At 36.3% G+C, this 143,049-nt stretch overlaps 12 protein-coding genes and 2 pseudogenes across 17 annotated transcripts in view; 7 read left to right on the top strand and 7 right to left on the bottom strand.

Annotated features, from left to right (window-relative positions):
* The window catches only part of LOC107639039 (3-oxo-Delta(4,5)-steroid 5-beta-reductase), a 1,327-nt gene extending 23 nt beyond the window's left edge, over positions 1-1,304 (bottom strand). Inside the window, exon 1 of the mRNA XM_016342456.3 lies at positions 1-1,304. This exon is cut by the window's left edge and continues 23 nt beyond it. Within this exon, the coding sequence (XP_016197942.1) occupies positions 131-1,258 (1,128 nt within the window). The 5' untranslated portion in view covers positions 1,259-1,304 and the 3' untranslated portion in view covers positions 1-130.
* A 17,822-nt stretch (positions 1,305-19,126) lies between these two features.
* LOC107639031 (3-oxo-Delta(4,5)-steroid 5-beta-reductase pseudogene) lies at positions 19,127-20,478 on the bottom strand (annotated as a pseudogene). The gene has a single exon (XR_015899945.1). The product of XR_015899945.1 is annotated as a 3-oxo-Delta(4,5)-steroid 5-beta-reductase pseudogene (transcript).
* Positions 20,479-23,888: 3,410 nt separating this feature from the next.
* On the bottom strand, positions 23,889-25,828 carry LOC107620095 ((S)-8-oxocitronellyl enol synthase CYC2). The gene has a single exon (XM_016322315.3). The coding sequence runs from the start codon at positions 25,280-25,282 to the stop codon at positions 24,140-24,142; it is 1,143 nt and encodes a 380-aa protein (XP_016177801.1). The 5' UTR covers positions 25,283-25,828; the 3' UTR covers positions 23,889-24,139.
* A 14,614-nt stretch (positions 25,829-40,442) lies between these two features.
* On the bottom strand, positions 40,443-41,925 carry LOC107639022 (3-oxo-Delta(4,5)-steroid 5-beta-reductase). The gene has a single exon (XM_016342435.3). The coding sequence runs from the start codon at positions 41,865-41,867 to the stop codon at positions 40,740-40,742; it is 1,128 nt and encodes a 375-aa protein (XP_016197921.1). The 5' UTR covers positions 41,868-41,925; the 3' UTR covers positions 40,443-40,739.
* Positions 41,926-81,295: 39,370 nt separating this feature from the next.
* On the top strand, positions 81,296-82,957 carry TBL4 (TRICHOME BIREFRINGENCE-LIKE 4). The gene is made up of 4 exons (XM_016316838.3): positions 81,296-81,795; positions 81,890-82,082; positions 82,191-82,381; positions 82,474-82,957. The coding sequence occupies exons 1-4, from the start codon at positions 81,296-81,298 to the stop codon at positions 82,955-82,957; spliced, it is 1,368 nt and encodes a 455-aa protein (XP_016172324.2).
* Positions 82,958-83,384: 427 nt separating this feature from the next.
* Positions 83,385-88,859, top strand: AMSH3 (associated molecule with the SH3 domain of STAM 3). Its single transcript, XM_016342424.3, has 14 exons — positions 83,385-83,757; positions 84,046-84,110; positions 84,220-84,295; positions 84,427-84,627; positions 84,745-84,836; positions 85,474-85,579; positions 85,671-85,717; positions 85,907-86,231; positions 86,386-86,475; positions 86,572-86,634; positions 87,140-87,214; positions 87,552-87,614; positions 88,202-88,254; positions 88,416-88,859. Exons 1-14 carry the CDS (start codon positions 83,659-83,661, stop codon positions 88,594-88,596), a joined length of 1,536 nt encoding a protein of 511 aa, XP_016197910.3. The 5' UTR covers positions 83,385-83,658; the 3' UTR covers positions 88,597-88,859.
* Positions 88,860-91,985: 3,126 nt separating this feature from the next.
* LOC107614682 (transcription factor MYB111) lies at positions 91,986-93,822 on the top strand. Its single transcript, XM_016316828.3, has 2 exons — positions 91,986-92,315; positions 92,943-93,822. Exons 1-2 carry the CDS (start codon positions 92,053-92,055, stop codon positions 93,574-93,576), a joined length of 897 nt encoding a protein of 298 aa, XP_016172314.1. The 5' UTR covers positions 91,986-92,052; the 3' UTR covers positions 93,577-93,822.
* A 1,354-nt stretch (positions 93,823-95,176) lies between these two features.
* Positions 95,177-99,678, bottom strand: LOC107638998 (uncharacterized). 2 transcript variants are annotated; one of them, XM_016342405.3, is made up of 6 exons: positions 99,428-99,678; positions 98,656-98,799; positions 98,488-98,546; positions 96,565-98,397; positions 96,057-96,204; positions 95,177-95,942 (listed from the first exon to the last, which is right to left on the bottom strand). In XM_016342405.3, the coding sequence occupies exons 2-6, from the start codon at positions 98,774-98,776 to the stop codon at positions 95,281-95,283; spliced, it is 2,823 nt and encodes a 940-aa protein (XP_016197891.1). In that variant the 5' UTR covers positions 98,777-98,799; positions 99,428-99,678; the 3' UTR covers positions 95,177-95,280. The 2 variants fall into 2 exon arrangements, with proteins under 2 accessions (XP_016197891.1, XP_088358204.1); XM_088502078.1 differs by lacking the exon at positions 99,428-99,678 and adding an exon at positions 99,125-99,233.
* Positions 99,679-102,834: 3,156 nt separating this feature from the next.
* On the top strand, positions 102,835-104,752 carry LOC107638982 (uncharacterized). Its single transcript, XM_016342386.3, has 3 exons — positions 102,835-103,265; positions 103,333-103,565; positions 104,241-104,752. Exons 1-3 carry the CDS (start codon positions 103,116-103,118, stop codon positions 104,581-104,583), a joined length of 726 nt encoding a protein of 241 aa, XP_016197872.1. The 5' UTR covers positions 102,835-103,115; the 3' UTR covers positions 104,584-104,752.
* A 2,385-nt stretch (positions 104,753-107,137) lies between these two features.
* Positions 107,138-108,699, top strand: LOC107614673 (uncharacterized; annotated as a pseudogene).
* A 5,870-nt stretch (positions 108,700-114,569) lies between these two features.
* Positions 114,570-115,906, top strand: LOC107638973 (GATA transcription factor 16). The gene is made up of 3 exons (XM_016342375.2): positions 114,570-114,992; positions 115,091-115,225; positions 115,334-115,906. The coding sequence occupies exons 1-3, from the start codon at positions 114,972-114,974 to the stop codon at positions 115,616-115,618; spliced, it is 441 nt and encodes a 146-aa protein (XP_016197861.1). The 5' UTR covers positions 114,570-114,971; the 3' UTR covers positions 115,619-115,906.
* Positions 115,907-117,796: 1,890 nt separating this feature from the next.
* LOC107620090 (GATA transcription factor 15) lies at positions 117,797-118,876 on the bottom strand. Its single transcript, XM_016322309.3, has 3 exons — positions 118,650-118,876; positions 118,427-118,543; positions 117,797-118,320 (listed from the first exon to the last, which is right to left on the bottom strand). Exons 1-3 carry the CDS (start codon positions 118,668-118,670, stop codon positions 118,045-118,047), a joined length of 414 nt encoding a protein of 137 aa, XP_016177795.1. The 5' UTR covers positions 118,671-118,876; the 3' UTR covers positions 117,797-118,044.
* A 4,685-nt stretch (positions 118,877-123,561) lies between these two features.
* On the bottom strand, positions 123,562-125,369 carry LOC107614663 (hydroxyproline-rich glycoprotein family protein). The gene has a single exon (XM_016316809.3). It carries the CDS (start codon positions 124,428-124,430, stop codon positions 123,918-123,920), a length of 513 nt encoding a protein of 170 aa, XP_016172295.1. The 5' UTR covers positions 124,431-125,369; the 3' UTR covers positions 123,562-123,917.
* A 7,004-nt stretch (positions 125,370-132,373) lies between these two features.
* LOC107614654 (ADP/ATP translocase ER-ANT1) lies at positions 132,374-141,063 on the top strand. Of its 4 annotated transcripts, XR_015902569.1 has the most exons (7): positions 132,374-132,812; positions 136,032-136,317; positions 137,018-137,389; positions 137,733-138,141; positions 139,163-139,211; positions 140,094-140,178; positions 140,651-141,063. XR_015902569.1 is itself a non-coding variant. In XM_088502077.1 (6 exons), exons 4-6 carry the CDS (start codon positions 136,054-136,056, stop codon positions 138,006-138,008), a joined length of 912 nt encoding a protein of 303 aa, XP_088358203.1. In that variant the 5' UTR covers positions 132,374-132,812; positions 133,523-133,592; positions 134,070-134,558; positions 136,032-136,053; the 3' UTR covers positions 138,009-138,370. The 4 variants fall into 4 exon arrangements, 3 of the variants coding, with proteins under 3 accessions (XP_088358203.1, XP_088358202.1, XP_088358201.1); XM_088502077.1 differs by lacking the exons at positions 139,163-139,211; positions 140,094-140,178; positions 140,651-141,063 and adding exons at positions 133,523-133,592; positions 134,070-134,558 and having other exon boundaries at positions 137,733-138,370; XM_088502076.1 differs by lacking the exons at positions 139,163-139,211; positions 140,094-140,178; positions 140,651-141,063 and adding an exon at positions 134,070-134,558 and having other exon boundaries at positions 137,733-138,370.
* The last annotated feature ends 1,986 nt before the right edge of the window (positions 141,064-143,049 follow it).

Raw genomic sequence — 143,049 nt, 5'->3', positions numbered from 1 at the left:
TTTCAATAGTTGATTAAAGTTCATCACATAGTTGAATTTAATTGCTGGAATAAAGGGAATCCCCTAGCTTGTTGCGTTTTATTTTCACCATAACAATAGACTAATAAGATATCTATCTATATTACTATAGCTAGGGTAGGATCTTCATGCAGCGCAGTTTGTGAACCCAGAATGTGACCCTTTTGAAGGTGTTGGCGTGGCCAAAGAAACCATATTCCTTACTCTTATTCATGCTAGACACATGTTGAAAGTCAAAATGTAAGACGACTTTCAAGGCTTCATAATATGCAAAGTCTTTTAGCTTAGTCTTGACAAGTCCATACTTTTCCACAATCTCATCCCAAATCTCGTCTTTGTCTCTCATAAACTCCACCAAATCAACCCTATCTTCATCATTCTCATCAAACCCAACAAACTCAACATCAAAAACCTCACTCAGCACTTTCCACATTCTCTTCCACGTAAACAAGTCGCCGTTGGTGCAATTGAACGCTTGGTTCTTGGCGTTGTCCGTAACCGCAGCCCACACGTGCTGTTGTGCTAACACCTCGGAGTCTGTCATGTCGCAAAAATGCTCCCACGTGTACCGTGTTCCTGGGTAACGAAACGGCAACCTAAGGTGGCGGCAAACCGCGGCATAAGCCCCAAGCATAACCAGCGTGTTGATTGCACTCCTTGAAGACGCGCCGATTATGATGGAGGATCGGTGAACGGAGTACGTCAGAGAAGGCGCGTGGGACGCAAGGAGATCCTCCTGAGCGTAGTAGAAGTTTGGGTACGGTAGTCGGGGCATGTCCTCGTGAAACGGGGGATCATGGCTCAAGAGTTGAGTTGACCGGGCCGGGTCAAAAATTGGGCCCATGTAGTGTTTTGTCCCGGTTTGGAGGGTTACGTGGGTGAGGCGGGAAGAAGGGGAAGATTTGAGTGTGGTGAGAACGTTGTGGAGCATGGCTTTGTTGGTGGCAATGTTGGCTTCTTCGTCTTCCTGAAACTGAAGAGCCACCCAGAAGAGGTGTGTGACCTCGTGGGCTATGGGGGAGAGGCTGGCTTGTGTGTTGGCGGCATCGACGGCGTCGAAGCTGATGAAATCATCCACGATGGAAGCAGGAAACCAGGTGGCGGGCGGGGGACGGCGGGCTGCTCCGTAAACCTTCCATGCGCCTCCCTTGCAGTCGGGCTTCTTCAAGGATTGGGCTATGTTAAACCCAACCATACCTGTGACTCCAACGATAAGCGCTACATAATCTTGGTTCTCCATGAATACAAAGGAAGTGAATTATTGATGTTTAATTGTTTACTAGTATTAGTATATCTGAATCTGATATGCTGAAATTACTCTCTCTATATATATACACTCTCTCTTCATAATTTAAAAAAAACTTTAGTATTTAATTTTGTCTTCTGGACAAAATAAAGTTGTTGGTGCCTCAGCAAGGAGAGCTTTGGAGGTTGCTGATTTTCTTGATGGGGATAAGATGGCTACAGTAGTTAGTAAGCAAGACGATTTGGAAATACCAATTGTGACGTTCACTAAGGAAGGAAAAGAGATATTGGCAGAGTCCTACAAAGATGCCATCGTGATCAAAATTCTTGGAAAAAATTTTAGCTATACAGCGATCACGCACAGGCTTAAAGGCGTCTGGAGAACCAAAGGAGGATATGAGGTACTAGATGTCGGTTTTGGCTATTTCTTAGTCAAATTTGATCTCTTGGAGGATAGAGAGAAAGTTCTCCTTGGAGGACCGTGGATGATTACCGGAAGCTATGTTGCGGTTAAACCTTGGAGTTCTTCATTCAGACCTTGTGAAAACACTTTTGGGTCTACCATGGTTTGGATAAGAATAACAGGTTTAAACATTAACTATTATCAAGAGAGAGCATGAAAATGATTGCGTCAGCTGTTGACAAACCGATCCGCATCGACTTAGCCACCAAGTCTACAGAGAGGGGAAAGTATGCAAGAGCATGTGTGCAAATTAACTTGGAACTTCCAGTTATAAAAAAAATTCAAATTGATGGTCATATGTATGACATAGAATATGAGCACTTGAATTTAATTTGTGAAAAATGTAGCTGCTTTGGGCATGTCACAAGAGAATGTGCGAAAGAGAACAACAATGGCATTGGGAAGGAAAGCACGGTGAAGGAGAAAAATTTGTCGTCACTTTTTTCTGTAGATAACAACGAGAAAACGGTAGAAGGTAGTCAAATCCCAGTAAAAAATCAAAATTTAACTTTTGAATTTGGAATTAATGCCAAATCAATTCCAATTATGGAGAAGCATGGTGCAGCAGATCTTATGCATGATAATTTGCAAGACTCACGTATGGAAAGGGATACTCGTGCAAAAAGAGGGTGAATGTGTTACAGTTAGTAGAAAAGGCAAGGAAAAAGTGGGTAAAGGCCACAATGTGGTGCCAAAAAAGTCAATGTAGTAATATGCTCCAATTTGGTGAGTAAGAAATTTTCTTTTGGGTCTAATAGCATGCATACTGGATCCTCATCAAATGGAAAGGTGAAGTCCTTATCAAATGCAAAGGTGGGGCCTAAGGAAAAGAAAGATCTTCCATCCACGCTTGACTCTTTGGGAACAACTCAGGTGGCTTTCATGGATCAGAGTACTCCCTCTTTTAAAGCAGGGCACAAAAGGCAACGTCCTATTTCGCTTCAAAACTCACCGACTGAAGCATTGTCAATGGATTCTCGAGTACAAAAAGAGCTTGATAAAGTTAGTGCAACAACAAACTTGGAGACCCAACCTCAACAGAAGAATGATGGTTCTGCGATGCAAGTCCACAAGGAGACACTTGGAGACAGGGGTCCATCAACGTGAGGTAGAATAATTAAACATTCTAATTATTTAATTTAATTTTTATGGATTGTGACCATTTAAATATTATTAGTTGGAATGTTACGGGGGCATCAAATAAGATGTCTCGGGTGCACTGTAAGGAGTTGGTACGAAAATTTCAACCAACTTTTTTTATTTTGGTGGAAACTCATATTGAGTTTGAAACTATGAAAGAATTTTGGGGGAGATTAGGCTATTATCCTGTAGGGATTGTAGATGCTGTTGGACACAAGGGAGGAATTTGGTTCCTCTCTGCTAATTTAAAATTTTCTTGTAAAATTATTTGGGTTATGAATCAATATGTAACTTTGGAAATTGATGGTGGTGGGCGAAGATGGATCTGCAGTGCGGTTTATGGCAGTCCTCAAGCCACTAATAGAGTAGAATTATGGAGTCATCTGCTTGATATTGTTTGTGCATTCAGGACCCGTGGGTGGTGGTTGGGGATTTTAATGATATTTTGAGTGTTCATCAGGTGAAGGGGGTAATTTCTATTCAAATCGCAGTAGTATCTTTGCAAGTACTCTAGATTCTTGTGGTCTTTTTGATCTAACAACCTCTGGAAGACGGTTTACTTGGTTTCGTAAAATTCAAGGAAACAAAGAAATTGCAAAGAGATTGGATAGAGCTTGTTGTACTACAGAATGGCGCCTTCTTTTTTCAGAAGCTTTTGTTGAAGTTCTCAGCCGTTCCCACTCTGATCATTGTCCCCTGCTTATCCGATGTCAAGGAGTTCTTATCAAGAAAGAAAACCGGCCTTTTAGATTTCAAGCGGCATGGGCAACGCATCCTGATTACAAGGCCATTGTTCAGAAATCTTGGGATAGTACAGACTTTGGCATCCATAGGAAGTTGCTGGGGGTCCAAGAAGTTTCGTTGGAATTCAACTCTACGGTCTTCGCCAATATTTTTATTAAAAAGAGGGAATTGGAGGGTATTTGAATCGTATTCAACGGAAAATGGAAGCTGACGATGATCCAATTCTGAAGCACAAAGAGGAAGAATTGAGAGCTGAGTATAATATAGTTTTGGCCCAGGAAGAATTGCTTTGGTACCAAAAGTCAAGAGATCAATGAGTTCGGTATGGTGATAGAAATACTAACTTTTTTCATATGCAAACCATCCTTAGAAGAAAATCTAACAAGGTTCATGGGTTGCTAGTCAGTGATGGGTCTTGGTCTGATGATCCGGAAGTTTTGCAAAAGGGAGGTTGTTCATTTCTTCAAAAATATTTTTTGTTCTACTGAGCCTATTGAGGTTAATTGCACGGGAGAAATTCCTATGCCATCTCTTAGCCAGGATGCTTGTGATAATTTGTCTAAACCAGTAACAATGTTGGAGGTTAAAGAAGCTCTGGATAATATGAGCTCGTTCAAAGCTCCTGAGTCGGATGGTTTTCAAGTTTTTTTCTTCAAGGAATATTGGGATGTGGTGGGTCATGAGATATGGCGTACTGTTCAGAAAGCATTCTTAGGGGAGATGTTAAGCCATTCTTTGTTGGAAACTTTGATTGTTCTTATCCCTAAGTGCGACCCTCCAACTAGATTGAAGGATTTTCGGCCAATAAGCCTTTGTAATGTAATTTATAAGCTAGTGACTAAAGTGCTGGTTAATAGATTACGACCATTTTTGGATGAGATTGTTAGCCCAACTCAGGGAGGGTTTATTCATGGTAGAGGAGCACTTGATAATATTATTGTCGCCCAAGAAGTTCTTCACTTTCTTAAGCGGACAAAGTCTAGAAAAGGAGTTATGGCTTTTAAGATTGATTTAGAAAAGGCTTATGATAGAGTTGATTGGAATTTTCTTGAGCATACTCTTGAATCTTTTGGCTTTCCTTCTCTAATTATTCGGCTTGTAATGAATTGTGTTCAGGCCTCAAATCTTTCCATCATTTGGAATGGGAATAGATTGGACAGCTTCCAACCTCGCAGAGGGCTCAGGCAAGAAGATCCAATTTCTCCGTATTTATTTGTTTTGTGCATGGAGAGATTGGCGTGCTTCATTTCCAAACAAGTTGACGAGGGTATTTGGGATGGTATGGGTGTTTCTAGAGGGGGACCTAGAGTTTCTCACTTGATGTTTGCAGATGACCTCCTCCTTTTTTGTAAAGCGAAGAAAAGTCAAGTTTAGAATGTTGTGCACATCTTGGAGTTGTTCTGTAAAGCTTCAGGTATGAAGGTTAACATTGAAAAATCTAAAGCTATTTGTTCTAGAAATATCTCTAATAGAAGGAAGGATATGTTGTCTGGTGTTTCTCATATTTCTTTTACTAGTGACCTAGGCAAATACTTGGGGGTGAACCTTAATCATCCTCGAGCTGCTAGATCTATTTTTCGGACTCTTTAGAGAAGATCAAGAATAGACTGGCTAGTTGGAAAGGTCGGCTCCTTAACAGAGCAGGCAGACTTTGCTTAATTAAATCTGTTGCTTCTTCTCTTCCTATTTATCAGATGCAAGTGACTCTTTTTCCTACTTCGGTTTGTCAAAAGATTGATTCCGTGCTTAGACAATTCTTGTGGAAGGGAAAGGCGGGGGAGCGTTGCTTAAATTTAGTCAAGTGGAGCAAAGTTGTCACTCCAAGAAAATATGGAGGCTTGGGAATTAGAGATACTCAATGTGTAAATTTTGCTTTACTCGGAAAGCTTGTTTAGCAATTATTGCATAATAAAGATAAGCTTTGGGTAAGAATTATGTTGGCAAAATATTTATCTGGGAGTTCTTGCTTTTCACCCAATTTTTCTAATAATGTTTCAAGCACTTGGCGAGCGATTTATAAGACAATAGAAAAGCTTCGTGATGGTTTTGATTGGTGTACAGGCAGGATGTCTCAATCCTTTTGGTATCATGCTTGGCGACCATGTGGAACGCTAGCTCCTTTGGTTCTTTTTGTACACATTTCTGATTCTCACTTGAAGTTAGAAGATGTCTGGCACCATCGGCATTGGTGGTGGGATATTCTTTGCACAATGATTTCGGAAGAAGTTAAACTTGCTTTGATGCTCTTTGATCCTATCAAGCAGGCAGGAAATAAAACAGGTTGGTTTTGGACAAACTCAAATACTTTCACCTACTCGACTAAAAGCGGGTATGAATGGCTATTGAAGAAGAAATTTGGCTAGAATGATAATGAAAATTGGCTTTGGCTTTGGCGCTTGAGAATACCGGAGAAGATAAAGTGTCTGCTCTGCCTTTGCCTCAACAACGGAGTTCCCACAGCTAGTTACCAGTTTCAAAGAGGTATTTCTACTTCTGATTTTTGTCAGAGATGTTATCTTGCTCTAGAGGATATTAACCACTACTTTAGGACTTGCCAAAAAGCTCGTCAGATTTGGATTAGCTTAAATTTGGGAATGACCGCTAAGGACTCTAGTTTGGATTTTGTGTCTTGGATTCGTTCTAACCTCAACAAAAATGAGTTTCTCTTTGCAGCGGCCTTTTGGTGGATTTGGAGGGATAGGAAAAATGACATCTTCCACCAAGATGATCCATGGAGTAAGGAGAAAATTGTTCACTTAGTTAAACATGCTGCTCGAGATTTCTCTAATGTTGTTATCAACCAAAAATATATTATTCCTTCTTCTTTGAAATATAACTGGGAACCACCTCCAATGAATGTCTGTAAAGTGAACTGCGATGCAAGCGTTTTTGAAAATGAGCAATTAGCTGACTTTGGATGTATTATTAGAGACAGCATGGGAATTTGGATAAAAGGTTGTTCTGCCAGTATACCTCTTTCTAGTGTTCTCTGTTGTGAGCTTCATGCTATTTGGAGAGGATTTGTTATGGCTTGGGATTGCGAGTGCAAAGAAGTCATATGTGAAACTGATAATCTTGATGCGTTTCTTCTTGTTTCGCGAGGCACAACCAGCATGATTAGGAATGACTCTGATCTGCTTGACAAAATCAAAGAGATGCTCTAGCGCAATTGGACAGCTACTTTAGTGCTCATCCAGCGAACAGCAAACAGAGCGGCTAATTTAATGGCTAAGACTGCTGTTTTAAACAAGCAGGTGTATCTAGAGTGGTTACTGCCTCCTAATAATTTAGACATTATTATTAAAGAGAAATACTACTCTTTTTCTTAGGTCTTTTTTCTTTGTGTTATGTTCAGTCACCAAAAAAAATACACTCTCTCCTTCTCAATTGTACATTGAAAATCTTTAAAGTTATAAGAAAAAGATACAAATACTTTCCATTAAATTATTACAGCAAATAATTTTTCTTTCTAAGATTATAATATTTATTAATATTTTTTAATAGATCTTTTTGAGTTAGGAATAAAATTCGAATACATCAAAATGAAGATGTGAAAATTACATCATTTGACTATTTGAATTATAATTTATTAATTTTTTAATAAATATTTAGAAGATATAATAAATAAAAATTAAATTAAATCAATAAAATTTATTAAAACTAATAAATAATAATTAAACATATCTTTTGTGCTGCGTTGCCTGCCACGAAAGAGGTATGTTTCCTACAGCCACGAAACTTTCACTCACATGCTTTTTCGATTATCAAATCTAGCTGACATGAAAGAATAGATATACTGGATTGTGGATGAGAAGGTTGTAACATAGTTATCAGAATTGAATCAATAATTAAATTGATTAAGTTATTAGTTTTTTAGTTTATTGGTTCAATTCATAAATTATCAATTAAACTAATAAAATTAATTTTATGTAAATAAAAAATATAAAATAATTTAAAATTTAAAATTAAAATTTAAAAAATATATATCTTTATTAATATTTTAAAAGTAATCAAATTTTAACAAATTATAATCAATAAATTATAATCTAGCTATTATTAAATAAGTATATAAAATTTTAATATTTTTTTATAATAAAAATTTTTTAATTTTATTTTTATATTAAATTAAATAATTTTTATTTAATAACTAATTAATTAGTTTACATTTATTATATTATTATATACTATATGTATTTATTAAAAATTAATATTAATAAATATCATATAATCATAAAAAATAATTATATTATAATTAATAAAAATAGTTGATATTTTTTATTTATACATATTTAATTACATTTATATTAATAATTATGAATAATAAAAATATAATTAATTTTAATATAAGTGAGTATAAAATTAAAATAATATCTAAAAAAATTATTGTACATTTTTACTATATAATATTTAACATTTAAAATAATAAGGAACAACAAAAGCTGCCAATGAGTTATACCTCAAATGACATAGTCTCTCCATACTCACCTAAGAGGTCGCGGGTTTGAGTCTTCCTATCTTTGGTAAAAAAAAAAAAACAACAAAACTTAGTGGTAAAGAGAGCATGCAAGCAAAAAAAAAGAGTTAGGTTCGAACTATTTCTTTATTAATTTTAAAATTTTTTATTGAACCGTTCGGTTCGGTTGAAAGTTTGATCCAGTCAAATCGACCAATTCAGTCCGATTCTTATAATTATGGTTCGAATTGAAAAACTGGTAAATCTGTACTTAGCTCTTTTTTTAGTCATGCTAAAGACTCTTAAGAAGCCTAGACTTAGAGTACAAAGTTAAGAAAATTACTCTATTTCTTTTATTCACACTCAAATTTTTTAAAATATGCAATAAAATTTCATTCATCAAAATTGAATAAACGTGATTACAAAAAGCAAAGTTTAAAATTTTTTATATCTTTTAATTTTAAAATTGATAAATTTACTAAAATAAAATATGCCAAATCATAATTGGACCTAAAATAATAAAAATAAAATAAAATAAATATAAGGTGAGTCTTGTTCATATCGAGGCAAAATTAAGATCAAGCTCAAATGAATAGGATCAGTCTATCAAGATCTAAAAAGATCTTTTTTCAGCTGCCCAACATGTGTGAAAAGTGGATCCCAATATGCATATAATCTCGCATACCATTTAAAATATGGGATAATAGCTCCCTCTAAACAGTAAGAAGTAATTATCTATCATTATTGGTAGAAAAGTTACATGGTGATGGTCAAGTTCTCACTTCCACTATATAGATACCTCATTGCTACACGTATTTTGAACATCCAACTTCATAAAAATTTGTCTCAAATTCTTACTAGCTTAAATATCAGAGTCACTTGTAGGTACCACTTCCCTCATTCTCACTCAAAGAACTCAGATGGCTTTATCCTGTTGAGAAAGATGTTAAATCTCTCATCAGAAAGGAGTTTGGACTTCACGTTCAAATTTAAATCATCAATTTTAGGTGTTGACATCATTATCAGAGACCCGAAAAGTCTTTGCTAAACCATGGCTGAAGCTCATCCAGATGACAGACGAACTGCATCTAATTCAGAATCTCGAAGTTGAGAGTTCCCAAAAAAATGATCGAACACTTTATATACCCCAACATTTAGAAAGGGATAAGGGTCTTGCTAGTGATGGAGGTAGAAACGACTTAAGAGGACGAAGGTTAGGTTCTTATATCCACATTCTTAAAAGATCAGGAAGTAAATAGGCAACGAAAATCATCGAATTGGTTCATGATCATCAAAATCGTTTAGAGCAATTAGAGATCGAGATAGAATGACATCGTAAAGTGAACATCTGAATTTGTTATGAAGTGAACTGTCATTTTTTTATTTTAGTTATTGCCACAACATACCTTTGTAAACTTTTTTGAGGCCCCTTATGTCTTAACTTTTCACGGTATCAAATTTTGCAAAGGAGTGTGATGCCATTAGGATTAGGACAAAAAGATTTTTTTTTTTTTTGTATTTTATTAAGGAGTAATTTGAAAATATTTGATAACTAAAATAAATTAGTTAAAAACCGTCAGAACGAATTTGTTTTATTTAGTATTTATTAATTGTTAAGATAAATTTTGACTATTTTTTTATCTCTCTAGTATTATCATTATTTAAATTAGTCTAATTTTTTTTTATTTTTAATATACATAAAACAATTCTTAACGTTTACTTCTGTTAAATAATACCGTCTTCCTTTATTAGTTACTAACAGTGATTGCTAGTATGAAATATTAAGTCGTACATGTAGCTATTAAGTATCCACGTGTGTGAGTAGCAGTTCTCGAATAATTTAAAAAATCTCAAAACAATTCCTGAAAAATTTTAAAATTATAAAACCACCCTTTGAATAGTTTTAATCTTTTTCAAAACTTCATGTCATTATTATTTTCTATTAGTCAAAATAATAAAATATTATAAAAATATATAATAAATAAAAAATATAAAAAATAATAAAATATATATTAAAAATATTATTTTATTTATTAATACTAAAATATTATAAAAGATATTATTATTTAATTATTAACATTTGCTATATCGAGGTGATATAGAAATCATAATAATAACAACTCAATCTATACTAAGATGTCATTGCATTATAAAGGCTATTATTTATATACCTAAACTTTTAAGACATTGACATCAAATAAACTTAGAAAAATTATTCCTAAGTGAAAAATGTAACAACTCTACCCCATGAGGCCTGTGATTTCTGATTCTATACAACATTCGCTGACGCGCATAGGTTTAAATATATAAATATATAGCATAGATAACGAATTATAAATAGAATACGTAACGCAAAACTTTTCTTTTAGTACTTCCAAGTGACGAATCTTTCCAATTCAATTATTCTGTGGAATAATTACTCCTAGAAGATTTTAATAATCTCTTTGGTTGTTCTTGAAAAGAACTAATGAATGAATCATTGAATCATATTATTTTGATAAGTCAAACCTTGAACCCAATTGGTTTCTTTTCTTTTGGTCCAATCAAACCACCTTCCACCCAAATAAACCAACCCTAATTAACTCTTCTCTCAGCACCACTTGGAACTCAGCTATAAACTATGGTTTCACTTCCTCATATGCACGTTGCTACTATGTTGAAAGGAGAGAAAGACACAAAGCCTTCATCAACAGCTCAGTCCATTCCTCTATCTTTATAAAACAAAGGTAAGCAGCTTCAATTTCTCTTCTCCCCAAAACACACATCACGCAGAAGAAAGGAAGGACCAGCGGCGGAAAAAGAAAAGAGAGCAAGAAGGAGGACAGCCAAAGCTGAAGCAGGAGTTTCATCCCACTCACCCAGATAATTTCTCGAGCCTCTCTGTACAGTAAGAACCAACAACTTCACCTTCTTTCCTTACTTCCCTAATTCAAATCTCTGGTAAACTCTTTGCTCTATTCCTCTAGTTTGTCCGATTTACGAACAACCATCATCACAAACGAGGAAGGGTAAGTAATTTCCCTTGCTTATGTTTGTTCTGGTCGAATGGCCTTGTGGGTATAATAGAGAATGTTGGTTCTTGTTGCGAATTAAGGTTCGGCAGCAAAAGAGTAGTAGAAGCAAGCTTTGTGTTTGATCAACAAATAAGGTAAGGGATAGTATATATAGAATATCTTGTTTGCAACTGTGTGTACTTGTGATGATTGATGGTTTATCATGTATTTGATTGATGAGAAATGCATATTAAATTTCTGTTATGATAAAATGCAGAAAAGTGAATGTTGAGTTATGAATGTGCATTTGTAAAAAAGGGTAAATTAATGAGTATAAGCTCTTGAAGCTATGCTGACCATTCTAGTAACTTTAACTAGTCAAAAGAAAGGTAAAATTATTGTTTTAGATGAATTCTAGGCTTGAATATAAGATTTGGTATGTGAGGTTGTTGGAATTACATTGTGCAGAAATTTCTGCAATCTCTGCATAATTAGCAGTAGAATGAATGACTTTCTAGGAGCATTTCAGACCAAATTTTTAGATAAAATTATTTTTTTGTAAAAATCTAGTGTGTCTTGAATATTCCATAAAAATTTCAGAGAATTTGGCCAAGTGGTTTGGAAGATATAAATTTTTGAAGTTTAGTGGTTGCTGCAGAATTTTCTGGTTTTTTGGTTCTGTAGTACCAACTACCAGACGCTGTAACTTTTTATTTAAATAGAATTTTGAGTTGCTTCTGAAAGGGTTTTAAGGATCTATCAGTCTATTTTAAGCTAATATAAGCTTCATGTCCATATCTATTTTGTAGATTTAAATAAGTCATTTGAAAGATGGGTTGTTTGCTGGAAACTCTGAACTGATTTATAAAACAGGACATCACTTCCAATTGCTAATTAATTAATCAAATGAAGTGATATGAACCCTGAAACTTGTGAATTCTTAAACTTAAGGGGAACTATTTTAATCTCATCAAAATTTAGAAACAACAGATTAGAATTAAAATTATTGTGGAATTTATAAAAACACTGCTGATGTCTGCTCTTTTTTGAATCTTTTAAATGCAGTAGCAGAATTCTAAAAATTGTACAAAATTCAATTCTAATACAAATTCAGAAAAACTTAACTCAAATTAAAGATTAGGACCTCTAGAGTTACCTTACCAAGAGAAATAGGTCGTGCATAAGTATTCACAACAGAAGAACTACTTAGCAAAATAGCAAGGTGCTGCCCCAAAAATCTAAGGATAGTAGTCCCGGGTTTTCTTCAATATCTAGTGTCAAACTACCCAAAAAAATATGATTTCTAAACCTTTAGAAACTTGAGTTCAATACAAACACGTGGACATAAAGTTTGCACAAATTCGAGTCCGTTTGTTACATTAATTGTTAGATAGAAAATTGGTCGCCAAGAAGGTTTTAGACTAAACAAGCCTAGGAAATGAATAAAGATGTAAGTTGCCCCTGGGAAGGTTTCAAGTTAAAAGGTGATGCGGAGGTATACTTAGTAACATGGTGATGTGAAGGTATCCTTAGTAATATGGTAATGCGGAGGTATGCGTATTTATAAGGTGATGTGAAAGCATGATGAAAAGAAAGAAAATGAAACCATGAATGGATAATGATTCATGAGAACTGTTTGTTTGAATGGGCCTTTGCGCCAAAGTGCTAATGCAAGAATGTCTGCCTAACAGATAGTATAATGTATGTTGAATGGGCCTTGTACTAATTTGCTAATGTTGAAGTGCCCGCCTAAGTCTAACTGATAGCCTGAGATTGCTAATGCGAGAATGTTCGCTTAACTGATAGCACTGTTCCTTATTGTGATACACATTAAAATGTTATTATAATGAGACCTAATTGACACGGGTAATCGTAATGTCAAGGTGTCTAATTGACACACTAAAGGGACCATATTCGGGGTTCACTCCGAGTAACGTCGGGTTGCGGGTAGACAACCGACGCATGAGCTCATGGCTTGCGCTAGGAACAGGCATGCATCATCTTGTTTGCGCATATGTATTTCTTGTGACTTATTTACTGCTATTTCCTTCTTGTTCATGCTATTTACTTGTTATATGTATATTTGTGCCTTGAGTCTCTGTGCTTGTTCTTTTTTTCTGCTTCGCGACAACTTAGAGATAAAGACCCTAGGTTTCCCTTTTACCTTGCTGAGAACTCTAGGTTCTCACCTTTTTTCTCTTTCTTTCTCCCCCTCCCCAGATGGGTTCGGCAGAGGAGTCCGTTGAATTTCGAGTTTCGGTTCATTGCCCACGTTTCGACCCCGGCATGTCATACGTATTCACTCTAGCTGAAGGCCATTCCGGAGCTTGAGCTAGTTGACTTTTTACTCCTTTTGATGATCAATAGTATTATTTTTTTTCTCACTTTTGTAGTACTTTTAGAGGGATAGGACGTCTTAGTCGTTCGGTTTTAGTTTAGGAAACCCGTGTGAGGGTTGGGACTGACTTCTTCTTTTATATCTGTACATATAACTTGGTTTGATACTTGGCTTTTGATAGACGACACGTTTCCTTAAACTTAACTCATGTATATATTTGTATATATGTTTATATATATTATTTTCTATTGCGTTGTGTTTTCCTATATCATAACTTTAAAGAAACTAACCTTGCGAGCAACTAAATGCTAATCCACGAATAATAGTTTATTCACAATTAAACCAATAAAAGCTTATAATAACATTTTCTTATGAAATCTGAGTCTAGAGTTAAGTAAGTCCTTATGACGAGTAGCACTTGAATATTTGGCATTGGTCATGACGTGTCGAAAGTTGGGGTGTTACAAAAAAATCTATTTTTTCTTTGTGTAATTATTAATTGTAGTAACACAAACAATTTTAACTGTAAGTCTATTTTATGCAATATTACAACCAATAAATTTCAAAACTTTCTAATAAAAAATATAAACAGATCACTTAGATTTACTAAGATATTTTTTTTAAGTGTTGCAAAATATTAGGAGTTTCACATCAAAAATTTATAAATCATCCACATTGATATTGTGATTGACTAAAACTTACAAATTTAACTTTATAGATGACTTAGTTCGTATTGCATGCAAGTTCTGAAATGTTGTCTTTATCATAAGCATTTGCACAAATATTTTCAAGTTGTTTATGTGAAAAATTTATGTTAAATGAGAGTTTTTTATTTTTTCAAATAATACCAGCTCATTCTTTTTATCATCATTAAAGAATGATAAAAAAAATATGGTATTTATAAATTTTAAATAAAATTAAATTACTATTTTGTATAGTCAAAAGTATTATATGGATTTATTTATTTTAAATTATTTATATTTTTTGAAAATTAGAGTTTTTTAAAATTAATTTATAATTTATTTTAAAAATATATAAAAAAAACTTTGTGTATAAATAATCAAATTTGAGATATATAGACTGAAAATTTTAAAAATTAAAATTTATTAATTAATTTAAAAATAATTATATATAAATAATTCAAAAGAATTATTTTGATATTTTAAAAAAATTTTAGGGACTTTTTAAAATTTTTCGAAGACTGTTTTGTACTTTATTCTAGAAATTAATTTGTTCAGATTATATATGTGGACACTTAGCAACTATGTGTAGTTAACGTTTTACATCAGTAATCGTCATTATTAATTAAGAGAAGGAGATTATATTCTCTAACAAAAATAAATGTTAAAAACTATTTTGTATATTTTAAAACTTAAAAAATTAAAATGTTTAATTTTAAATATTTGATTCACTGATTTGGATAATTACTCATTATTAAAAAGTAATGTTAGTGTCTGAGGAACGTAATATTGTAGCAAGTAAAGGTTGTCAAAAAAAACTATAACGAAGTTTAAAAATGAATTTTAGTTTAACTTTTAAATATTTTTTTAATTTGAGTTTTAATTTTTTTATGTTAATGTAATATTAATTTTGTAATGCTAACTCTCAATATTTTTAATTAAATATATTCTTTTAAAATTTATTTTTTCATGTATTTTAATATTATTAAATACACAATAATCAATTGTGATGGTGATGGAAAAGACCTGACAGAAGACGACGCCATTGTTATGGTGACAGCAACGTACGAGGACAAGAGTGTGGTTGAGAATGACTTCGACGACGATGCAACACTCGTTGAGGAGTTGGACAGTGGTGACGCAAATGACAGAGTGAAAGTTGTCGTAAGGAAGCTGAGCTCAGTGCAGTCGCAGTGATTCTTTTTCTGATTCTAATTTCCAGCGACGACGGCGATTCTAAATTTTATTGGCGCCGTCCCTCCTTTCCTCTTCTTCCTTTCTTTTTCTTCCTTCTTCTTAATTCTAAAAGATTCATAACAAATAACGGACGAGTGAGGTTTTTTAATGAATATACATAAAGTGATTCCAGATTTATAATAATGTTTAATTAAGTCTTCAGTCAAATAAAGAATTAAAAGAATACACAATTTTCCAAATGTAAAATTAAAGATTAAAAAAAGGAAATTTAGTATAAAAATACTTATTCGAGTAACCTTTTGTCTTTCTTTTCTAATCGCATTAGTATATGTGAGACACTTAAAAAAGTCTCTTATTTTCAACTATAAGCCGCCCGCTCTTTGTCTGTTGCACAAAAGTAAAAGTAGAGGATTACTTATTTTCATAGGAATCTAAAAAAAAATTTAAAAAATCTAATCTCATTATGGTACTACCTAAAAGCATGGTTTGAGAAAATACTTTTTTAACACAACATTCACACAATCACACCTCAGCATTATTGACTATGTCATTTTAAAAGGAGAACATTTTTAATATTAGAAGATTAATGATGAACTACTTCGTTTTACTTAATTTTTGGTTAAAAGATAGGTACGTAAAATGTATTCCTAATTAAATTGTCCAATTATCATTGTTTATTATAATAAAATTCTATATCCAAGTAATTTAATCAATTAAGTTCAATCAAATTGATATAATAACCTAATTTACTTTCATACGCTATTCTTTCTAACAATCTTTTGACTTAACATGCGATTATATATAACTTCCTTTTCTTTGTTTGCACGTTCTTCACTCCTATCACTTCTTCTTCTTCTTTTTCTTCTTCACTCCTGTTGTGCATGTTCTTCTCATCCTCCTCCTTCTTCGTCATTTTTTCTTTCGTTATCGTAATTACCACCACTACCACCACCTCTTTCTCTTCCTCTTCCTCTCATTTAAATTTTTTTTTCTCCTTTCTTTTCCTCATTTTCTTCTTCAATCATCATCATCATCATCATCATCATCGTGTGTTTTCTTCCTTTTCCTCCTTCTCCTCCTTCTCCTCCATCATCATTGTTATTATCGTTATCGCGCATTTTCTCCTCATCGTCTCTCTTTTATTGCTGCATTTTTTTCTTTTTCTCCTCCTCTTCCTAGTGATTTTGCAGCATTATGTGTTTCTTCTTCTTATTTATTTAATTTTTTAAATTTTGTTAAGAGAATAAAACAATAAAAATTATGAGAAGGTAAAACAAGAAATAAAAGATGAAGAAGGAGGAGGAGGAGGAATTTGCTTGTGCGTCGTTATTATTAAGTAATTTCGATGCCTTCTAGATAAAAATAAGGTGCACTTGGTTTGTACTTATTTTGAATTGAGTTTGTTAGTCGTTATCAAGGTTCTGAAAATTGAACCGGATCGACCAGATTAACCGAGAACCGGTCATCTAACCAGTCTACTTGACCCTAGAACCGTCTTGTAAAAAACCGATTAAAAAATCGGCCAGATTTTAAAAGGCCCGGTTTTGTAATCCAAGTTCAGAAACGGCGTCGTTTTGACTCCAAAAAAAAAAAGAAACCCTAAGTCACTAACCCAGTCCCGCAATTCCCAAACCCAGCCTCACAAACGCGGAACACCTCGCTCTCCTTCTCCTTCTCCTTCTCCTTCTCCCTTCATAGCTCCACCCCTAATTTTCTCCAAGTCTCCAATGAGCAGAAGGAATGCCTCTACCATCCCTACCACTATCGGCACCGGCAGTGACCACCAGCGGTTGCCACCCTCGTCACTCGAAGCTTTTGTCGTCGTCGTCATAGGAAGGTCGGTTCGAAGCTTATGTCGTCAGCCACTTCTGTCTTGTCCAGAATTTGTCTCTGTCGCTGTGGACTCTAGGCCTTCTTTGCTTTCTGTGCCGCAGTAAGTTCTTCAGTTTTTCAATTATTTTTTTATTTTGTTAATTATATGAATTAATAAAGTGAGTTCTTCAATTTTTGTTTTTCAGTTAATTTTTTTTATTTTTTTAATTATATGAATTAATCATTCTAAATTGCTGATACTAAATAGAATTTTGATATAATTTTTAGAAATAGTGATAATTCATAAGTTCAATCTTGGATTCTGAATTTTGATGGTTGAGGTTTTATTTTGTTAATTTGACTGATTCTAAGTTGTTGATTTTTCTATTTTTGTTCATGTTTATTTATTTTGTTAAATTTTGATGGATGATGATTGCTGGTGTTGTTAAATTTTCTAAAATAATTTTACTATTTTGAGTTGCTGATTTTTTAAAATAATTTTGTATTTTGAATAGAATTATTGCTGATGCAATTCTAAATTTAGTTTAGGTGCTAAATTTGAATTTTTGTTTAGTTTTTCTATTTTTTGATTCTCTGACTTTGAATGTTAAAAAATTTTTGAATTTTGAGTTTTTTGTTGAATACTTGATTAATATTGAAGATACAATGCAAATGTAATAGAACAAGATTCAGTTCAAAGAAGAGTAAAAGAAGAGCAATTAGATTATTGATTAGTTAGTTACTCTATTTTAGTTTTTAATTCAAAATAATATTATGAGTGTGTATTGATTCTTAATAATTCTGGTATCAATTCTAAGTCTTTGAATTCATTTCTTTATTTTTTATATAACAAGAATTACTTTCTTCTTTCTTGTGCTCATAACAATTGTCATCTGATTCTATTGAAGTGCTTATCTTGATTGTCAAGCAGTTAAACTTGATTAGAGCTTATACATTAATTAAAAATAATTTATTGTGAATTTTTAATGGTAAAATATGAACAAATTATTATGTGACACGATAAAATTTTAAATTTTATTAGTTTAAAAATAATTGAATTTAAATATTTAAAATTGTATATTAAATTTTTAATGATTTTATTGTATATTTAATTAAACAAATTCAACTACGATTTGACCCTGATGGAACTATTGGACTAGTTTTCGCAACCTTGGTTGTCATCATTAAGTAATTTTGGTCCATTTTGGATTTAAATAAGGTGCACTTGATTTGTGCTTATTTTGAACCAAATTTATTTGTGTATCGTAATTTCGGAACATTATGGATTTAATTTCGGTGTATTCTGAGTTTAATTTCGGTGTATTCTGGTCTTCTGAGCTTATTTTAAACTGATAAGTTTATTTGTGTATCGTCATCATTAAGGAATTTCGGTGCATTATCGATTTAAATTCGGTGCACACAATTCAAAACTTTTCTTTCCCTTCCTTCTCATCTTCTACTTTGTCTTCTTTTTTCTTTTCTTTTTTTCATCTTCTCTTTCTTATTTTATTTTCTTATATATATTCTTGTTTTACTTTTTTAGAGGAATAAAACCAACAAATAGAGAAAAAAAAGAAGAATAAATTTCAGTCTATTTCTACTAAGAATTCAATTCAATAAGTATGAACTTATATTCATCCAACTAAATAAGATTGTAATATAATACAAACATGTTTATTCAAGTTTAATATAAAAAACAATGCCATTAAAATTAGTTATTAAAATTAATTATTAATATAAAATATATATTAAAAATAATATATATATATATATATGTGTGTGTATGTATTAATTTATTGATTTTAGTATACCATTAGTATTCTTATTTATTAATATACTAATTACGATAATGTCTAAAAAATTAACTTCTAGTTACTGAGTTTATCAATTTGCCAAATATGGTTTTCTTCCCAGGAGTAGCTAATGTTAGCTAACTTTGGCCTATCTTGATGATGATATATGAACTCTCAAAAAGGCTGGGCTAGACACCATTCTATAATGAGAGGACAATTTTTAAAAAATAAATAAAATAAGAAGTTTCTAACATCAACTGGGCATGCTTTCAATAGTTGATTAAAGTTCATCACATATAGTTGTATTTAATTGCTGGAATAAAGGGAATCCCCTAGCTTGTTGCGTTTTATTTTCACCATAACAATAGACTGATAAGATATATCTATATTACTATAGCTAGGGTATGATCTTCATGAAACGCAGTTTGTGAACCCAGAATGTGACCCTTTTGAAGGTGTTGGCGTGGCCAAAGAAACCGTATTCCTTACTCTTATTCATGCTAGACACATGTTGAAAATCAAAATGTAAGACTACTTTCAAGGCTTCATAATATGCAAACTCCTTTAGCTTAGTCTTGACAAGTCCATACTTTTCCACAATCTCATCCCAAATCTCGTCTTTGTCTCTCATAAACTCCACCACATCAACCCTATCTTCATCATTCTCACCAAACCCAACAAACTCAACATCAAACAACTCACTCAGCACTTTCCACATTCTCTTCCACGTAAACAAGTCACCATTGGTGCAATTGAACGCTTGATTCTTGGCCTTGTCCGTAACCGCTGCCCACACGTGCTGCTGGGCTAACACCTCGGAGTCTGTCATGTCGCAAAAATGCTCCCACGTGTACCGTGTTCCCGGGTAACGAAACGGCAACCTAAGGTGGCGGCAAACCGCGGCATAAGCCCCAAGCTTAACCAGCGCGTTGATTGCACTCCTTGAAGACGCGCCGATTATGATGGAGGAGCGGTGAACGGAGTACGTCAGAGAAGGCGCGTGGGACGCAAGGAGATCCTCCTGAGCGTAGTAGAAGTTTGGGTACGGTAGTCGGGGCATGTCCTCGTGAAACGGGGGATCATGGCTCAAGAGTTGAGTTGACCGGGCCGGGTCAAAGATTGGGCCCATGTAGTGTTTTGTCCCGGTTTGGAGGGTTACGTGGGTGAGGCGGGAAGCAGGGGAAGATTTGAGTGTGGTGAGAACGTTGTGGAGCATGCCTTTGTTGGTGGCAATGTTGGCTTCTTCGTCTTCCTGAAACTGAAGAGCTACCCAGAAGAGGTGTGTGACCTCGTGGGCTATGGGGGAGAGGCTGGCTTGTGTGGTGGCGGCATCGACGGCGTCGAAGCTGATGAAATCATCCACGATGGAAGCAGGAAACCAGGTGGCGGGCGGGGGACGGCGGGCTGCTCCGTAAACCTTCCATGGGCCTCCCTTGCAGTCGGGCTTCTTCAAGGCTTGGGCTATGTTAAGCCCAACCATACCTGTGACTCCAACTATAAGCGCTACATAATGTTGGTTCTCCATGAATACAAAGGAAGTGAATTATTGATGTTTAATTGTTTACTATAGTATTAGTAAATCTGAATCTGATATGTTGAAATTACTCTCTCTATATATATACACTCTCTCCTTCTCAATTGTACATTGAAGATCTTTAAAGTTATAAGAGAAAGATACAGATACTTTGATTACTTTCCATTAAATTACAGCAAATAAATTTTCTTTTTAAGATTATGATATTTATTAATATTTTTTAATAGATATTTTTTTTTTAATTAGGAGTGAAACTCAAATTCAAAAAAATAAAAATATAAAAACTATGTCATTTGATTATTTAAACTATAATTTATTAACTTTTTAATATATATTTAGAAGATATAATAAATATAAATTAAATTAAATCAATAAAAATTATTAAAACTGACAAATAATAATTAAACATATCTTTTGTGTTGCAATGCCTGCCACAAAAGAGGTGTTTCCTAAAGCCACGAAACTTTCACATGCTTTAACCATTATCAAATCTAGCTGACTTGAAAGAATAGATGTATGTGGATGAGGAGGTTCGGATGATAGTTGTCATAACCTAATCGTTAATTAAACCAATTAGATTTAGGGCGGGCAATGATTAGAGTAGGGTAGGGTTTGGATTCTATATCTTAATCTTATTCGTGAATTGAAATTTTTTTTTAAAATTTTACTTTATCTTATTTGCAAGTTGAGAATTTCTCAACTCTAACCCTAATCGCATCCTAAGGTTTTAAACCCTTATTCGACCCGACTTTACCCGCAGAAAAATAAAAAAATTTAAACAAATATAAAATTTAACTATTTTAAATTTTATACATATTAATAAAATAGGAAATAAAAAGCTAAATTTAAATTAAAATTAAATACAATAAAATCTTAAAAAAATCTAACATAAAATTACAAATAATATGATTATCAACTAATTTAGTAGTTATTTCAAGTTTTTATAAGAGAAAGATTGTGACTTCAACATTCACTTTCTTTACTACATACATAACTTTTACATATATGTTATATAATATATGAGAAAGTCTAAGGGTGCGGATAGGGTAGTGTAGGATATACCCTGAACCTGTACCCTATTCTATCCGCAGGTAAACCCGCACCGCACCCTACTATATCCGCAGCGGATTGGGTAGACAACCCTACTCGAACGGATTGGTCCAGTTGAATACCCGCAAGTAGGGTATAGATTGTCAACCCTAATTAGATTATTGGTTTATTACTTTATTGGTTTAACTAATAAATTATTGGTTAAACTGACGAAACTAATTTTACATAAATAAAAAATATAAAATAATCTAAAATCTAAAATTAAAATTTAAAAAATATATATCTTCACTCATATTTTAAAAACAATCAAATTTTAACAAATTATAATCAATAAGTTATAATCTAATTACTATTAAATAAATATATAAAATTTTAATATTTTTTATTATAAAAATTTTTTAATTTTATTTTTATATTAAAGTAAATATTTTTTATTTTAATAACCAATTAATTAGTTTATATTTATTATATTGTTATATACTATATGTATTTATTCAAAAATAATATTAATAAATATCATATAATTATAAAAAGATATTTATATTATAGTTAATAAAAATATTTGATTTTTTTATTTATATATATTTAATTATATTTATATTAATAATTATGAATAATAAAAAATATAATTAATTTAAATATAAATGAGTAGAAAATTAAAATAATATCTAAAAAAGTTATTATAATTTTTACTATATAATTAATATTTAGCATTTAATACAATAAGGAACAACACAGTTTAGTGCCAAGGAGAGTATGTAAGCATAAAGAATATCCAAATTTAAACTACTTTTTCATTAATGTTCAAATTTTCTCTCGAACATCACGTTTACTTCTGTTAGATAATACCGTCTTCCTCCATTAGTTACTAATGGTGATTGCTAACATGAAAAAATCTCAAAACAATTCTTAAAAAATTTTAAAAATTTCGAAAACCATCTCTTCAAATATTTTTAATCTTTTTCAAAAGTTCATGTCTTATAATATTTTCTATCAGTCAAAATAATAAAATATTATAAAAATATATAATAAATAAAAATATAAAAAATAACAAAATAGAAATTAAAATATTATTTTATTTATTAATACTAAAATATATAAAATATATTATTATTTAATTACTAACATATGATAACTATATCGAGGTGATATAGAAATCATAATAATAACAACTCAATCTAACATGTCATTTGATTATAAAGACTATTATTTATATACCTAAATTTTTAAGATATTGAAATCAAATAAACTTAGAAAAATTATTTCTAAGTGAAAAAAAATCTATTTTTTCTTTGTGTAATTACTAATTATAGTAACACAAACAATTTTAACTATAAGTCTATTTTATGCAACATTACAATCAATAAATTTTAAAATTTTTTACTAAAAAATATAAACAGAACACTTAGATTTACTAAGATATTTTTTTTAAGTATTGCAAAATATTAGGAGCTTCACATCAAAAGTTTATAAATCATCCACATTGACATTGTGATTGACTAAAATTTACAAATTGAATTTCATAGGTGACTTAGTTCGTATTACATGCAAGTTCTGAAGTATTATTTTTATAAACATTTGCACAAATATTTTCAAGTTATTTATGTGAAAAATTTATGTTAAATGAGAGTTCTTTTATTTTTTCAAACAATACTAGCTCATTCTTTTGATCATCATTAAAAAATGATAAAAAAGTATGTTATCTATAAATTAAAAATTAAATTACTATTTTGTATGGTCAAAAGTAATATATAGGTTTATTTATTTTAAATTATTTATTTTTTTAAAATCAGTGTTTTTTTAAATTAATTTATAATTTATTTTGAAAATATATAAAAAAAACTTTGTGCATAACTAATGAAATTTGAGATATATAGACTAAAAATTTTAAAAATTAAAATTTATTAATTTATAAATAATTATATATAAATAATTTAAAAGAATTATTTTGATATTTTAAAAATTTTTTAGGAACTAATTTAAAATTTTTTAAATTTTTCGAAGACTGTTTTATACTTTACTCTAGAAATTGATTTGTTCAGATTACACATGTGAATACTTAACGACTACGTGTATGAGTTAACGTTTTAGATCACCAGTCGTCGTTATTGATTAATAGAAGGAGACTATATTCTCTAACGAAAATAAATGTTAAAAACTGTTTTGTACATTTTAAAATTTAAAAAATTAAAATGTCTAATTTTAAATATTTTATTGACTGATTTGGATGATTACTCATTATTAATAATGTTAGTGTCTGAGGAACCTAATATTGTAGCAAGTAAAGGTTGCCAAAAAAATCTACAACGAAGTTTAATAAAAATGAATTTTATTAAGTTTAACTTTTAAATATTTTTTAATTTGAGTTTTAATTTTTTTATGTTAGATATTGAATGTAATATTAATTTTGTATTGCTAACTCTCAATATTTTTTATTAAATATATTCTTTTAGAATTTATTGTTTAATTATTTTAATATAATTAAATACACAATAATCAATTGTATATTACAAACAACAACAACAACAAAGTCTTGTCCCACTAAGTGGGGTCGGCTACATGAATTAAACGATACCATTGTGTTCTGTCATGTATCATGTTAACAGAGAGACCGTTTACATGTAGATCTTGTTTGACCACCTCATAGATGGTCTTCTTAGGTATTCTTCTGCCTTTCGCTCATTGTCCATCTTCCATCTCATCCACCCTCCTGACTGGATGTTCTATCGGTCTTCTTCTCACATGTCCAAACCACCTGAGATGTAATTTAACCATCTTTTCTACAATAGGTGCTACTCCAACTCTCTCTCTTATATCTTCGTTCCTTATTTTATCCAATCGCGTATGACCACTCATCCATCTCAACATTTTTATCTCTGCCACACTCAACTTATACTCGTACTCCCCTTTAGCCGCCAAAAATTCTGTATCATAAAACATAGCCGGTCTTATAGCGGTGCGATAGAATTTGAACTCAACATCATAAACTTCACTATAAAATTTCCACATGCTCTTCCACGTGAACAAATCTCCGTTCATGCAGTTAAACGCTTCGTTCTTGGCCTTCTCGGTAACCGCAGCCCACACGTGCTGCTGCGCCAGCACACGTGCATCCGTCATGTCACAGAAATGCTCCCACGTGTACCGGTTCCCCGGGTACCGAAACGGCACTCCCAGGTGCCGGCATACCGCGGCGTAAGCACCCACCATAACAAGCGCGTTGTGGCCGCTTCTTGAAGACGCGCCAATTATAATGGACGAGCGGTGCACTGAGTAGGTAAGTGATGGCGCGTGGGATGCAAGGAGGTCCTCCAGCGCGTAGTAGAAATTCGGGTAAGGGAGTCGGGGCATGTCCTCGTGAAAAGGTGGTTCGTGGCCAACGAGTTGGTTGGACCGGGTGGGGTCTTGGATTGGGCCCATGTAGTGTTTAGTCCCGGTTTGGAGGGTGACGTGGCTTAGCCGGGAAGAAGGTGAGGATTTGAGGGTGGTGAGGACGTTGTGGAGCATTGTTGTGTTGACGGCGACGTTGGCTTCTTCGTCGCCGGGGAACTGAACGGTGACCCAGAAGAGGTGGGTGACCTCGTGAGCTATGGGGGAGAGGTTGGAGTGCGTGCTGGCGGAGTCAACGGCGTCGAATGCGATGAAGTGGTCAACGGTGGAAGGAGGGAACCAAGTGGGCTGGGATCGGGCGGCGCCATAAACCTTCCATGGGCCTCCAAGGCAATCGGGGTGCTTTAGGGCCTGGGCTAGGCTGAGACCAGCCATGCCTGTGACTCCAACGACAAGTGCTACGACGGAGGGTTGGTGGTTCTGCTTCTCCATGAGATTTGACAACTGATCAAGCTAAGTAAATACCTAACTGGAGAAAAGGAGCAGAGAGTGTAGCCTTATAATCCTTTTATTATTATTATTATTATTATCATTATTATTATTGGGATGTGTGTCAGAGGCTGAGAGCCGGAGGGAACTGGGGATATAAAAAAATATCTCCATTTGTTATGAAGTGAACGTCGTTTTGCTTTTTTAGTTGTTGCCACAGCATACCTTTGTAAATTTTTTGAGCCCCTTATGTCTTAAACCTTTTACGGTACGAAGGGTGGGAATATGTACCTACTCGCGGGTATTTAATCTGATCCTATTCGATTGGGTAGGGTTGTCAATTCGATCTGCTGTTGATAGGGTAGGATGCGGATAGGATTTTTGTGTGGGTAGGTAGGGTGCAGGTTGAGTTTCATCCGACCAACCCGCACTCTATATATGTATATATTATATACTTATATAAAAATATATTTTAAGTGAATGTTGAACCAAAGACCTCTCACTAAATGTAAAAGATCCTTAGTCACTAAAAAAAATCATTAATTACTAATTTAATATTTTTTTTATATAAAAATCAATTCTATTTTGAATTATCATCAAATTGTTAGTGTATCTTGTCTATAATCCGCGGGTAGGATCGAGTACCTACAAAAAAGTATAAATTTTTGGTATATTATTATCAAGGAGGAATTGCTAAATCAGTTCGAAATTTTTAAATTTAGACATTAATTTTAAATACATAAAATAATTTTCAATTATTATTTCTGTTAGATAATAGTAATACAATTTCCTTCATTTTCATTAGTTACGTGAAACGTTAACTTATACATATAATCATCAAGTGTTTATGTATGTGAGCAACAGTAGTTCCTTAAAAATTTAAAGTAATATTTTGTATAGTCAAAAGTAATATATGGGTTCATTTATTTTAAATTATTTATATTTTTTTGAAAAGTAGTATTTTTTTAATTAATTTATAATTTATTTTAAAAATACATAAAAAAATTTTGTGTATAAATAATCAAATTTAAGAAATATAGACTAAAAATTTTAGAAATTAAAATTTATTAATTTAAAAATAATTATATATAAATAATTTTAAAATGATTATTTTAAAATTTTAAAATTTTACGGGAATTATTTTGAAATTATTTAAATTTTTTGGATATTGTTTTGTATTTTATTTTAGAGACTGGTTTGTCTAAAGTGCACATGTGGATATTTAATGATCACGTACGTGAGTTAACGTTTCAACCATTGTTGTCGTCGTTGACTAACGCAAGGAGATTGTATTGTTTAATGGAAATAAACGTTGGAGACCGTGATACGAAATGACAACTAATAATAAACAAGAAGATAAAAATTGAAATAAAAAAGATGAATTGAAATTAAAAATAGAAAATAGAAAACAAAAAGATAGATTGAAATTGAATATAAAAAAATTACTCTACTTTCTATCCAATTTCTTCATTTTACAAAAAAGAGATTCCTCAACTTAACTTGTCCACACTATAATTTGAAAATTGAATCAGAGAGACTCATTTAACCTACCTTCTGCTCAATTTCCTTATGTAACAAAACAGAGACTCATTCAACCTTACTTGTTTATACTATAATTTCATCACGAAACCAAAAAGTGATTTGTCACTTTTTTAATCTCTTCGTATGATAACTACAATAGTTTATGAGGTATTTATAATTTCTTATTAAGTTAAAACAAAGAAAATTCTAAACCCAAAAACATAAAATCTAATTCAATAACTAAATAAATAAAATTAAAATATATCAAATTAAATTGAACATTCTAAAAATATAAACTAATAAATTTTAAATAATACTTAAACTCTTTGTATCACAAACATTTGAAATACCTATTGAACTATTTTGTACATTTTAAAATTTGAGAACTAAAGTATCCAATTTTAAAAATTTCAAAAGACCGATGATTTAGATAATTACTCATTATTAAAAGACAATGATATCATCTAAAGGACCTAATATTGTAGTCGGTAAAGGTTGCCAAAAGAGTCTTAATAAAAATGAATAAAAATGAATTTATTAAGTTTGGATTATAAAAATTTTTTAACCGAGTTTTAAATATTATAATTTTTAAGAGTTTTAAATTTTGTGTGTGTGTGTTAAATATTGACTGTAATATTAACTTTGTAATATTTTTTTTTATGATCAACGGGGCTAAAATCCAACGACACTGCACAGAAACTATTTAAAAAAAAAAGGTGCCCATGGTATCAGACAAAACAAAAAGAAAAACAGGATGATAAATTATAAAAGAAATGACTACTAAATAGTGAATTATGTCTTTTGGTCGCTACATGATCAGTACAAACATTTATTTCACGAAAAAACATGATGAAGCTCTTAACTTAAGAATCTGATGAACCTGTTTTTAATAACTGCAATAATAGCTCGAGATACATGAAGGTCATAATTTTCTTACAAGCATAACAAAACTGTAGCTTTTGAAACTATTTCAATGGAGAGATTGAAAAAATATATATGAAAAAAACTAATTTCATACCAAAAAGAACACCTCATAATTTAACTATGGTTACAGTGCAGAAGCCTAAGTTAGCACTAATAATGCTGAGTCTTAATTTTTTTTATTAAATATATTCTTTTAAAATTTATTTTTTAATGTATTTTTAATGTAAATATACAATAATCAATTGTATATTATGTACGTGATGTCTCTGGTACGGGTTTGAAAGGTGGATCGGGAACCTGCGGATCAAGGCCGAAGCCGGGTCGTTTGACTGGAGCAATGGGGGGAGGTACCTGCAAAGACACTCCGACGCTCAAGTCAGAATGGATCTGAGAGGTATAAGGTGTGTGGAATTGATGATTACCTGGAGGGGCTTGGGTCTCCTATTTATAGGTGGTGATGAGTATCTTATCTTATCTTATCTGGTTAAGATAAGATGGACGGGTGATTTCGAAAGTTGGTTAGGAGCTCTTTGGAAGGTCGGTTTTTGGGCCTTTTGAGCGAGGTATGGGTCGGACCCGGGTAGCCGGGGTCGGGTGCAGTCCCTGGTCCGGGATCTGTGGTTCAGATCCGTAACAGTTGCCCCCGCAGCGGGAGAGCGAGCGAGGTCGGTCTGTCGCTGGGAGATATTACTTTTACCGTGGGCTAGGCTTTTGGCCTTTCTCGAAAGGTCGTTTGGTTCTTTTGAGAGGAGGTCGGCGCCTCGGTTTCGTTCCGTGGAAGATTCGTCTGACCGTTTTGGTTTGTCATGACTCTTCCGTGTCTGCTGCGCCCGTTGCGTTCTTTGAGGCGCGATTTATTAGTTTCTCTTTCCGAGGGGGCATTTATTGTGAGGGGACGTTTTCCTCTATTGCCCTTATGTTTCCTTTTCTTTTCAGGGGTATTTGCGTTATTTTGCTTTTTTCGAAACCGTTTTGGTTTTCTTCCTTTAGTTCCCTCTTCGTTTCTTTCTTCCTTTAGTTCCCTCTTCATTTCTCTTTTCTTCTCCGAAAGAGTTTTTTCTTCTTTTCCTTTCGCATTCTGTGGCTTTGGTTGATCTTCTGCCGTGGCATTTTCTCCTCTGATTTATTTCCTTGCATTTATCAGGTTGGTGCTCTTCTGCTTCTTTTTGTTTCCTCTTGTGATTTATGCTTTGTCTTCCTTTATTTTGTTTTGTCTCTGCTTAGTGTAGGTTAGAATTGTTTTTTTTTTTTTGTGTATGATGGCATTGTATTATGGTAGATAGTTCTTGTTGGGGTAGTGGGTTTTGTAAGGGGGGCGAGCGCCACCGTATAATTGGTGGTGTCTAGTGGTGTCTGTTTGGTTTGATCCACCGTTTTCTGCCGCGGGGTTTGGCTGACGGTGGTGTTCGTCGCTATTTTAGGTATGGGCTCGTCGAAGGACTGAAGGTGTGAGGGATCCGGTGGCCCCGGCGGGGGGTGTCCCCGACCTTTTCTCTTGGGTCACTAGTGACGTGTGGGGGACGCCGTCGCGGATGACGGAGGAGGACCTCCAACGGCTCCGTGATCAAGGAGCTGTTTGTGGGGGTGGTGACGCCGAACGCCATTACGAGCTTTTCCTCCCTGGGGTTGACGAGAGGGTTTGCTATACCAATCTGGACTCCCCGAGTGTGCCGGATTAGATGTGGGTCTACGAGGCGATGTTTACCCGGCTTGGCGTTTGGCTCCCCTTTTCTCCATTTGTTCAGCAGTTATTGAGCCGGTGCTCCGTGGCGCCGTTCCAGCTACATCCGAATAGCTGGGCGGCAATACGGTCTTTCGAGCTTGTTTGCGATTTTTTGGAGCTTCCTGCTTCGGTGAACGTTTTTCTTTTCCTCTTCTTGTGTACCCTTCCGACCAAGGAGGGGAAGCATAAGAAGGGGTATGTGTCTTTTAGAGCTCAGCCTCATCGTCGGGTCTTCGGTTTGTATGAAGATTCCTTTCATGGTTTTAAGAGTGAATATTTTAAGGTTCGTCTCGCAAGAGGGCATCATCCTTTTTGGTTGACATTGGAGGGTGAGCGGCGGTTTCCTACCTATTGGAATTTTAAGGCGGGGCCGTCGATTTTTACTCGGGTTACGCAAGAGTTCCTGACTTCGGAGGAATGGGATGTCGCTCTTGTATTGTGGCAATTGTTTGGGGATCGCCCTCTTAATCCTCGGGATGTGATGGGAGATCCGGTTGCTTGTCGGTCATATGTTGGTGTGTGTCTGTCCTTTTCTTGGTATTTATGTTTTGTTTTTCCGTTTTTGTAACTTGGGATTGTTTTTTTGTTTTCTTTCAGTTGAGATGGCTGGTGGTTTGACTTCCTTAGCACGGCTGAAGGCGGCGATGGGCCGGGAGGAGGGGTCGTCGTCTCCGGCTACTCCTGTTTCCAATCCCGCCGTGGGGTCTCAGGCTGCTTCTCAAGAGGTAGTTTCTTCGGGTGTGCGGACCGATGCTCAGATTTCTCCTGGTCCTGCGAACTCACCTGAGGTCGTCGTGGTGACAGCTGCTGAGGCTTCTCGGAAGAGAAAGAGGTCTGAGGAGCCGAGCAACGAGACTTTTAAGGATGAGGGTCTTGTGCCTAGCGTGATGGATCGACGTTTCGATGCCCCGGGGTTCATTGATCAATACTTGATGCCTGGTACGGAGCCGTTTTTTGATGGCTGTGATGTTTCGTTCCAGGCCAAGTCGGTGTATCGTGCTCTCCTTCGGTCTGCCGTTGTTGTTCGGAAAGCTGAGCCCGTGATGGCTCAGGTCGGTTTGTTGGATAAGAAGCTCCGCCACTCTCAGGCTGAGGTGGCTAAGCTGAAGGAGAAGCTTGAGGCTGCCAAAGTTGCGAGGGAGAGGGCGGTGAAGTCCTCTGAGGAAGCCGGGGCGGAGATTCTCCGACTTTCCGAGGTCGAGACTTCGCTTCTTTCTCAATTGGCAGAGGAGCGGCAGTGGGCTTCTGATGCGGGTTCTCAGGCTGCCGTACTTCTCAGTGAGTCGGAGACTTTGAAGGCCGAGGTTGTTGCCTTAAAGAAGGAGAAGACGGAGTTACTGGCTGATGCAAAGGATGCGATTGCAGCTACTGAGGAGACTATGAGGGCTCAGGCTTTAGTGTTGGCTCCGGATGTGGATGTGTCCGTGATGGGAGCTTTTAAGACTGTTCGCGACGGCCAGATTGTCGACCTCGAGTAGTTTTCTATCTTTGTTTTTTGGATTTTATTTTGAACTGTTTTGAATATTTTGGATGGCCAGGGGCCGTGTAATTGTTTACTTCGTAACATTGGACTCCGCTTAATGGTATTTTCGGCCGTTCAGGCCTTTTGTATGTTCCGTTTCAAAGTATTTTTGGCCGTTCGAGCCTTTGGTATGTTCCGTTTTAAGCTGTTCCGTGTGTTTTATTCGTTCCCTTGGCCCGCCGTTTGGTCGGGTTTTTCTTGGATATCCGTGTGTTGGGCCTGGGGGGTGATCAGTCCCCCGGTTGTGGCCGTGACTTTGTTCCGTATTTGGGACACTTTAGAAAGGTAGAAATAGCTTTTAATGGAATTTTTATTAATGGTTGGGCCTCGTTAAAACCCTCCACTTTTTGGGGGGAAAGAGTACCCGGGTTTGATACTTAAGCGAAAATTAAAATTCAAGAGTCGTAAAATGGGAAGGTATATAAATAAATAAAGGACAAGGGGGTGACCTAGTTAGGTCGGCCTAAGTGTAGTATCGCCGTAAATTGGAGGCGTTCCAGGTCCTTGGGACTTCATCGCCGTTAAGTCGTTCGAGTTTATATGCTCCCTTTCCGATTACCGCCTTTATTCTGTATGGTCCTTCTCATTTGGGAGTGAGTTTCCCTTCTCCTGGGGTCGGGAGACCGATATCGTTTCGTCGTAGGACGAGGTCGTCGGTTGCGAATTCTCGTCGGACGACGCCATGGTTGTATCTTAAGCTGATTCTCTGTTTTAGGGCTAGCTCTTTTGATATGAGCTATGCTTCTTTCTTCGTCGATGAGATCTCGTTCTGCTTCCTCGTCGTAACCGCCGACCGTTTTTCTGGGGCTTGGGTCTCCGATTTCTACCGGGATGACCGCCTCCACTCCGTATGTTAATCGGAAAGGTGTTTCTCCCGTGGTCGTTTGAGGTGTGGTTCGGTATGACCATAGGACCGATCCGAGTTCGTCGGCCCATAGTCCTTTGGCTTCGTCGAGCCGCTTTTTGAGTCCTTTGACGATTATTTTGTTTGCGGATTCCACCTGTCCATTTGTTTGGGGGTGTTCTACCGAGCTGAAACGGTGAGATACATGTAGCCCTTCCAAAAATTCTCTGAACTTTTTGTCAACAAATTGGGTTCCGTTGTCCGAGATAATGATCTCGGGGATCCCGAATCGGGTGATGATCTGTCGCCAGAGAAATTTTCGGCATTGGGTTGCCGTTATGGAGGCCAGGGGTTCGGCTTCGATCCATTTGGTATAGTAGTCTATGGCGACGATGAGGTACCTGAGTTGACCGGGTGCTGTAGGGAAGGGTCCGACGAGGTCGATCCCCCAGGTGCCGAACGGCCGTTCTGCCGATATGATGCTGAGCTGGTGTGGGGCGGCTTAGTGGATATTGGCGTGCCTTTGGCATTTGTCGCAGATTTTAACTATTTGTATGGAATCCCGGATAACCGTGGGCCAGAAGCAGCCTGCCCTGATGACTTTTTGGGCTAATGTTTTGCCTCCGACGTGGTGGCCGCAGCAGCCTTCGTGGATTTCGTGAAGTATGTACTCTGTGTTCTCAGGTTCGACACATTTGAGCAGGGGTTGCGAGAGTCCACGTTTGTATAGCTGTCCTGTGACAACTGTATAGTTGGCGGCTTCCCTTTTTATTCATTTTTCCTCTTTGGGATCCGGCGGCAGTGTTCCGTCAAGGAGGTACTGTAGGATAAGGTAGGTCCAAGATCCCTGGTTCGAGAGTGTCAGAGGAGCGTTGGTCATCGTTGACACGGAGGGTGATTTAACGACTTTCTGGATTAGCGATTTGTTGCCGTGTCCTGGTTTGGTACTGGCTAGTTTGGAAAGTAGGTCTGCCCTGGCGTTTCGTTCCCTAGGAACGTGCTGTATGGTAACGTGCTCGAATCCTTCTTTTAGTTTGTTTACCTTGGTGAGGTATTGTTGGAGTAGGGGATCTCGTGTCTGGTAGTCTCCGTTAATTTGGGAGCTGACTACCTGCGAATCGGTATTTACTTCTAGGACCTTTGCTCCGACTTCCCGGGCTAGGGCTAGGCCTCCAAGAGGGCCTCGTATTCTGCCTGGTTGTTTGAGACTGGGAATTTGTATCGTACTGACTGTTCGATCACGACTCCATTTTGGCTTTCGAGAATGACTCCGGCGCCTCCGGAAGTGATGTTCGAGGAGCCGTCAACGTATAGCTTCCATGATTCGGGGGTGGAGTCTCCTGGTGTTATTTCGGCGATAAAGTCGGTCATGGCTTGTGCTTTGATCGCGTATCAGGGTTCGAACTTGATATCGAACTGGGATAGTTCGATGGACCATGCTAGCATTCTGCCCGCTAGGTCGTGTTTTTGTAGTACCTGTTTGACCGCTTGGTCGGTTCGGACCGTCACGGAATGAGCTTGGAAGTATTGTCGTAGGCGCCGGGAGGCTATGAGGAGTGCGAAAGCTAGTTTTTCTAAGCGTGAGTAGCGAGCTTCCGCATCCTGTAAGACTCTGCTTATGAAGTATACGGGTTTTTATTCTTTTTTTCTCGTTTTCACGGATGAGCGCTGCTGCGAGTGCCTCCTCCGTTATGGAGAGGTACAGGTAGAGTGTTTCCTCTGTCTGGGGTTTGGCGAGGATTGGTGGTTCCGCTAAGACTCTCTTGAAATGTTGGAACGCTTCTTCGCATTCCGTCTCCCACTTGAAAGGGGCCCCTTTTTTCATTAGTTTGAAGAAAGGGATCGCTTTTTGAGCCGATGCCCCGAGAAAGCGTGATAACACCGTCAATCGGCCGGTGAGCTTTTGGATGTCTTTAAGGTTTTTTGGGCTCGTCATTTCGAGGATGGCGCGACATTTCTCTGGGTTTGCTTCGACTCCGCGTTGCGTGATCATAAAGCCGAGGAACTTCCATGCCTCCATCCCGAAGGCACATTTTGCCGGGTTGAGTCACATTTGGTGCTTTCGTAGAGTGTTCATTATGACCTTAAGGTCGTTGGTGAGTTGCTCGCCGGATTCGGTCTTGACGAGCATGTCGTCTATGTAGACTTCTAGTTTGCTTCCGGATAGGTTTTGAAATATCTTGTTGACAAGTCTTTGATAGGTGGCTCTAGCGTTTTTCAGGCCGAAGGGCATCACTGTGTAGCAGTATGTCCCGTCTGGGGTGATGAACGCTGTTTTTTCTTCGTCTGGTTGGTGCATCGGGATCTGGTTGTAGCCGGAATATGCGTCCATGAAGCTGAGGTATCGGTGGCCGGATGCGGCGTCTACCAATCCGTCGATGTTTGGTAAGGGGAAGGCGTCCTTCGGGCAGGTTTTGTTGAGGTCCGTGTAGTCGACGCACATTCGCCATTTCCCGTTAGATTTTTTTACTAGTACGACGTTGACTAGCCATGTCGTGTAGGGGAGTTCCCTGATGAAGTTGGCTTCGATTAGGGCTTTAACTTGCTTTTTGACCTCGGCGGCTCGGTCTGATGACATTTTTCGTCTCCTTTGTGCCACTGGTTTAGCTTTGGGGTCCACGGCTAGCCGGTGGGACATAAGGTCGGGGTTTATTCCCGGCATGTCGGCTGGTGTAAATGCGAACAAGTCTCTATTTTTCTTCAGGAGTTGGGAGAGTTCTTCTTTAAGATCGTATGGGAGGTTCCTATTAATGAAGGTGTATTCCTCCTTGGTTGGCCCTATCTGTAGCTTTTCCATGTCTCCTTCTGGTTCTGGCCTGGGTTGGTCGTCTTGGCGGGCATCCAGGTCGGCCAGGAATACCTCGGCCGCATCTCGGGATTTCTTCCTTAGAGCTAGGCTGGTGTTGTCGCATTCGGCTGCGACTTCTCGGTCCCCGTGGATGGTACCGACGGAGCCGTCGTCGGTTCTAAACTTCATGAGGAGGTATTTGGTAAAGATGACTGCGGAGAAGTCGTTGATTGTTTTTCTTCCGAGAATCACGTTATAGGCTGTGGAGTCTTTTAGGACTACAAATTCAGATAGGACTGTCTTCTTTTGGTTGCTTGTTCCTATGGTGATGGGAAGGGTGATTGAGCCGTCTGGTTTGAGAAAGTTGTCTCCGAGTCCCGTGACGCCGTTGCGGTGTGTTTGGAGGTTGTCGTTGTGGAGCCCGAGCTTGTCGAAGGCTCCTCGGAAGAGGATGTTCGAGTCCGCCCCGGTGTCCACCAGTATCCTTCGTACTAGTCCTGTTCCGATTCTGGCCGAGATGACGAAGGGGGCATCTTCGGCCGAGGTGCCGTGCTGGCAATCCTCTGGTAAGAAGGTTATCGTGTTGTCGGCTGCAATGGTTGGAGTCTGGTTTCTGACAGCCATTACTTTGAGATCTTTTTTCATCATTAGTTTCGACTTGCTTGATATGTCCTTGCCCGTGATGACGTTTACTATGATGGTCGGGTCGTCTTCTGAGCTTTCCCTGGGGGGTTGCTTATGGGTTCTCGGGTTACGCCCGTCTTTTTCCGGCGACCTGTCTCTTTCTGCACGTCTTGGTTCTCTGATGATTTTGGCAAATTCTGGGAGTTTGCCGTCTCGTATGGCTTGTTCGAGGGTGTCTTTAAGGTCGAAACAATCTTGTGTTCTGTGACCGTAACCTCGGTGGTAGTCGCAGTAGAGGGTTTTGTTGCCTCCCGTCCTTTCTTTGAGTTGTCGGGCTTTCGGAATGATGCCTCGATCTGCTATTTGGTGGTATATTTCGGTAATTGGTGCTGTCAGGGGCGTGTAATTAGAGAATTTGCCGATTCTCGGTGGTCGGTTTGTATTTGTCAGTTTGGGGTGGTCCCTTTGATTCTCTTTGGGTGGTGCATTTTGGCGAGAAGCCGAGTTGCCGTGTTGGGTGTTGCCGTGTTGCCGTTTGTTGGCGGCGACAACCTGGCTGACTTCTTCGTCATTGATGTAATCTTTCGCGACATTCTGGATCTCGTGCATGGTCCATACTGGTTTGGTGGTGAGGTGTTTGCGAAAATCTTCGTTTATGAGTCCGTTGGTTAAGCAAAGGCTTGCGATGGAATCCGTGAGTCCGTCGATCGTTAGGCATTCGTCGTTGAAGCGGTCGAGGTATTTCCTTGTGGATTATTCTTGTTTTTGCGTGACCCCTAGCAAGCTGATGGGGTGCTTGGCTTTGGTGATTCTAGTTGTGAATTGGGCCATGAACTTTCGTGTTATATCGTGGAAAGTGGCTATGGATCCGTTTGGGAGGGCGTTGAACCATTTGATTGCCGGTCCTGCAAGGGTTACCGGGAAGGCTCTGCATCGGACCGCGTCGGCCGCTCCTTCTAGGTTCATCCTGGCCTCGAAGGCCGTTAGATGTTCCTGGGGGTCCTTGGTCCCATCGTACTTCATGTCGGTAGGTTTGTCGAAACCTTTGCGGAGTTTCGCTCTCAGGATTCTTTCTGTGAAAGGTGTAGCTCCCATTATTGTGTGGTCGTTTCTTGTGCGCTTGGTATTTCGGTACCTCCGATCTTCGTCTGAGTCGCGTTGACGACTTAGATCTCGGGAAGCACTGCGGTTGTGTTTCTTGTTGTACTGCCGTTCCGGCGATTTCTCGTGACCGTGGTCGCGTGAGGCGCTGCGACCGTCTCTCCTATCGGGCCGTCGGGTTGGGGACCTGCCGCGGCGAGATCTTGATCTGGAAGTTGCCTAGCTTCCGTGTTCGTTGTTGTGTTTTTCTCTATTGGTCAGTTTGCCTTCGAGCTCCTGGACTCGGAGGCAGAGGTCCTGGATGATCTGCGTCGCTTTGTCCCTAGCTTTCTCAGGATGTCGTTGGTCCGTGACGACGTGGTCGTTCGTGTGGTGGACAGTACTTGCTATTCTTGCTTGGTTCGTGACCTCCCGGTGTTCTGGGGTTGGGTGAAGCGGTTGGGAGTCATCCTGGCTTGAGGGGGTTTCCTCCAGGGCGTCCCCCGTCCGGCTCGGCTGGCGCAAGATCCCCACAGACGGCGCCAATGTACGTGATGTCTCTGGTACGGGTTTGAAAGGTGGATCGGGAACCTGCGGGTCAAGGCCGAAGCTGGGTCGCTTGACTGGAGCAATGGGGGAGGTACCTGCAAAGACACTCCGACGCTCAAGTCAGAATGGATCTGAGAGGTATAAGGTGTGTGGAATTGATGATTACCTAGAGGGGCTTGGGTCCCCTATTTATAGGTGGTGATGAGTATCTTATCTTATCTTATCTGGTTAAGATAATATGGACGAGTGAATTCGAAAGTTGGTTAGGAGCTCTTTGGAAGGCCGGTTTTTGGGCCTTTTGAGCGAGGTGTGGGTCGGACCCGGGTAGCCGGGGTCGGATGCAGTCCCTGGTCCGGGATCTGTGGTTCAGATCCGTAACATATTATAAATTAAAAATGTAATTAAATTTTAAATTTATTATTAAAAATATATAATCAAATAATAATATAAACTTTTTTATACTATAAATATATTAAAATTAATTTTGTTAAAGAAAAGATTTATAGCAAATGACAAATGAGTGAGGTTTTTAAATGGATATAAATTTACAGTGGTTTCAGATTTATAACGATGTTTAATTAAGTCTTCAGATTAAAGATTAAAAAAATGAAATTTAGTATAAAAATACTTGTTCAAGTAACCTTCTGTCTTTCTTTTCTAATCGCATTATTAGTATATGTGAGACACTTAAAAAAACCTCTTAACCTAAACCACCATGATATATAAACTTATCAACTATAGGCTTTGTCTGTTGTACAAAAGTAAAAGTAGAGGATTACTTATTTAATTATTTTCATAGGAATCTAAATTTAATTATTAACCGGACTTAATTTAGGGTGATATGAAGATATATATTTTAAATTTTTTTAATTGAGAATATAAAATATATTTTTAAATTTTTTAATAAATTTTTTAGTCTATTTATAAAATATATAATAGAATCTCACGGTTTATTTCTCTCAAATAAAAAAAATAAAAAAATCTAATCTCATTATGGTACTACCTAAAAATATGGTTTCAGATAATATTTTTTTTATAAAAATAATAGAAAATTATTAGAATTTATTATTTTTGGTCATTATTTAACCATTAATATTTAGGAAAAGTCTAGGGGCCAACAACTTTTGTATTTTCTGGCAAGCACTTAACCATCAAAACAAAAGTGAGTAATTTCTCACCATTAAATATAATCTCACACTATTAAAAACACTATTGATGGCCAATTGATGGTTACAAAATACCAAAATTACTGGCCCCCTAGCATTCCTCTAATATTTATATATTTGCTACACATCTAAATAATATTGTCATCCAAATTCAACCAAATAGGCCCAACACTAACAAAAACTACTCTCATTACAAAGAGCGTGATTACACGCGCACACCATTTACGTTAGTTGTCTCTCTTCTTTTTCGCGTTTCTTCTCCTCCTTCTGTTCCTTTTCATTCTCCTTCTCATTCTCCTCCTGCTCTTTTTCTTTCTCGTTCTTCTTCTTATTCGCATATTTTTTTCTCATCGTCATTCTTTTGTTAATGTTGTTATTGCTGTTATTATAATAGAAAGTGAAGGAGGAAGAGGAGAAATAGTTTTGAATTGTGCAGGAAAACGAGTCTAAATGCACCTTAATTATTCACTCAGAAATGAACCGAAGTTATATAATAATTGCGACATAATTAACTCAGAAATGAATCGAAATTACATAGCAATTGCGATACAATTAACTCAGAAATGAACCGAAATTTACCATAATGATTGCGATACATAAACTCAGTTTGAAAACAAGTGTACAAACAAGACTAAATCATGAACAAAAATACATCCAAAACCAATTTTGGATCAAACAACGTCATTAATATGTTTCTTCTTCTTTTTTGTTTGATATTTTCTTCTTCTTTTTTGTTTTATTCCTCTTAAGAATTGTGCAGGATAACGAGTCCAAATGCACCTTAATTCACTTAGAAATGAACCGAAATTATATAACAATTGCGACACAATTAACTTAGAAATGAACCGAAATTATATAATGGATTGCGACACAATTAACTCAGAAATGAACCGAAATTACATAACAATTACGACACAATTAACTAAAAAATAAACCAAAATTTACCATAATGATTGAGACACAAACTTAGTTCGAAAATAAGCACACAAACAAGACTAAATCATGAATAAAAATACATTCAAAATCAATTTTGGATCAAACAATGTCATTAATATGTTTCTTCTTCTTTTTTGTTTGATATTTTCTTCTCTTTTTCTTGATTTTATCCCTCTCAAGAGAGTAAATCAAAAAGAATTTTGAGAAAATAAAATAAGAGGGTGAAAATGAAGAAGAAAAAGATCAAGAAGAAGCAGTAGAAGATGAGGAGAAAGAGTTTTAAATTGTGCAGGACAATGAGTCTAAATGTACCTTAATTCACTCAAAAATGAACCGAAATTATATAATGACTGCGACACAATTAACTCAGAAATGAACCGAAATTACTTAATGGACTACTGCAATATAATTAACTCAGAAATGAACTGAAATTACATAAAAATTGCGACACAATTAACTCAGAAATAAACCGAAATTACATAATGTCATAATGATTGCGACACAAAAACTCAATTCGAAAATAAGCACACAAACAAGGCTGAATCGTGAACAGAAACATATCTAAAATCAATTTTGGATCAGACAACATCATCAATATGGCAAAAATTCAGCAATAACAATTACAATAAGGACGATGACGATAACGACATGCGTGAATTTAAAACAAGAAGAAGAAGAAGTAGCAGCGTAAAAGGAGAAGAAAACAAAAAAAAAAGCGCATGATCTAAAATTGGTTGGATGAACTTGTATATTAAAATTATTTGAACGCGGAGAATAATTCTAATATTTAAGATTTAAAAATATAAAATAAAATATGTTGTTAGATTATTAAACAAAAAAAATAAATTAAAAAAATTAAATTAATAACTAAATGTTAATAAAAAATAATAAATTATAATAATTTTTTAATTTTTTAACCCAATATTCACACAATCACACGTCAGCATTATTTATTATATCATTTTGAAAGAAAAATATTTTTAATCTTAGAAGATTAATGAATTTCGTTTCACTTAATTTTTGCTTAAGAGATAGGTAAATAAAATATATATTTAGCTAAACTGTCCAATTATCAATATTTATTAATTAGTCACACTAAATATATATTAAAATTAATTATAAATATAAAATATATATTAAAATATAAAATATATATATTTAAAATAAATTAAACTCTATATTTACACATAAATATATATAACTGATTTTAATTGATTTTAGTGTATAACTAACATTCTTATTTATTAATATACTAATTAAGAGAATGCCTGAAAAATTAACTTTTAGTTGGTCAGCTAATATTAGCTAACTTTATTTGGCCTATTTTAATGATAATATGGGAAATTTTATGGTATCTATTAATTATTGTCTAATTTTTATCTAATTTATTTTTTTGTGCTAAGTTTTAAATTTTTAAAAATAATTTACTTTTATATTTTTTAAATTAAATATTAATTTTTTACTATTTTTAGTAGATAGACACAACTTTTTAGATACCATAACATTCAACTGATAATATATGAACTTTCAAAAAGGCCGGGCTAGACACCATTCTATAATGAGAGGATAATTCTCAAAAAATAAATAAAATAAGAAGTTTCTAACATCAAATGGATCTGCTTTCAATAGTAGTTGATCAAAGTTCATCAGATAGTTGTAGTTAATTACTGGAATAAACGGAATCCCCTAGCTTGTTGCGTTTTATTTTCAACATAACAATAGGCTAATAAGGCTACCTGCTAAGTGCCACCTGTAACGCAGTTTTCTATCTATATTACTGTGGCTAGGGTATAATCTTCATGAAACGCAGTTTGCGAACCCAGAATGTGACCCTTTTGAAGGTGTTGGCGTGGCCAAAGAAACCATATTCCTTACTCTTATTCATGCTAGACACATGTTGAAAGTCAAAATGTAAGACGACTTTCAAGGCTTCATAATATGCAAACTCCTTTAGCTTAGTCTTCACAAGTCCATACTTTTCCACAATCTCATCCCAAATCTCGTCTTTGTCTCTCATAAACTCCACCACATCAACCCTATCTTCATCATTCTCGTCAAACCCAACAAACTCAACATCAAAAACCTCACTCAGCACTTTCCACATTCTCTTCCACGTAAACAAGTCGCCGTTGGTGCAATTGAACGCTTCATTATTGGCCTTATCCGTAACCGCAGCCCACACGTGCTGCTCCGCTAAAACCTCGGAGTCTGTCATGTCGCAAAAATGCTCCCACGTGTACCGTGTTCCTTGGTAACGAAACGGCAACGTAAGGTGGCGGCAAACCGCGGCATAAGCCCCAAGCATAACCAGCGTGTTGATTGCACTCCTTGAAGACGCGCCAATTATGATGGAGGATCGGTGAACGGAGTACGTCAGAGAAGGCGCGTGGGACGCAAGGAGATCCTCCTGAGCGTAGTAGAAGTTTGGGTACGGTAGTCGGGGCATGTCCTCGTGAAACGGGGGATCATGGCTCAGGAGTTGAGTTGACCGGGCCGGGTCAAAGATTGGACCCATGTAGTGTTTTGTCCCGGTTTGGAGGGTTACGTGGGTGAGGCGGGAAGAAGGGGAAGATTTGAGTGTGGTAAGAACGTTGTGGAGCATGGCTTTGTTGGTGGCAATGTTGGCTTCTTCGTCTTCCTGAAACTGAAGAGCCACCCAGAAGAGGTGTGTGACCTCGTGGGCTATGGGGGAGAGGCTGGCTTGTGTGGTGGCGGCATCGACGGCGTCGAAGCTGATGAAATCATCCACGATGGAAGCAGGAAACCAGGTGGCGGGCGGGGGACGGCGGGCTGCTCCGTAAACCTTCCATGGGCCTCCCTTGCAGTCGGGCTTCTTCAAGGCTTGGGCTATGTTAAACCCAACCATACCTGTGACTCCAACTATAAGCGCTACATAATGTTGGTTCTCCATGAATACAAAGGAAGTGAATTATTGATGTTTAATTGTTTACTAGTATTAGTATATCTGAATCTTTATGCTGAAATTACTCTCTCTCTATATATACACAATACACTCTCTCCTTCAGCAACTTTGTTAAATTCTGGTTAGTATATAATTAGCAAAGAAAAGTGAACTATTTGATGAAATTTTTTCCAATATTTTACCATTAAAATCATTATTGATGACTATTTAATGGCTACAAATCACAAAAATTACTAAATTACCAAAAAAAAAATCACAAAAATTACTTACCCCTTAATATTTCTCTTAAAGTTATAAGAGAAAGATAAAGATACTTTCCATTAAATTATTACAGCAAATAATTTTTCTTTCTAAGGTTATGATATTTATTAATATTTTTTTAATAAATATTTTTTTTAGTTAGAAATAAAACTCGAATATATAGAAATAAAGATGTGAAGATTACATTATTTGACTATTTAAGTTATAATTTATTAGTTTTTTAATTAAGAATAAAATTTAAATATATAAAAAAGTGATAGCATAAGAATTAAATTTAATTAAGTTAAATAATAATTAAAATAAAAAAAATAAAAAAAATAAATTTAGGACTTTAATAATTGTTATTACTTGGTCCGTGCCTTATACTGAATGTAGATGAGCTGGTTCCCATTGAAAATTTGGTAAATCCGTCCAAAATGGGTCAGACTCAGAGTGGTCAAAATTGAGAACTGGACCGAACCGCGACTATTGTTAGCATATATTATTGGAGTTAAGCACAACATGGCTTTTAAATAATAAGATAAGATTGGAAGTGTTGGTCTAATGATGGAAAGAGATTGGATTTTGATTTTTAAGCACACTTACAGGGAGGGAAATGTGTGTGCAGATTGGTTAGTCAAAAGAAGTGTCGGTAGAGAGTTAAGTTTTTATTTCATAGATAACTATCCTAGAAAAATCAAATATATACTAGATGATGATTGTAGAGGGGCTTCCAGACTCCGTTTTATTTTTTATATGTAATTTTCTGTTGGGCTTTTAAGCCCCGTTTTAGGCTTTTAGCTACTAAAAAGAAAAAATAATAATATTGGTAACGTGCATTCAAATAGTCTATTTCGATAGTACTAATTATATTATTGAGATTTTGAGATCGATAAAAGCAACCGCAAAACTAAGGGGCTAAGGTGGCCATGATCCTCCAAAATACCTAAAAAAAATTTAGTAATTAGCTATAAAGTAATGTATTTATATATTAGACATATTTTGAACACAATATTTATTGAATATTGATATTTATTTAATACGTATTTTTTATATTTAATTTAATTGTGTTTTAATAAAAAATAAAATTTTTTTATTACATTTATATATACTACACCTAAATATCGATATATGTGTTAGTGTGAAAGTTTTGAGAATCAGTTCAGTCATTGAATTGTTTTAATTACTGATTCATTCATTTACGGATCTAATCAATCCAATTATACTTCAACAAAAGACTGTTTTAGAATAAAATAATAAATAAATTATAAATAAATATCTTAAAATATAATTATAGTCTAATATAAAATTTAAATATCTTTTAAATTTAAAATACTATATAAAATGTCATCAACTAAAATTACGTGATCTTATCAAAATATAAATTCAAAAGTTAAATAATAAACAAGATAAGAGAATGTCCTAAAACCAAAAAAATTATAATAACTTTAATAAGGAGATAATTAAAAATTTTAGATGATAATTAAATTTATGTGAATGGTAGCCACTTTATAATAATAAACTAAAAATATTGCACATTATTCTAACAACAAAATTCTAATTTTAACAAGACATACTGCAGTTCAACACAAAGCTAATTTATTTATAAAAACTAAAAACATTATCAGCAAAGGGCAACAACATGATCAAACAGTAGAAGGGATAGAGTCTTTGACAATTATTACAGACAAGTTGCATTTGTAGTTACATAATTTGTAACACTCCCCAACAATACCTTGCAATCAATATGTTTATCAGTAACTTGTTCTCATTGAAAACAAAACAGTGTTAAGCATGAAGGTTTTCTATAAATAATAATAAAGTTAGTATCTCTGAATGGCACCCAAGCCTCTGCTACCCATTGCCAAAGAGTCAAGCTTTAAGTCTTCAACAACTTCACAAATTTTAATGTCAAGAACAATCAATAACATAAATTAAAAAATAGTAACAAATAATCACCTTAAAATTTATGAGTTCTTGCGATTGTTGGAATTTATTGGAGCGTTAGATGTGAGTTGATGATTTATTGGTGATAAGAGACTTGATTTGGACTCAAATTTGATGTTTTGCACGTATTGAGAATCGACTAAGGTGTGGTTTCGGTTTTCTCTATGTAATATGTAATATTTTTGGACACTTAGACTAGTAGACCTTAGGATGGGATTGAATTGGTTGTTGATAATTGTGATGTATGATGATTTTGATGATTGTGATGATTTCGGTGAATGATGATGTTGATTTATATTGTAGGATTAGATAATGATGATTATGAGGATTGATAATGAATTATGAGACTTGTTGATGTTGATAAATATTGAGAATGGTAAAATAATATTTTGTGATGGTAATTATTGAGATTTGAGTTTTATAAGTGAAATTTGGTGTATGGAATGGATGATACTATATATTGCTAAGTTGTGAAATAATAAGAAGGTATATGAATATAATTTAGGTACATTGGGACTGGTTTGGATGTGGAATAAGTGGTTTTGAATTGAGAGTTTTGGTAAAATTGAGGTTTAAAGATTTTTGGTAAAAATGAATTTTTGGCCAACTTTGGCAGATCATATATTGAATCTCGATTTTTGAAATTGATTGGATTTTCTTATCAAATTAAAGATAATTCAAAGAGTTTTAAAACGGTTTAGATTTCGTGGAAATAAGAATTTTGTAGAAAAAGATATGATCATTGGAAGTTGGTGTCAAAAAGTTGAATTCTGTGATGTTGCAGAAAATTGTAAGTTCTGGTTTGTGTGCCCACGCACACACCTGTGCCTACGCACCGAGCAGAACGAGTGTTATGACTCGTGTGTACGCACAAGGGATGTGCGTACGCACAAGTTGGGAAGTGCATTCCGTTGAGTGTGTGTGCACGTCTTCATGCTTATGCACAAGATGAAATTTTTACTTTGTGTGCGTACTAGGGGTGTACATGGCCCGACCCGACCCGAAGACCCGGCCCGGCCCCAAACACTTTAGGGGCTGATTTAGTGTGATTTCATCGGATCTGGGGCCGGATAAGGGTCTCAAAAATAGATCCAGTCATTATTTCGGGTCGGGTCCAGGCCATAGCTCGGGTCACTCGAACTCGTCCCGGTGGCTCGGTCATCATACACAATTAATATTTTGTGTTATTAGTGATGTATGATGGCTATTCTTATGTGGAATTTAAATATTATGAACCTTAATATTTTGTGTTATTAGTCATTATAAGATTATAAGTTAATGTTTTATATTTAAAATGCATAAGACTTTATACTAATGCATAATATTGTGTTATTTGTATTGATTTAAATATTTGGTATTATTAGACAATATTAGTATTGATTATGATTATGCTTTAATTTTAGAGAAGGGTTGGTTCTTGTTATATTTTTTTAAGTGAATTTTACTATGTGAATTGTGAAATAATGGTTAGAGATTAGGTGATTTTTACATGCTAAAGACCTGGTTTTTACTCGATTTTCACCCGGCCCAAAGGTGCGTATGTTTCATCGGGTTAGGGTCTAAAAATTAGGCCCGATTTACATTTTGGACCGGGTCTGGGTAAAGCCAAACCCAGTGTGGCCCCGCCCATGTACATCCCTAGTGCGTATGCACACCTCTATGCGTACGCACAACTCTAAGCATATGCATAAGCCCTATTTTTCAATAGAAAATTCTGTTTTTAACCGTTTTACCTTCTCAGCAAACTTGTAAACTTTCATAACGCTTATTTAATATTTCTTAGCTTGTTTTTAGGCTTGAAATATAAGAAAATACAAAAAGTGAGTTTCACTAGATATTTTCTGATAACAAGTTGAGAAGACGAAGAATTAGATTTTTGAAGTTGTGAGTGGACCGGCTGGGTATTATATTGTTGATGACTATGAAAACTTAAGAGTTGATGACATGTTTGTGAAGTCAAGAAATTGATGATGGTTATGACGGGTCGAGACTTGGAGATGAATGAAAACATTATTGAATACTGAGGATGATCACTAAGAACCATTGATATACACTGCTGTACGCTGATATTGTTGAGATGTTATGCGCCTGACAAGGACGGTAGGTTAATTTCGCCTGTCAAGGTCGCGACGGCAGCATAAGCGCGATGGTTAATCCTGCTTACGTTGAGATGTGAAGTCTGTGACTGAGAATCCCACTTGCATCTTTTTGGAATCACAAGAGTGTGTCGGACACTATATCCCTGGACCATGTGTCGGGCATGATATCTCTGAGGGTTCCCATTTTATTCGTGACTGAAATGCAACATTTCCATGGGGATGTGTCGGGTTGGTAGTTGAACCAACAATGTGATATCACAGCCAATAGGACAGACATTCATCATTTGTATTTTTTATGTGGTTGTTTGCTTTGTTTATTTGCAGACTATGTCTAATTATATAACATGCTTAATTGCTTCTTGATTTACTTGCTATACTTGATTATTTATTGTGTATTACTTGTATGCAACTATTTGTACTTTCTACTAGGATTGAGGAGGTTCGGTAGGCGGTGGCGATGGGATCGCATGGAGGTTAGGTTGGTGAAGGCTGTCGGACAGCGGTGAACTGATAGTTAGAAATCCCCTAAGTTAGATGACCTGTTTAAAGATTTATTTATTTGTTTTATAAGTTTGAATCTATGCTTGATGTGAAGATCTAGGATTTTCTCTGGCGTCCCAAAGTCTTATATCTTATATTACTGGGCGTTGTTACCATACTGAGAACCTCCGGTTCTCATACCATATTCTGTTGTTGTTTTTCAAATCCAGGTCGTAACCCATTTCGGTGATGATGGTTTCAGTGGCTAAGAGAAGGGGGGGGGGGTTGAATCTTAGCCCCATTTTCTTATGTTGCTGACACTTGCTGAATGCAGAGGAGGCTTTTCTGTTTTAGCTCGTCTCTGGACACGAGACTTTTTGTTTTTGCTCGTCACTTGCCACGATACTTTTTGTTTTGTCTCGTCACTTGGCACGAGATAATTTTAGTTTTTTGCTCCTGTGCAGTAGAGATCAGAAATGGAGTTGGAGAGAAGAAAGATTACACCAAGATATATCCTGGTTCAGCTGCTAAGTGCAGTCCAGCCTACATCCAGTCTCCATCACAAACATGATGGAATTTCACTATAATTGACAAACCCCAATTTGACGGTTTGTTTCGCATTGAATTTAGAGTATTTTGATAACCTTTGTCACATTTAGCCTAGGAATTAGCATGATTTTGTTATCTCTCCCATATTTGTGCTTAAGTGTAAAAACATGCTTTTTAAGCCTTATTTTGATGAATTCTAGTTCTTCTTTGATTCCATAAGATGCCTTGATGTGTTTGCTAGTAATTCTGGGATTGAAATAGGCTAGGCATGGATCAAAGGAAGCAAGGAAGGAAGCATACAAGTGGAGAGAAGCATAAAAAGTCAAAGAAGCAAAGTCAGCCATGCACGCGCACGCGTACAAGGCGCTCGTGCGCACATCGCAGAATTAGCCAGGGACGCGCACGCGTACCGTGCGCGCACGCGTCGATGAGGGCACATGACCTCACTAATGCAACACGTGCCTGGCGATTTGAGAGGGTTTCTGAACCCATTTTTGGCGCCAAATTGCTAAGGGAAAGGAATAAAAGGATGAAGGATTAAGGGGAAGGCATGATAATCATAATCATCACTTTTGACTAATAATCACTCCCAACCACTAATCACTTTTAGTTTAGAGTTTTAGAGAGAGAAGCTCTCACTTCTCTCTAGAATTAGGATTAGGATTAGGTTTAGTTCTTAGATCTAGATTAAGATTCATGTTCTTCTACTTCTACATCTCAATTCCATGTAGTTACATTGATTCTTCTTCCATTCTTTTATTGTAATTTCCTTTATGTTGTTCTTATACTTTGTTGTAGATCTAGTATTGTTCCTTCTACATTCTTCCAATTCAATAAGAGGTAATTCATAATAAATGTTTCTTCTTTGCTTTTCTATTGTTGATCTCTTGTTTTTGTAGTTGTAGATTCCTTTTAATTCTTGCAATTAATAATGTTTACTTCTATCGCACTCTATGTGTTTGTTGAAATGCCTCTTTTAGTTTTAGTGTAGATTTTGTTCCTCTTGGCCTAGGTAGAGTAATTAGTGACACTTGAGTTATCTAATTCCTTTGTTGATTGATAATTGGAGAGATTGCTAATTGGTTTGGAGTGCACTAAAGCTAGTCTTTCCTTGGAAGTTGGCTAGGACTTGTGGCTCAAGTCAATTCATCCACTTGACTTTCCTTTAATTAGTAAGGGTTAACTAAGTGGTAGCAATGAACAATTCTCATCACAATTGAGAAGGATAACTAGGATAGGACTTCTAGTTCTCACATCTTGCCAAGAACCTTTTATAGTTGTTAGTTTATTTTCATTGCCATTTACTTTTCATGCTTCTTATCTAAAACCCCAAAATAACTCATAACCAATAACAAGACACTTCATTACAATTCCTAGGGAGAACGACCCGAGGTTTGAATACTTCGGTTTATAAATTTTAGGGGTTTGTACTAGTGACAAACAACTTTTTGTATGAAAGGATTAGTGATTGGTTTAGAAACTATACTTGCAACGAGAATTCATTTGTGAAATTCTATACCATCAAAAATCCATTCGTCAAAATGGCGCCGTTGCCGGGGACTTGCAATGGTGTTATGTTATTGGTTATTGTATATATGTGAATATTGTGAATATGTTTGCTTTTGTTAGCTCTTGCTAGTTTTAGGATTTAATTTTCTTGTTTCTTATTTGATTTTGTTTTCATTCTCCTCTTGCTATCATGAATTCTCACCTTGGCTATGAGTTTGGTTATCAACATGTTGTAGGTGATGAGGACTATAATGGAGATGTGTATCAAGGATGGGACAACCAAAGATGGGAGGAGCCATATGCATATGATCAATCCTCATGGCAACAACCTCCACCAATGCACTATGAAGAAGAGCCATTCTATGATGCATACCAATCCAATGGCTATGGTGACTCACCTTGTGATTTTCAAGAACCACCACCATATGCCTATGATTCATACCCTCAACATAACTCCCAACCATACTCACAAGCCCCTTCTTACCAACCATCTTCATATGACCCTAATCCATATCCATCCTACCAACAACCATATGAGCAATATGAACCAAACATAGAACCACCACAACTCTACCAAGAAGAACCACCTTCCTACTATGAACCCTCCTCCCCATTTAATGAACCCTTCCACCCACCCCAATCTCTAAGGGATGAAACCCTTGGTGTTCTTGTTCAAGGGCAAGAAGAGATGAAAAGGGATGTGCAACATTTCATGGCCGCCTTGGATGCGGTAACAAATCAATTAGCCTCCCAATGCTTGAACACTCAAGGAACTCCCATGGCTACATGTGGAGAATCAAATGAAGAACATAGCATGAAGGAGAGATTGGAAACTCTGGTGGGAAATAAGGAAAGTTGCTTTGTATTGGAACAATTGGAGGAAGCTTTAATTGTTGAAGACAAGGAAGAAGTGGTAGAAGACTTAGGAGATGCGGAGCTTCCATGGGAACATAGAGTTGAAGAAAACCCCTCCAAGATGATTGAAATTGATGCTAGGGAGGAAAGTGCACACCTTCCAAGGCATATTCCATATGAAGACTTGGATGAGATAGAGCAAGAACGGAGTTCCCATGGCAATAAAGAGCCAGCATCAAGTCCTAGTAGTGGAGAATCCTTTGAACTTGAAAAACCTTCCCCCGGTGCATTTGAAAAGGTTGTGGAGGTAAACTCCTTTCACCCTCCCAATTATAGTTTGATTAAGGGAAAAGGCTTAGATAGTTTGATTATTAATGAACAAAGGATTGAATTAGAGAAATCTTGTGAAGAGGTGGAAGTCCCTAGAAATAGAAGAACGGGGGTTGGTTATGCTTTGTCAAGATCTTTGGAAGCATCTTTGCCTAGGTGGCCATCTACTCCTTCACTTGAGTGGGTAAAATTCATCTCTATTAGCTTTATTGTCCCACTTGAGTATGGCTTGCTTGAAACGGATGGTCAACTTAGGATCCTTTGTGGGATAAAGCGTAAGCGAAAGATGTTTCGTGGTTGGCGTTGCAAATCAAGGCTCATTATGGTTGATGCATCAAACATGAGATATAAAGGTTGGAGTAGTGCTCAAATAGACAGGTCTAGGAGGATTGTTGGCCACTATATAGAGAATTCACCTTACTCACCACCCGGTTGGACTAATAATGATGATCAACCTCAAGACGGGTGCGAAGATAAGATATGGGACCCCGGCTCGCTAGGTGAAGAGCAACTAGGGGGACTCATATCTTGGGTAGAACTTTGCCCAAGCTTGACGAAAATGGTTGGAAATTCTGTCAACCAATTGAGAAGCAAAGATCCTTGGAGATTCAAGGACGAGTACAAACATAAGCCACCATGACAATAAGCTTCTCAAAATGTCCAACTTAAGGACTTAAACTAAAAGTGCTAGGTGGGAGACACCCCACCATGGTAAACTCTTTCCACTCTTTTAAATTTACTTAATAAGTGATTTGAGTTACCATTGTAGGTAGATGTTTCATACAAATTTGTTTGTACAACTTAATTGTTAGCTTAGTCACATGCATGTTGTGTTTAGTAGTAGATGAATAATATCAAAAATTGCATTTTTGTGAATTGTATGATGGTTGAGTAAATAAGAGTTGTGAACACTAAGGGGAGCCCCCAGCAATTTTTTTTTTCTGAAAAAAAAAAGGCGTGGACGCGCGCGCACAACGTACGCGTACGCGTCCCGGTGCGCATGCACCACGAGCCACACTCCCGAGAGTTGGGCCTCTCTTGGGCAAACATTGTGCCTTGAGCCCAACCTGACCCACGCGGACGCGCACTACGTGCGGGCGCGCCGACTATTAGAACATGGAAGTTCGCGCGGACGCGCACCTGCCGCGTCCGCGCCGATTTGCTGCTGCAAATGATTGAGCCAAACCCCAGAGAGTTAAGCCATTTCTGGGCTAGCTTTAGGCCCCAGGCCCAACCCGATCTGCGCGAGCGCATGCATTGCGCCAGCGCGCCATTTCACAATTCGTCAATATACGCGAACGCGCATTTACCGCGCGCGCGTCCTTGCGTGTTGCCACCAATCTAGGCCACGAACCCAAGAGTCGGGCGTGCCTCAAGCCCATTCTAAGCCTCAGGCGCAATCTCATGTACGCGTGCGCGCACCGTACGCGCACGCGCCCCTGCCTAATATGCCACCCCACGTTAGCGCGCACTGCACGCTCACGCATGAATCTCCCTTTCCCCCAATGCGCGCGGACGCGTACATGCCGCGTGCGCGCAGGTCTGGTGCGCGATGATGACAAGTCATCCTAGCCCATTTTAGCTAATCTTTTTCTTTAGTTTTCATTAGAATTATGCACTTTCTTGAGCTACAAGCAAGCTAATTGAGAAGATTTTCATGTTTCCCTTGATTGAACCAACCATAGGTGAATTCATGCCATTTCATGAGGTTTTGAGCTATATTTGTTGCATATTGTGGAATATTGAATACCTCATGATTTTGAGCAAAGCTTTGATTAGTTTGGTTGATCAATGATAGGTGAAGAAGGCTTGGAGAAAGGTTGAAGCAAAGAGGAATGGCTAGGAGTGAAGAAAGGACAATGGAATAAGTGAAAATTGAACCGGGTTGCATGAAGTTAGCCCCAACGTTAGCCCCTTAACTTGGAGGCTAACGTTGGGCATGTAAATCACTCCCTGGAAGTGGCCAACGTTAGCTCCAACGTTAGCCCCCTAACTTGGAGGCTAACGTTGGAACTTGAGAGTTTCTCCCCTGGGCACCAACGTTTGCGCCAACGTTAGCCCCCTAACTTGGAGGCTAACGTTGGCACTTGAATCACAAAGGAGGAAGGCCAACGTTTGCGCCAACGTTAGCCCCCTAACTTGGAGGCTAACGTTGGCACTTAAAATACAAAGAGGGAAGGCCAACGTTTGCGCCAACGTTAGCCCCCTAACTTGGAGGCTAACGTTGGCGCCATTAGCAATAAGCATTGCCAACGTTAGGGTCAAAGTTAGACCCCTAACGTTGGCACCAACGTCCAAACCAGGAAATCAAGCTTGCTGCTATGAAAAGTTAGGGGCAAAGTTAGACCCCTAACTTTGACCCTAACATTGAGATCATCTTTGGCCAACTTCAAAAACCGGTTCAATTGGTTCACTTCGGTTCTTCTTCAATCTTCAAGAGCAATCAACCAAGGCCTCTTTCAACCCAATTCCACCAAGAACAAAGGCCCAACTCAAGGCTTGAAGATCATTTTTGGAAAGTGTATAAATAGGATAGAATTCAAGTTATTAAGAGAGCTTTTCCTGGAGAGTTTTCCTTTAGGAGCTTTCTTTTTAGAATTTTTAGAAGAGTTTTCGGGAAGCTTTTGTTACGGAGTGAACTTGAATTTCTTTGTTTCCTTTTACTTGCAATTTCATTTTACCTTTGTCTTGGATCTTGGATTGGAGAATTGAAGAAATTCTGTTTCAATCTCAATCTTGGATCTCTCTGTTTCCTTTACTGTCAATTGAATTAGCATTTCTGTTTCTGTTGCTTGATCTTCATCTCTTTTCTTTGCAATTTACAATTTCCTTGCTATTGTTCTTGTTGGATCTAGGAAGGCATTGAGATCTAGACTTGGTTTTCTAGTCTCTGAGTCCTGAGATCTGAATTTCTCATTTCAATTCCCTGTTTACTGCTTCTTATGTTCATTTACTTTTCTGCTTTATTTCCGGTTCAATCCCAATTCCCTTATCCTTCTTCTGTTTGATGCAATTTAGTTTTTCCTTGTTTAAATTCTGCAAATCCACATCCCAATTCCCTTTACATTCCAAGCAATTTACATTTCTTGCACTTTAAGTTTCTGCAATTTACATTTCTTGCACTTTAAGTTTCTGCCATTTAATTTCTTGTTCTTTAATTTTCAGCAATTTACTTTCCCGCTCTCTTTAATTTCATGCAATTTACATTCTGCAAATCACAAATCACCCAACCAACACTTGATTCGCTTGACTAAATCAACCACTAAACTAAAATTGCTCAATCCTTCAATCCCTGTGGGATCGACCTCACTCCCGTGAGTTTTTATTACTTGATACGACCCGGTACACTTGCCGGTTAGTTTTGTGATGTTTTGTGAGAGATTCGTTTCTCATCAAAATATCTCATCAAGTTTTTGGCGCCGTTGCCGGGGATTGATTAGATTGACAATGATTAAGTGAGGTGGTGATCTAGATCAAGCACTTTTTCTTTATCTTTCTTTAACCTTTGATTAACCCACTAACTGTTTGAATTTTTGCTTAAGCTAACTAAAACTTCATTCTAGCAGTAGATTGAAGTATCACTGGTTTGTGCGCTCTTATGTTCTGCTTGTATGTCAGGTACAAGAAGAGCCATACCCAATTTTCATGAACAAGACGAAAGAACTCTCAGGAGGTTAAGAAGAGCCGAAAGAGGGAAAAGTATTGTTGGAGAAGAAGAATCAGACGAAGAATTCCACGAGATGGAAGGAGATACATCTAATCCAGGAGGAGGAGTTAATAATCCACCACAACAGAGGAGAGTATTGGCTTCCTATACTTTTGCAAATGCTAGACATTGTGGAAGCAGCATTCTCACCCCTAATGTCAATGCAAATAACTTTGAACTGAAGCCACAACTCATCACATTGGTCCAGAACAATTGCTCATTTGGGGGAGGACCATTGGAGGATCCAAATCAACATCTATCTACCTTCTTAAGGATCTGTGACACTGTCAAATCCAATGGCGTGAATCCTGAAACTTACAAGCTTCTGCTGTTCCCGTTCTCATTAAGGGATAAGGCTGCACAATGGCTTGAAACTTTTCCCCAAGGAAGTATCACTAGTTGGGATGACTTGGTGACTAAATTTCTAGCCAAATTCTATCCACCCCAGAGAGTCATCAGGCTGAAAACCGAGGTGCAGACATTCACTCAATTAGATGCTGAATCCTTGTATGAAGCATGGGAGAGGTACAAAGCCTTAATCAGAAAATGCCCCCCAGAGATGTTCAATGAATGGGATGTACTGCAAAATTTCTATGAAGGCCTTACATTGAAATCTCAGGAAGCATTAGATCATTCTGCTGGAGGTTCACTACAACTGATGAAAACTGCTGAGGAAGCTCAGAATCTTGTGGATATGGTGGCCAACAACCAATATTTCTTTGCTCATCAAAGAAGCCGCCAACCATCACAAAGGAGAGGAGTTATGGAGCTAGAAGGAGTGGATTCAATCCTAGCTCAAAACAAGATGATGCAGCAGCAAATTCAACAACAATTTGAGCAAATGGCCAAGAGGATTGATAGTCTCCAAGTTGCAGCAGTCAACACTAGCCAACCATCAACCACATGGGGACAGAGTGAAGAAACTCAAGAAGAACAACAACAAGAGCAAGTACAGTATATGCACAACCAAGGACCAAATGAAGTGTATGTTGATACATACAATCCATCCTGGAAAAACCACCCAAACCTCAGATGGGGAGATAACCATATCCAAAACCAACAACCATGGCAGAGGAACTCAAACCAACACAACCCAAGAAACAACCAAAATCACAACCAGCAGCAGACTAACCAAAACCCATACAGAAAACCTCAAAACAACTACTCCAACATTAACCAATACCAATCTAATAACCAACCCACCAACCAAAATGCCTGCCATCCACCACCCACATCTCATAACCCACCTCAAATATCACCTGAAGCCCAAAGAATCACTCACTTGGAAGCCATGATAGACAAAATGTTGAAACACCAAGAAATGGTAGCCAAGAATCAGGAAGCCTCTATAAAGAGCCTAGAGAGACAGATGGGGCAACTCTCCAAGCAAGTATCTGTTGAGAGACCTTCAAACTCACTGCCCAGTGACACAATCCCGAATCCCAAGGAGGAATGCAAGGCAATACAATTGAGGAGTGGGAGAACATTGATAAGTAACAGTGACACTACAAGGAAGCAAGCGGAGAACACCAAAGAACCAAAGGAGGATGAAAAGCAAACAAAGGCAGATGAGGATAAGGAGCAAGATGTGATGCCAAACAAAGACACTGAGAAACTCAAGGAGAAGAACAACCAGCCACATAGCTCAAGAGAAGTAACTCAGGGGCAGCAACAAAGAGGAAAAAGTGTCACACCTCCACTGCCTTACCCTCAGAGGTTCAACAAAGAAATTAATGACAAGCATTTTCACAAATTCCTTGAGATTTTTAAGAAGCTGGAAATCAACATTCCCTTGGCCGAAGCACTTGAGCAAATGCCTCTGTATTCCAAGTTTCTGAAGGATCTTATCAACAAGAAAAGAAGTTGGCTTGAAAGGGAAACCATATTACTCACAGAGGAATGCAGTGCTGTGATCCAACGGGGTATTCCACCAAAACTTAAGGATCCGGGAAGCTTTGTAGTCTCATGCACTATTGGCAAGATAATTCTCAACAAGGCCCTCTGTGACCTGGGTGCCAGCATCAACTTAATGCCTCTCTCAATGATGAGAAAACTTGCCATAGAAGAACTTAAACCCACCAGGATGTCACTAGTCATGGCTGACAGATCAATCAAGACACCTAATGGAATTGTGGAGAATCTGTTAGTAAAGATTGGGGAGTTTATCTTCCCAGCAGATTTTGTAATTTTGGATACTGAAGAAGAAGGAAACGACTCAATCATTCTGGGAAGGCCATTTCTACACACAGCAAGGGCCATCATTGATGTTGAAAAAGGAGAAATGACCTTCAGGGTCCATAATGAACAAATGATTATAAATGTGTTCAAATCAATGCAAAACGCTCCTGAGCAAGAAGATTATGTGAGAGTAGATATGATAGATAGTTTGGTGGAAGAAACTTTGGAAGAAAATTTTCAAGAGCAAGAAGGAAATCAAGAAACAACAGAGGAACAAGTGGCTGAGACCTTTACTGAGCAATATGAAAGGCAAGATAAGAAAGAAGATGTACGAAGACAAGAATTGAAACCTTTACCCACCCATCTCAAATATGCATTCCTTGGCACATCGGAGAGCTTCCCAGTAATCATTAATTCATCCCTGTCAAAGAAGGAAGAAGGAGAACTTCTTGATGTACTCAAAGCTCACAAAGATGCTTTAGGATGGACCATTGATGATCTGAAGGGAATCAGCCCTGCAGTATGTATGCATAAGATCCTCTTGGAAGATAATTCCAAACCAGTGGTTCAACCACAAAGAAGGCTAAATCCTACAATGAAGGAAGTTGTCCAGAAGGAAGTAATGAAGTTGTGGAATGCAGGGATAATATTCCCAATATCTGACAGCCCATGGGTAAGCCCGGTTCAAGTTGTACCAAAGAAGGGAGGGATGACAGTCATCACTAATGAGAAGAATGAGTTGATCCCTACTAGAACAGTGACTGGGTGGAGAATGTGCATAGATTATAGAAGATTGAATGATGCCACCAGGAAGGATCATTTCCCTCTCCCATTCATTGATCAGATGCTGGAAAGGTTAGCCGGCCATGCCTATTACTGTTTTTTGGACGGATATTCTGGGTATAATCAAATCGTGGTAGACCCCAAGGACCAAGAGAAAACTGCCTTCACATGTCCATTTGGAGTTTTTGCATATAGAAGGATGCCTTTTGGGCTCTGCAACGCCCCTGCCACATTTCAAAGGTGTATGCTCTCCATTTTTTCTGATATGGTTGAAAAATTTTTAGAAGTCTTCATGGATGACTTCTCGGTTTTTGGTGATAATTTCAATGCTTGCCTAAACCATTTAACTCTTGTCTTGAAACGGTGCCAAGAAACTAATTTGGTTTTAAACTGGGAGAAATGCCATTTTATGGTACCCGAAGGAATTGTTCTTGGCCATAAAGTCTCAAGAAAAGGGATAGAGGTTGATAAGGCAAAAGTTGAGATTATAGAAAAACTCCCTCCACCAATTAATGTGAAATCTGTTAGAAGTTTCTTGGGGCATGCCGGATTTTACAGAAGGTTTATCAAGGACTTTTCAAAAATAGCCAAACCTTTAAGTAATCTGTTAATGCTTGATAACCCTTTTGTTTTTGATGAAAACTGTCAGCATGCATTTGAAACTTTAAAAAATAAACTCACAACAGCACCAATAATCACACCCCCAGATTGGGGATTACCTTTTGAACTCATGTGTGATGCAAGTGACATTGCAATTGGTGCTGTGCTTGGGCAAAAGAAGGGGAATTTGCATCATGTCATATATTATGCAAGTAAAGTGTTGAATGAGGCCCAAAGAAATTACACTACAACAGAAAAAGAGTTGCTAGCTGTAGTCTATGCATTTGATAAGTTTAGATCATATCTGATAGGATCGAAGGTTGTAGTTTACACTGATCATGCTGCACTTAAGTATTTGATGTCAAAACAGGATGCTAAACCAAGACTCATCAGGTGGATACTGCTCCTACAAGAATTTGACATTGAAATAAGAGATAAGAAGGGCACTGAAAATCAGGTCGCTGATCATCTGTCAAGACTACCACATGAAACAAATCAAAAAGCATCCCAGCCCATAAATGAAAGCTTCCCAGATGAGCACCTTCTGCAGATCCATCAAGCACCTTGGTTTGCTGACATAGCAAATTACAAAGTGGGAAGGAAGATACCGCAAGAATTATCTAAGCAACAAGTGAAGAAGTTGATTAAAGAAGCAAGGAAATTTTCATGGGATGAACCCTTCTTATTCAAGAGATGCTCTGATGGAGTAATTAGGAGGTGTATTCCTGAAAGTGAAGTGAGGGACATCTTGTGGCATTGTCATGGTTCAGCTTATGGTGGACACTTTGGCCCAGAAAAAACAGCCGCAAAAATACTGCAGAGTGGCTTCTATTGGCCAACTATTTTCAAAGATGCCAGAGAATATGTACACCAATGTAATGAATGCCAGAAAGCAGGAGGATTAACAAGAAGGAATGAGATGCCTCAAAATTTTATTTTGGAATTAGAATTGTTCGATCTGTGGGGAATTGATTTCATGGGACCTTTTCCTCCTTCCTATTCTTTTAGATACATCCTGGTAGCAGTGGAATATGTCTCAAAATGGGTAGAAGCCATAGCCACAACCACCTGTGATGCACAGATCGTCCTCCAATTCCTCAAAAAGCACATCTTCACTAGGTTTGGAGTGCCCAAAGGTCTTATCAGTGATGGTGGTGGTCACTTTTGCAACAAACAAATGGAGAAACTCCTTCACAAATATGGAGTAATTCACAAAGTAGCCACACCTTACCATCCTCAGACGAACGGCCAAGCTGAACTTGCAAATAGAGAATTAAAGAAGATCCTAGAGAAAACAGTGGGAATCACAAGAAAAGATTGGGCTAGAAAGCTAGAGGATGCATTGTGGGCGTATAGGACAGCTTTTAAAACTCCTATTGGCAAGTCACCCTTTCAGCTATTATATGGCAAATCCTGCCACCTCCCTGTAGAGCTTGAACACAGAGCTTTTTGGGCCACTAAACTCCTCAACCTTGATCCCCAAGCTGCAGGAGAAAAAAGGTTGTTACAACTAAATGAACTGGATGAATTCAGACTGGAAGCTTATGAAAATGCGAAGATATACAAGGAGAAAGCTAAGAAGTGGCATGACAAGAAGATCACAAAGAAGGAATTCAAGCCAGGACAACAAGTGCTCCTGTATAATTCGAGGCTTAAAATCTTCCCTGGCAAACTGAAGTCTAAGTGGACTGGCCCATACTTGGTGACAAAGATTTTTCCCTATGGGAATATTGAACTGCTAGATGAGGCAACAAAGAATCAATTCACTGTAAATGGTCACAGAGCAAAGTTGTACTTGGGAGGACAATGGGTTAAGGAAAAAGAGGTTCAACACCTACAGCCCTCTTAAAAAAAGAATTGAAAGATGTCAAGCTAGTGACAATAAAAGAGCGCTTGTTGGGAGGCAACCCAACCTGAGGTAGTTTTCTTTTCATAGTTAGTTCAATAAAAAGGTTAAATGAGTGGTATGTATTGCAAGGAGCTAAGTTTGGTGTTTCACACCAAAACATATTAAGAGAGAATGAAGGATTCTAAGTTTGGTGTTCCACCAAAATCTTACTTAAAAGCACATTCTCACTTTCTATATAAAGAGTTACCAGCTCCAAGCAATCTGACAAATCATTTAAGCATTGTCTGTTTCTAGTTTTCAGTTTTATTACCTTTAGCAAAGATTTAGGCTTTCACATATGGTTATGGATAAGAAACATGGCAAGAGACTAAGTTTGGTGTTCACACACCAAAGTAAGTTCAAACGCCTACAAGAAAGTCTTGCACACTAACAAATCACATAAGGGCTTGAGAAACAAGCAACTTCCATTAACACTGCAGAAAATCAATCACTCTTCTGGGAGGACTACTCACCATTAGCTGAGATGAAAGAAGAAGAAGCCACCAAGAGGTTGTATTGTCACTTAACTCCATCAGTATTGAATTGCTCTAATTTGGAAGTATGAATATGCCCATTTTAACAGAAACTGTTAGTGTAGTATGCATCAATTATGTTTTTGTTTTTTTTAAGTAGGCTGTTTTTTTATGTTGGCTCGTGTGTTCATTTTCACTTGACAAGAAGCATATGTTGTCCCCTACATCTTTTAATTCAATAAAAGAACAGTTTGAATGTGAAGAATAATAGTCTCTGTTAGTTAGAAGTGGAATAAAAGTAAGTGGTGGTATGTGTGTGATTGTATAATAGCTCACTTTTAGTGAATAAAGAGCTAGGATATCTCCTTCTAAGTAGAGAGTGGCCTACTGTCTATGAATCTCAATTAAATAGAATTCCTTGGTTAGAAAGAAAAACAAAAAGAAAGAAAGAACAAAGAAAGCTAAAAGGTGGCAAAACAAAAGAAAAACAAAAAGAAACAAAGCTGGACACCAATAGCTTGAACTCTGATATATATGCCTGTGATGTTTTTGTACTAGGATCTGCTTGGATTAGTAAGCTCTTAGGAGTGCCTCAACACTTGATGACTTGGGTTAACTAATCCGGGATCATCAGTTGAAAATCCACTATCAAGAGCAACCTAACTACAAAGCATTTAGTAGCCCAAAGAGGTGCTGGGCATCAATGTTTTAAGAAGGAATGTGAGCCAAGTGTCTATGGTGAATAATGTGTCAAGTAGAAAGAAAAGAAAATGAACTTGCTACACATGACACTCAAATAAAGCTTGTGAATAAAGTAAAAGCCAAGGATAAAGGAATAATGAGAGGTCATAGCAGTATGTCACTTGAAGCTTGAAGGAGACTTTCTAGGCCTAGGAGTCAATAAGAAGTGAGCATTTGCATATCCACATAAAACCCCATGAACTATCAATAACACTCTGCTAGCATGAACTTCCTCTTCCATTTCATTCTTTCTTCTTAATAATTCATTTCTTGCTTGGGGACAAGCAAGCTTTAAGTTTGGTGTTGTGATGACAAGTCATCCTAGCCCATTTTAGCTAATCTTTTTCTTTAGTTTTCATTAGAATTATGCACTTTCTTGAGCTACAAGCAAGCTAATTGAGTAGATTTTCATGTTTCCCTTGATTGAACCAACCATAGGTGAATTCATGCCATTTCATGAGGTTTTGAGCTATATTTGTTGCATATTGTGGAATATTGAATACCTCATGATTTTGAGCAAAGCTTTGATTAGTTTGGTTGATCAATGATAGGTGAAGAAGGCTTGGAGAAAGGTTGAAGCAAAGAGGAATGGCTAGGAGTGAAGAAAGGACAATGGAATAAGTGAAAATTGAACCGGGTTGCATGAAGTTAGCCCCAACGTTAGCCCCCTAACTTGGAGGCTAACGTTGGAACTTGAGAGTTTCTCCCCTGGGCACCAACGTTTGCGCCAACGTTAGCCCCCTAACTTGGAGGCTAACGTTGGCACTTGAATCACAAAGGAGGAAGGCCAACGTTTGCGCCAACGTTAGCCCCCTAACTTGGAGGCTAACGTTGGCACTTAAAATACAAAGAGGGAAGGCCAACGTTTGCGCCAACGTTAGCCCCCTAACTTGGAGGCTAACGTTGGCGCCATTAGCAATAAGCATTGCCAACGTTAGGGTCAAAGTTAGACCCCTAACGTTGGCACCAACGTCCAAACCAGGAAATCAAGCTTGCTGCTATGAAAAGTTAGGGGCAAAGTTAGACCCCTAACTTTGACCCTAACATTGAGATCATCTTTGGCCAACTTCAAAAACCGGTTCAATTGGTTCACTTCGGTTCTTCTTCAATCTTCAAGAGCAATCAACCAAGGCCTCTTTCAACCCAATTCCACCAAGAACAAAGGCCCAACTCAAGGCTTGAAGATCATTTTTGGAAAGTGTATAAATAGGATAGAATTCAAGTTATTAAGAGAGCTTTTCCTGGAGAGTTTTCCTTTAGGAGCTTTCTTTTTAGAATTTTTAGAAGAGTTTTCGGGAAGCTTTTGTTACGGAGTGAACTTGAATTTCTTTGTTTCCTTTTACTTGCAATTTCATTTTACCTTTGTCTTGGATCTTGGATTGGAGAATTGAAGAAATTCTGTTTCAATCTCAATCTTGGATCTCTCTGTTTCCTTTACTGTCAATTGAATTAGCATTTCTGTTTCTGTTGCTTGATCTTCATCTCTTTTCTTTGCAATTTACAATTTCCTTGCTATTGTTCTTGTTGGATCTAGGAAGGCATTGAGATCTAGACTTGGTTTTCTAGTCTCTGAGTCCTGAGATCTGAATTTCTCATTTCAATTCCCTGTTTACTGCTTCTTATGTTCATTTACTTTTCTGCTTTATTTCCGGTTCAATCCCAATTCCCTTATCCTTCTTCTGTTTGATGCAATTTAGTTTTTCCTTGTTTAAATTCTGCAAATCCACATCCCAATTCCCTTTACATTCCAAGCAATTTACATTTCTTGCACTTTAAGTTTCTGCAATTTACATTTCTTGCACTTTAAGTTTCTGCCATTTAATTTCTTGTTCTTTAATTTTCAGCAATTTACTTTCCCGCTCTCTTTAATTTCATGCAATTTACATTCTGCAAATCACAAATCACCCAACCAACACTTGATTCGCTTGACTAAATCAACCACTAAACTAAAATTGCTCAATCCTTCAATCCCTGTGGGATCGACCTCACTCCCGTGAGTTTTTATTACTTGATACGACCCGGTACACTTGCCGGTTAGTTTTGTGATGTTTTGTGAGAGATTCGTTTCTCATCAAAATATCTCATCACGCGACTCCCAGGCCAGTCTCCAGAGAGTTAGGCCTGAGTTGGGCCAACTCTAAGCCCCTAGCCCAACTCCATGCACGCGTGCGCGCACGGTACGCGCACGCGTCCTTTCCTATTTTGCTCACCCCCGCTTAAGCGCGTTGTACGCGCACGCGTAGGGCCCACGTTCTCTCAATGGACGCGAACGCGCACGCGCGGATTCGAATTTTCACTTACCCCAGAGACGCGAACCCTAGCGCATTCGCGCACCACACTCCTTCCCCCCTAACGTTCCATTTCTCTTCTCCCACCACTCCCAGCAACCTCCGGCGAGCGCCACTCACCGCGACCGCCGCCGCCATCATTGCCTCGCCCTTCTCCCTTCATCGCCCTCTCTCTCCCTCTCACTCCTCTCACCCATCTCACCATCACCGCCCCTCCTCCCCTCAGTTTCTCACCCCTCCGGCCAAACCACCGCGCCAGCCGTCTTCACCGCCACCGTTCACGGCGGTGCTAGTTTCTGTCTCTGCTGCCCCTGCCCTATCGTAGTCCCCCTTTCCATTCTCAGTTTTTCCCGGCTCTCAGGTTCCTGCTCCATTTCTGTTATTTCTTTTTCTATTTTTTCCTTTTTATTTGTTCATTTATGTTAGTTCCTGGAATTGCATGTTAGTTAGCTAAATTCAAATTTTGTATGTTAGGTTAGATAGATATAATTGCTGTTAGGTAGCTAGGGCTGGATAGAGGATTCTAGGCCTGCTAATTGCTCCGTATGTGCATATCTGCTGCTTGCTTCCTTGGGTACGGTATGTTGGTTTTGGGTTGATATCCCATGCAGTATGTGTTGCCAAATAATATCTGTTTGCTGCTGTGCGTGATTGATGTTATTTTTTGTGCTAATTGTGCTATTTTGCTATCCGGGAACGTCTAATTTTAAGCCGGAATGCTGCCCGATTTTCAAGGAAATTAGTTTCATTTTGATCTTTATTTCAGTTTTGGGCAAAATTTCCGTTTCCTTTTTGACTTCCCGGATTTGCACAATCATTGTGAACAGGAACCGCAACTTCTCGTTCAATTGAGCCTATATATCATCATATCGCTAATTCACTTTTCTAACTTACTAATTTCTTTAACCGTTTTACTTCCACTCACCTTTAACCCTCTTTAACAATTCTTTCAAAAATATGATGATATTATTGCCTTTTGAATATGAGATGTTGCCTTTAATGAAGATTACAGTCTTGGTTCATTCACTTATGTTTACTTGTTCACTTTTACATATTCAGTGCAACATCATGATTGCTCTTTGATAATTGTATCCTGAACATGCCTTCTTTGTTACATGCTAAATGTTTTATATATTCTATCATACCTTTCAGGATGTCGGATAAAGGAAAATCTATAGCCTCTGCTTCCAAAAAAAGGAAGCGCTCCAAGACCTCTACACCCCCACCATCTGCTAACTATGCGAGGAATCCGCTGAATGAGGAGGAGAAAGAAAATCAGTTACTCCCGTCCACTGATCCAACCAAATTTCCAAATCTCTACTGCGAGCTACGCCTTTCCCGTTATGCAAAGAAGAATCTGAATATTGAGAAGAAACTGAATCTTCCCAATGATGTGAGGCGTGCCATAAACGCCCGTATTTCTGAGCTGGGCTTGGATTTCGTCGATAGGGACTTGGGACGGATTAACATCTCGTGGGTCAAGGAATTTTACTGCAATTTCTTTCTACCGGGCTTGGATTCAGTATTCTTGAGGGGTAGAGAGATTATGATCACTGAGGATGCCTTGAGGGATGCACTGCTCTGCAGAGTTGGTACTCCTGAGACTTGTGCCTACCAGCAGGCAGAGGTAGCTCCCCTCTCCATGACTTTCAACTATGAGGCACTTCGGCGCGTGATTGCTACACCAGATGCTTCTTGGGTAATGGATTCGAGCAACACAAAGCCCAAGGGCATGCTATTTGCACATCTGACTAGGGAGGCTAGGACTTGGCAACAAATATTTGCCCACTATGTCTTCCCTACCACTCACTTTTTAGAGATTCCGATGGATATGCTAGTCTTGATTGGGTGTGTCATGGAGGGGAAGGAAGTATATTTTCCCCAACTGATTAGGCATAGCATGTGGAGATCTCATATTCGCGGCTTGTTACCGTTTCCGACACTGGTTACTAGCTTAGCTGAGCTAGCTGATGTCCCGTGGGAGGACAATGACGTGACGCCACCACCTCCAGATGACGACGACAAGGAAGTTACTATTCCCTGGGGTGTATGGGTGCACGAGAGGCCCCCGACCAGCCGCCGTTCTCGAGCTAGAGCGGCAGTCGAGGCAGCTATACCATCTTCTTTGCCAGCAGCCCCACCCCCTTCAGCACCCGAGCCCACTTACCTACTGGTTCAGCGTCTGTTTCGGTTCTTGGAGCGCGAGAGGCTTCATGTCAGACGCCGACTGGATCGGATGGATCAGGCACTCATCTCCCTTGGCGCTGAGTTACCTCCGCTTCCAGACTCTCCGACCTCCGATGAGCAGGATCATCAGGAGGAGGACGCGGAGGCACCGGTTCAGCAGGATGCCCCTGACACTACAGAGCCGCCACAGACTCAGGAGGAGCCGGTCCCACAGCCACAGCCACAGTCAGAGCCAGAGCCTATCGTTGTACCTCCCACTGATCCTCCGGTTTAGCATCGAGGACGATGCTTGGTTTTAAGTGTGGGGAGGGCACCGGTAGCATTATTTGGGAACCGGTGAACTTTTCGGCCTAGTTATCTCATTTTGCACATCTTTGTATATATTTTGATGCATTTCTAGTTTGCTTTGGATACTTTTATTGCTTATTTTGGATTTTAGATATTTTGATGCTTTTGGATATTTTTAGATGTTTTGGATGATAGATTCCGTACTTTTAGTTGGACTCTTCTTTATACATTTTGTTTATCTTTGTTTTTAGTTTGTAGTTGTGATTAGAAATCATACTTTGGATTGCAAATATTTAGTCACCCTTTTTGCATAATATATTGGTTCTAAGTGAAAAAGGAAAGGGTGAACTAAGAAAATTTTTGAACTTTTCAATCACAACAATGCTTAGTCAAACATTGAGATTTTTCAAGAAGTTTAAATATAGGGCATTAACCCAATTGATTGAAAGAGAATTTTGAAACTTGCTTGAATTTCATACCTTGTGAAGCATGTATTGAATTGAGAACACAAGCTTGTGAGACTTGAGCCTATTGATGTGGTTACATTTTATAACCACTTATTTTCCATTCTTGTGTGAAATTGTTCTCTTTCCATGATTGTGATCCTTGATTTGTTTGATTCTATATATCCGTTTATTTCTTGTGTTTGTGCATTTATATGATTGAGGCCATTCTTTCATTAGCCACTTACCCAAATAGCCAACCTTTTACTCTCCATTGTTAGCCAATTTTGAGCCTATGCTTAACCAACTTATTCTTATTTTAGCACATTACAAGCCTAAGGCGGAAAACCAATGAAAAGTCCTTGTTTGGATCTTTGATTGACCTAGGCTAGTGAGAGTGTTTTATTATTCAAAGTTGGTGAGGCTTGGGAACATTGGATGGGATAAAAAGGGGCAGTACACTTTTATGTTTAGAAATTGGGCACATACTCATGTATTGATTAAATGTATAGACCTTATGCATTGATGTTCTTGTGTATAGTTTGAAAGAAAAAGAAAAAAATGAAAAGAAAAAGAAATAAAAGTGAAAAAAGAAAAAAAAAAGGGGAAAAGAAAAGAGAAAAATGTATATAGAAAAAGAAAGAAAAAAAAAAAGAAGAGCAATAAAGGGGACAAAATGCCCCAAAGTGAAGTCAATAAAAAGGGGATCAATGCATAAGTATTATGAATCAAATAAGAATGCATGAGTATGTAAGAAAAAGTGAAGAATGGGTAGTTAGAATAGCTTGCATTTGTATAGGTCATTAAATAGGTTAGGTGGGAAAGTCTATGCTAATCAAAGATTCAAATCCTAGTCCACTTGACCATAAATGATCCTACCTTGACCCTAACCCCATTACAACCTAAATGAAAGACCTCATGATGAATGTATGCATGCATTGAATAAGTGTTGATTGTTAGAAGAAAATCAAATTTTGGAAAACATGATTAGAAGAGAATCGAGTGAATTAACCCTTAAACACTTGAGTGAATAGAGCGGATACACATCCGGTGAGGGTTCAAAAGTTCAATCACATGTGTTCACCCATATTATCTATATTCTTGCAAGTTTGAACTCTTTTTGACAATTCAATACAATTGTGGTTTGGACTTAGTCCTTATTGCCTAGCTCTTGTGCTTACACATGCTCTCTTGGGAATTGATTTGTTTGAACTAAGCATTTCCAATTGCTTTAGATAATTGCATTTAGATAGGACTCATATAGTTTAGTTGCATTCAATAAATGTCATAACCCTTAGTTCCTTCTTATTTTAGCATGAGGACATGCTAAGGCTTAAGTGTGGGGAGGTTGACAAACCCCAATTTGACGGTTTGTTTTGCATTGAATTTAGAGTATTTTGATAACCTTTGTCACATTTAGCCTAGGAATTAGCATGATTTTGTTATCTCTCCCATATTTGTACTTAAGTGTAAAAACATGCTTTTTAAGCCTTATTTTGATGAATTCTAGTTCTTCTTTGATTCCATAAGATGCCTTGATGTGTTTGCTAGTAATTCCAGGATTGAAATAGGCTAGGCATGGATCAAAGGAAGCAAGGAAGGAAGCATACAAGTGGAGAGAAGCATAAAAAGTCAAAGAAGCAAAGTCAGCCATGCACGCGCACGCGCACAAGGCACTCGCACGCACATCGCAGAATTAGCCAGGGACGCGCACGCGTACCGTGCGCGCACGCGTCGATGAGGGCACATGACCTCACTAATGCAACACGTGCCTGGCGATTTGAGAGGGTTTCTGAACCCATTTTTGGCGCCAAATTGCTAAGGGAAAGGAATAAAAGGATGAAGGATTAAGGGGAATGCATGATAATCATAATCATCACTTTTGACTAATAATCACTCCCAACCACTAATCACTTTTAGTTTAGATTTTTAGAGAGAGAAGCTCTCACTTCTCTCTAGAATTAGGATTAGGATTAGGTTTAGTTCTTAGATCTAGATTAAGATTCATGTTCTTCTACTTCTACATCTCAATTCCTTGTAGTTACATTGATTCTTCTTCCATTTTTTTATTGTAATTTCCTTTATGTTGTTCTTATACTTTGTTGTAGATCTAGTATTGTTCCTTCTACATTCTTCCAATTCAATAAGAGGTAATTCATAATAAATGTGTCTTCTTTGCTTTTCTATTGTTGATCTCTTGTTTTTGTAGTTGTAGATTCCTTTTAATTCTTGCAATTAATAATGTTTACTTCTATCGCACTCTATGTGTTTGTTGAAATGCCTCTTTTAGTTTTAGTGTAGATTTTGTTCCTCTTGGCCTAGGTAGAGTAATTAGTGACACTTGAGTTATCTAATTCCTTTGTTGATTGATAATTGGAGAGATTGCTAATTGGTTTGGAGTGCACTAAAGCTAGTCTTTCCTTGGAAGTTGGCTAGGACTTGTGGCTCAAGTCAATTCATCCACTTGACTTTCCTTTAATTAGTAAGGGTTAACTAAGTGGTAGCAATGAACAATTCTCATCACAATTGAGAAGGATAACTAGGATAGGACTTCTAGTTCTCACATCTTGCCAAGAACCTTTTATAGTTGTTAGTTTATTTTCATTGCCATTTACTTTTCATGCTTCTTATCTAAAACCCCAAAATAACTCATAACCAATAACAAGACACTTCATTACAATTCCTAGAGAGAACGACCCGAGGTTTGAATACTTCGGTTTATAAATTTTAGGGGTTTGTACTAGTGACAAACAACTTTTTGTATGAAAGGATTAGTGATTGGTTTAGAAACTATACTTGCAACGAGAATTCATTTGTGAAATTCTATACCATCAAAAATCCATTCGTCAATAATCAATTTGATTACAACATGTAAAGTGCTAACCCAACTTATAAGGGGATTCCCACAGAATCATGAAACACAACATAGATGAACAAAGAAACTCTTAGACATCTATGGCTTTTTCTTTTAATTTTGCACTCTCTGCCTTTTTCCGCTCTATGGCTTTTTTATACAAACCTCGCTGTTTGCCTTTTTCCATGAGACTCAAGACATGACAAAATTAAACAGAAAAATTACAAAACTGAATACATTGAAGGAGAAGAGAAAACTGTTAGCTCAGGTAGCTCTGAGAACTCTGTGCCTTGCACTCTCAAATTTTCTCCTTACTCCAAACAGTGGCTGTCCACCCTTATTATAGAAGAGGGGAGCCTTCACTTATTGAAGCCAAAACCAAACCAACTTCTTCCTCCTTCAACAAACCGGTTCGGCCACATAGAGAGAGAAGAGATAACCATGTAAAACCCAACATGCAATTACCTCTGGACCTTTCTTGATCATCACCCTTCATCAATCCGAGCTCTCCATCCTTGGCTTGCTCTCCAAGATGGAATTCTGGCCCTTGATGCTTCATGATGATGATGACTTCATCTGCTTCAATCTCTGCCTTCAACCATCACTTCGCCACTCTAGCTACTCCCTGTGGTGGTTGAGCAGAATCAAAGACAAGCCATGCTTCAAGAATCTCCCTTGCTGGTCGAGATCTTCTTCTTCCTTTTTGAGCATGCAAAGCTCAAGATAACCTCACCAAATCTGACCATATTTGGTAAGTATCTTAGCCACATCTCATTTTTATTTTAGTATGTTTTCTTGCCATCATGAGCTTGATGGTCTTGATGCATGCACCTCCTTTCTTTTCTTCGTTGATGAATGTTGCTTCCATGGTTCTCTGGACAAGGACCGAAGAGAGAATAGAAAAGAGATGAATGAGAGAGAGGAAAGAGAAATAGTAGTTAATGGAACAAAAGATAAAAATGAATCAATTTCCCTTTCTTTTTACTGACAAACGTGTAGCCTTGGTGCTAGCAATCAAATCACTTTGTCAATTTCTCTCTCATAGTTCCCATGTAATAAATGATAGTTGAGTGTAATTTGAAATCCAACACATGTTTGAATTTTGGATCTGTTGAAAACAATTTGGGTTCCCTCTTTATTGTTTTCGGGTAATGCATGAGGAATTAGCATTGCATATAATTGGGCTTAGTTGCATCAAATATTAAATCTGGCCCAATTAATAATATTTGCTTTCTTGATGAAAATTGTTTCGGATCAAGCATAAGAGGCTCTCATCAAAAATTAACCATGGGCTTGGTTGTAAGCAACATTAAGCTTGGCCCAACAATATAAAATTTCAGCCACTTAGTATATAATTATGCAACAAGGCTGGTTTTTGGGCTTAAGCCAGAAACTCATTTTTCGGCCCAATAACAAATCTGCACACACAAAATTATTAATTAACATATGTTAGATGAAAATCAAATTAATAATTTTGTAATTAATTATTTTAATAATGTTTGTTCATCAATAAATCAAATTAGAGTTTTCCAAACTCATCAATCTCCCCCTTGATGACAAACATTATTAAAATTGAAATGGAAAGAAATTTAGAGATAGAGTAAAGAGTACTCCCTTTGAATTTGAATTTCTCCTCCTTTCTAAATGTCACATAGCTCCCCCTTGATGTATGCTTATTTTACCAAGGGAAGCACTAACCTGTAACATTTAAATCAAGCTTCAAGTAACAATGTTATTTAGCATATTTTATGATGCTAAATGCTTGATTTATGAGCAGTTTTAATTGATAATCAAAACTCATTTGATATCATAAACTGATTTACTGCTCAACCATTTTTATACAAACAAAAATTTATCCAAATATTTTCCAAACATTTCTTGTTAGTATATCAGAGCAAAACAAAATGATGTGAAAAATATTTGAAGTACACATGATCAAAACAAGGCAGTTTTAATATATTGCACAATTTAAAGGAACTACCAAAAATAAGTTTTCAATCCAACAAATTTATCAATGATGAATCAAAAGCCAAGCATCAAAATCAAACATCATCATAAACCAAATGTAGTTCAAGCAATATAGTGAATGCAATAACAGCATGCATTCTTTGAACAAGGGTGATCATGAATTTTCAATTTTTAAAATTTCATCCCCTGTTCCCCTGTTTTTCAGCCCCTGTTTCATTCCAATTTCAATTTTGGAACTTAAATTTCCTCCCCCTTTTGTCATCATGGGGGCACCTGCACAAAACAGAATCAAACATAGCAAAATATTCAAAGCAAAATAGCAAGAGTATATCACAATATCCTAGAGAGTATCCTAGAGCAGTGAGTATCAAGTCATGCTCATACAAAAAACAGATTGAGCCTAGTGGAGCCAATATCAAACAGAGTAAAGAAACAATCACTAATCATCAGAAAAATTAAGTTGTTCTTCAGCATCTCCGACACTATCATCTCCCAAATCTTCTTTAAAATGTTCCATCATCAGATTGACCCTGTCTTTGCAATTTTTCCAAGCTTTCTCATTGTCAAAGGCTTGCTTACGAGTTTCTTTGGCTGACCGATACATCAAATCTGCCATGTTCGAAAATTCTCCCAAAATCTGTTTGATGGACTTGATTGTTTTGGAGGATTCTGGTCTGCCTTCATGGTCACTATCCGATGCAGCAGTTGGTCGCCCTTTGGTTTCCTTAGTTGCTCCTGCTCCTCTAATTGAAGACACCTTATTTTCTACAGCCTCATTCAACAAATCAACTTTAAAGTACTCAAATATTCTAGTTAGAAACATACCATAAGGCAGGTTAGCCTTTCTGGTGCTTCTAACAGAATCCCACATGTGTCTAATCATAATATAACCAAAGGATATAGGAGTAGAGGTAACCAAAGCAAATAAGATGAGACAGTCAGAAAATGTCACAAATGTGCTTGAGAACAGTCTTGTATGGAACGCCAACTTGTGTGTCCCATTTTTCCACCATGTATGCTCGCGGTCCTTCATCCTTGAAGCCCAGGGCCACTCCAATAGTCTCAGCATCAAGGGCTATTTGAACCCTTTTGACATAGGAATGGAGGGTGCCGTCAATGAGCCGCATATTGGCATAAAACTCTCGAACAAGACCAGGGTAGACTGGTTTCTGGATGAGAAGCAAAGGTTTCCAGTTGAGTAGTTCAAACAGAGGAGAGACGTTGATGCCCTTGTTGGTGAGATTTTCAAGGCTAACAAGATAAGTTGTGCACAAATGACGCTTCTCCATAACCTCCTTATGAAACTCAAAAGAGGTGCAAGAGTTAAATCTGCTTGGATCAAAGTGGGAGTGAGTCTTGCCATATTTGTCTCTAAATTCCATGGATTCCAAGTTTGGAGGTTCAGTAGTGTCATTGAGTGCAAACCCCTGATTCTTCTGGGAGCCTTTTCCAGGAGTAGTCCGCTTCGGTGATGAGGGTGGAGGTGAAGGAATGGGAGAAGTATAAGATTCTTGCTCTTCTTCCTCTTGGGGGTCCTTGTTCTTCCTGTTTCGTCCTCTTCTGGAACTCTTTTGGGCCACTACCTTTCTTCTCATGGCTTCGGTTTGTTTGGTTGGAGGTGAGGGAGAGGATGAGGAAGTAGAATGTATGTGGATATGAGTGTGCGTTTGGGGTGTTGATGGTTTTTGAGAAAGAAGAATTCTTTCACTCTTTCTTGGCGCGGTTTTCTTTTTCATGGTAATGGGGAATGGAATATGAAAGGGTGGTGGTGATAACCGAATTGAGAGAGGGAGAGAGACAAGGTGGGTGAACGCATTTAATGGGGTTTGGAAAGAGAATATGGAGAGTAATGACCATTAGTGGACGGTTAATGACCATAATGGGTGGTTATTGTCCAAAAAATGATTTCCCTTTTAACTTTTGAAATCCAAAACTGAAAAGTTGTTGCCTTAAATCAAGGGATTAGATGGATATAGGGATTTGATTTGACAATAACCACTTCCAAGGAGATTTGATGACACAAGAGGAAGATTCCTTTTTGTAGAAAGATAACTACCATAACTGTTAAGGTGGGGTCAAGGAATTTTGGTGGGGCCCATAAAATTTTGAATTCTGCGTTGCCTCCCCCTTGACCACAGCTCTTCCATCATGCCATGATTTTTATCTCGTCCAAACCTATGAGCAAAAACTGAACAGAGTCACAAATTCACAGATTTTCAATAAAACTTAAATATAACATTCCCAAACTTTTTCTCAAGGTATAGAATCTGTCTTCACAGAGAGGTTTTGTAAAAATATCAGCAATTTGGTCTTCCGATTTTACAAATTGAATATCAATAGTTCTCTTTTGCACATGTTCTCTAATGAAATGATATTTAATTTCAATGTGCTTTGTTCTTGAGTGCAAAACAGGATTTTTTGAAATATTTATGGCACTCATATTATCACAAAATAGGGGTATACTATTGATTTTTAATTTGTAATCTTCCAATTGTGTTTTTAACCAAATTAATTGAGTGCAACATGCAGATGCGGAAATGTATTCTGCTTCAGCCGTGGATAAAGCCACTGTAGCTTGTTTCTTGCTTGACCACATATTGAGTGAGCTTCCAAGGAAGCAACACATGCCGGACGTGCTTCTTCTATCCACTCTATCTCCCGCATAATCTGCATCACAAAACCCTACTGCACAAAATTCATCAGATTTAGGATACCACAAGCCATAATCACAAGTTCCCTTAATGTATCTAATGATGCGTTTAACAGCCGTAAGATGGGATTCTTTCGGGTGAGATTGAAATCTTGAACATACACCCACACTTTGAACAATATCCGGTCTAGAGGAGGTAAGGTACATGAGTGAACCTATCATTCCTCTATACTTTGTTTCATCCACATCTTGACCATCATCATCCTTTTCAAGTTTTGTGTTGGGATGCATTGGTGTACCCATTGCTTTGGAGTTTTCTAGGCCAAACTTTTTAATAAGTTCTTTTGCATATTTTCCTTGGTAAATAAAAGTACCACTAGGAGTTTGTTTAATTTGGAGGCCAAGAAAGAAAGTAAGCTCTCCCATTAAACTCATTTCAAACTCACTAGTCATGAGTTTTCCAAACTCTTCACACAAGGAAATGTTGGCCGAACCAAATACAATATCATCAACATAAACTTGAACAAGAAGTATATCATCATTAGATGCTTTAATAAATAAAGTAGTGTCGGTGGTACCCCTTTGAAATTTATTTTCCAACAAGAAGGCACTAAGCCTTTCATACCAAGCTCTTGGAGCTTGTCTAAGACCATAAAGAGCCTTAGTTAATTTGAAAACATGATTTGGAAACTCTTTATGTTCAAAACCGGGGGGTTGAGCCACATACACTTCTCTATCAATAAGACCATTAAGGAAAGCACATTTAACATCCATTTGAAACATTTTGAAACCTTTATGGGCGGCATAGGCAAGAAGCAAACGAATTGCTTCCATTCTAGCTACCGGAGCAAAAGACTCATCAAAATCTATACCCTCTTCTTGATCGTAACCTTGGGCCACTAATCTAGCCTTGTTACGAACAACTTGTCCATCCTCACCAAGTTTATTTTTAAAGACCCACTTAGTACCCGTTACCTTCTTAGCATCCGAATAAGGTACTAATGTCCAAACCTTATTCTTGTCAAATTGAGCTAGTTCCTCTTGCATGGCCTTGACCCATGATGGATCTTCAAGAGCTTGTTTGACATTGTTAGGCTCCATTTGGGACAAGAGAGCAAAATTGCTAGGTTTGGTTTGCCTTTTGGTGGAGGATCTTGTTGTTACGCCATGAGAAGGATCACCGATGATGAAATCATGAGGATAACCTCTCATAGATTTCCATTCTCTAGGCTTTCGGACAGGTGTAGAACTTTGATGAACTTCTGGTGGTCTCACTGTTTCAGTTGCTCGTGCTTGTTCAGGAGACAAAATGGAAGTGTCTCCTACAATCTGACGAGACAGAACCGGGCTGACAGATTCTTCATTCTGGACAGATTTGGGATTTTCTTTGCTTGTTCCATCCTCTTCACAATCTGAATCAATATCCTTCACAATGTTGGGAATTAAGTTAGAATCACAAAAAGTAACATGTATGGATTCCTCTATTGTCCTATGCTCCTTGAGATAAACTCTATAGGCCTTGCTTGTGGTGGAATATCCAACAAACATTCCTTCATATGATTTTGGATCAAATTTTCCAAGATTTTCCTTATTGTTAAGCACAAAACATTTGCATCCAAAGACATGAAAGTACTTAAGATTTGGAGGGGTTCCTTTCCATAGCTCATAAGGCGTTTTCTTTAACCCTTTTCTAATGATTGTTCTATTCAAAATATAACATGCTGTGTTCACAGCCTCAGCCCATAAGAATTTAGGAATTTCACTCTCACATAACATAGCCCTAGTCATTTCTTGAAGGCTTCTATTCCTTCTTTCAACCACCCCATTTTGTTGGGGGGTTCTAGGACATGAAAAGTTATGAGAAATCCCTAAGTCATCACAGAATTTTTCAAAATCTTGATTTTCAAATTCTCTTCCATGATCACTTCTCAAATGGGCAATTTTCAAATCCTTTTCATTTTGAATTTTCTTACAAAGGGTGGAAAAAGCATGAAAGGCATCATTCTTATGAGTAAGGAAAAGTACCCAACCAAATCTAGAGTAATCATCTACCACCACAAGACCATAATGTTTACCTCCTAAAATTTGAGTTCTAGTAGGACCAAAAAGATCAATATGTAACATTTCCAAAGGCCTTTTGGTTGAGATTCCATCTTTTGATTTAAAAGAGGATTTTACTTGTTTGCCTAATTGACAAGCGTCACAAGTAAGATCCTTATCAAACTTGATGTTTGGGATTCCTCTAACCAAATTTCTTTTGACTAGCTTAGAAATTTGATACATGCTAGCATGTCCCAATTTTCTATGCCAAAGCCATTTTTCAGATTCAAAAGATGTGAAGCATGTTACATTTTGTTCCTTTAAATCCTCAAGAGTTAATCCATACACATGGTTGCATCTTTTAGCTTCAAGAAGAACATTCCCAGTTTTTTCACACACAACCAAACAAACAAATTTCTTAAAGATAACTTCAAAACCCAAATCACAAAGTTGACTAACACTAAGCAAATTATGTTTCAAGCCATGTACAAGGAGAACATCATTTATACAAGAAGAAAAGTTTTTACCAACTTTCCCAACAGCCACAATTTTTCCTTTTGCATCATCACCGAAAGTGACAAGTCCTCCATCATAGTCATCAAGCTTTATGAAGAAGGTTGTCTTTCTGGTCATATGCCTAGAGCATCCGCTGTCCATATACCACACATTTTCCTTCCTTTTGGATGCTAGGCACACCTGATCTATGTGGTCTGCCATGAGACATGTTTGTGACTTGGTCTCGGTTTCTTCATCATCATCATCAGAGTCATTCTCCAAGTCTTCCCATGTGGCCATCAGTCCTTTCTTCTTTCCTCTTTTCGGCTTTTCCTCCTTTTTCAGCTTGGGACAATCAGATTTGAAATGCCCCATTTTCTTGCAATTATAGCAAGTTACCTTGCTAAGGTCTTTCTTTATTCTCCTTGTGCTGCTGCCTTTGCTTCTGAGCTTAGCCATTTTCCAGAATTTTTTTGCAAATAAAACAAACTCATTTTCAGAAGAGTTATCACTGGATTCATCATCCAGAGGGTTAGTCACAGAAGAAAATGCAATTCCTTTCTTTTTTGTATCTTTTTTCAAATAGGTATTTTCAAAAGCAAGAAGATTTCCTCTCAAATCATCAAGTGTCATGGAGTCTAGGCTACTGCTTTCAGAAATAATTAAAGCTTTAGTTTCCCACTCTTTTGTGAGACATCTCAACACTCTTCTCACTAGCACAGAATCAGAATGTGTAATTCCCAGAGCATCTAAGCCAACAATGATAGCATTGAACCGTTCGAACAGTTCATCAATGGACTCTCCTTTCTTCATTGCAAACATTTCATATTCTCTATTTAGCATATCTGTCCGAGTCTTCTTGACAATGGTGGTTCCTTCATGGGTGATTTGCAATTTGTCCCAGATTTCCTTTGCCGTTGTGCATCTTGATACCCGTCGGTACTCCTCGAAGCTGATAGCACAATTGAGCAGATTTATTGCCTTGGCATTTAACTCCACCTTCTTCCTATCTTCCTCGGACCATCTTGCTTCTGGTTTGAGAGAAACAACTCCTTCTACACTTGTGATAGTTGGAAATTGAGGCCCTTCGAGAATAATCTTCCAAAGTCTGTAATCCACTGCTTGTATGAATATCTTCATCCTCTCCTTCCAATAGGTATAATTTTTCCCATTGAAAAGAGGGGGTCTGTTGCTTGATTGACCTTCAGTTAGATTATAAGACACCACATTTGCGCCACTGTTTTCTGCCATGAGGATCTTTACTCCAAGCTGCAAAGCTTGATCTCTTTGAGACCAAGCTCTGATACCAATTGATGGTTTCAGTGGCTAAGAGAAGGGGGGGTTGAATCTTAGCCCCCTTTTCTTATGTTGCTGACACTTGCTGAATGCAGAGGAGGCTTTTCTGTTTTAGCTCGTCTCTAGACACGAGACTTTTTGTTTTTGCTCGTCACTTGCCACGAGACTTTTTGTTTTGTCTCGTCACTTGGCACGAGACAATTTTAGTTTTTTGCTCCTATGCAGTAGAGATCAGAAATGGAGTTGGAGAGAAGAAAGATTACACCAAGATATATCCTGGTTCAGCTGCTAAGTGCAGTGCAGCCTACATCCAGTCTTCATCACAAACATGATGGAATTTCACTATAATCAATTTGATTACAACTTGTAAAGTGCTAACCCAACTTACAAGGGAATTCCCACAGAATCATGAAACACAACATAGATGAACAAAGGAACTCTTAGACATCTATGGCTTTTTCTTTTAATTTTGCACTCTCTGCCTTTTTCCGCTCTATGGCTTTTTCATACAAACCTCACTGTTTGCCTTTTTCCATGAGACTCAAGACATGACAAAATTAAACAGAAAAATTAAAAACTGAATACATTGAAGGAGAAGAGAAAACTGTTAGCTCAGGTAGCTCTGAGAACTCTGTGCCTTACACTCTCAAATTTTCTCCTTACTCCAAACAGTGGCTGTCCACCCTTATTATAGAAGAGGGGAGCCTCCACTTATTGAAGCCAAAACCGAACCAACTTCTTCCTCCTTCAACAAACCGGTTCGGCCACATAGAGAGAGAAGAGATAACCATGTAAAACCCAACATGCAATTACCTCTGGACCTTTCTTGATCATCACCCTTCATCAATCCGAGCTCTCCATCCTTGGCTTGCTCTCCAAGATGGAATTCTGGCCCTTGATGCTTCATGATGATGATGACTTCATCTGCTTCAATCTCTGCCTTCAACCATCACTTCGCCACTCTAGCTACTCCCTGTGGTGGTTGAGCAGAATCAAAGACAAGCCATGCTTCAAGAATCTCCCTTGCTGGCCGAGATCTTCTTCTTCCTTTTTGAGCATGCAAAGCTCAAGATAACCTCACCAAATCTGACCATATTTGGTAAGTATCTTAGCCACAGCTTATTTTTATTTTAGTATGTTTTCTTGCCATCATGAGCTTGATGGTCTTGATGCATGCACCTCCTTTCTTTTCTTCGTTGATGAATGTTGCTTCCATGGTTCTCTGGACAAGGACCGAAGAGAGAATAGAAAAGAGATGAATGAGAGAGAGGAAAGAGAAATAGTAGTTAATGGAACAAAAGATAAAAATGAATCAATTTCCCTTTCTTTTTACTGACAAACGTGTAGCCTTGGTGCTAGCAATCAAATCACTTTGTCAATTTCTCTCTCATAGTTCCCATGTAATAAATGATAGTTGAGTGTAATTTGAAATCCAACACATGTTTGAATTTTAGATCTGTTGAAAACAATTTGGGTTCCCTCTTTATTGTTTTCGGGTAATGCATGAGGAATTAGCATTGCATATAATTGGGCTTAGTTGCATCAAATATTAAATCTGGCCCAATTAATAACATTTGCTTTCTTGATGAAAATTGTTTCGGATCAAGTATAAGAGGCTCTCATCAAAAATTAACCATGGGCTTGGTTGTAAGCAACATTAAGCTTGGCCCAACAATATAAAATTTCAGCCACTTAGTATATAATTATGCAACAAGGCTGGTTTTTGGGCTTAAGCCAGAAACTCATTTTTCGGCCCAATAACAAATCTGCACACACAAAATTATTAATTAACATATGTTAGATGAAAATCAAATTAATAATTTTGTAATTAATTATTTTAATCATGTTTGTTCATCAATAAATCAAATTAGAGTTTTCCAAACTCATCAGGTGAGTTGCGTGATGGTGACAGAGGGGAGGATCTTTTATCACCTTTTGCATTTTGATTATTTTGTTGTAGTTCACTCTATCTTTTGTATTTTTATTACTTTGTTGCCTTAGAGGCTAAACTTGAAAGACAGGTTGTTTATGGTTGTACCTTTATAAAACTTTGTTATGTCTATATATAACTAGTCGGTCTAAAATCCGCGGGTTACGGCTAGTACTCTATGACTATTATGCTTATATATCTACATATACTTTGTTATCTTGTACCGGTATCGTATCCTTTACGCTTTTAGTTATCGAGTGAACGTTTCATGCTTTTGTATCTCGGTTTTTGAGTTGTAATCCTTCATCGGGCTTCTCGTACTATTATTCTTTTCTATATATGTATATTATCGTATAAGCCTTAGAACTGTCATGACATTTAATTATCCTTTGCTTTACGACATAAGGTAAGGCTTAGGGTAATTAGGGTATTACAAGTTTTTACACAGAAATTTTGCTATAAATACACAATAATATTTTTCTTAATGCTGTATTTTTTCCTTGTTATTTCTTTTTTTTATTTTTTTCTTTCTTTTAGTTGATGAATGTAGGTTTATCATCTTGCTAATAATTTTGTAGTATTATATGTTTTTTCTTCTTCTTTGTTTGATTTTTTTTTATTCTTGTTAAGAGAATAAAATAAGAAAAAACTTGAGAAGGTAAAATAAGAAGAAAAAGATGAATAAGAAAAAAAAAGATAATGACGATGATAAAAAAAGAAGAAGAAGAAGAAGTAATAAAAGATGAGGAGAAAGAAGAGGAAGAGTTTTGAATTATGCAGAACTTATCAGAATGTAAATACACTGAAATTTCTATAATAACACATAAATTTTCTTAGTTTTTACACTAAAATTTTGTTACAAAAGTACAAAAATATCTTCTTTAATGTTGTATTTTTTTCTTATTTCTTTCTTTTTTTTGTTATATATATAAGAAGAAGACGACGACGATGATGATATAATGATGATGGAGGAGGAGCAGTCGAGTAGGAGGAGGAGAAAAAGGAAAGAGGAGATCGAAAAATTCAAATAAGAAAAGAAAGAGGAGAAGGAGATAGAGGTGGTGGTAGTGACGATGACGATAAAGAAAGGAGGAGAAGAAATTTCAATAAAAAAAGAAAGAAGAAGAGGAGGAGATGGTAGTGGTGGTGACGATAATAACGAAAGAAAAAATAACGAAAAAGAAATAAAAGAAGAAAATGCGTGTCGGGGGTGAAGAAGAAGAAGGGATGAAAAAGAATGTGTGCGCAGAAATTTGAAACATTAAGATGAGAAAGAACGTGTGCGTAAATTTAAAACATAAAAAATGTGAGCACGTGTATGTAAATGATTTGATTGAATTTTGTTAAGTAAATCACTTGGTTGTAGAAATTTGTTTTAAGAGTAAAGTATCGTTTTTGCCCCAACGTTTGGGGTAAGTTTTAAAGTTACCCCTAACGTTTAAATCGTCTTATTTAAGTTCCTAACATTTCAAAATTGACTCAATGTTGTCCTGCTGTTAGGAATCTGTAACAGAATTGACGACAGAACAAAATTGAGACAATTTTGAAATATTAGGGACTTAAATAGGATGAAAACGTTGGGGACAAAAACGATACATAGAAATAAATTTTAATTTTATCCTTCAATAATATCAACTTTTTACGGTACATATATTCAATTATTTTTTTTAATCACATCTAGGTAAATTACACTTAATCATACTATTTTTATTCTAAATAAATTTATTTTTTATAATTTTATTCTTAAAAATTTTTACTCATCATAAAATATTTGTAGAATGACTAATATATAATCTTGTAGGGAAAAAATGATACATATACAATAAAATAATATGATTCTAGTCATTCGACAAACATTTCATAATAAGTAAAAATCTTTAAAAGTAAAATTATAAAAAAAAATTATTTAGAATCAAAGTAACGTAATTAAGTGTAATTTACTTAGATGTAATTAAAAAATAGTTGAATAACTATGTACCGTAAAAGATTGATATTAGTGAAGGATAAAATTAAAATTTATTTCTATGTATCGTTTTTATCTCAAACATTTTCATCCTATTTAAATTTCTAACGTTTTAAAATCGTCTCAATTTTGTTTCGCCGTCAATTTCATTAAGAGATCTCTAACGGCAAAATAACATTGAGTCAATTTTAAAACGTTAAAAACTTAAATAGGACGATTTAAACGTTAGGAAGAATTTTGGGACTTATCCCAAACATTGAAAACAAAAACAATACTATACTCTTATTTTAATTAGTAAATACCTAGTCTTAGCTACAGTTACTTTTTTAAAATTAAACAAACATAAATGACTTAAAAAGACCAAAATGTAATCAATAGTTATAAATTATTCATCTAAAAATTTATAAATCAAGTTTAATAAACAAATAACCTTTTTTGAATTATATATTGTTCAGATTAAAAGGTAGACAAAAGTGCACAAAAGTATAACTACATAATAAGTATTTATAAGTAAAAAGACTAGAGCAAATAATAACTGTTTTCAAGCTCTTCAATGCATAGGTTAAAGTTAAAACTAAAATATATAAATATTTTTACAGAGAAAAATAAAGAAAGTGAAAGTGTGGAAATCAGTGAATGAATATTGGCATGGCGTGCTTCAAGAAGCCATGGTTCGCATCATCTGAATTTTCAAGAAACCTTCAACAACGTCCAAGAACTCATCACATTCTTACGGTTCCTTTCTTCCTTCTCTCCCTCTTCCTCCTCTCTGCATCTTACACCAGCAACTCTCCCACTCCCTACCCTGCCGCCACCCCATTATTCCCTCCATCTTCTCCTTTCTCCAACTCCCACATGCTTTCCAAACCACGCAGCAGAAGCACCTTGTCTTCCGTCACCGCCGCAGAGAGAACTCACGCCAACTCCACCACCAACAGTGATTCACAAGCTATCAGAGACCTCGCTTCCTGCGACATCTTTGATGGCACTTGGGTTCGTGATGAACATGCTGAACCACTCTACCAACATGCTTCATGTCCTTATCTTGATGACGCTTTCAACTGCTTCAAGAATGGACGTTCAGATTTTGATTATCTTAAGTATCGATGGAAGCCACACGGTTGCCACATTCCAAGGTTAATTAACTACTCTGTTTCTATTAGTAACTTGTAGCTTAAGAAATCAAAAGAATATATAGTTTAGCTTCTTAACCTTGTTCTTATTATATAGGTTTGATGGGTTGAAAATGTTGCGGATGCTAAGAGGTAAGAGGGTGGTGTTTGTAGGAGACTCCTTGAACAGGAACATGTGGCAATCCCTCGCGTGTTCTCTGAGAGCTTCTCTCAAAGATAAGACCAGAATCTATGAAGTTTCGGGACGCCGTGAATTCAGGACTCAAGGTTTTTTCTCTCTCAATTTCAGAGTAAGTTATACATAACAATCTCAGTAGGATATAGAATTGTATTGTACTATTGTATGCTTTGATGTTTAATTAATGTATGTTATTGTGATATGATGATAATAATAATAGGACTATGCATGTTCGATAGAGTTTGTGAAATCCCCATTTCTAGTTCAAGAATGGAAAGTGTTACGAAATACGGGTCAAAGAGAGACTCTGAGGCTTGACATGATCCAAGCTTCTAAGTCTCAATACAATAATGCTGATATCATCATTTTCAACACAGGCCACTGGTGGAATCACTACAAAACCAGAAACGGGTAATTAATTAAGTTAGGAGAATAATTTATATATAATTCTACTCATATATATATAATTCATTAACATTCATAATTATTCGCTCTTGTTTCAGCATAAATTACTTTCAAGAAGGGAATCATGTGTATGACAGACTACAAGTTTCGGAAGCATTAAGGAAAGCACTGAAGACATGGGCGGCTTGGGTGGATTCGAGAGTGGACAGGAGGCGCACAAGGGTGTTCTTCACAGGATTCTCAGCTTCTCACTACAAAGGAGGGCAATGGAACTCTGGAGGAAAATGTGATGGAGAGAAGGAACCAATAACAAACGAGAGGTACCTTGGAGAATATCCATGGACAATGAGGATACTTGAAAGTGTGATATCAGAGATGAAGACACCAGTGTTTTACCTCAACATTACAAAGATGACTGATTACAGAAAAGATGGCCATCCCTCTGTCAATAATAACAATAAAGGGAGGCTAAGAACAACGGTTCAGGATTGCAGCCATTGGTGCCTCCCTGGAATTCCAGACTCCTGGAATGAACTTCTTTATGCCACTCTTCTCATAGCACATAACAACACTCATTTTTAGTTTTATCTTGGGGTTGCATGTTTTTTTTTGTAAATTTACAATTTTTGGTGATAAATTAGTGTCTTAGACTTGAACATATTCATATATATTACCATGTCATGTGGTGAGTTTCTATCGCACACATTGTTTTTGCAGTCTTAGGAAGATAATTTAACTTAATATACATAAACTTATGCATGTAGCATTTAAAATTATATACTTATTTATTTTTAATATTAATCAATTATACCAACATAAATTAAAGAATATAAAATAAAGTAATTTTAGATTATTTTATGCTAATTTTATTATTTTTTAAATAATTAAAAGGGATTACATTTTAAAATTATAAATGATTAATTACTAAGTTTCTATTTTCAGAAAAACCATTGGCTTAATTATTTATTTTCTCAAATTAATTTAATTGATTTATTTTATTGAATAATCCAACCTTAGCTCACAATGTTGACATGAATTGAACATAAAAAAAAAAAGCGTAGCTGCACCTTTTGTTCGAAACGACGAGTTTTAACGACTTGGTTCACACGCACGCACTTTCAATCTTCTTCTTCTTCTTCTTCTTCTTCTTCTTTTCTGCAACTTGCAACACGACAAAAACCGTGCCAACTTCTCAATTCACTCACGGAAAGAGAAAGAAAGAGGCTGATCAATTCAGTTGGAAGAAGGAACTGTTTGTCACTGACAATTTGGTTCCATTGAAGATGAGGATCGACTTGGATTCTATCGCTCGCAGAGTCGAAGTTGACAATCGCATTCCCCTTCGTTATTACTATCGTATCGCCGATAACCTCCTCAAGCAGGTACTCTATTCCCTAATCCAGATTCTGATCCATTCTGTTAGGGCTTTTCCACCATATCTATTCTGGAATCTTCTCCAACCACAGAAATAGGATCTTTCTCTTTCTAGCAACTCATTTAGGAGCGCTTCTATACAAATAGCTAATTCACACTTGCTTCCCCCACCCTCTGATCCACCTTCTGCTTATGCCTTTGCCAAGTACATGATATTTAGGATCATTAAGAAATGTTCGAATAATAGGTTTCTGAATATAGGAACTATCAATTATGCATTCTGTTTTTGTCATCAGGCAAGTATCTACCGGCAGGAGAACAATATAGTTGACTTGTATATCATACTTCTCAGATTTTCAAGGTAACATGTTATGTGGATTTCCTTTGTTGCCAACTGATAAGCTTGCAGTTTTCTTGGGCATGACCTTCTCCTTTTTCTGCTTAGTAAACTTTATTTTTGCCCTTTGTAGTTTGGTTTCTGAGACTATACCATACCATCGAGATTATCAAGCTTCACTTCATAATGAAAGAGCAGCATATAAGAAGGTTCGGAAATTTCTTTGCTACTTTTGTAATGGGTAGATACTAGATAGGTGTTTGTTTTAATTTAGTAATTTATGTATTTGGTATTTAGTATTTAGTAATGTTGTGTCTTGCATGTCATTTTTCAATAACAGAGATTACTAGCTGTAATAGATGAGCTTGAAGCATTGCGGCCTGAATTTAAACTCCTTGTGAACAAATTGAATAATTCACATCTTGAAGCTCCATTGCCTGGAGAAAACAGCTTTAATATGGCTTTGCCGAGTTCAGCAAATTCGTCCTTGGAATGGCCTCCTGTCAATAAAAGCTCTAACTCCCCCATGGATTTTCGACAGGTGGGTAGTAGATGATAGAGTAATTTTTATGATTCTTCTGTGCGGGTTGAAATTTTTTTGCTCTGATGTGCTTGCACATAGTTATGATCTTTTACTGTTATTAATTTCACCCTGCAGTCTGCTGGATTGGGTTCACACTCTTCATGGAAATATAACAATAATGTCTCATTTTCAAATTCCATCCCCATTGACAAGCAGTTTCAGAAACTGTAAGAGTTCTCTATCTAATTATATTCTATTCTTTTGGTCCTTCTATAGTTACAATTACATGATGACTGTTTTTATGAGCTACATGTTGTTATGGGTCGCTTTGGTGTTCTGGCCATTCTGGAGACCATTACTTTGCTGGTCAGGTTATAAAATTGGATGACCCATGCTCATTGATTTTTGCTCCTTTTGTGTCTGCAATTGAAATTTCTTTTGTGCACTTGGATATGTTAGTGATTACATGTGGCAGATCTAGCAGATGGAAGTACTTCCTGTCTATGTTTACCCTGATTACCTCAAAAGGAAAATTAACAGTAATTTATAGGAAAGCAAATAAGAGTGTATTATTATTATTATTATTATAGCAGAGTTTCTTCTTATAGCTCACTCTTCAAATTGTAATCTTTCTGTCCAATGTCCTGGGTGGTTACATGCTGTTGCAGTCCCTTATCCTGTATTCAGCAGACCTTTAGTGCAAAGCACCTTTTGCTTTTTAAGCATCATGTATGTTTCATATTATCCTTGGGAATTGGGACTTGAGGAAGCTCTGTCCCATACATTCCAGATATTTTCATTTTCTGTTTTAAATGCTTCTGTGTTGAAAGAGGAAATACAATAAATGTTTTTTGAGTTCTGCAGATCCCTTAGTGTACCTCCTCCAAAGAAGGAGACTTTGTCTAGACACTCATTCTTAGGGCCAAGTGGTCTTCGGGGCCAATGGCTTGGACCTAGTGCAGAAATTAAGGTAAAAACTCCAGTTTGACTTTGCAATGTTCTAGCAACATCAAGTATCTAAAATCTATAATTTTGATATATTGATATATGTCTTTATGCAGGTTCAATATCCAAGCAGTACTGATCTGACACACGTCAAAGATTCAAGGTTTGGCTCGTTCATTATTATAGTTTGGTTTTTTTAAAAAAGAAATTAACATTTGATTTTTCACTTTAAAGGAATCTGATTATAAGCAAATGCTGAACACTGAAGGTCAATATTGTCATAGTTGTTTGTTCAGTTTTGTTTCCCTGGGATATAACAGCCTTACACTTTTCTTGCCGCTCATGCTGACAGCTTGAATCAGGCTGGGCAATATGATATTGTGGCAATTAAAGAATTGGATCAAGGACCAGCTGCATCCACAATGAACTCGGTTCTCTCATTGGATGATGGAAGATGGTCGCATCCCGCTGTTGAGTCCTGTTCTCCTGTTGTAACTGAATCAAGGGAGGACTCCTTCCAGTTGCTCAAACAACCTTTGCCACCTCCTGTTCTTGCTCAGGTGTATCCTGAGTCTTCCCCCATTCCTCCTTCAAAAGTTGCAGATCCAAGGCCTGGACCAGCTAAATCTTCTCAGGATTCTGGACCTGGTCCGAGTACATACCAACACCTACATATTGTAAGCCTGATTTATTTTACGTTTTAAATGGAATTGTTCAAAGCACATCATGGACTCTCTTGATCATTCATTGTGACTTGTTCTTACGTGTGGTTTGTTTGGTTCTTAAACCTGGTAATAAATTATTATAAGTTCACTTTACTTTGTGTTGCAGCCTGTGAAAATGATGGAAGATTTTTTGAGACTGGCTTCCAAAAACACACAGAAAAACTTAGAGACATGTGGTGTTCTTGCAGGGTCCCTGGTAAAAGAAGTCATAATTTTGTTTACTTCTGGGTTCTAGAAATATTTTGGTTGCTAATTTTAATATATTTTTGTGCTTGTAATTTCATGTTTACAGAAAAACAGGGTTTTCCATATCACTACACTTATTATCCCAAAGCAGGAGTCAACTTCAGACTCGGTAAGATAATGGTCATGTTTACTCTTGCGGTTCAGTTTTTTGTTTCAAATGATTATATAGACTGTTTCTTCATTTTTTCTATTTCCAAGTTTATCCTGTCAGACAAAGTGAGACTTCTACTGATCTGAGGTTGTGATGCATGGAGTTTATGAGTGTTGCATAATTTGTTCTTATTGTTATCTGAGATTATTTATCTACATTTGTTGTGAAAGTGCTACTAAACCTCTGTTGGAACTGTAAACCATATGATTGGATTTTCTCAATTACTTTTAAAGGAAACTGGTTCTTAAGCCAATTCTCTTGGGATTATCGTTGCGAGTTAAAATGATTCTCAATGGAATAATGCAAAACATATATGAATAGAGCTAAATACAGTATTCCTTAGAATTAGGAGACTCAAGATTGTAATTCTCTCATGATTCATTAATGATTTTTTTTAACTGTTTGTTGTAATTTTAATTATTTTCAGTTGCGCAATGTATGTCTAATTTAATTTCTTGTTCAGTGTTCAACATTGAATGAAGAAGAAATATTTGAAGTTCAGGACAGCTTATCACTGTTTCCTTTAGGCTGGATACATGTAAGCTCCATTATCCTTGACTGTCACTTATTCATTCTTAGCTCTGATGGTGGGTTGAACCATCAATGTTTTCCCCAATAATAGATAGTTAGATACAACTGAAGATAGAAACCCTTTTGATAGCTAGCAGAACTTATTTGCATCCTTCTTTAGTGATCCTTTGGCGTGTTTGTGAGTTGAGGTTTTGCAGGGAAAGAGAAAGAAGGGATATATTTGAAGAGTAAAATGAACTCATAATTACTCTTCAAACTCTTCCCTGCGCTCCCTTCTCCTGAACATACTCTTATTGTACTAGCTTTAAATGTCCAGTTTATCTTATTTCTATATTTGATTTCAGACACACCCATCACAAACTTGTTTCATGTCATCCGTGGACCTGCACACCCATTACTCATACCAGGTAATATGGCATTATTATTATTCGAATTCTGTGACTATTCACATTGTAGATTTTGCTGGAGCAATCTGTACATCCCTCCTGTTCAGGCTATGAAAGAGTAAAAGAAATAGTTGCAATAATGCTAGATAATAGATTCTTAGTTGTGGTTTGTAATACTTCAGATAAAGAAGATAAAAGAGCAAATATCATGAATATTAATAGAGAACTGGTATGTTGTGTGAATTCATTGATTATGAAGATGCATGAATCGGACTAGGCACTTAAAAATAAACCCAATATAATAAAAATTGAAAAAAAATATGTATTTGGTATCAGCGAACATGATAAGGTCAGGGTGTATTTTCATACCAACTATCATTTCACTTTTTATTATAACTTGTATGAAAATTTTAAAGTTTAATTACGTATGCTGTGCACAAGGCTAACAATTTGGAGTGCAATATTTGTGGAAATATGGAGTATAAGCTGCTCTTCTGTTCTTTTTTCTTTTTCCAACAAAACCACAACTTGCAACGTACAGTCAGCAAAGGCATGTAAGGTTTTAAATTTACCTACCTGAATGGCGGTATATTTTTTTTTCTTTATAGATAATGTTACCGGAGGCAATTGCAATTGTCATGGCCCCTACAGATACAACAAGGTACATTATTTTTTCTTGCATCTATGTCATTTTCGTCATAAATTAAACCAGGAAACATCTACAATAACCACCTTGAACTACTAACTAAGATAAATAATGTTACTGTCCTATTTAACGTTTTGCACTAATTGAAGCATCAAACATTTACTGTTGCACTGCAGTCCACATGGCATATTTCATCTATCCGATCCAGGGGGTGTGTCTGTAATTCGTAACTGCCAACAACGAGGATTTCATCCCCATGAGGAGCCCTCGGATGGAAGTCCAATCTACGAGCACTGTTCTCATGTCTATATGAATGCTAATTTGAAGTTTGATGTTGTTGACCTGAGAGAGAGATGATAAGTTAGTGTCTCTTCACAGATCACAAGTATAGTGACACACGCACGCCATGTTGAAAGTTGCATGGGTATTATTATTAGTAGATTCTTTTGTATCTATGAACTATGAGATAGAGAATACCAAATTTACCATTCCCAACCCCATGATTTTGTATTATACGAGTTAGAAGATAGTGATTTTGTATTACACAGGTGAAGAAGTGAGAAGTGTAACATGGATTTGTTATTGTTAATATAACATTTTCATCTGTGCTTAGTTATTGATATATGCCCCCATGGCTACTGGCAACACCGAAGTGTATTAACAAGATAGATATGTTTATCATGATTCATGAATTTCGCTACAACTAATATTCAAATGGGATTGGGCCCACTCCTAAGAGGTGGTGATTACTCATCAATGCTTATAAATTTAAGAGAAATAAGGCTGCGATTGTTTATAGAGACAGGACACTGAGACAGGGATACAGAGACACAAAATTGTGTTTGGCAGAGGAGATATAGGCAGAGACAATATGTTCAGAGACACTGAATTAGTATATTTTGTGTCAATTCTGACAGGAAGGACACGGAGACACTAACAAGAGATACAATTTATTTTTTATTTTTTCTTTCATTATTTTTGTTAATTTTTTATAATTATATTTTTTATTATTATATTTTTCATTTCAAATTTTTTGAATGAAAAAAAATGAAAATAAATTGGATTTTCATAATTTGTTTTAGTTTATCACCAAACAGAATACAAGAACACAAAATTTTGTGTCTCTCTATCAGTGTCTTGTCCTGTCCTGTTCTTAGAAACAAAGGCACCCTAATATATCTAATGGTCCAGATGAACTTCCCCCAAATTTAGAATCTAGACACTACTAGAAACCATTCATTTTACTATTTATAGTATAAATAGAGCGTTCATACGAATTGTGCCCCACAATTTCTTTTTCAGCTAAGGAGAAGAAAGGCTAAGATTTTGTTAACCACCTCGAAGAATTGACTCATCATTAATCATCAAACAACTACTTGCATGTGGATTAAAACTGAAGACCACATACCCCAAGCACAAATTATTTTACGGTCGCTTAGGCTCACTGCATTTTGTTCCACTTACTAGATCAGCATTTGTCTTTTTGCTGAAACGTTTTCACCTGTCACAAAATAAACTGACCCAATGCAAGGGATGAAAATTCAAAGAACGACTTGCAACGACTCCACAACTAAATAGTAAATAGCAAGTGGTCGGTTGTCTCCTCCTCCACTTGTGTTGTTGTGTTACCTAATATAAAAATAAATAAATAACTCATGGCACAGCAATTACTACGACAGAGTGGTTGTAGGGTCACTACTCACTACTACTCACTGCTGGATTTGGAATGGAATACCGAATACATGTCACACGGTTGCATCCGTATTCTACGCATTTAATTCTTTTATCCAACTCTTATGCTATTTGAGTATATTAATGTTAAATCCTTTCTAACTTAGTTGTATACGCTTGTGTTACTCAATGTTGACTAGAGTCTCTGAACTCTGAAGGATAAACATACACACCGAAATTCTTTAGAGAATCAAAAGGGCAATATCACAACCATATCCCTCACCATATATATCATTAAATGTAGTTGCCACGAACAAAATGTTATTGATGTTGACACATTCACCAAGAAACTTGTTCACTTTAAACATTTCGCACTGCCTTCAATCTAAAATACGTACTCATGAAAAATATTAGATTAGTATGAGTGAAGTAAATTCATAACTTTTACTACAAATCCTATTTTATTTTAAATACCATATTAGGTAGAAATTAATTTATCTTGTGATCTAATAACATCAATTCATAACTATAAATTATGAACGTAAACTATAAATCAGAATGGAAGTTTAAAAGAAGTGGACCTATTGAAGGAAGGGTCCTATTTTCATTTTTTTTTTCCAGCTTTGTCTATAGGTACTTCATTTCAGTAGTTAATTATTTCCGACAAATATGTCAGAAGAATGTATCTATTCCTCTGCAGCGAATCTTACAAGGAACGAACAATAAAATCTTAGAGGGAAAAACAATCGTTTGATGCTAACTATTACCTAGAGTGTAAAGACTCGACAAGAATTCAATATAGCATGTAACTGCGATCATTTTCTAGTTAAAAAAAAAAATAAAGCATTTTCTATCATCATTATTCAACACAACAATGTCATGTTTAAACATTTATGGTGAAAATTCAAGTGCAGTCGACTTCACGTGAAATTGATAGCTGAGAGCAGTTAAATGATTTGATTGATTTGACTAAATTTTTATCTAACTCTCAATTATCAACTTCACATGAAATTAACTGCACCTTAGTTTTCATCAATATTACTATATTCATGCCTGACTAACCAATAAAATTTGGACTAAGACATGGTATCATGATAAGTGATTTCAAACACATACGTAGTATCTGTGTATGAATAATCACACATGCAAGCATCTTCTAAGTTCTAACCTTTATTTATTAACTAGTACATTGTACATACAATAACATTCTTAATTTAACTAGTGATAGCTTGCATTTTAATTAAGTTCAAAATGAACACTATATTATTTCGTTCTAAATTGTAAATTGTATTGATCATAACAAATATTAATGTACTTGAGAGAAACCAGAAAAGTTGGACATGTATATAAATAAGCAGACAAAGAAGGTGTATGTATGTGTGTGTATACTGTATAGTATTTAAGTTATAAACATATATAGTAGGTTTGATATATGTATGTGCATAACTGCATGGAATGAATTGAATATTGAAACCCCATTTATTACTCTGACAAGGAGGAGGGCCTCTAGGGGGTAATAATAAATATATAACCGTAACAAATACGGTTTTTATAAGTTGATCTTGTGGTGGCAAAGTGGCTATAGTAGTAGTAAGTAGTTTAGTAACCCAATCCTCTCATGAAAATGAAAACCGTTACACTACTTTTTTTTTTAGTTGACCACGATATCCCCCAATCCGACAGGTCAAGGACTAATCCGTCGCGGATCTGAGCTCCATCTAAGGGTCTGTCGCTGGCCAATGGATTGCTGCATGCACAAGGCAGGATTCGAACCTCCGACACTTGCTTAAGCGGACAAGTGAGCTGACCACTCGACCAACCCAAGTTGGTTAACTCTTACACTACTTACTTACTTACTTACTTACTACATTGCTTGGAACAAACTCTATCATCATTTGTTATGCATCTCTCTGACAAATTCAACCTAAGACACTGTACTACTGTAGCACTTGCATTATATTATTCATCCTTCTGAGTTATTATGTAACTTACTTACCTACTTACCAAAGTAGAAACGTCAACATTGTAGCTAGTAGCTCACACTATGCATATATATATATATATATAGTTCCATTGCATTTGCATGAAGCAACTACTATCATCACTCTATTGGTAGGTGTTGTTAGCATATAATCATCAACGATGGGAAGAGCTCCATGCTGTGAGAAAGTGGGGTTGAAGAGAGGAAGATGGACAGCTGAAGAAGATAGGATATTGACTCAATACATAGAAGAACATGGGGAGGGTTCATGGAGGTCGTTGCCCAAGAATGCTGGACTCTTAAGGTGTGGTAAGAGTTGCAGACTCAGATGGATAAACTACCTCAGATCAGATGTCAAGAGAGGCAACATCACTCCCCAAGAGGAAGAGATCATTGTCAAGTTGCATGCTGTTCTTGGTAATAGGTATATATATATATATATATGCTGCCTCTCTCTAATCAAAAGTTGATATGTTTAATTAAATTGTTATTTAATACCTAAAGATAAATGTTTGTGAATTTTCGCCCTTTAATTACAATACTACTTCTACTAGTTTTCTATTCCCTTTCCTTAATTATTTTATATTATCATTGCTGTTCAAAACATGCATGAAAAATTACTATCATAACAGTTTATTGTAACAGTTTAGTCTGATGATACACGAATATAATAGTGATATGCTTAATTAGCTAGCTTTGAGTGAATCCATAGAAGCTAGCACTACACATATAGAAGGAATCTGATATGGTGGAAAAGAAGCATCAATTATATTCCTAGCTAAGACTAATATGAAACATTAAATTAATCAAAACTGATAATAAAATGATAATTTTTCCAAAGTTAAAATTTTCTCAGTTGTAAGTTCTAATAATAAGTTAATAACCAACCACCATAAGCTAATGTTAATGCAGGAGGGTATGCAAATTAGCATGTGTTTATAGTTGTAAAGAAATGAACAAATCATAATTTACCAAAGTGGTTTCTTGTATCTGAGTGGGAAATAGTTAATTCTATTTTGATGATGTTTTGTTTGGTATGTAATAATTGTAGGTGGTCAGTGATAGCAGGGCATTTACCAGGAAGAACAGACAATGAGATAAAGAACTATTGGAACTCTCATCTCAGGAGGAAAATTTATTGCTTCATGAAATCTTTGAATGATTATTCCTCCTTCCCTCCCACCATTGACATTGCTGCATTAAAAGCTTCCAAGAGAAGAGCACCTACTCGATCTACTGCACCTAATAAGAACTTAGAATTAAGGGACACAAAAGAGGTGATAATGCTTCAACAAGTACAACAAAGCATTCAAAAGAATAATGGTGATCATGATGATCATGAAGCTTTTAATGATGAGGAGTTGGGAGCATATGAATGGTTAGATGATGAAATTATGAAACTTAGTTACATGTTTGAGGGTGGTATGCTTGTAAACTATGGTGATAATAATAATGAAAATGATGAAGAGGAGAACAAGAGTGTTAGTGATTGGAACACTACTAGTGCTACTACACCTCCAAGTTCTTCTTCTTGTTCTTCTTCTTCTGTGAGTTCTGTGTATGATTGGCATCATCATCATCATCATGATATCCATTTGGCAAGTGGCAGTGTTCAATCCTATAATAATAATCAATGGGACCTTTTTGAACAAGATCAGATCCCTACTACCTTATGGGGTAGGTAAAAATTGTATTTACCTAAACATTACTTTCATGGTCATTCATGTAATCATTTTGTCGTCAAGAAGTCAATAAAGGTGTATTATGTATGCATGCATGTATTAGTGTGTTATATATGTTCCACAAATGATGTTAAGGTTTCTTGTTTAGAAAGCTGTTATAATATGAGACATAATTAAGGGGTGTTTTCTATTGTCTTTTATTTTGTGCTGGAAATTGTCTAAATTTTGTCCTCTTTATGATTTTGGGAATACACTATTTTGTGTTCGAAAATAATAAAGTTTTAGTTTCTTTTAGGCAATTTCAGGCGTTTTTTTTTTTTTTTCTAAAATTAAGAGTGAGACTTGAACCTAAACTTCTATGTGAGAGTAGAGAGATTATTGACGAGTTATAACTCAAATGAGATAATCTCTCTATACTCACTTAAAGATCGTGAGTTTGAGATCTTCATTTTTTTTATATTGTTTAATTTTTTTAACAAAAGATCACGAATTAGAAGATTCAATTTGTGTTTTTGAAAATTAAAAATTCTTTAACATTGAAATCGGACACTCTAGTTTTTATTTTCAAAATAAAAAAATTAAAATTGAACTCTTCGATTTGTAATTTGTCTTTTTTTTTTTTTTTTTACCAAAGATATGAGACTCGAACCCGTAACCTCTTAATTGAGTATGAGGAGACTATGTCATTTGAGTAATTTGTCTTCCTTACTCAAATAAATCAGACAATCCGATTTAATTAATATCAATTTAAAAAAAAATAACTTCATATAAAAAAAAATTTCTAATAATAAAATACTACACATATTTGATCCATATAAAAAAAAATTAGCAGTTCATTTTCGACTTCGTAGAGAACATCTATATTAAATGTACCAAAGCTAAGGAGCGTATAAAAATTTGTGTGTACATGAAAGCTGCCTCAGCTTCATGAATCATGATAGTCCCATATTAATTCCCTATAAATTAATGTACATAGATATTAGATAACAATAATCTTAATGGGCACTCGAATTCGGTTTTTATGAGAGCGACCTATGACCAATGTCTAAGTCTGAATAGTATAAGGGAATTGGAATTTAATTTTATCCCTTTTTATTTATTTAAGAACTGGAATTGTGTAAATGCAACAAAAACAAAAACGGTTACAGTTTATTAGTTTAGTTGATGTTATATCCAAGAGTCACCAAACAATAAAACGGAAAAGAATTCAAGTAGCATTTTAGTCTCATACCCAAATTCTTTATCTATCCCTCCCTTTGTGATTAATTAATTATCATAATCTATATTCCTATAATCCTATATAAAGTAGTTGAACCACTTTAATTTTCATTTGGTCATAATATTTATTGCTCATAATATCCCTGTGATAGTACTACTTTACACACAAACTTTTAAAACAGGTTCAATCTTTAATTTAAAATAGAATGATTTAAATGTTATTACTATCTTTTAATAACTAGCCAAAAAGATGAAATAGGTACCTATTAAGCCGCAAGTTTTAATAAGACATAATAAATGTTCAACTTCACCATAATAAACTTTTGTACCATGCTATGATGTGGTGTGACATGAACGAAACCAAGATTGTTTTAGACAAGCAAGATTGAACAAAATGAAGAACTTGCTATTTCCATGAATGAACCAATAATAACTCAGAATTTCAGATAATAAAAACAATAATTTGATGGCCACTAAAAAGATCAGGGGTTATAATTGCAAGATATCAGCAACAACATCATCAAGCAAGGAATTCAGTATCTGATCCTCAACCTCTGCACCAAGTTCAAATGCATCAAGTTCAAAATCTAGCCATCTTCCATATTGTTGGCTCATATCCTTGTCCACAAGCTCATCCACCATGGAATCTCCCATCCCTCTCCAGCTTGAAATTTCCTTGTACACTTCCTTTGCCAACCATTCATTTCTTCTCACCATTTCAGTCCCTTTGGCCCACATTTCATATCCACCATTAACAGAACGCCTGCATCTTAAGTCCAAATATTCACTCACACAATCAAATATCACTTTCCTCCTTATCCTACATTCTCCACCATCACTCTCATACCCTGCTTCTCTCTGGCTTTCCAACTGGTTGAATAGATGAGGGTTCACAATTTTGTGAGCACGGCCGGAAGCGAAGTCCATGTACATTTGTTCAACATTGCATAATATCTCTTTTACATAATCCAACTCCCATGTGGTTGATAATGCACTTGTGCTTGTGTGCTCCTTATTTACCATCATGGTCCTGGTTGATGTTGAACAAGCTGAATCACACAACTCTGTATCAGCTTCTGCAGAATAGAACTTCCCTGAGAAATTCAAACCATGAACTTCCTGTGCTTGAGCAGATAAGCTCAACTTGCTACCTGAAATAGATAGAGTCAAGATTAGCACTCTGGAATCGCAAAATAACAGATTATGAAAGAGGGAATATGTTGGCTATTTTTAGGCATGATGAACATAGATAGTGCTGCTGTTACCTTCTGTGCTAGTAGCATCGGTGCTGAATGAAGATTCAAAGGTTTCTGCTGAAAATGAAGGCTCAAGAACAGAGATTGGACTTGGCAATCGACAATTGAATGACTGTGGTTCTACAAGATTGCTCTTGCACTCTTCCATCTTATCACCCTGTTGATATTTTAAGTTAGTTACCATTCAATATTGAAAGCATAACAGGGAATATATGCAGAATTGCAATCGTACTTCCTAATTTCAACGGTAGGGTAATCATTTGTAATGTCAACTACCCAGTTTCATTTTCACATTAACAAATGACATTCACACAGATTTGGTTTAAACAAGTAACACAACTCTATACAGCAAAGCAACATAGCAAGACGTTACTACCCCTGTATTAGCCTTTCTCTTTTTGGGAAATCGGAGGTAATCAATACTATGCTTAGAAACATAACTATGCTGCTGATATTCTTCATGCATGCTTGAAAGGGGAAACAAAACAAGCCAACAAGAGTTAATATTGTAACATACCCATAGTCTATGTTTGGATGATAATTCAGGAAGACCTGTGAAGGAAACTGCAGAATCAAGGCTTCCGCATAACTTATCAGCTAAGAGCAGGTCCTGGTCCCTCTTCAGTTGCAACTGTGGAACGAAGTTAACTGAATCGGGCGTGGTCACCACATCTTTTGATTGTGGTCCTGTACTAGAAGATGGCCTCACTTTAGAAGAGTCATCACAAGAGTACTCAAGTCCATTTGTCAATTCCCTCAACTTCTGTTCCAAAAGAATGCCTAATGCATCACCACCAATCACATTGTATCCAATGGGAGACCTTGCATTGTCTGTGTCAAGCAGCACTCTTTTGATGTGATGATCAAAGGGAAGTACACCAGTTTTCATGCCAGATTTTCCAGATGTCTCAAAACTGGAATTGTTTCTCGCCAACGGCGTGGTGAAGGTGAAGGAAACTACATCCATGTCTTTCTTTTTTACTTCATCATCACTATGGCGCTTATTACTTACTAGACTAGACTGAACAGGCCTCTGAGTTTTATCAATAAACAAATTATCAACAACCCTATCATTCCAGTCCCTATCTGTGGACCTCTTCTTTCTTGGGAAATTGTTTGTGTGGGTATACAAAACTTCCTTTTCACTATCTGTCAGCTGTGTGGCCGATTTTTTGGAACCAACTTTAGATTTTGCAGGTGTTTTACTACTAGAGCTTCTATGACACCCGGAGTCCCCCATCAGAGATTTTCTACGGTGTGAATTTGAAACTATTTGCTTTGATGGTTGTTTATCTTTCTCAATTGAATGGTTTTGTTTCAGATTATTCTGCTTGAGAACACCAGAAGCGTTCTGACTAGAGGGCTTCTTATGCAAACCTTTTTGAACATTTGCCCTGAGAGGCTGGTGAGTTTTAGCATCAGAATCTTCTTTCTGATCCACCAAACTTCTTCCACCACTTGAGTTCAAGCCTTCCCTTCTTTGAACATTCACTTTTGCTTGGATGGCAAGGGAAATAGACTTCCCTGCATTCTTCACAGACGAATCTTCTTTTGCTTCGGTAGAAGATCGGGTGGGAGCATCCACGGACCCATTCCAGCTTTTGTTCAAAGATTGTCTCTTTAGATACTTGACAGAATTAGATTCAACTGACCTCTGAGAAGGTTCAGAAATCCTGCTAGTTCTATGAGAAACTTCCCCTTTTTCTTTGAGATCTCTAATTCTAGGGGGCATTGAAGTTGACCCAACTAGAGGACCTTTCTGTGAAGCCTCTGCTTTTTCTTTAAGATCTCTTACTCTCAATGATACTGATGATGATGATGCAAGGTGTGCTCTAGCCTTTGTAGTAGCTTGGGGGCTAGGTTCAATAATTCTTGCAGCAGCCTCCATTATATAAGCAGCATTATTTGTTGGAATAAAGCCAGGACTCTTAATAGGGGACAAAAGTTTATGGTGTGTGACAGGAATTGTTTTAGCCGCTTTGGGAGGCATTACTTCACTTTGAAACTTCTCAATTGGTCTGCTAAGGTTGTTCTGAGGCTTTGGCTCAATGAAGTTTCTAGAAGAGCCCTCAACCTTTTCAACCAACTTCCCGGAATACAGGTTCTGATGGCCATGCTGATGATTGAGATTAGTCCTCCAGTACTGCACATCTTGAAGAGATCGGCTATCAAAATATGGGGAAGAATATGGATCATGAAAACTGGAAGAGGGCAAGGAATCCAATCCCATAAGCCTAGCAACCACACTAGGTGCCCTTGTTCCGCACATGTCGTCATCTGTAACAGATGAAGCATAACTGTGATCACTACTTCTAATACTTGCTCCTACTCCAATTTCATCTTCATCAGCCTGGAAGAATCAAGCAAACAACTATCAATTTCTTCCATAACAAAATACAATTTCTGAGAAAACAAGTGATAGTGATAGTGATACCCCCACCAGATAGGGCTGCATCATTGACAAGTTGCCATCAATTTTTCTTCTCTGTTTCAAAGATCCTGCAGATGATAAAAGAAAAGGATACCAAGATAAAAGTGAATTAGACAACAATTGACAAGAGACATAAACACTCATTTGTATTCGTATTCAATATAAACAGACAAGTACCTGGCAAATCTGACTTGGTTGCAAATAACTTCTTCCGTGATTTCGAGGTCCAGTCGAATAACCGGAAAAGACCACCAACATACCCACCTTCACTTTTTGTCCCCTCTTTTTCAACTCCCATTTTCAAAGCCAAATCCAATTGACCTTCAGGACATATTAGCGAAACAAACATCAACAAAGATGAACAATTGAACATCATTGATCAGGCAAGAAGAATAATAATCTACAATCCATCTAAAGCAGCACAAAGAAAGCATGTTTGAATTTTGAATTTGAATCCTAATTCATAGCAGAAAACAAAGGAACATAACTATTTATTATGATTTAGGAGCTAATGCAACCTAAACCAAAACATTGCATTGCAGCATTATTGCATATAAAACACAGTCGACAACTTTTCCATAAGATTATTCAGTGCATCTCTAAATAAGGATACAATTGGACCGAACTAAGGTCAAGGCAAATTCACCTTATAGATCAAAATCTGCTTTTCTCTAAACCTCCAACCTCTTGGCTTGGATTAACTGACACAACACCAGAAACAAAATTCTCACATTGATCCTGAATCCTGGTGCTTCTGATTTATGAACTGATGATAAGTTATCACTAAGCAACTAATCAATATAGATACACATTGGTTACTTAATTCAGCTGATCAAATAGGAAAATCTGAAGAACCTAACCTAAATTTGAGCTAAAATAAAGTGTAAGGAGTAAGGTCCCATTAAAGGAAAGAATCAAACTTTAAAGTGGCATTGATGCAAGAGCTTACAAATAAGGCAAGAGATGAATCAGCAAAGCATTGGTTCCTGAAGCAGCGTCCACCACCACCACAGCAAAGAGATTTCGAAGGTGAAAAGGAAAAACTAATTAATTAGTTCATTCATGAGAAAAATGAATGAATTGATTTTTGAGGTGAAGAAGGGAGTGTGTGAATGTGATTGTGAATTGTGAAGGGAAGCAAATCGAAATAAGAGGGAGACAGAGAAGGTGTAGTTTAACGTTGGGGAAGGGTACAAGTACAATAATTTTTGAAAAATAAATAAATAAATAAATTATTTGTTTTGTTTTGTTGTAGGAATTAGGAGAAGAAAAATAATGTAAGGGCAATTTGGCATTGGCATTGACATAGGCATAATTAATTAAATTGAGAGAATGAAAGGAGTTTCATAACGTCTCTATTGTATTGTATGGTTGGTTGTGGAGAGGGATTACATTTCAAAATTCAAATTGCCAAACAAGGCAAAGTGGTCCAACGAGACCAGATTGCACCACAATGTGTTTCGTTGATTGACGCGCCTATCGTTGACTGCCACGTCATCCCATTATTTTTTTCCCGGAAAGAATAACTTGGGTTGCTTTGGGCCATTATGTTTCATTGGTTATACACTTTGGGCCCTTTATGTTCGGGTTTCCATTAAAATAATCTTACACGGTTCACCCACAAAATAAAATATATTCCACTGCATCTAATTACGGAATAATATATTAGTAAAAATAAGTATTTTTTACGTTGATTATGTTAATAATCATTCTAACAAATTGATATGATTGTACTATTGTGTAAACGCATTATACTATCACATTGACCAAAAAGAATTTTTTTAAACTTTTAAATTACTTTATATCCAACTATAATAATTTAAGAAACATTTATAACCTCTTATTAAGTTAAAATAAAAAAAATGTTAAACTGACAAACATAAAGTCTAATTTATTTAGTGTCTAAACAAAATAAGAAAACAAAGCAAATTAACTAAACTGAGTCCAAGTAAATAATTTGCTCAAGATCTTTATCAAGAGAATTTCAAATGACATGACTCTGATTGACTAGACCTCCGTAACGCGCTAACTAATCTGCAACTTTGTTTGCTTCACAACCAACCCATTCAAAATGGACGACCCATCGTCTAGTCAAGAACTCTTTAATCTTAGCAACTAGATCAGAAATATCAGACATGCCACTATGGACATTATAATACAAAAGATGCAAGATATTCAAACAGTCAATTTTACAGACAATATATTTAATGTCACACTTTTAAGCTAGAATAAATTCTCTCCAAACAGCAAATAACTCACATCTAAAAATAAACAAAAAAATGCTACCCGAATAACCCATTACCCAACGGCCATTAATCTCTTATAATTAGACATATAGTCCAATTTAATAACTAAATAAACAAAATCAAAATATATCAAATGAACATTCTAAAAATATAAACTAATCACTTATAAATAATACTTAAATTCTTTATATCACGTACATTTGAAGCAAGTATCACCTACAGATTGAGTTATTGTGGAAAATCCTCTGCTAGTGAAACTTACTTAGTCTGCCTGGCACTTTGGCAGCAACTTGACACTGCTGCTATGTGCCGTTTTCTTTCTGCCATTATTGCAGCATAGATGTGATCTCAAGAAATCTCTCCTTGCCAGTTCTATCTCCATATTGGATTTATTTATTTCTTCGAACGATGTTCCTTGGTTGTAGTTCTCAGGTTCCCTTGAACTAGCCATGGTTCCCAGTTTCTGAAAATGCAGAACCAAGATGCTCAAGATTATTGCTATATATGATGCTGAGATCAGTGTCAAAGAATGCTTGGTAATTTATAGCATGGTAGGTGTCTATATTTAAAGTGGTTTTCTTAGATATATCTAAACAAGATGCTATAAGATTAAGATCAAGATCAAGCAGCAGGATTAATTAATGTTCATATTATCTGTGGAATATGTTAATGCTGTTTTACATATTAAGGAAACTTAAATGGTTGATTTAATTTTTAAGTAGCTAGGAGCTACATGAAAACCGTGAATCAAGTTTAGTTAGGTAACCATTTTTGTTTATATAACCGTTGAGTTAAAAATATTGGTAGAATTGCTAAATTACTTATTCTGCATTAAATCAAAGTTCATAAGATCACGACATAAGATCCAAAATTGCTATTATGAAAAAACGGGCCTATAGAGAAAAAAGATTCAAGATCCAAAGAATTTCGAATTCTTTGAAGTTTTGAATTGATACCCTGAAATCGGCATATGAAATTTATTTTTAGACCGTAAAGATTAAAATACATATAACGGATATAACAAAAAGAATCATAATACCTTATTAAAAAAGAAAATCATTATTCTAGCAAAAGGAGAAGAAAATGCTATAGGTATAAGTTTGGTTATTATAGTGACAAGATACATGAACTAACTTAACAATTAGATTATTTTTGTAGATACTTTTTTCTGACGTAGTCTTATAGCTGAACAAGTTATTGGGGTTTCCATTATTTATCATCAAAGTAAAAAATACTCCAAACATTACCATAATAATAATGTGATGATGATGATGATAATAAAAAGCATAATAAAAGATTTCATAGTGGTTAGAGTGGTGGATATGAATTTGTTTTTATTCGATTTGGCAGGAGAAAGCGACATTATTATTCAAGTTATATATATATTATTCTTTGAGTAGCACCAATGCTACCGACTTCACATTGCTATTTGTCAATTCCATATAGTTTGGCATCTATTATCATCACTTTTCGAAGCTTATCAGCAATTTCCACCTCATAAAAGTCATTTTTTTCCCTTCAAAAGAGAGAAATAAAGAAAAGACCTTATAGTTATGCCCAGCCAGCACTTAAAAAAAGAATATTGTTGAGGTTGTAAGATCAAGTAGAATAAGGAAATTGGTGTTATATTTAATTTGCTTCAAATCTGAATAGTAAGGGAGTACAACTTTGACCCACGCTTGCCTTGCCTTTCTTTCTCTCCTCTGTTTGTTCATCAAACATTCTCTTACGCTGTTCACAACTTTGTTTTTCATTTCCTGTCTAAATAGGGAGAATATTATGTGTTTAATCTGATTAGCATTCACAGACATACGATGTTATAGGAAAAGTATAGATAATCAATTCCTAACCAAACAACTTTAAATAATTATAATTAATAATTAATATTTTTTTTTAAATTTATTTAATTATTAATTAATAATAATTAATTAATACGGAGTGTAATTCAAAAATACTTGTTAATTTATTATTAGCTAGATTTTTGTTAATTAAAAATAATTAGATAATTTAACAAGTTTAAATAAATTATCATCTAATAATTTTTAATTATAACCGATTCTGTTCTTAAAATGTTGTATTATATATAACGAATATCGTTCATTGACCATGAGAAAGAGAAAACTGAATTAACTGATGAATTGAGAAGAGGCATAAGAGGTTGAGGACGTGATTGTTGTATGATGAGTCATGAGTCTGGCTTTATTTATTAATTAAGAAAAAAAAATTGACATGTGTGATGAGTGTGAATGCTAATTCATATTAAAATCCACACACATATGACATTATATTGGGAATCTTGGGGCTTCATCAAGCTTCAAGTAACCTTTGCTCCAAGCTATTCTTCTTCCTTCATACAAATCCATCTCTTTTAAGACACAATTCAATTCAAGAATGGCAGTTACACATGCTGATCTCGAACCAAACACAGGGAAGACATGTTTGATGAGCAGCAAAACTGGTGTGTTCCTCGTACTTGTCACAATCCTATTGGGACTCTCCTCCTTCACTCTCTGCCTCATAGCAGAAGCCACACGTTCTCAGGTACATAATAATCATATATATTAATTACTCAAATCTCTTAATTAATATATAATTAATGATATGGCAGGTGACATGGATGAACACAAGAAAAACAGAATGTGTATACAGAAGTAGCGGGAAAACGCCATTGGTATGTGCTGCTTGTGCTTTTGTTGTGCTAGCAATGGCCATGGTTATGGAGCATACTTATCTCTTAATCACAGTTAGTAAATCATCGCCAACCTTACTTCACTTGGATCCTGAATCCCCTTCTGCCAACTCCTTAGCCTCCCATGCTGGATTTTTCTTCATCACTACCTGGTAACAACAATAACCTCTTCTTTCCTTCTTCATTTCGTGCTTTCATGTTCATTTCTAGTCAACTTTAGAAATTTAGAAAATCATATTCAAATTAAACCAGACTTCAATTAAATAATTGAACCTTAAATTTATGATTGAAAGTAATAATGGAGCTAGAATAGTAGAAGCGGAAAGAAGGAAGTAGGTGGGATTATTGGAGGAAACACATTTACTAAAAAGATAAGAAGGAATAAATGCTGATAATGATTTTGCATATAGTACAATAATTCCAAGACACTCTACTATACAGATTAAAGTTGTATAAAAAGAGAATATAAATTTTTTTTATAGTTATTTTTTATTATTTTATTGTTGTTCAAAATATAGGTCTTAATTTTTTCAATCTCTCTTTCATCCCACAAAAAAAAAGATATATAAACTTATATCTTTACCATATAATTCACCTAATTCCAAAATAATTATAATACAAATATCATATATATATCAATAAAAATAATTTTTTTTGTTATTAATTATATAAATAATTATAAAAGATATAGATATAATTGAAAATAAATAAATAACATATGATATACAAATATATAAATGAACCACTCTACTTAGATTGTTGCATCAGTGAAAACAACATGAAACCTAACACGTGTCAGATTGCATATGTTGTTATGTTGGATATAGGATATGTTTTGCGATTGGGGAGATTCTGCTGCTAGCAGGAGTGAGTGTAGAATCAGGGCATCTGAAGAATTGGTCAAAGCCAAGACACACATGCCACGTCATCAGAAGAGGCTTGTTCTCTTGTGCTGCTGTCTTTGCTTTGACCACGGTTTCATTAGCTTCTGCCTTATACCTCACAGCAGTTCGTGCCCAAAGGTTGTCACGCCAACTAGAACAACATTCTAGAACCCAAGTTCTTCACTCATCTGAACCCATTGTAGTATTCCATGACCATGCCAATGCTTCTCCTTCTCCACCTCAACCAACGAAAGACACTACACTATTTTCCGTCTACAAATTATAGTGAAATTTGAGGTAGGTTTCACAGAGTGATTTATGGAGAGAGAAAAAAATGAGAGGAAATATGAGATAACTTGATGAGTTTTGATCAAAATGCTAACTATGTAATCATTATTATAGCTGCTGATATACTGAGAAAGTCTTGAATCTTCTACGGAAGAAAGAAAAAAAAATCTTCCACTCGTAGGAAATTTCTTTGCTGGTACTTTTTTTTTGGGGGGACAGGGTTGCTGGTATGGTTTTAAAGTTCATGTTATTTTTTAATTGAGTAATTTAAAAGAAGTGCCAATTTTTTTTTTTCTTTAACAATGGGCTAATACTATATCATAATTCAAACTAATTGAAATTAATAAATCAATGGGACGGTATTAAAATGATAAAACTGCTACAAGTAAAATCCAATTTATATGCCAAGGCTGGGCTTGGTCCTAAAATTATAGCAACTGAAGAATCAAGAATGATTCAGAGGCTGTATAAAGTATAAACTGTTTGCATTCGATTTGTTTTTTGGTTTACAAAGGGGCCCTAAGGCCCAAACAGAAACCTAAGCTAAAGTGCTAAACAGTAACTGGAGGGATAGCAGGTTAGCAACCCGGCCAACCCTCATATCATCACTCATAACTGGCCTCTGGTTCATCCCTGGAGGGGGGAATTCCAGTATTTAATACAATTATTTCAAGTTTCTAGCGTATGAAGCTTGACGGAACTTTTTAGTTTATCTAATATTCAGGTCCAATTTAGTAGGTGACTAGGTATGTAACTTTTCTTCAACTTAGTCCCATTATTTTTCCGTGTTAGTGAGATATGGCTCAATGTTTGCATGTTTAAATTGACACTATTATTCTATCATAAAAAATTGACACACTATTTGCATCTATAACTAGAAAAAAAAAACACTTTATTTGTGATAGTAGACTTTGATTGCAAGAAGTGTAAGAATTTTGAAAATGAATAAACTATAGTCCCATTTTCAACTTTTTAAAAGTTTTTTCATGATGGACAATCAATATTTCCAACTGTATGTATGAAATGTTATAAGTATCCTAAATAGAATCCTAAATAGATAATAGAATCCTAAATAGATAATACATTCTAAGAGTTTAAACTGATAGGAGAAGATAATATTAATAGTTATATTTTTAACATTTTTTTAAAATAAAATCTTTTTTAGATTTGTTTGATTTTTGCATAATTTTTTTTTATTTGACTTATGCTATTTTTTTATTTTTAAAATTCATCAAAAATCAAACTCTTGACATTTTGGACAGAAAATTCAAATACTATATCATAAAATTACTTATTCCAAAAGTTTAAAATCATAAAAAAAATGCAACAGTTAATAATTATTTCTCTAACAAATTAATTTGAGCTCAATTGGCGACACTAAAGACCACAAAAATATAGCACGATTCCTTGGCTCATTCAATGAACTGTTTTACCTCCAGACTCAAGAATTTGACGCCAATCTCTTCATGAGCTCATTCTTCCATTTTTTTCTTCTTGTTTTTTGGGTGATTATTTAGACTTTTTTTTATGGTTGGTTGTTGTTATTCAAGTTGCTAATTATCATATAAAAAATTACATAAATAAATTCTTTTTTTTTTTTTCCAAATTCCAAGTCTTCCATCTTTAACTATACATCTAATACTACTCTTATCAAATTAGCATTTTCCATTTACATGAATTCTTCAATTTGAAATAAAATAAGAAATTGACCTAGTTGAGACTTGAGAATGGCCATTGCTTCTTAAAATATATATGATCCGTCGGTCAACTTTCCTCATGAATCCTAAATTCGAAATGGATTTTATGTTTAGGGACAGATAATTACAACCACCCACTATTCTCTAAAATTTATAAATTGGGTAAAGGACAAATTCGTCCCTAACCTTTTAAATTGGGGATTTTTAACTCCCTCAAGATTGAAAAATACAAAACGACCCCTCACCAATCAAAGCGCCGTACAAATCGGTCCTCCCGTTCAATTTGGTGTCCAACACGTAACAGATTCTATTTACCTGGCGCCTATGTGGCGTGAATATGCGCACGTGTCTTCAGGATGGTGGTAACGGGGCTGACGTGGTGCTAGTGGAGAAAGTAATGGGACATTGTAGTCCTTGGTCACTCGCACGACGTCGTTTCGGGTTAATGTTTTGCAATGGTGAGTGTGACCTATGAAATATGCCAGTGCTGCCCATATCAGTGAGAAAGAATTACAAGAATCCCTAGCACTACTAAGCTTTTCCCTCCAAAAAATACAACGCTTCATCTCCGCTTTGTCGTCGTTGCAGTTCCGTGGAGGAGTTCCATATTGAAGCTCCGTGGTTATACCTACGTCTGCTGTAGAGAGTGGTAAGTACATTGATGTTCAATCGTTCTGCTTATGGCCGTTATTTGCTATCAATGTTGTAGGATGAGACTAATAGGGATTGTAACTGATTGTCATAGGCGATTAGTTGTGGGGTTAGTCATTTGCCATGTGTTGTTTAGAGATATTTTGGAGATTTAGATAATAAGGGGTGGTTTTGTGTTTTGTTGTGGATTGAAAAATTTTGCAGATGGTTGATGTCTTTGGTGTTCCCGTGTTCCATCATGGGGGTAACTTCTCACGGAGGGCTAGCGGTGAGTTAGTGTATCTTAATGGTCAAGTTGAGAAGTTTCTTCCGATGGACTTGGATTTTGTCAATTTCGGCGATCTGGTCACGATGTTCAAAGGACTGGGATATCAATCCTATAAGGAGGCTTACTGGTATGATCCAAAAAGTAAAGATATGGAGTCAGGGTTGCATGTACTGAGGGGGAACGCATGGATCAACCAAATGCGACAGGCTAAGTTGAGGAACAAAGATACTGAAGAGTTTTACATTTTTTTTTACCATTCTATTGACGAACCTGAGATCGCAGATGATGATTTTAAGAAAAATGCTGAGGCTGAGGAAGAAGTCGATCCAAATGAGTTGGAGAAGTCAGATGATAGCACTGACAGTGATAAAGATGAGTCGTATAAACCATCACCAGCTGGTTATGAAAGCGGGAGTGATACTGGTGAAGATGATGAGGGCAGAAGGGTTAGAGCTGCCAAAGGGAAGAGGAAACATGTGTCTCCATCGTCGAGGAAAGGGGTTGATCCCAATGAGAAGCCAAAAAAACAAGCAACACATGAGTTTAAAAGGCAGAGATTTAAAGCAAGAAGGTAGGCTCAGCTAGTGAATGTTCCTCAAGATCTACTGGGCCTGCTAAACAGCCCAGCACTAGTAGGCCTGGAAGTCAGCCCAATATATCTAGGCCTGCTAGGGAGCCCAGCATGAGACCAGCCGTTGCAGATTATGTCAGTGATGTAGACACTGATAATGAAGACATTGTGTTTGAGTATGAGTCTGAAGAGCTGCATACCCCTGTCTCATCAGAGGATGAAGGGAACAAACCACACTGGCATGAGTTTGATGAGCACTATGGCTTTGGAGAAGGCAGATTTGAGCTAGGCACAAGATTTGCTACAATAGAGAGGTTCAATGAAGTTGTGAAGGATTCGTTTATTGCTGAGGAGAGGGAGTTGGTCTGGATTAAAAATGATAAGAAAAGGGTTAGAGTTGGCTGCAAGAATGAGAACTGTCCCTGGATTGCTCATCTATCATACAATAAACAGCTGCAGTGTTTCCAAGTGAAAACCTATATGAGTGAACATACATGCGCAAGAGATCTGGGAAGCAATGCGGCTGACCAACACTGGATCAGCAAAAAAGTGGAGAGAAAGATGACCACCCATCCTCATATGAACACACATGAGGCCATTGATTTTTTAAAAGAAGAGTTTGATCTAGTACTACACCCTAAAATGGTTTACAGGGCTGTGAGGGAAGCCAAAGAAAGGATCATGGGAAACGAGGTAGAACAGTATGGGAAGCTTAGAGACTATCTAATGGAGATACATAGAAGCAATCCAAGGTCTACTGCCTTGTTGGACGTTATTCCCCAGCCACAAGCACCCCCAACATTCGATAAAATGTATATATGTTTCAATGCATGCAAGAGGGGATTTAAGAGTGGATGCAGGCCGTTGATTCACTTGGATGGAACATTCCTCAAGACCTATCATGGGGCCAATTGCTGTCTGCTGTGACCCAGGACGCTAATAACCAGTTTTATGTCATTGCATTTGCTGTGGCAAGGTCTGAATCGAAAGAGTCATGGAAGTGGTTTCTGACCCTATTACAAGAGGACATTGGAGATGTGCAACAATATGGTTGAAATTTTATGTCCGACATGCAAAAGGTTAGCTTCTCTACTTAATTTACGTCGGCTTCTCTACTTTAATTTAAGTCAGCTTCTCTATTTAATTTAAGTACATATGATGCAAAATGATGAAAGTCCTTCTTGAACCATTCTGTCTCAGGGACTGATGACTGCATTGAAAGAGATAATGCCGAATGCACATGTGCGCAATTGTGTCATGCACATGTGGAAGAATTTCATCAACCATTTCAAGGACTTATATATCAGGGAAGTTGTGTGGGACTGTGCAAAATGCACAACTGTGGCTGAGTTCAAGACAAGAATGAAGAGGCTGAAGGAAGTTAATCAGGATGCCTGGTCATACCTGATGAAATTTGAACCTGCAACATGGGTAAGGGCCTACTTCAGTCATGGTCCAAAAGTGGACAACCTGACTAACAGTATGTGCGAGTCTTTCAACTCCAAGATCACCTAGTACAGATGCAAGCCTATACTCACAATGTGCGAAGAAGTCCGCTGCTACCTCATGAGGCGTATGGTTCAGCACAAGAGACTAATAGATTGACATCATAGAAAGCTTGCACCGGTTCAGAAGAAAAGGTTGAAGAGGCTTGTTAAGCCAAGTAACAAATGGACTGCGGGGTGGATTGGTGATAACGAGCGCAAGCAATTTGAGGTCACATACAAGGGATCTAAGTTGGATGTGGACCTGATTAAACATACATGTACATGTAACAGATGGCAATTAACTGGTCAGTGTGTAATTTTATTTCTCTAAATGTTTCTTGTTGGAGTTGCCTGCAAGCTGTTGGTGTAATTTTACTTATGACATTGTTTCTTGTTGGTTTTGCCTGCCTGCTACTACTGTTATTATATTTCTGTAATTGTTTGTTGTTGGATTTGCCTGCGTGCTGCTGCTGTTTCCTTACTTGCATATGTCCAATTTTGATGCTTAATTTGTATATGTTTAAGTTGTATATGTCTAATTGTTATCCTTAACTTGTTGGATTTGCTGGGAAAAGGATGCCGTGCACTCATGCAGTTGCAGCAATCAGAAAAAGACATGACAACATGGAAGATTATGTGCATCCATGGTTATGCATGGAATCACTGAAGAAGACTTATGAGCACTTCATTCAACCTGTTACAAGTGAAGAGTTCTGGATATAGTCTGATCAGACTAGGCCTGCTGCACCTGTCATTAAGCGGCCAATTGGTCGTCCAAAGGTACATAACAGGCAGAAGGACCCAGCAGAAACTGTTATCGAAGGTGAAAAACTGAGGAGAAGTTTCTATGTGACCTGCAGCAAGTGTGGTCAAACAGGGCACAACTATAAGACTTGCAAGGGTGCGCCATCCAACCCAAATTGGAAACCTAAGACCAGGAAACCAAAGAAGAAGACCCAAGACAACCTTTCTCTTGTGGTTATACCACTGTCACAATCAGCACCTGAGGCAGAGGTACTTCGCTGGACTAAGGATCTTTATGTCCCCCGATAACATGTTTAAGGATTTAGTTGTCCATTTTAAAGAAGTTAAGGGACCTGTTTGTATTTTTTAAATTTGTCTCATGACTTTATTGTCTTTTTTTATCTTAGGGTGAGGAGCATGACTCAGCTACTCCAACCAACCAGAACCATTCTACCACTTCCACAACTCCAGATGTGGCCCAGCAACAACCTGCTCCACAAGTTGCATCTGTAACCACTACTGCAGCCCCTGCTAGACAAGGTCAGGTTCCATTCAAACCTCCAGCCAGAGTTTCAGCAAGGCCATCCAACAAAACATTTAAACCGAAACAACCAATTAGAAGAAAGAGTGATGGTAAACAACATGTTCAGAAATCACAGCAGCCAAGTGTGGAAGCAGTTCAAGGACCATCTGATGAGACTCTGGCTGCAGCAAGCAGTGGAACTAAAAGGGTGTTTCAGTTCATCCCCGCCCCAAGAGTCAACAATTCTAAAAAATGATGTTCATATTTTATGAGTCTGATGTAAAATTTGGATCACACTTATTTTTATTTGTTATACATTGTGGTATCTTTTTGGCAAAACTATTATGCTAAGGTTGTCAGCTGTTATCAGACTGCATATCATGTTTTGTTAGGATTGTAATCCTTCAAACTTAAACTTTGGTTCAATGTTAAATGATCCAAACTATTTAATGTCTTTTTCACTCTAATCTCATCAACATCATATTACATATACCCACCCAACTCCAACATGTTACAGCAACAGCATATCATCATTCATCAAATGATAACTTAATACAACACTTGTGTTCTAAAGGCATAATTTAAACTGCTTTTCCACTTTTCAGCCAAGTTTGGCAACAACAGAACCTAAAATTACACTAACCACAACAACAATAAGCAAATACAAATTAACATTCTTCTTCCTCTCTAGATGCAACAACTTCTTCTCCAAATCAGTGAGTCTCTGTTCCACTACCTTCTTTCCAAGATACAGTTTCAGATCATCAACCTCGTTCTCAGTCATAAACTTGTCCAGAACTCTTACTGTTGAAACATGGTCATCTAGCCATAAGAAGAACTTGCAGTGACTGGAATTTTTCATCTGCATGTTCATCATGGCAAAACAAAAAATCACCAACTTATAATCAAAATAACTTCTTCTTAAGCTCGTATAATCAAAATCAATAAAATAAAACCACCAACTTACCTTAAAGAATGGACATCCAAAGAACAATCTATTAGGGTTCGTCGTCGTCCTCGATTTATACAATATGGCGTACACTCCACATCTACACCTAGGAGCAATGTCGTCTTTCTCCTTTGCAGCTTCCACGCATTTTATGGTCGACGGCAGTGGAACGCGTCTTGCGCTGGATGAAGCTCCATCGCTGGCCATTTACCCCTCCGCAGTACCACCACCCCCAACCTCTCACACAAATCACAACGGCTATGGCGACAGGGTTCCATTTGAAGAAATAGGGCACACACCAAAAACGACGTCGTGCGAGTGACCAAGAACTACAATGTCCCATTACTTTCTCCACTAGCACCACGTCAGCCCCGTTACCACCATCCTGAAGACACGTGCGCATATCCACGCCACATAAGCGCCAGGTAAACAGAATCCGTTACGTGTTGGACACCAAATTGAACGGGAGGACCGATTTGTACGGCGTTTTGATTGGTGAGGGGTCATTTTGTATTTTTCAATCTTGAGGGAGTTAAAAGTTCCCGATTTAAAAGATCAGGAACGAATTTGTCCTTTACCCTTATAAATTTATTGAATTATCCTTATTAGTTTATTTTTCATATATGTTTTTTAGTCATTTTTCTTTCTCACACACCCTTACCCTATTGACATCTCTAGCTTAAATTGACACTATTATTCTATCATAAAAAATTTGACATTATCTGATTCCATAACTAGAAAAAAAAAAAAAACTTTATTTGTGATGATATTAGACTTTGATTGCAACACGTCTACCCATTGGTAAAGAATTTTGAAAATGAATAAACTGTAGTCCCATTTTAATCCTTTTAAAAGTTTTTTTTTATGAGGGACAATCAATATCTCCAGCTGCATGATTGACAATTTATAGATATCCTAAATAAAATCCTAAGTAGACAACGCAAAAAAAATAATATTTTACCCATCATTAGACTACACATAAATTTTTAGAATTATCTCATTGATCAAATATAAAAAAATAAAGTATAAATAGAAATCTTTATACTCAGCAAAAGAAGAACCAAACCAAATCCTAATAGAGACTTAGGTTCAAAAAAATCAGAATCAAATTGAACAAAACAAACAAAGGTTAATCCAATAACATATATAGATTGTCAAAATATCATAAAAAAATAAACTTTTTTCGTCATTAATTTTGTTGAGTAAACGAAGAACTTTTACACCCATTCTCAACCTCCATGCTTGTCTATAAACACTCCGTGATAAACAAAATCACCGCAAACACTCAATCTCCAACAACTTTTATTGCGTTTAACCCATGGAAGAAAATTTTTTGTTTTTGTGTGTCTAAAGCTCAATAGAAAAGGAGAAGACAAAATGTTCAAAAAGAAAGAGTGTAATATTTTAGTATGGGAAGATCTCAAAAGACCTCATTTCAAGTTCTGTTTAGCGTCAAAATACGTGTGCCATCTTTTGGCTATGTCCAGTGTGGTAAGGGTTAGGTTACGTCATTAATCGCGTTGAGTTTCGGTGACGAAAAATATACGAGAGTCGGAGAGATTACTTAAGTACATTTTTTTGAATTTGAAGCCCAAATGATAACCATTAAAATTTTAAGGACTAAATCAGTACAACTTACTAATTTGATAGATTAAAATGAGACTTAGTTCTAGTAAGTAACTAGGTATGTAAAAAGAAACCTTTATTTATGATAGTTGACTTTGATTGTAAGAACTCCATAAACTGGTAAAGACTTTTAGAAGATGAATAAAATGAGTCCCATTCTTATATTTCTAAAATTTCTATGATGGAATATTATGTCCATCAATACTTCCATTTGTATGATTGAAAATTTATAGGTATTCTAAATAGACAACACAAAAAAAATAATGTTCTACCCATCATTAGACCACACATAAACTCATTTGTTGCAAGAAGTCCATCCATTGGTAAAGAATTTTGAAGATGAATTGAGGCACCATGTGGAAGCTTTCGAATTGAACCAATTTGAGCTCAATTGGCAACACTAAAGACCATTAAAATATAGCACGATTCCATGGCTCATTCAATGAGCTATTTTACCTCCGGACTCAAGAATTTGACGCCAATTAATCTCTTCATGAGCTCATTCTTCCATTTTTTCTTCTTATTTTTTGGTTGGTTATTTAGACTTTTTTTTTGGTTGGTTATTTTTATTCAAGTTGCTAATTATCATATAAAAAAATTACTTAAATAAGTTCTTTTTTTTTTTTTTTTGCCAAATTCTAAGTCTTCCACCTTTAACTATCTAATACTACTCTTATCAAATTAGCATTTTCCATTTACATGAAATCATCAATTTGAAATAAAATAAGAAATTGACCTAGTTGAGACTTGAGAATGGCCATTGCTTTTCAAAATATATATGATCCGTCGGTCAACTTTCCTCATGAATCCTAAATTCAAAATGGATTGTATGTTTAGAGACAGATAATGACAACCACCATCAAATAAGAACTCAAGGGGTGCAGATGACTGTGGTCAAGGGTTTGAGTCAGAGCTTTTAGCCTTTTACATATTTTGGCTTTACTAATTAAATCTATTACAATATATGGTGTTGGTACTTGAGAATTAATATAAGGTGATTGGGTTGAATGATTTGTCTTAATGAAAGCTCCTTTAATTTTGTTTACATTCAAAAGTTGAATGAGACACATCACACTGTGAGAATAAGGCATTCTTTTTCACACTGTCCTAATATGAATATAGTAGAACAAAAGCTCTCATTTAGTCCGAGAGCATTTAAGAAATATATTAATGCATTTTTCTATTTAATAAAATTTATTAGTTTCTTAATTTAATTTAATTAAATGAATAACAAAAACAAGAAACCAATTAATTTGTGATAATTGAATAATTAAGTAAGCATTAAAAATTCAAATTTCATATTTTATATATAATAATTTATTAATTAACTATAATTTTTTAAATAAAAATTAAATTCACAACAAATTAATCTTTGTCTTATGAAACGAAGGATACCTGGAGGAGAAAAAAGACGCCATTTCCAAAAAGGAGAAAGTTTAATAGTAGGAATAAATGGCGCGTATTTATTAATTTGGGGTGTGATTTGGCGGGGGGGAATGAGAAGGGCTTTATGGTAATTTTAGAATGCAACGGAGAGTTAGGGTTTTTGTGGTGGCCGTTTTATAAAGGGGGGCTCCTCTTTTTTATTTTTGATTAGATCTGCTGCGGCCGTTGCGCGTGTGTACCCTTCCCTCTTTCTTTCTTTCTTTCTTTCACTGCCACACTCTCTCTTTCTCTTTCCTTTTCGATTCTTCTTCGCACACCACACACTCTCTTCACTCTTCACTCACTCACTGCATGCCTCTTTGCTCTCCACTCACTCCTTCATTTCTCATTCCACTTCTATCTTCTCTTCTCTTTCTATCTCTCTCTCTCTCTCTCAATTCGATCATTCCATTTGCTCTCAGATCTTGGATACTCCTATCTCAACATGGTGGATTCAACTGGAAAAGTGAGTACCTACTTACTCTAGCTTCACGATTCATGATCCTCTCTCTTTGATTCTCAACTACTCATATCTGATCACCTTAATTTGTGCTCTGATTGCAGGGATCGGACTCCGATGATGCAAGCCCTAACTCCGCCGCCGCAGGTAAAAGTCCAACAACCGAGCAGAAGAAGACGTGCGCCGACTGCGGTACCTCCAAGACTCCTCTCTGGAGAGGTGGCCCCGCCGGCCCCAAGGTAACGCCGCCACCTACTCCTACTGCCTCACCTTTCGTGATCTACCAGATCAGCTCATGGAAGGTCTTGATCTTACGTTTCTTACATTTGAATGTGATGTTTTTGCAGTCTCTATGCAATGCCTGCGGGATCAGGAGCCGCAAGAAGAAAAGAGCCATTCTCGGAATCACAAGAGGAACCACCACCGACGATGTTAAAAAGGGGAAAAGAAGCAACACCGTCGCCAATAGTAATAATAACAAGTTTGGGGATAGCTTTAGTTTCAAGAAGAGGTGGATCACAATGGCGAGGCAGAGATCGAATCCCGCGCACAGCCACAGGGACAAGTTGGGAGAGGAAGAACAAGCTGCTTTCCTGCTCATGTCTCTCTCTTATGGATCCGTTTATGCCTAAGAGAATCTCTTCAATTCTAGAATTATATTAATCAATTAATTAATTAATTAATCAATCAATTACTAAGAATATTGCAGCTAGCTTAGGCTATGATTAGATTTTGTTCTACCATGCACTTGTACCGCCTCCCCCTAACCCCCTTTCTAAGTGTATATGTAATTTGTTTCTATCGATCCATCTTGTTGAGTGTGTGATCATGAATTGTTAACAAAATCATTCAAGTCCAATTTTGGTGATTTACTCATCCTTGTTTCTCATGTTGTAATAAAATTTGACGCTGCGGTCCAATTTTTCCTTTTTCTTTTCTGTATTATCTATTCTATTCGCTCAATTTCTGCGGCGTTCAATATGAAAAGCAAATGTTGCGCTATGTAATCTTCATTTAGAATTTGTATGAAATTGAAGCGAGTGTGATTTGCTTGGTTGACAAAGTTGAAAGGGCGGGATGCTTTACACATTAGATTTAGTTGATGCCATTGTCCAATGGGATTATTTTTTTGTTCAATAATAGTGCGAATTATTATTTTAGGAAAAAAGGTATTTAACGAGAATGCTAGAATAGGTCGCAATTGGGGCAAAAAACAAAACAAATTTGAAGACGAAAGAAAAGGGGATCTTAGTTGCCGCTTGTTTGGCTCGTGCCTTTGCCAACAACTATCCTTTATCTGTTAAGGTTTTATTTTTATAAAATATTTTCTAATTATTGTATATTTTTTATACAATAAACACTTTGAAAACTTGAAAATTTAAATTTTTCAATACATAATTTGTATATTTAACACATTAACAAGATATATGATTTAAGATACATGATATTCAACTTATAAATGTTTTAGCTTTTACTATTCTTGTTTAAACGATGAGGGGAAAAAAAGAAAAAGAAGGAACTAGAATTAAAGAATAAATCTTTAATTTAATCCCTAACACTTCTATTGAAAGATTAAATGCTAATCTCCTTTATATAGTTTCAGCACCATTGTTTTCAGCCACTTCTTATTTACTTCCAGATTTCTTCTCTTCGATATATACGCTTTCAAGCAGAATTTAGACATAATAAAAGTTATATTTATATTAGTTAATAAAGCTAATTCGAACTACATATGTAAGAGAATAGATTTGTTGAAGTAAAGCCATATTTAGTTAAGATGTAATCTTACCTATTTGTTGGCGTTAAGACAAGGAAAGAAAAGGAAATGACACTATTTTTTTGAAAGAAATATCAATAGATAAAAGAAATCTTCTGACTTGGAAAAGAAATGTTCACTTCTAATCATCTAATGTGAAAGAAAATGAGGGGAAAGGATCTAAAACGCCATTTGTATCTATATTTTAGTTTTAAGAAAACAATATCTACTAACAATTGCTTTAGAGGTGGGTACTAGACTACTAGTTAAGAATATCATTAAAAAAATTATTAAAAATTAGGATCGTGCTAAGAACATTTGTTAAAATTACTTCTATTAAAAAATTTTAAAATTTTCTTCACTAAATACCTTTAACAAGTGGTTTTAAATGAATAAAAAAATTATTTAAAAAATATTGAAAAAATAATATATAAATCATAGTAACTAATTTGATAAGTAATTTTTTATTTAATTAATGAATACTGTAAAAGCTCCAACTTTAATAGGCACAAATGATGAGTACGAGTGAATGACGGTGGCCTTGAAATGTGACGGACAAGGACACAATCACACAATGACACAAGTGTGTGAGTCTGACTGCTGATTCTTGAACCTGAATAGCCTTTGAATGTACATGTTTAATGTTTTCTAGAGTCAAACTAGCGGGAACTATGAATTTCACGTTCCCTCCTCTTTTAAAATTCTTTCCTTTTTGCCACCCTTCTGACTTTTTTGAAATACAAATTAGTGAAATTACACATTACGCAACGGGAAAAAAGATTAGATGAATCAACAAACCTAATCATGAAATTATACCGCCATTTTTTACTTGGGCAAGTCCTTACATCAATTTCACATGTGTATATGCGACACAACTGATCCCCCGATCTATAATTGTCGGTGTTGTAGCCTTGGAAGAAAGAGTTGATAGTGCCTGAAATTAGATTGCAGTGTCAAATTCTTCACAAGAATTTCGGGTGGTTATACTTATACCAACAAAATCGCAATTTAGGGCATGAAAAAAACGATGCAAGAAAAAAACAAGGCGTAACAATGAGAAACATAGATAAATAAAATTACCAAAATTGGACTTGAATGATGATTTCGTTACATTCATTCATGATCACACACTCATCATAAGGAAACAAATTACATATACACTTAGAAAAGGGTTAGGGGGGGAAGCGGTAGTACAGGTACATGGTAGAACAAAATCTAATCTAATCTAATCTAAGTCTAACTAATCTAACTCCAATAAACTCTTAGTAATTAATTAATCAATTCTAGAATTGATAAGGGGATTTAAGCATAAACGGATCCGTAAGAGAGGGACATTAAAAGAACAGCTGCTTGTTCCTCCTCTCCCAACTTGTTCCTGTGGCTGTGCGCGAGATTATTCGATTTCTTCGTCATGACTTGCCTCGCCAATGCCATAAACCGCTGCTTGAAATTCAAGCTATTATTGGCGGCGGTGTTGCTCCTTTTCCCCTTCTTAACATCGTCGGCGGTTCCTCTCGTGATTCCGAGAATGGCTCTCTTCTTCTTCCGGCTCCTGATCCCGCACGCGTTGCATAGAGACTACACAGATCGAAATAGAATGTAAGAAACGTGAGATCAAGGAATTCCATGAGCTGATCTGGTAGATCGCGTAATGAAATTGAATCGAAACACAAGGCGGCGTTACCTTAGGGCCAGCGGGACCACCTCTCCATAGGGGAGTCTTGGATGTGCCGCAGTCGGCGCACGTCTTCTTCAGCTCGGTGGTTGGACTCTTACCACCGCCGCCGGAGGAGTCCGATCCCTGCATCGCAGCACAAATTAAGGTGATCAGCTATGACTAATTAGTAATCAAAGAGAGAGGATCACGAATCACTGAATCGTGAAGCCAAGAGTAAGTAAGTACTCACTTTTCCAGTTGAATCCACCATTGTTAGGAGGTAGAAGAGAAGATCTGAGCTATAGGATGGAGCTAGGGTGAATCAGAGTCAGAATGAGAAGCGAAATGAGGTCAGAATGTTGGAAATGAAGAGCGGCGGCGGAAGAAGGCGGCGTGCAGTGAAGAGTGAGAAAAGGGGAGGTCTCACCGGCCGCAGCAGATCTAATCACAAAACAAAAAGAGATGCTTCCTCCTTTTATAAAACGCCACCTCAAAAAATATAAAAAGAAAAGAAAAAACCCTAACTCTTCGCTCATTTATTAAAATTACCGTCCTGCCCTTCTCACCCAACTCATCACCCGCCAAACCATTTCTCAATTCATCGAATGCGCGCCACTCTTTCGTGTGTTCCTTTTTCCCACTCAGTTAGTTATTCATTTACTTGCTAATAATATAATTGAACGGTAAAATGCTATGGTAGTAGTTGAAAAGAAAGGCCAAATTATTATTTATTCATTATTACACGTAAAGTAGTCGTAAAGAGACACAGCTTTCGTCACTGTATCACTACATCATTATTCAACGCAGTCTTCCCGTATATAGGTTTAATTTGAAAAGGAGGCTGGAATTAAATTACTTCCTCTTCTTTCCCCAACAGCATATTAGTAGGTTTTAACCATTAAAATTTACTATTACTATTAGTAGAAAACACAATTAACGAAATAATATCTATAATTTACCTTCATACTATGAGCAGATTTTCATCACCCTGGTGAATGACATGTCTTATCTTCGTATATTTCAATTGTTTCATGAAAATTTTTAATGTCTAAATCTTCTCCAATTTTTAATCCCTTAGCTTCTATCAACATCCGAAATTTGGACACACCAGCTGACACTTCTATACATAAAACTCACAGAATGAATCCAGACCAAATAACCCTAAGTGCTATAGACTTGTATTTATGACAAAAACTACAAATTAAAAAGAAAATTATTTTATGCAAAGTCATTATATCCTTACTGCTAAAATGGTAAGTGCTGGGGATTGGGATAAAGATGGGCAATCGATAAGGACAGCTCCTTATGTATAGATATATTTCATACTACTTTTTGTTGTGAGGGTACATCGAGCAATTATGATTTTGGTTTTTTTGTCTTACTGCTGTCTGTTTTCTCCATCTCATCCCATCGCGGTTGCAATTTGGAATTCGCAAAGTAAACCACACTTGAAGACAAGTTTATAAACCGCTCCAAATGTGTATGCTTTTAAATTTTTAATTATAGTTTTCGGAATGTAATGAAACAACTTTAGTGATCAGTAATTTTAACTTGTAACACCCATTGGTTTTAGTACAATACAACTTTTTAGCCACCGGCTACAGGCACATATCTACCATCTTGTTGCTAATTTTTGGTTCAGCATATAGTATGAAAAATGTTGTGTATACCTTGAATACATGAATTGGAACACAAATATGATCTTTTGATTTGTGAAATTTAACTTTTTTTTTTTATTTTTAAACACAAAATTGATTCTCCAATTTGTGAACTTACACAAATCTGATCCTTCGATTTGTGAACTTTAATTTTTTCAAATTTTTAAAATACAAAACTAACCCTCTAATTTATAAATTATATAAATCTGATCCTCCGATTTGTGAAACCCCAAAATTTAAATTCAATTTTCCTCAAATGGGATCATCATCCTCTAATTGAATACCTCCTATTTGTGTTTTGAAATTAAAAAAAATAATAATTGAATCTATATTAATTAAAAATATACAAACTCTCCATAACCATAAACAATACATCATGGGGATCATATCCAAAAAATGAGACTATTGATTTAGATTTAATTTGTTAGGCTGAAGCATGTTTCAAATTTGTTTATAAAGAGATTATTGATTTGAGTAAATGCTTAAAATGGTCTCTAAATTTCAAATCGCCATTCAATTTAGTCCTCGATTTTTAAAAATGACCAATTAAATCCCTGAAATTCGAAAAAAGTGCATCCCCGTTAGTCCCTCGCAGTCTAAACGTTGATGATGTGGCATTCCAGCTGTATGCTGATGTGTACCAAACTTAAATTTAATTCAAATTGGTACTTGGAATTGCTTAATAACACTCAAATTAGTCCATTTTCAATTATAAAACCCTAATCCCCAAATTATTGTCTTCTCTTCTTCGACCTCTCCGCTATCTTTCAGTTCATATTCATCCTAAACTACAACCTCAGTACACTTACCTAAAAACTATTTTAATTGCAAGTTAATGTGGTTGGATTAATTTTAAGTTCAACACATATTTAAATTATATGTATTCTTGTAGGTTCGTTCATTAAGCTAAAATATATTTTTTCACTTTTAAGAAGGTAACCATTGTCATCATCTTCAAGGTCTTAACATCACTCTCCAAGTTTGTCATCCTCCAATTGAACTCATGCAAAATTTCTTGTGAAATGGGTGCTGCACAAACTAGTTCTTCACCTCCATCAGCCCAATAGAAAAAATTACAATGGATTCATACTACAAAATAAAAAACGCAGGTGAATTCAAACTCAAAGTGAAACCATCTTAACATTTTTTTTAGAGCCATAACCTTACCTCATAGTTTGGACAACCATTAGATAGTCTACCAAGATTCTCTATCGTCGTTGAGTACTTCATTACCGTCCGAAACCCGCAATTACAGAAGATGGTGTTCTTACTTCTCCTATTGCACATTCCTTTACTGCCATAAGGTCTCCCTCCATAGATGTTCTTACTTGAGTTATTTTGACTTCTCTTCCCACCACCCATCATCACTCACGCAGACGAGAAAACAAGATGAACTGGAAGACAACAGAGAAGTCGAAGAAGGGAAGACAATAGTTTGAAGATTAGGATTTTATAATTGAAAATGGACTATTTTAAATATTATTAAGCAATTTAAGATACCAATTTGAATCAATTTCAAATTTAATACACATCAGCATACAGTTGAAATGTCACATTATCAATATTTAAACGACACCTTTGTGAGAAGGGACTAATGAAAATGCACTTTTTCAAATTTTAAGAATTTAATCGATCATTTTTAAAATATCGAAGATTAAATTGAATAATAATTTAAAATTTAAAGACTATTTTAGACATTTAATCCTATTAATTTTCATTATTACGCGACTGTGAGCCCCTTATCTTTCCAAATTGCAATGCATATACTAGCTTCAGACTTCATTTTTTATAGTATATTATTGTCAAAAGTTTTTTTTTTTTTTTTTGGACGTGTATTGTCAAAAGTATTAAGTCCACAGTATTCCTGTATACTATGTACGGCTGATAAGTATGTTTTGAAGGAAGTGGATAAGGCTTCTGAGCTGATCCAAATAGAAATACCTTTTCAATTTTCAATTTTGTGTAATGTTGGCCAATATGGGCCATAGCTGGCCATTAAATACCCAATTCTGTTGGGCCTCAGCTGACTTGTAACTGTTACTAAATTTTTTTTATAACTCTAACTCTCGAAATGGAGAAGAATGCCGGCCCATAGACGTAAGTTATTGGCAGCAAATAATTAACTGGAATTTCGATCTGTCATGGACTGATAGCAGAAAGACAAAAAAAAAATTAATAATTAAAAATTATTAAATAATAATTTAATTAAATATATTAAATTATCTAATCACTTTTAACTATTAATTTTATATGAAATTATTTTATACGAAGATAACTTGCTCTCCACCAACAAATATGTTTTGGAGCAAAATAAAAAGAAGTAAAGAGAAGAGAAAAGGACAACCCGACAACTGTTGGATTATAAATCTTGAAATGTCAAAGGAAAAAAAAGAACTTGAAATCCAATGAAACTATATATTAAAATTCAGGAAACATTTTAACTCCAAGTGTCTTAATGTAGTTTGATTCAATTTATTTATTGAAGATCACATATACAGCGTGAGCTTGTGAGTAACATTTATGTTTGGTCTCCGTTGATGAATTACAAGTTCGAGGACAATAATGTCCATGCATGAGATGGGAAGAGTGAACACCTATTGTATATAAGGGACCACCGACCAAGCTTTAGCTTATTTGGAAGTAGTGTCAATAAGAAATTTGGATATGGATGCCATTGGCAGGACCCATGTTCTGCGTCACAATTTATATGTATAGCTTGTATGCCTTCCAGCTAATTAATTCCTACCAACGTTTATCCACATTTTTTTTTTATTTCTTTCTTATAATCAAACAAAAAGTAGAAGAGTGCAACGTTTTTTCTGAATAATTTAAATAATAAATTAAAAAAAAGTTAATTTTAATTTTAAAATTTAAATTTTAAATTAATTAAATTTATTTATATTTATTATTCACGTTATTCATAATCTCTGTTAGTAGACTTGATAATCAAAAGTAGGAATTTTTGTGATGGTGATCATATTACCCTTACCGTGCAATAATTAAGAGTCAATAAACTACTGTTGAATGCTTCATGTTTTTTGTGAAGGCAAAAACGAAGATAGTACAGCAAGTGCAACCGTGACTGCCCAGTGGAGAAACGAGAAACGGTTGGAATTTGGAAGGAAGCAATATTAAAAGTGCAATACCAATAATGTTCATCATGTGTAGAATGTTATTTTGCATATGGATACTTATTATTTGAAGAGAAAGGAGTTGGTGAAGCTACTTAAAGTCTGCATCTTCAAAGGTAGAGTCAAATAAAGTGTCAAGAGACATACATTTATTGAGTCGATAGCAAAAATATAATTGGAACGTTAAGGAATAGTATAGTAGGGTCTATTAAAACGGTTTAACGGTTCAAGTGTTCAAGATCCACCGATTTTATTTGAGAGTAGCATGCATAAGGCATATACACACCACCCCTAACTCGTTATAGGTTGCCCAATGCCCATTGCATCTTAAATTAATGTTGTATCGGACAGTGTTGGCAGCAACATTTAGCAGAATTGGAATCAAATCGCTATCCTCTTCTCTGATTTATTATCATTAATTACTTGAGACTAGAGACATCAAAGACATGTGATACTATTACTAATTCACTACATGAAAATTGTGAACAAATTGCAGCTCAATCATATTGTACATACATAATATTGCAATTAGAAATTCGGCAAAGAAAGAAAGAAGCATGATTACAGCGAGGAGCACCTGATGATGTCATGGGTTCAGAGAAGGGCAAATTGGGAATTTCAGCTGCTTCCAACTTGCAATTTTCAACTCCGATCCCTCATTTTTATGCCAACTTTCATAACCTTGCAAATATCTGCATTATTATTTCCACCATTTTTCTTCCCTTTTTATCAGACCAATAACATCACCACACCCCAACACAAACTACCCGCCAATACCGACCACGATCCCCTCCGAGGTGCCGCCGTAGAAGTTGACGCCGCCGGAGGGTTGTAGTAGTAGAAAGGAAAATACGGTACAATTGGGTTCGGCGGCGGGGGCATCGGGTAGTTTCTGTTGCTGGGCGGAGGATAGTAGTAGATTCCGCCGCCTCCGCCTCCGCCTCCACCTCCAGAAGACGCCGGAGGAGGCGGTGATGAGTACACATACTGAGCAGGTGGCGGAGGAGGGTAGTAGTAATAAGTGCCGGCGGAGGAAGGAGGGGGAGGGCAGTTGTTGGTGGAGGCAGGTGGCGGCGGCGAGGGTGGAGGCGGTGAATGAGGTTGGTTGCATGGGTTGTTGCAGGTGGAGCACTGCATACACTGGATCTGCTCGCGAGACGTAGCTTTTAGGTGTTGATCTGACATTGCGACACGCAAGAGAAGTGTGTTAAGGAGGAACACTGCCACTAGACTCCACCTCATTGCTGAAGAAGAAGAAGAAGAAGAAGAGAAAGAGACAAGTAAAGTGGAGTGGAGTAGTACTAATAAGTAATAAGAAGAAAAAGCCTAAAAGTGTGGCTACTCAATTCAAACACTGTTTCTTGTAATGTGCTGGACCTCTCCCTTATCTTTTAAGCTAACACATCACATCCTTTTTTTTTTTTTTTTAATTAAGGTGACTGTTAACACAGTATTCAATTAAATTATTTAATATACATAGTATAGGTTAATATTTTGAGATGAACAATATGTAATTTTTTATTAATGATGCAACCCTTTGCTCCATACTTTGGTTATGTAAACTTGCTTGTTCCCCTTAGTACTTAAAATGTAGAATGCGTAATGGCATTGACATAAGGAAGAGAGTAGAGAGACGCGTGGTCCACGTGGTTCTTTTGCCGTTGGATGACCTTCACTAAACTCTAATCATGTGTCGTATAGTGTAAAATACATTTTCATTTTGAATTTCCTGTAACTTGACAAAATAACCTCTCTTTAATTTGTTTCAATTTAACCAACAACAAAAACTTGTCTGCTGCTCCCATCTGTTAAAATAATTCCACTTGCTATGAGATCTTCCATTCGATACAATGAAATATACAATACTCAGTGGCCGATATTAAAATCATCACACTATTGGAAATCCTTGTGACACAAACAGTCAAACGATAAGAAACCATTAATAATAATTAATAAGCAAAGCCACTGAACTACCTTTTACGGTTCTAATCAAAATATATAAACAGGGCATGCACGCATACTGCTTAAACAGCTATCAAATCATCTTCAGTTCTTTCAGATTTGGGTTTGGACAACCTAGAACAGAAGACGGTTTTAGAATAAAGAAGGGGAAAGCAAGACAGAGATAATGATGGTAGAATTTCACAGGAAAATGGTAACATCATTCAGACAGTGAAGATAGGCTCGAGAGAAAAGTTAGTGAGAGAAGACAGAAAATAAAAGGTGGTTGCAATAATAGTTCAAGATCAATTAGGGCCTTAGCATAAACGTAAGGTGTTTTTTTTTTTTTTTTTGCATGCTTAGCTTGAAGGCCCAGATAAAGCCACTCAACTACTTCAGATTTGGAAAAATTACTAATTAGATTTTGATTCTTTAAATATTTTAGTTTTTAGCTTTTTTTTTTTATTTCAGATTAGAAGCATTCAGAGAAGAGAAGCATGTCTGCTAGGTTTTTCATCCAATTTCAATTTCTGCCATTCTCTCATCCTCTTCCTCTGCTGCAAATCTCGTTCGCATATCCTCGCCGTCGCCGCAACTTGCTGCCGCCGCCGCGCAAGACTCTGCCTCAACGCTTGGAGGTTAGTTAATCATTAAGTGAAAACTCAGGTGAAGTTGACTTCACGTGAAGTTGATACCTGAAAGCCGTTGGATGAAAATTTAGTCAAATCAGTCAAATCATCTAACGGCTCTTAGGTATCAACTTCACGTGAAGTCGATTTCACCTGAGTTTTCACCTAATCATTATGCCTTTTCAATTCATCATTTCATATGTTTTTTCTTTGTTCTTTGCACTGTTACTTCTTCAATCTCTTTGACCCTCTCTTAGACTTTGACCTCCTCACACACGCACTTTCTATGTTGTAAATGGTTAACACACGTTGTGGTTGTTGTTGGTGGTGGTAATGGTGGTGTTTCTCATGTCAACTCTCTCTACTTGCTACTATATTTATTAGTTTTTGGTGTTTTTATTGGCTTATTCATATGGTAGTTGTAACCTTGGCAAAAACCATGTTTCATTCAGCGAGTGTTCAACAAGAACATGGTCTTATCCATGATTTTGTATCCCATATTGGTCGATTTGCCTTTGATTCCAGGTTCTTCACCTTTGGCTCTGATAATTGCGCTTTAGCTTTTTCAAATTACTTGCACTTCAATGTCACAAAGCAAAGTGTGTGTTCTGCTGCTTCTACTTGGAGGCAGAGGGGATTCGAATTTGAATTTCAGAAGATTTTTTAATGATTTCAACACAGCTATTAGGTTCCACACTCAGAAATTACCAATTGGATTTGATTCTTCCAGCCTTGATTCTGGGGATAATAGTGATGATATTGCTGTACTACTCAGTAGTTAGGAAGAATGTTATTGTCATGAAAACGAAACAAAATTGAGTGTAAAGACCAATCAAATCTGAACTTTGAGCATGAGGGGATCAAATCCTTGTTGAACCATTCCCTTTTCAACGTCAAAACCTCAACTAGCAAAGGTTGAGGTTTATACTCTTGTTATGGCTTGATGCTAGTTTATGGCGAATCATTTCATGGTTCTTTTGCCTTCAGGTAGTGATTGCCAAGAAGAGTTCACACAGCTGGTAAAGACTTGAAATTCATCCCAAAAAGACATCGGGTGGAGTGAGGGACTCATTTGGTAGTGGTAGTGATTGCTAATTCATAGTAGGGTAAATCGAATTGGGGACTTTGCTTTGCATTCTCTTTGGTGTATCATTGAATTGACTCTGAGCTGGACCAAGATCCATGTCATTGACACCCATTCTTAGGATAATATTTGCGGCATTACACTTTTTTGGTGGATCCAAAATGTTCTAGAAGTTTAATCTTGTTGTCCATTGAATATAATCATGCAGATTGCATTATCTGGTTTGCATATATTGGGAGCTGCAGTATTCTTTGACTATAGCTAGTCTGCCGGTTTGTGGCAGCCAAAGCCTCTATTTGCAGTTCTCTGCTATCCAATTCTCTTATGCTACAGTTACATTAGGTTAACCTTTAACTTTTAGACACCTCCTTCACAATCAACGAACACCGTTTTGCACAATGGATTGCCATCCTTTGTGTTAACACTTTCCTTGTTCCCTTGTGTTTCAGACCTTTCGGCTCAGCCTAGTGTGCTCCGTGCATCATCCGAGATTGTTATAATGTGAAGCATTTTATTTTTTATTCCATCATAGAAATGAAAAAAAGAAAAATTCGCTATCCTTCATTCGTTAGTGGATTTGTTGTGTTCTTTGTCACATTGATCTATTCAAATATTATGTTTGTTACATGTTAGACTATTGCTATTTACTATTATGAACCAAAGTTTAAAGTCTTGCTTGCCTGTTTCTATCACCTCTGTTTGATTACTGGTGATTGTCTTTAACATATCACCTCTGTTTGATTACTGGTGATTGTCTTTAACCTATGGTTATTTGTATTTTGAATGATGAATATGCCTTATGTTACCACTAATTTTTGAGTGCCGAAAATATGTTTAAATTAAAGGTAGTTGTAAGTATCCATCACCTTTGGTGTGGCACGTAATATTGTTATTGTTGAAAGTCAATATCTTTATGTAATTATGTATGAAATGATGCAAGTCTAATCCAAAATTCACTGATCAGAAAACATGGGTTCCACAAACTTCTTTTTCCTCAGATTATGGTTAGAGTATGATGCGATTTTGTTGCCGAAATCCTATTAGAAAAAGAAATGTTTACTTTTTGATCCCTCTCTCTAGATTTGATAGAATTATAGCTTAATCTGTTAAAACTTTACAACCTTTGGAGTTTCAGGTGTTTTGATTTCATTTGAATCATGCTTAACTGTGGCTAGATGTCTTTGTAAATTAACTGATCCAATTCCATGCTTGCTGATTGCAGTAATATTTTCTCTTAAAATTTGTGTGCTGAGAACTAGTGAGGATTCTCTTGAAGTGCCTTCAAATCCCAAATAAGAGGACTAGTGACAAAGGTCCTATTGAGACGAAGCATCAAGCTGAAAGAAGTAAGATTGTTGTGTCAAATAAGAGTGAGCCAAAACAGAATTTGCAGCTAATTGATTTTGCAGCGCAGCTCAGAGACTGAGCAGGGAGTAAAAGCCTAGCCCAGCTAATTCTCTTTTTGCCTTTTTAACTTTTAACCTTACTCTCTCATTTTCATATTTATCATAGCAAGTCTTTTTGACAAATTATTCAAACCAACAACTACTAACCACTTGAACAAATTATTCAAATACCAATTTGGGATACGGTATTCAGTAAGCAAATAACAAAACATTAAAAAACCACACAATTTCAACAACAACCCATGGTTTTGATGGATAATAATGAAAACTTGGTGCTGAATTCCATAGAATTGTCACTTCCTAAATGCATATCTTATCAAAATTCATGCTGGAGTATTCATTTTATATAATATGCGCCAAAAGAAATTAATGGCATAGATCCAATAAATTACTATGGAAAGCCAGATTACAAGCTTACCACCCAAGGCGTCCTTCTATGACCACCTAGCACCTTTACGCAACTTCCAGTTTCACAATCAATTATCTTTACTGTGTGGTCACCCCTGTACATGGCAAACAAACAAATTCAATCACCACATAAATCTTAAATTCAATTTGGTAAAGCTTTAATCTAAACAGTCTTATTTTTTTTTAGAGCAGCAATTGATATAAATTTCAACAGAATCATGAAGGTGCAATTGATATATACAAAACAACACTTAAACACCAAACCTCAATTATAAATTAGATACTGAAATTATAAAAGCACTTCAAATATTGCTACATACACAGCTCCTTTTAAATGCAGTTCCTAGGCATTAACGGCATAACTCATGAGCTTTTTAAAAATTTCCTATGAATAGAATTTTGTCATTCCCGAATAGATTAAATCCACGGCATAATTAAGTTAGAGTAAAACACCTATTTGATACCTAAAAGATTAAAACCCTTATAAATTAGCTCCAAAAGATATTATATTCTCATATGCTATCTGAATGATCAATATACTAACAACTTATCATGAGGCGACCAATCAATAGTTGCATACACATAGTTATCACCTACTTCAGCTTTTGCTTGAGTTTCATTAGCCAAAAGTGATGAGAACTCAAGAAGCACAGAGAGAACTCAAGAAGAAACAATGCAAGATGGATTAACATTATTAGATCAAAATTCAAAATTACTAATACTAGTTTTTTTATTTGGATTATATCTGGTCAAAGTAACTCAATTATATCTAAAACTCCTGTATCTTAATTCTTAATCGCTTTTGACACAATCAATCAAGTAATAGTATCATATTGGTTATATTAAAACAATGATTATTTTCTTGATGGAACCTAATGGAAAAAGAAGTAATGAGGTAATAATGTGCATGAAGAAAGTAGAGAAGTGAAAGAAACTAATACCCATCCCTGGTTCACAGAGAACAAAGTCATTGTTCTACTTTGTGTACCTCTGCATCAGCAAGAAAATTAAAATTCCATGAAACCAAAACCAAAATTAACAATCAAGTAGTGGCACAATCACAAAATTAACAATTGCAGGGAGTGGACCAAAATCAAAATTCGATGGAACCAAAACCAAAATCAAGAAGAGGAAAACCCTAAATTCGGTAATTTGATAACATCACATCACAAGAAATGAACCGAAATAGAACTTCCATGAAATTATTAGGAAGAAATAAGCAATAAAGAGCATCGAGTCAATTATCAAAGCCTCATGAAAGATGAAATGCTAGAAAAAATAATTAAGAGTGAATACAAAATCAAAATTGATAACATTATTGAGAGAGGATGTAATTAGAATAATTAGCATATAACAATCATTGAAGTAATTAGAACAAGAGGATGTGAATTTAGTTACAGATCTAATTAGAATGCAAATTGAGAAACAGATCGAGGAGGCGAAGGAACGTTACTGGCTAAGGAGAAGCTAGCAGAGCAAAAGCTCGAGGAAGGAGGAGAAGCTCACAGGCGCAAAAATAGGGTTTTGCGCAGCGACGGTGGAAGCAGGTTGCGCGGCGGCGGCGGATTAGTCCTCGCGTCGTCTGAGGTGTGTTGCGGTGGCGAGGATAAGCGAACGAGAAGAGGATGAGAGAATAACAGTGATTGAAATTGGAAGAAAAACTCTAGCATTTCCCAACTTCTTCCACTGTGAACAACTCCCTGGCATCATGATCCGCTACTCAGATCAGATGCATCTATAGTAACGAATAGCTCTTCCGCAAGTCGTAAGGTACAGGGTCTAGAACTTCCATTCTGCTAGGGTTCTCTGAATCTAAAATAAAAAAGAAAAGGAAAAAAGTTAAAAAATAAAAAATTTGAGAGATCACAATCTAATTAGTAATTTTTTCAAAAAAAAAGGGATATATTTTGTAATTATTTTAATGATGGTTAATCATACTCCTACAAAAAAGTAGGAGTAAAGAATTCATGGCCATAATAATTTACTGATTAACGGTAAATTTTTAAATAAAATTTAGATTCACACAAATTAATTATTAATCTACCAAATTGAGAGATACATTGAGAAATAAAAACCAAAAATCGTACGAATATAGCCCCATTAGTTACCAAATATCATTGAAATGTATGTAATATTGTACTAGTGCTAGCAGAAAAAAAGGACAATTAAAATTAAGCTGTACAAGACTTTCTCTACAGCAACTGGATATGGCAGCGAAACCAAGAAAACTTGGCAGGATGCCAGGATATATAAAGAACATAGATAAAATATAGGATTTTTATGGTGTGGAGCCTGGAGGAACGCACGATAATTGTTATTTTCTAAGACAGAAATAGAAAAAGAGAGATAAAGGCGAAGGATATTCGATTTCCAACTTGTCTGTCTCCGTTCGTCACACAACAACCGCACTTTCTTTTGTTCTGCCCGAACTGTAATTCGTTCTTCTTCTTTTTCTTTTTCTCTCTTCCTTTTCTCTAAATTTTGAACTTTTTTATTCTACAATCGAACTTTTCCTTTACAAATTACCCAATTCGCCACCCGTTGTTCTAATCGATCGCTTTGTATCGGACGTTGCCAAGCATACTTGGGGATTAAAGGGCTCCACTTTCCTAATTGGCTCGGTCACTCACTCTTTTCTCACTCTCACTCTCTCAATGTTCTGACCTCTGCCGTCCGCCATTCGCTGCCGATCGCCTGCGTCTCCTTCGTCTGCTCGGCTACGCGCACAGCCGCACGTCGCTCTCTATTTTCTGCTATGCTTCTCCGTACTCTCGCAGTCTAGCTCTCTGTTCTGCTTTGATGCACGTCAAGTCTCTACCACCGTTCGTCGTGTCCTCTGCCATCGTTCGTTCGCGCACAGCCGCACACGTCCGAACGTCCCTGCACGACTGCGCCGCTTCTCTGCCTGCACGATTACGCCGCTTCTCTGCCTACACGATTGCGCCGCTTCTCTGCTCCATTCAGGTATGTTTTATAAGAAAAATTTCGTTGTTGTTACTTGAGTTTGTTACCGAATTACTGCATTCTTTAGTTGTTATTGTTACTGACTTCAATTTTTTAGTTGTTCTGTGATAGTCTGAGCTTTGAATGTCTGAATTCTGATCATTGTTAATTCATTTTTCATAATTGTAATCTGTAAAGGGAAAAAGGGTTGAATTTATTTTAGTTTTGTTGGAGAATGATGTTGATTTATGTCATTGAAAGCTATTGCAGTTGCAAATTTAGTAAATTACAGTGTTATTGTGTGTGTTCTAAACAAGGTTCTGAAAACGGGATCGGACCGGTCGATTCGACCGATTAATCGAGAATTGGTTATCTGACCGGTTCGATTGATTTCCAAAACCGTTTGACAAAAAATTGATTGAACTGACGGTTAATTAATGAACCGGAAAGGTTTTCTAAAGTCTCGGTTCTCCCCCTTCAGCATCGAAACACTGTCGTTTAGATAAAGGAAAAATGAAAAAAATAAAACCCACCCCCAAACAGCGTAACACCAATGTTTTAAAAACCGGACCGGATCGGACTGACCAGTCGAACCGATTCAATCGAAAACCGACAAAGAAAATGGTCCGGTCAATATGAAAAACCGGTCAATTTAAAACTGCTCGAGAACCGCTAAACCGGCTGGTAACCGGTCGGTCAGACCGGACCGGAAGCCGGCCGGTTTACAAAAAGGACGTCGTTTCTTTTGTTGAAAGGGAAAAGATTGCACGAGTTATCCACTTATCCCCCACTTCTCCACTCCTTCCTGCAGCAAATGCCCTACCCTCCACCAAAGAAAGCAAACCCTAGCAGCCTCCACCAATCGTCGTCGCCGTCTGTCGGAGTGGGAGATTGCTGCCGCCGTCCGTCGCACTCAAGAACTACCGTCATCATGCTCTCGGGCCTTTCACCGGATCCTCCACGTCGTGTGCTCGCATCTCGCCTCTCTCCTCTTGGCTCGGCTGCTCGCGCCTCCCTCCGCCAGTGAGTGCTCGAGCTGTGCGCGTTGGTTGCTGCTCGTCGTCCGTGGTTGTCTCTGCTCGATTCTGCCTCCCAGTGTCACTGGCATCTCGTGGTTCGCCTGTCTCGTCGCCGGCGGCAGAAGCAACTCGTGGGGTTGTCTCTTGCTTCGTCGCCTTCCGTGGTGTGGTCGCTGACTCGCCGTCGACCGTTGGTGAGTCCCTGCACCATCGCTTCCCTGTTCTCTCTTCTCCATATTTCCCTTCTCCCTGTATTTTTGCATTTTGCTGAAAAAATTGCTAATCAATAAATTTGCCTTGTTGCTGTCTAAATGTTGCTGTAAATCGGGACTTTACTAGGATTTGTTAAATTTGTTGCTGTAACTTGAATTTGTTGCTGAATTTGTTGCTTCCTAGTCACAGAATCATAACAGAATGCTAAGTCAGTGCTTGGTTGATTGGCTTTGCTCACTGATTGTATTTGATGATAGATTTTAAATTGATAACTTCTAAATTTTAAATTGCACTGCCCATATTACTGATTCACTGTTCCTTCGGTGTTTTTTGTTGTTGTTAATCATTGTGATGAGCTTTGTTAAAATTGGGTTGAAAAATGTTAATCTTTCTTCATTTTTCATTGTTCTTAACTTCTGTTCTTATTAAAAAAATTGCAATTGGTGATCTTTTGATTTATTATATGCTTCATGTTTTTAATTTCACTCTGCTTCTAGGCTTTGAAATCAGTTTATGATAACTGTGATCCAATTATTTAGTTGGATAACTGATGTAATTATTGAGTTTAAGAGATTGAGTATTTTTGTTCTCATTATTAGTAAGACATGGATAGTTTAGAATTTTCTATTTCTTTCCCTTACTTCTGAAGTTCGTCATTTCGTGTTGGCTTCAACTTTCAAATGGGAATTAGGAGCTGGTGAGTGGTGAAGATAACAACATCTTCTGGAACTGAGTCTGTTGTTTCACTGCCTGATGGGAAAGTAAGATATGATCTAGAATTACGATAGTACACAGTGATGTTTTTTCCATTTGGCTGGACTCAGTGAGACAACTGGGAAATATTCTTGTTTGGTCTGATTAACCAACTTCAATATTTAACCTTGTTAATCATATCTTGTACCATTCAGACAAAAGTAGGGCCTATTTTGGTTGCCATAAATTCCTTCAAGAAAGTTCCTCTGTATGATAATGATTATATTAATGATTATATTAAAGCCTACAAGCATAAAAGAATTAAAAGAGCCTGTTTTGTTTTACTTTTTGACTCAATTGTTAAGTTAATATTGTCTATCTTTAACTTGTGCACTGCAATTATTTTGCATATTTTGATGATTAATTACATTTAGTTGGTGATAGTTTGTGTAGGGATTTAAATTTGAAAGATATTTTATGATGTTTATTTATAATTTACTTATTATTTTATCATGAAACGGTTTTTCCGGTTGAACCACGGCTAGACCGGTTGGATCAATAAACCAGTGAATCAGTAAATAGAGCAGTTTGATGACCGATCCGGTTTTCAGAACCTTGAGTCCCTGCCCTCCTCTCTTCTCTCTCACTCTCACACCAAAATGAATCCCTAATTTCACCCAACTAACCCTATCAGAGCAAACACCGCCACTACCGTCATCCCCCAGCCGCCACCACTCTTCTCTTCATCACCGTCTCTGTGCTTGTCGTGAAGCCCCACCAGCCACCGTCACCCCAGCCTGCCGCTGTGATCGTCGTCGTCGGCAGTGACAGAGGGTGCCATCGTCATCGTCGTCCTCGATCCTCTTCTCCTCTACATCACGCGAACGGTTACTCAATCCTCTTCAAGTGCGTCCTCTCCTCTCTGAATCTCTGCCCGGAGCCTCGCCTGGAATCTCTGCTCGGGGCCTCGCCGTCGCAAACTGATCCTCTTCTGAGATCACTGTCACCGCCGTTCCTCCCTCACCGTGTCTCTAGTAAGCCGCTGCTTCTTCAGTTTCGATTTTTAAGATTCTGGCTTCTGACTTGATTTTTTTTACTAGATTCTGAGTTCGGATTGTGTTCTGCGTTAGGTTGTTGCTTAATGTGATTCTGAATTTAGTTTGGATTGTTTCACTTAGTTTTTCTGTTTCTGGATTTTTTGGATTTGGAGGTTGAGTTGTCTGTATTATGAGTTTTTGTTGTTGAAAAGCATTGATTTTGTTGAACCTAGTTAGGGTTTGGTTAGTTATAAGAGGCTTGTTGCATTCTAATGGCGATTTCAGGCAGCTGCCAAGTGTCGAGATTTAGGAGCACGCAGTGGTCTTCCATATCATGTTGATGACCCACGCATGCTTCCTTCATGCAGTAGATTTTCTTCCAGTTATGCTTTTTCCACAATAAGAGATTTCATCAATGTGTTTTTCAATTGAATTGTATATTAGCAACCCAAAAAGGGATAATTGAATTGTATATTAAGAGAATTGACGTTGAATAATTAGCCTTGACTTGACAATGTTGCCAAGATCTTCAATTTCTAGCAGTTTGAGTGGAAATTCTTTGTCTCGTTTAGTTGTTTTAAAGTCATCAATAAATTTAGTGAAAATTAAGTCATTTAGTTTTCAATTTAACTCGATCAGTATACTATCAATGAATTTTTCGTCTTCAATTTTATTATATCTTAAATTTTTATATACTAATGGATATTTTATAGGAATATGTATTACTCTCTAATGGTCATAATCATAATAATATATTCCTTAAAGAACAATATTTAAAATTGTGAAATTGTGGACCTTTAATACTAAATTATGAATAATTTATTATGTAAAATTGTAAAATTATGAATTTTATTAAGTTAGAAATTATTGAATTTATATATTTAAAGTTTTATATATAGGTTTTTTATTAATTTTATTTAATATTTAATTAAACCGGTTGAACTCCAGTTGAACTCCGGTTGAACCTCTGAACCAGTGAACCAGTCACTCTACCGGTTCATTGACTGGTCCGGTTCTCATAACCTTGGTTCTAAAGTACTTGTTATAATTGTAGTACTATTTTAATTTATTATGTATTTTGAGGTTGAAATTGTTAATTTTGAATGCGTATATTTGATATATATTATATATGATATATACATATTTTAAAAAAAAAGTGTAATAGGTAAACTCTTACAAGTCTATGAGTCGAGTCTAGGTCAGTTTTACGAGTTTATTTAGACTCGCGAGTTTGACAATCTTGAGTGTAAGATATTAAAGGCTTCATTCCACCTTGGTGTGCTTGATGAATGCAACTTCTATGTTATTGGTAATCCTAAATTTTTCAACCATTTTGCTTTCCATTCTACTTGCTCATTCTTCTCTTGTGAAATTCATCCTGTTTTTGCTCTAGGAATGTATGTAATAGTTTAATGCTTTGAGATTTTATCTTTCTTGTTATTCTGTTTTTATTTTCTTTACACCTTTCAGATCAGACAGAAGAGGGGGAAAAATGGTGAAATCATCACAATATGAAAGATTCTCAAAGGATTTTGTAATGGGAGGGGTAGCAGCAATCATATCGAAGAGTGCCGCGGCACCAATCGAGAGAGTGAAACTTCTATTGCAAAACCAAGCTGAAATGATTAAAAGAGGGCAACTCAAGAAACCATACATGGGTGTGTGTGATGGATTTAAGAGGGTGTTTGCAGAAGAGGGTGTCATTGCCTTTTGGAGAGGTAACCAGGCCAATGTCATCCGATACTTCCCTACACAGGTGAGTTATTCACTTCATTGACATCTTGATTGGTATTAGACAACTCTAGACCCTTCTCAAGTTTGTGAAGTAAATAGGTCATGGCTCATTGTAATCTTCCACAGTTTTTATTGCTTTTCCATGTATCTCTTAGTAATATAGATAAAATAAGGAAGTGGAAATAGAAAACATAGCATGGATCTGGCATGTGCTGCATTTGTATCCATCTTGTATTGAGTTCGGTCTGCACAAGCATCCTGCGTTAGCACAGGGTCCGGGGAAGGGCCGCATCCAAAGGGTGTAATGTACGCAGTTTAACATGATAATTACATTAGTAGCTGTTTCCACGCTTGAACCCGTGACCTAGATCACACAGAGACAACTCTATCATTGCTCTAAGAGGAAATATGTTATTCTATTGCATTTTGGTGGGATGATGCAAATATGTGTTGTAATAGCCAATCTCATTTTTCTGAAATGTGTCTAGTTTGTTTGCAATTAACACTGGAAGCCTTCTATGTGCTTTTATTGTCAATGCATGTCTAATAGCATCAGCAAGGTATTGGCACTAAAATAAAATAATGGCCAATACATATGGAAGACTATTTGTTTTTACTGCTGTATATTCCCATCAATAATGTGATTGTGTGTCAACTTTCAAATAATGGTTTTCTGTGTTTGTTTGAAATAATGTTTGAGCAAACAGTTGATTGGTCTATAGGCTTTCAATTTTGCATTCAAAGGTTACTTCAAAAGCATTTTTGGGCAATCCAAAGAGAGAGATGGGTACATTAAGTGGTTTGCTGGAAATGTGGCTTCAGGAAGTGCCGCGGGAGCAACTACTTCACTGCTTCTTTATCATTTAGATTATGCACGAACACGATTGGGCACTGATGCATTGGAGTGTCGTGCTACCGGTCAGCGCCAGTTTAAGGGGCTAGTTGATGTGTACCGTAAAACCTTGTTAAGTGATGGAGTTGTTGGCTTATACAGGGGATTTGGGGTGTCAATAGTGGGAATCACAATGTACCGAGGGATGTACTTCGGGATCTATGACACCGTGAAGCCTATCATTTTAGTTGGGCCTTTCGAGGTAAGAAGTACTTATATTTTTGAAGGAGAGCTCAATGTTTCACAATGAATAGGAAAAGTTGTAGTTGATACTTGATGCTTTAACTGAAAATTCTTATGGTATCTTGACAAGTAATCTGTTTAGTCTGTTTCAGTTTCACAATAATATGTGGGCCCAATGTTGAAGTGACCCTTGATTACGCAGGTTTCCATGAGATGATCAAACCCTTGAGTTTGAGTATTCATCTTCAGGGCATTTAGCAAGTCAGATAACAGTATTTCAGATGACTAGTCACTTAGCACTAGTTCAGTTCTTTGATGATCCTTCTTTCTAATCTGAGCCTTTCTCATTTATTTCTCCACAGGGAAATTTCTTTGCTAGTTTCTTCTTAGGTTGGAGCATTACAACATCAGCAGGGGTTTGTGCATACCCGTTTGACACACTGCGTCGGAGAATGATGCTAACATCTGGACAACCAAACAAGTATTATAACGCAAGGCATGCATTTCGTGAGATTGTTCGTCAAGAGGGTTTTTTAGCTCTATTCCGAGGTGTTACCGCAAATATGCTTCTTGGTGTCGCAGGAGCTGGGGTGCTTGCTGGATATGATCAGCTCAACTGCTTCTCATCTAGGCACTAGTATGCAGGTTCTGAGGGAGAAATACAATTTGAACCTAGAAAACCTATCTACCATTTAGCTTGACTTCAAAGTGCAATTCATTTATGGTGAATGCTATGGTGCCTAAATCATGATGCCTAACTTACTAAAAAAGGTAAAAAAATAATATTTAATAAACTTTTAAATATTTTAGTTTTACTTTATATATTTTATTTTTTACTTATAAAAGTAAGTTAGGCAATTTAGGCACCACAATAAAAGGCACCATAGAATCTACCTTCATTTATATTCTGGACTGTGAATATTGTACATGGTCAGACATCCATTATTTTGTTAACACAATTCATTTACTTTTTATAGGAGATAAAATGATAGAAGATAAATATTAGCATATTGTTTATTCTGATATACGTACTCAATTTCCTAAACCTTAACCATTGTGTATCGGATAGTATTTCAAGATTTTGACCAATGAGCTTATGAAATAAAATGAAGAGAATAAACCAAAGTGAGGCTGCCATTGATCAGGAAGTAAAAACTGTTATGATTAGGAAGATAAACAGCAACAAGTGGAATCGTACTACTGGAGCAAATAATTGAAGAACCCAAAGAGCTTAAAATTATTGATTAATGGTGCTTGGTGGTACATGTTTAGCTTTCAGAACCTTGTTTAGAACACACACAATAACGTTCCGTATCCAGTAACGTTCTTTCGCCTCCTCGATCTGCTTCTCAATTTGCATTCTAACTTCTGACTTTTAGATCTGTAACTAAATTCACATCTTCTTGTTCTAATTACTTCAATGATTATTATATGCTAATTATTCTAATTACATCCTCTCTCAATAATGTTTTCGATTTCGATTTTTGTATTCACTCTTAATTATTTTTTCTAGCATTTCATCTTTCATGAGGCTTTGATAATTGACTCGATGCTCTTTATTGCTTATTTCTTTTTAGTAATTTTATGGAAGTTCTATTTCGGTTCAATTCTTGTGATGTGCTGTTATCAAATTACCGAATTTAGGGTTTTTCTCTTCTTGATTTTGGTTTTGGTTCCATCGAATTTTGATTTTGGTCCATTTCCTGCGATTGTTAATTTTGTGATTGTGCCACTACTTGATTGTTAATTTTGGTTTTGGTTCCATGGAATTTTAATTTTCTTACTGATGCAGAGGTATATAAAGCAGAACAATGACGTTGCTCTCTGTGCACCAGGGATGGGTATCAATTTCTTTCACTTCTCTACTTTCTTCATGCACATTATTACCTCATTACTTCTTTTTCCATTAGATTCCATCAAGAAAATAATCATTGTTTTAATATAACCAATATGGTACTATTACTTGATTGATTGTGTTAAAAGCAATTAAGAATTAAGATACAGGAGTTTTAGATATAATTGAGTTACTTTGACCTTATTAATCAGTAGTTTTGAATTTTTAGATATAATCCAAATAAAGAAGCTAGTATTAGTAATTTTGAATTTTGATCTAATAATGGAAATCCATTTTGCATTGTTTCTTCTTGAGTTCTCTCTGTGCTTCTTGAGTTCTCGTCACTTTTGGCTAATGAAAGCTCAAGCAAAAGCTGCAGTAGGTGATAACTAAATGTATGCAACTATTGATTGGTCGCCTCATGATAAGTTGTTAGTATATTGATCATTCAGATAGCATATGAGAATATAATATCTTTTGGAGCTAATTTATAAGGGTTTTAATCTTTTAGGTATCAAATAGGTGTTTTACTCTAACTTAATTATGCCGTGGATTTAATCTATTCGGGAATGACAAAATTCTATTCACAGGGAATTTTTGAAAAGCTCATGAGTAATGTTGTTAATGCCTAGGAACTGCACTTAAAAGGAGCTGTGTATGTAGTAATATTTGAAGTGCTTTTATAATTTTTCAGCATCTAATTTTAATTTATAATTGAGGTTTGGTGTTTAAGTGTTGTTTTGTATATATCAATTGCACCTTCATGATTCTGTTGAAATTTATATCAATTGCTGCTCTAAAAAAAAATTAAGACTGTTTAAATTAAAGCTTTACCAAATTGAATTTAAGATTTATGTGGTGATTGAATTTGTTTGTTCGCCATGTACAGGGGTGACCATACAGTAAAGATAATTGATTGTGAAACTGGAAGTTGCGTAAAGGTGCTAGGTGGTCATAGAAGGATGCCTTGGGTGGTAAGCTTGTAATCTGGCTTTCCATAGTAATTTATTGGATCTATGCCATTAATTTATTTTGGTGCTTATTGTATAAAATGAATGCTCCAGCATGAATTTTGATAAGATATACATATAGGAAGTGACAATTCTATGGAATTCAGCACCAAATTTTCATTATTATCCATCAAAACCATGGGGGGTTGTTCAAATTGTGTGATTTTTTAATGTTTTGTTATTTGCTTACTGAATACTGTATCCCAAATTGGTATTTGAATAATTTGTTCAAGTGGTTAGTAGTTGTTGGTTTGAATAATTTGTCAAAAAGACTTGCTATGATAAATATGAAAATGAGAGAGCAGGGTTAAAAGTTAAAAAAGGCAAAAAGAGAATTAGCTGGGCTAGGCTTTTACTCTCTGCTCAGTCTCTGAGCTGCGCTGCAAATTCTGTTTTGGCTCACTCTTATTTGACACAACAATCTTACTTCTTTCAGCTTGATGCTTCGTCTCAATAGGACCTTTGTCACTAGTCCTCTTATTTGGGATTTGAAGGCACTTCAAGAGAATCCTCACTAGTTCTCAGCACAAATTTTAAGAGGAAATGTTACTGCAATCAGCAAGCATGGAATTGGATCAGTTAATTTACAAAGACATCTAGCCACAGTTAAGCATGATTCAAATGAAACCAAAACACCTGAAACTCCAAAGGTTGTAAAGTTTTAACAGATTAAGCTATAATTCTATCAAAGCTAGAGAGAGGGATCAAAAAGTAAACATTTCTTTTCCTAATAGGATTTCAGCAACAAAATCGCATCATACTCTAACCATAATCTTAGGAAAAAGAAGTTTGTGGAACCCATGTTTTCTGATTAGTGAATTTTGGATTAGACTTGCATCATTTCATACATAATTACGTAAAGATATTGACTTTCAGTAATGACAATATTATGTGCCACACCAAAGGTGATGGATACTTGCAACTACCTTTAATTTAAACATATTCTCGGTACTCAAAAATTAGTGGTAACGTAAGGCATATTCATCATTCAAAATACAAATAACCATAGGTTAAAGACAATCACCAGTAATCAAACAGAGGTGATATGTTAAAGACAATCACCAGTAATCAAACAGAGGTGATAGAAGCAAGCAAGCAGGACTTCAAACTTTGGTTCATAATAGTAAATAGCAATAGTCTAACATGTAACAAACATAATATTTGAATAGATCAATGTGACAAAGAACACAACAAATCCACTAACGAATGAAGGATAGCGAATTTTTCTTTTTTTCATTTCTATGATGGAATAAAAAAGCAAATGCTTCACATTATAACAATCTCGGATGATGCACGGAGCACACTAGGCTAAGCCAAAAGGTCTGAAACACAAGGGAACGAGGAAAGTGTTAACACAAAGGATGGCAATCCATTGTGCAAAATGGTGTTTGTTGATTGTAAAGGAGGTGACTAAAGGTTAAAGGTTAACCTAATGTAACTGTAGCATAAGAGAATTGGACGGTAGAGAACTGCAAATAGAGGCTTTGGCTGCCACAAACCGGCAGACTAGCTATAGCCAAAGAATGCTGCAGCTCCCAATATATGCAAACCAGATAATGCAATCTACATGATTCTATTCAATGGACAACAGGATTAAACTTCTAGAACATTTTGGATCCACCAAAAAAGTGTAATGGAACAAATATTATCCTAAGAATGGGTGTCAATGATATGGATTTTGGTCCAGTTAAGAGTCAATTCAATGATACACCAAAGAGAATGCAAAGCAAAGTCCCCAATTTGATTTACCCTACTATGAATTAGCAATCACTACCACTACCAAATGAGTCCCTCACTCCACTGGATGTCTTTTTGGGATGAATTTCGAGTCTTTACCAGTTGTGTGAACTCTTCTTGACAATCACTACCTGAAGGCAAAAGAACCATGAAATGATTCGCCATAAACTAGCATCAAGCCATAACAAGAGTACAAACCTCAACCTTTGCTAGTTGAGGTTTTGACGTTGAAAAGGGAATGGTTCAACAAGGATTTGATCTCCTCATGCTCAAAGTTCAGATTTGATTGGTCTTTACACTCAATTTTGTTTCGTTTTCATGGCAATAACATTCCTCTTAACTACTGAGTAGTACAACAATATCATCACTATTATCCCCAGAATTAAGGCTGGGAGAATCAAATCCAATTGGCAATTTCTGAGTGTGGAACCTAATAGCTGTGTTGAAATAATTAAAAAACCTCCTGAAATTCAAATTCGAATCCCCTCTGCCTCCAAGTTTCAAGCTAAGAGAAGCAGGAGAACACACACTTTGCTTTGTGACATTGAAGTGCAAGTAATTTGATAAAGCTAAAGCGCAATTATCAGAGCCAAAGGTAAAGAACCTGGAATCAAAGGCAAATCGACCAATATGGGATACAAAATCATGGACAAGACTATGTTCTTGTTGAACACTCGCCGAATGAAACATGGTTTTTGTTCCATGTTACTCTGCCGAGGTTACAACTACCATATGAATAAGCAAATAAAAACACCGAAAACTAATAAATATAGTAGCAATTAGAGAGAGTTGACATGAGAAACACCATCATTACCACCACCAACAACAACCACAACGTGTGTTAACCATTTATAACATAGAAAGTGCGTGTGTGTGGATGTCAAAGTCAGAGAGAGTGTCAAAGAGATTGAAGAAGTAACAGTGCAAAGAACAAAGAAAAAAACATACGAAATGATGAATTGAAAAGGCATAATGATTAATTAACCTCCAAGCGTTGAGGTAGAGTCTTGCGCGGCGGCGAGAATATGCAAACGAGATTTGCAGAAGAAAAAAAGAATGAGAAAATGACAGTAATTGAAATTAGATGAAAAATCTAGT

This window comes from Arachis ipaensis, chromosome B1 (genome assembly GCF_059453495.1).
Source record: "Arachis ipaensis isolate K30076 ecotype BB chromosome B1, ASM5945349v1, whole genome shotgun sequence".
Lineage (NCBI taxonomy): Eukaryota > Viridiplantae > Streptophyta > Magnoliopsida > Fabales > Fabaceae > Arachis > Arachis ipaensis.
This window is presented reverse-complemented; position numbering and strand designations above follow the sequence as displayed.

Coding starts and splice junctions, on each gene's coding strand:
- LOC107620095 (XM_016322315.3), bottom strand. CDS start 25,282: ATGGAGAAGCAGAACCACCAACCCTCCGTCGTAGCACTTGTCGTTGGA.
- LOC107639022 (XM_016342435.3), bottom strand. CDS start 41,867: ATGGAGAACCAACATTATGTAGCGCTTATAGTTGGAGTCACAGGTATG.
- TBL4 (XM_016316838.3), top strand. CDS start 81,296: ATGAATATTGGCATGGCGTGCTTCAAGAAGCCATGGTTCGCATCATCT. Junction 82,083..82,190: donor TTTTCTCTCTCAATTTCAGA/GTAAGTTATACA, acceptor TAATAATAATAG/GACTATGCATGTTCGATAGA. Junction 82,382..82,473: donor CACTACAAAACCAGAAACGG/GTAATTAATTAA, acceptor CTCTTGTTTCAG/CATAAATTACTTTCAAGAAG.
- AMSH3 (XM_016342424.3), top strand. CDS start 83,659: ATGAGGATCGACTTGGATTCTATCGCTCGCAGAGTCGAAGTTGACAAT. Junction 84,628..84,744: donor CCCCCATGGATTTTCGACAG/GTGGGTAGTAGA, acceptor TTCACCCTGCAG/TCTGCTGGATTGGGTTCACA. Junction 86,476..86,571: donor GTGTTCTTGCAGGGTCCCTG/GTAAAAGAAGTC, acceptor TCATGTTTACAG/AAAAACAGGGTTTTCCATAT.
- LOC107614682 (XM_016316828.3), top strand. CDS start 92,053: ATGGGAAGAGCTCCATGCTGTGAGAAAGTGGGGTTGAAGAGAGGAAGA. Junction 92,316..92,942: donor CATGCTGTTCTTGGTAATAG/GTATATATATAT, acceptor TAATAATTGTAG/GTGGTCAGTGATAGCAGGGC.
- LOC107638998 (XM_016342405.3), bottom strand. CDS start 98,776: ATGGGAGTTGAAAAAGAGGGGACAAAAAGTGAAGGTGGGTATGTTGGT. Junction 96,205..96,564: donor CATCCAAACATAGACTATGG/GTATGTTACAAT, acceptor AAATATCAACAG/GGTGATAAGATGGAAGAGTG. Junction 95,943..96,056: donor CGATGCTACTAGCACAGAAG/GTAACAGCAGCA, acceptor TATCTATTTCAG/GTAGCAAGTTGAGCTTATCT.
- LOC107638982 (XM_016342386.3), top strand. CDS start 103,116: ATGGCAGTTACACATGCTGATCTCGAACCAAACACAGGGAAGACATGT. Junction 103,266..103,332: donor CAGAAGCCACACGTTCTCAG/GTACATAATAAT, acceptor ATGATATGGCAG/GTGACATGGATGAACACAAG. Junction 103,566..104,240: donor TTTTTCTTCATCACTACCTG/GTAACAACAATA, acceptor TGTTGGATATAG/GATATGTTTTGCGATTGGGG.
- LOC107638973 (XM_016342375.2), top strand. CDS start 114,972: ATGGTGGATTCAACTGGAAAA. Junction 114,993..115,090: donor TGGTGGATTCAACTGGAAAA/GTGAGTACCTAC, acceptor CTCTGATTGCAG/GGATCGGACTCCGATGATGC. Junction 115,226..115,333: donor GTGGCCCCGCCGGCCCCAAG/GTAACGCCGCCA, acceptor ATGTTTTTGCAG/TCTCTATGCAATGCCTGCGG.
- LOC107620090 (XM_016322309.3), bottom strand. CDS start 118,670: ATGGTGGATTCAACTGGAAAA. Junction 118,544..118,649: donor TGGTGGATTCAACTGGAAAA/GTGAGTACTTAC, acceptor GCTGCGATGCAG/GGATCGGACTCCTCCGGCGG. Junction 118,321..118,426: donor GTGGTCCCGCTGGCCCTAAG/GTAACGCCGCCT, acceptor CGATCTGTGTAG/TCTCTATGCAACGCGTGCGG.
- LOC107614663 (XM_016316809.3), bottom strand. CDS start 124,430: ATGAGGTGGAGTCTAGTGGCAGTGTTCCTCCTTAACACACTTCTCTTG.
- LOC107614654 (XM_088502075.1), top strand. CDS start 136,054: ATGGTGAAATCATCACAATATGAAAGATTCTCAAAGGATTTTGTAATG. Junction 136,318..137,017: donor TCCGATACTTCCCTACACAG/GTGAGTTATTCA, acceptor ATTGGTCTATAG/GCTTTCAATTTTGCATTCAA. Junction 137,390..137,732: donor TTTTAGTTGGGCCTTTCGAG/GTAAGAAGTACT, acceptor ATTTCTCCACAG/GGAAATTTCTTTGCTAGTTT.